The sequence below is a fragment of the Struthio camelus genome, chromosome 1, assembly GCF_040807025.1.
Source record: "Struthio camelus isolate bStrCam1 chromosome 1, bStrCam1.hap1, whole genome shotgun sequence".
In the NCBI taxonomy this organism is placed as follows: Eukaryota; Metazoa; Chordata; class Aves; order Struthioniformes; family Struthionidae; genus Struthio; species Struthio camelus.
In genome coordinates, this window is record NC_090942.1 from 40,498,558 (window position 1) to 40,642,736 (window position 144,179).

The following is a 144,179-nucleotide window of genomic DNA, read 5'->3' on the forward strand; positions in this document are numbered from 1 at the left end:
CGAGGATCAATGGGAGGAAGAGATTAAATAGGGCCATTAAGAACATCAGTGAATATCATCAAAGCTGTTACATCCTTAACAGCTGTTAATATGTTTATGTCATATTGATATTGACTTTGACAATCCTGACAGATTATTGCCAGTGGACAGCAAGATGACTATAAAGGTGAGGGTTATGTTCTCTGTGGAGATCCAAGTACAGAGAGCCATACACATGGAAGGAAATAAACCGACGGAAGGAAATAAACACATAATCAGCCATGAATAAAAATGGAGGATGCAAGATCTGAGAGACGCGAGAAGTCATTTCCAACTATTGATAAAGGAAGAAACCTGGGAAAGGATCATTCAAAATGAAAATATAATCTGTGGTTGACTACAGTTATACCATAACTATGCTGTGTGGATGTTAGTGTAAAACAGTATAATGTAAACAATGTAAAAATCCCCTTCCCTTCAGATCTTTTTTTTTTTAATCAGAATACTGTAATATATCACTGGAAACAAACCATCAAAAATCTTTACTGCATATTTATTATACAATGCAAACCACATAATCCAAGAAGACTGTCTGCCTCTCCAGTATACCTTGTCTATTTGTGCAACACTCAATATGCTTGAGGTGTAAAGCACTGTCTGGCAGGCTACTTTGCCAGCTAGGAGAAAGGACAATTTAGTACAAATTTGGCTATAGCTATCTGGGATTCATCAGTGACTTTATTTTCTACTCTCCCAGCGTGTCATTCTTGTATGTTTATCTACTGGCTCTTGATCTAGAAAACCTGCCTTTTTCTTCTGTGTTTTTCCCATAAGAGACTCTTTTGGTCAGTCCAAGTTTAGCCATCATTTTGGAGTGGAAAGGGTGGGAAGATTGAATAACTGCTGTCTGGACATAGAGTTATGCAGTGTTTGCTTGTTTACAAAGTAATGTAGTACATACAGACTCACTGTTAGAGTCTCTGGATTTGGTCTTTTTCTTAGTTTGGTTTTCAGTTGGGGTTGAGGTTGACTGTGATTCAAGATGCTCCAGGATCTCTGTGAATTCAGAGTTTACTGGTTTCACTGGATTGACAAAACCTGTTTTGTCTATCAGTCAGAAGGTCCATACCACTGTAGTCACTGGAAGGTAACAGAACGAGCACAGAGATAGCTCTCCTCCTTGTAAAACTGTGACAGCAGTTCTCACACATAGCGCTGATGTTACTATTCCCTCAGTCCAGAGGGAACCTTTGTCCTTCTGGGGCATTAATGTGTCCTTACATGTTGTTTTTTTCATGTCTGTGTTTAAGCACGTGCTAATTTACTGACAGAGGAATGGACACTATAAAAACTTCTCTCCTTGCTTGGCAGTATCTACGTGCCAGTAGTTAAATGGTGAGGTGATATTCAAGGTTCACCTGAATCAAGAGAGGGCATACAGATAAATTAAAATGCAGGTTAGATAGCCAGAAAAGCAGCATTGCTCTTTGGAAGGATGACTTAACAAGGTACAATAGTTTATTTCAGGGGGCAGCGGCATCCATTCCTAATTTGCAGGAGATAAACTCATCTTCTCAGCAAACCTACTTCCAAACTGGGCTTTGGAATACACATTCAAGCTTCATAACATAATCTGGTTTGTGATTGCAAGAGACTCTTCAAGGTTTCTCTAAATGAAACTTTGAAACTACTCAAACTAACCTTTAAGTTTTCAAGTCCAGGCTAGCCCAGAAACTGGATAATGACTTGAGTAATCACTCCAAACTATTTGTCTAGCTACTAGCATTGTTGATTAACTGTGTACACTGCAAACTATATGTTAAAAGCTATATTGGCAAAGCTATGCAAAAAAATGACTGTAATTCAGAAGCAAAATCAATCATATTAGTGAAAAGACTGTAAGAAAATACAGCCTATGCTAAAGCTTTTTCAGGAATGGATAGCTCACTCTGGGTGAAGGAAAATCATGCGCCAGTCAACAAAGCTGCATCAACAAAACATTAAATTGTGAAGCAGCCCACAATAAGGTCTGTAAGGGAAGACATTATAGTGGCTTAATGGTCCAAAACAAGGAACAGTATTCCTTGTATAAAAGGCAGCAAGAAAGCAAGCATGGGAGCATGCAGGAGAGATGTGGACAAATGAGTTAGCAAGGCTGGAACAATTATAGGTCAGACGCCTATGATCAGATCAGTATGATCAGATCAGTATGATCAGATCAGTATGGTCAGATGCATAGAATGGGTCTCAGTTAAGAAGCAGCTTGTGTAAAGTAACACCCTGCTGGCTTTTGTTGTTAGTAACAAACAGTTCAAATAATAGCCAGACAGTTAAAATCAATTTTTTATCTTCCCCTCCTCTAATCCAAACTGCAGCCTGACTTTAATAGTACTCTGAGGCCTGACCTCCTCAGCAACTGTAGTTCTGTCCATATACGGCATCCCAAACGGACAGGCTTCGTATTGCATGCTCTCATTGACCGTGAATGCATTTCAGAGTGTTTCCTTAGGAGCCTTTGAAAGACACCTCGGCTTTTCACATGAATCCTATTAGCCTGTGTATACCACGCCTGCCTGGGCCACTCCCTTGAATAGAAATGTGCTTTGCGCCAGATTGAATGCTGCATTTGAATGACAATTGAACACTGAATTAAAAAAACAGTTCGCAACTGGAATAGTGTCATCCTAGTTTGCTTAAACAAGGCAGATGACCTTCCTTAAACTGAGGCTTTCTCTGATCTAATTAAATGCAATCAAATACTCCTACAGAAGGAGAGATCACTGGATTATTTAATTTTCACAGCTACAGATTAGTGAAGTGGGCAGCTGTCACAATCTAGCCACATACTTCACCCCTGTTTAACAAGAGCAGGGAAAAACTTGTTTTCTCGCTGAGTAATGTTCCTAACCAAAACTACTGGGAGTCAGAAGAGCCTTTTCCTGCGATTTTTCTCTTTCGGTTCCTTAGTATCACTCCATGAGCTGCTTTCAAAAGTGAGCGAGTGTTCTGTTCCAAAACAGAAAACTAGAGGAAAGAAAAAATATCTTAACTCCATTGTAGATATTGAACACTTCCAAGCAGAAGTTCAAGATAGCAGTTTTATATTTTGGCCAGCTGGCCTCCCTTTAGAAGGCATACACTATTGTTTTGATCAATTTTGCTTGTGGCTGATTGAGCTGCTACTGAATATGAACCAGATTTGGGCTGACAAGACTCCCAGTGTCTCCTAGATGCCATGAAGAGAAGTCTAATAAATGTAAGCAAAAGGACTTTTGTCTTCTGATGTGGGATTATTCCAGCTCCACGTGCTTAATGCCAGAGCAGAGCTTACTGGAACTGAGTGTTCCAGAAATGAGGAAGGTAAGAGCTCATGAACAGCTATTAGAAAAACATTTTGGTTTAGACTCTCTTTGCCAGTCCACCTGACGTAATTTTGCATGGAAGTGTAAGAAACTGCTAATCTCATATGCAAACCACGCATAAAATACTTAAGGTAGTTGAGACCAGAGCGTGCACCCAGGTGAAACTGCAGAACGCCTGCCATGCAATGCTTCCTAGAAAGCCCCAGTCTAAAGCACGACGATGAGATGATTGTTAGGAAAGCCAGCACAGCCCTAATGAGGCGAAAGACACAACTCCCATGTGCCAGAAAAAATAGCGGCGCTGTAGAGCTTTGTGTTCACTGTTAAATAATTGCAATAGCATTGAAGATTGAACCTGCCTTTCCATCCAGCTCTCTGGGTTCCTACTCTTGCTATGGGCCTTGCTCTTGAATTCCACTTGTCGCTATTGTCTGTTCGAAATTGCCACCAGGAAGGCTGCGTCCCTTTCTTATTTAGTACTTTGGCCCTTAGTTCTCAGAGCCATGTATGGAATTACTGACATGAGGATAACTTATCAAATGCATTTTTTTCCTTACACACTTAAATGAAACAGGAATGTCAACAAAACAACAAAACTCTTTATCACATATTTAGCCAAAGTGCACTGACCCACCGACTGGCATGTAGGGTCACGGCAGGCTGAAGCTCTTTGCTGAAGCAGATATAGGCCTGGCAGAAAGCCCTGTTAGGCTGTAGAGGCCCCAGCTGTATTTCAGCATCCTTTTTCCTCTGTCCTTAGATCTTGCTGTGCCCAACAATCTGCAGCACATGACTGATCACAACTTTGTGTCACACTTACAGAGATGTAGTCTAAGGCTTCGGAAACAATACGTCAGCACAATGTATGGCCCCAGAGCACTTTTTTTTTTTTTTTTTTGGCCTAGGAACAGCTGATAGGCAGCACATGAGGTTAAGCCATCTGACAGCCCAGAGGCAGCAAACGGCTTGTAGATCACAACTGACAAACCCTGGCCATCTATGCTACTCATCAGCATGTGGGAACTCTGGACCGCTCTCTTCATGTATGTGTTCTGTGTTGATTAGTCATTAAGCCAGAAAAGGATCGGTAGGACATGTTGGAATGGGTGGAAAAAAAAAAAAAGAATTATGGTGAGGAACAGAAATCTGGTATTGAAGTCCTTAATGGCACATCCATTCACTTGGGCTGGGCATCCCTGCAGCACAGCAACACACCTTTCCTCTGGGATATGTGCCTAGACCAGACCAATTTCAGAAAAGAATTTAGCTTACAAAGCCTGAACCATGAAATGTCCATAGTTAGAATGTGAATTTATATTAAAAAGACTCTCGTATTATGTTAGTTAACCATGATATACAGTGGGTATCTCCAGTGAAGGCAGTTGGGCTACATCTGATCCAGATATTTTGTGTATTGTTAGGAACAAATTACAGAGAGACCGAAAACCCCCTGCAGGTGAGGCCTTAGTTTTGATGTTGTCTTAGTTATGATGTTATTAGTTTTGATGATGTCTCCTTTCTTTTTAGGACCTTGTAGTAATGGGGAATTCCTCTCTCAAAACTATACAAGCTTATTCTTCATTCTTCAAGGATCTCTTACTTTATCTACAGTACAGAATTTTTATGTATAGAATCAGCATTTCAGAAAGGTACTCTCTCTATTCTATTTGTAGCAATAGCATGTAATGCTTGCTTGCTTCTCAGAAATTTTGCCAAAGTGTATGTTCTTCAGGGAAGTTCAGAGAGTTGCATCTGCCCTTAATTACAACAAATCACTGTTTCAGACAGAGAGAGACTTTCACTGGACGATTATGTACGAACACTGAATTTTATCCCTGGAAAGGAATGATGACCTCTCTGCATATGTATTATTTTATGAAAAGTCAACATAGAAGTAAAAATAAATATGCAGAGCTAAAATGTGATAATTTTGGAACATGTACGAGGACATATGCGTAATCTAAATAGTTTAAATACTGACTTTAGTCAATTTGCACTTGTTTTTAAAATCGGATCTCTCTTCATTTCAGTGTGGTCAGGTGGTCAGCATGAGTACGATTCTTTCCCAATAAAACATTTTAACTATACTTGTCCAGCATTATCGAGCATAAGAAAACAACTGTACATGTTGATGAACCAGCATATGCTGCATTAGTGACAAATAGGACAAAAGTTGTGTAGTGTCACATGTCAGAAAATGTCCACCTATCTCTTTAACCAAGCACAGACAGCATATCTTTCTTTCTCTCAGCTCCCCCGACTTAGGATTAGTCTGTCTGAGAAAAGAGATAAGATTGTCCTCAAAGACTAATAAAAATTCTAGACAGAAACTGTTTTTTTCCTAGCAGTTAATGCATTGGTAAAGGAAGTTATTTTTTTAAAGAATCATAATTTAACTACAATTTGATTGATCACAAGATGCTGTTGTCTGAGAAGAGGAAAAAGGAAGTCATAGCTACCAGCTTGTTAGGTCTTGGACTGTATTAATGTAGAAAACTCATTGCTAATTTAAAAATTAGCTTAATTAATTGATATAGAGGCTGAACAAAATGATATGCTTAAGACAAGGCTCAATAATGTGACATATTTTTGGAAGAGCTACACAAATAAATACTCTGAATTTTTATTTTGCCTCAGTTCAGTAAAATGTATTTTGTGTAGGAATTGAATAGTTTGTATGCCACATTAGGACAGGATTTAACATTGATAATATTGCTATTGAGTATTAAATCTTAGTGTAGTCATTCAGTTCTACGTTATTGCATTTTTCTATAAAAGTTATTTTCTCCTAACGATCAAGCTAGCTAGCTAAGGATCTCAGTAAATTTTGAGTGCCAGGTGGAAACTGCAAGCTGTATCTTACTTCATCAATGGCAGGACATTCTGCTCAAGAAAACGGATTTCTGTGCCTTGAAACTCTGGTCATAACAGAAATTAAAACACGTTTTCGGAGTTCTGACAGCTTCCCAGATGTCGCTCACTGGACCTTGAGCTTTAGAGGGATAACAAGCTTGTCCTGAAAATCTGTCATCACACAAATGTCTAGATTTAAATTCTTTCTGGAATTTTTACAAGGTCCTATTGTTGTTGAAAAATCTTTATTTGGCCAATGGACAAGTCCCGGCAGTTACCCATTGCTTGTTTGGACAAGTTAGTTGTCATGGAAAATCAGCATTATTCAGTTGTAGCACATTCTGCTCGCTCTGCTACAGCGTATCTTTAAACACTGTCTGCAGCGCTCCTGTTCTTTAACACTTGTTTTCATTGCTCAAATATAATTTTAAAACGTCACCATAGCCAAAGAATAAAGCCGAGTATCAGAAAGTGGAGTCAGACTGAAAACTAACCAGTTCTACTTGAAGTGCAGATGCTAGAAATTAATTATTTAACAGTCAAAATAACATACTTCTAAATACGCTACACTTCAAAGATACTCAAAATTACAGAATGGGAGATAGAGCAACACAGTTCACAGATTGTCCGGTTCTCTTTGGATGGGGTAAAGTTTCTACTGCTTCCTCTCCTAAGTATCAGGGGAAAAATAGGTTAAAAAGGAGTATAAATGAGGCTTGCAAATCCAACTCGTATCCAACGATATCATTGTCTATTCAGGCAGGCAACACATATATTATTCTGTCAGTTAATTTACGTGGATTATAAGCAAGAGCTTCTGCCTTTATTAACCTTGCAAAGCTGACATAGTCCAGCTTTCTGTCGGTAACGCATGCTGAAGCTGGATTTACAGAAGGACAGGGTTGCTGTGAGAGCTGTTAAGGTTATTTATTCCCGAAGAAATGCTCTCAGGCTGATGTTTCCACGCTGGAGTTCCTGAAGTCAGAGGCAAGAGGCCCGCCATCCACGGGGACTGCACGGCCTTGCACCACGCGCTGCAGGACACAGCAGGGCTGTGTCCCCCGAGTGCTGATGCGTCCGAGGGGAATTCAGAGAGATGTTGCACTTCTGCCTGCAATCACAGCTTTTTTATTTATTTACTTTTAGTAGAAGTGAGGAGCTGTAAGGGAAGATCAGAGTCAATCAGGCTTGTTTCATGTCTGTGAGCAGCAACGTGTTTTATTTGTTTACTAAAACGCTAAGGTTTGGGGGAGAGGCCTCTACCCAAAACATTATCGGGAGGGAACAGAAGCGATGACGGAAAACAGGAGGGAAACAAGATAGTAAAAGCACCCGGCAACACCCCGGCTATTGCCGGCCATCCTGCTTCCCGATAGCCCCCGGCGCGGGTCAGAGGGGCCTGCTGCCGCCAGCGCTTCTCCGCGCTCGTCCCCCGGCCGGGCCGGAGCCCGTCCAGCCCTGCCCGCCGCCGCTGGCCCAGCCTCTGCCCCCGGGGACAGGCAGGCAGACCGCGCTCCGGGCCCCGGCTGCCGGCCACCGCCCGCCGCCGCTTCCCTGGGGCAGCGGGCTGCTTTCGCCTCAGGCCCGCGCGGCGGCGGCCGTTGGCGGCGGCGGCGGCCGTTGGCGGCGGCGGCGGCCGTTGGCGGCGGCGGCCGTTGGCGGCCGGGCAGAGCCCCGCGCCCGCGAGGGGGCGCTATCGAGGCGCCTGCGGGCCGCCGGCGCGGCGAGGCGCGGAAAATGGCGGCGCTGGGTGCGGGCCGCGCTGCGGCGCGGTAGGGTTCCCCGGCCCTTCAGCCGCCGCCGGCCGGCCGGGTAGCGGAGCGGGCGCGACTGGTGGTGCGTGCGGGGCCCGGCTGGCTCGGGGGCAGGGGTGGAGGGGCCGCCCGGCCCTCGCTTTTGGCGCGCGGCGGCGGTGCTGGGGGAGGGGAGGCTGAAGCGGGGCGGCGGCGGCGGCTCGGGGCGCGGCGCTGAGGCCAGCCCTGCGGCTGCCGCCCGCCGCCTGGAAGCGGAGCCGGGTGTGTGTGTGTGTGTGTGTGCTTGGGGGGGGGGATGGGAAGGAAGGGAGCGCGGAGACCGGGCTGCTTCTCCGCACCGCCCCCCCCCCCCTTCCAGCGGCCGCGGTGAGTCAGCGGCGGCGCCCTGCCCGCCCCCCCGCCGTGACTCGGCAGCGCCGCCGCGCCGGGTCATGCTCAGGCATGTCGCGCCGCGGCCGGCGGAGGGGGAGGTAAGCCCCGACTTGCCTTCCCTTGGCAGCTCTATATAAGGGGCGGCCCGGCTCGGCCCCAGCTACCCGCCGCCGGAGCCCGGCGTGTGGGTAGGGCGAGGCCACGCAGGTGAGTGGGTCCCGCCGGCGTGGCGGCTGCGCCCCGAGCGCGGCGCCTTCCCCTGCCCGCTGCGGGGCGCTGCGGCCCCCCCCCCCTCGCGAGGGGAAACCCGGGTTGGTGTCGCTACGTGACAAGTTTGGGGTTGCTTTCCCCTTAATTGCAGGCAAATGTGCAACACCAAGATGTCCTCCCTTACGGACGCCTCTTCGGTCACCGCTTCGGAGCAGGAGGCACTGGTCAGTAGCTCTGTTAGGCGCGCGAGGTTTTCCTGCTTTTTGCAGGATTGGTATCTGCTAGTTAAGAGGGGATGATTTGCTCGGGGAGCGATGGTCAGGGAAAAGTCAGGAACCTCGGTGAAGAAGCGCTCTCTTCGGTCTTGTGGTTGTGAAGTAAACTTTTCTAATTAGTGGGTGAGGTTTGAGGGTGGCAGTTTAGGTCCGAGCTCTGTTTCCTGGAGAACAGGTTCAGGTTGCGTTCTTCTAATTAAAAGGGTCTTATAGTCAGTTTTGATGCTGCTAAATGCTTCGTGGTGGGAAATGTAGCAGGTGTCATAACTGAACAGTTGTGGAAAATCTCCTTTGTGCAAAAAATACATTGCTCGCAAAGTAGCGTGAAATAATCTTGCCGTTATAACTGTAGATTTTTGAATTCCTTATTTTCACTTTCTGCTGTCTTGGAATTTGTAAGCAAATTGTACTAAGAGTCTTCATTTGTATTTAAGGCTTTACACATCCACGCTTTCCATGATAAAGTGACAGTTAGGCTGTGCTGGCTTTGTGCATAACTTTTCCTTAGAATGGAACTGGCCTGTTATATCTGAGATGGAACAGTTTATTAAAAATGGCATGGTGTACAACGAGGATTTAACTTGATTGCTTTTGTAGAAGGGTAAAGCTTAAAAGTTTAAACTGGTAGCAGAACTGTCAAAAAGTCGAATTGCAGAATAGTAGACTGTGGCTTTTCTTTTCTTTTTTTTTTCTTTTGTTTGTTTTGAATATTTTTTTAAAGACATCCTAATGGGATGCTGTGATCCGCAGTCAGGTCTATGAGGAAGAACTTCCTGCTTGCAGGAGTTGGGGAGAGGGCTTGGGGGTAAAAGGATCTCAGCTCGTGCATCTAGTGTGGATCTCTCTAGAGAGATCTGAAACTATGACTCGCCATACTATGTTAAGCTGTCTCTACTGCTTTGTTAAGCTAGTGTTTCTTTCCTTTATGAAACTGCAATATATACTCCATTTTCTAAATAGTTCTCGCGTCTAGAAAGGGCGAGGAGACATGTAGCATTGTTCACGTTCTTGTTTATTTTTTTTTCCTTATGTGCGATTCTTGCAACTTATTGCTTGTTAATGCACCAAAAGTTTATGTTGATCTTAGCAGATATTTGTAAACGGAATATAGAGAAGTCCCCTCTTTCCCGTTAGGCATTTATTCTTTGTCTCATGATTTTATTCAGGCTTTCTTGCAAAACGTTTTTCTAATAGGCTCTTTTTCTTATTTTAGATAATGTGTTTACATAACTAAATATTAGCCTGTTCTTAGAATGTTCATGCTGCTGTTAAAGTGGCAGTACCAGAATATACTGTGCTGGGAACTCTTGACAGTGGCTCCTCAGGCATTTTCTTGGCAGTTATGCCAGCCCCTGCAGCTTTGTCCTTATGTCCTGCACTATACTAGCACAACTGTTTGTAGAACAGTGCAGTGAATGGGATCTGGAGGAAAAAAAAGAGAAGGGAATAATTTAAGAATTACTTTGTCCATCTTGGAAATTGTTCATAGAATGGCCACAGAAATAACTCTGCTGGCTCTGTGCCTGGGGAGAGGCGGCAGGGTATTGTTAAGGTAGGAGTGATTGAACACTGATGGAAGGAGCAAGGGCTGCTTATCCCCACTAAGAAAAGTCTAAAGAAGTAAAGCAGTCCGGCTGCCAAATGTAAACCACAGCCTCAAATTGTTATGGGAAGAGAATAGGGAAGAGATGGACCAGAGCTCTGCTTTGTCCGTCGCACTCTGAACCTCACAGATAGTCCCAAAGGTCCATCTGCCTTCCTGCCTCTTATCTGGAGTCACTGTAGTGACGAAAGGAGTGAAGCTGAATTCCCCAGGGCGCGGCGCTGTTCGGTGGAACCAGCAAAAGAATCTTGTAGCTCAAGTCAAGGAATCTGTACGTACTGCTGAAGGGTTCAGGCTAGGATGTATAGTGTATGGCAAGCTTAGTAAGATTGGATTTGTGATATATTTTTTTTAATTTCTAACTTTGCAAAGTCAAACACTTGGATGTGGATAGGTTTTCATGGAGTTGTGTGTTTGTATATCAGATAAATACAGAAGGAAGAAACTCCTCTGTATAAATAATACCATGTTTGTTGAATAACTGCTGCAGACTCTTTCTTCTTCCCACCACAGGTTAAACCAAAGCCATTATTGCTGAAGTTGTTGAAGTTAGCTGGCGCAGAAAAAGACACTTTTACTATGAAGGAGGTGAGAACTTCTAATTAGCAAAGATAGATTACAGTAAATACAAATGGATTCTTCTTTTGTTCTGGGTGAATGGGAGGGAGTAGTAGTTCACGGCTTGGGTAGAAAGTACTGAGACAGGACATTGTTTTTAGTTCTCCTGCTGACTTGTTTGATTGCCTTGAGCAAGTTTCTCAAACTCTAGGCTGCAGTTTCTGGCTGGTCTGTAGAATAGCAGAGTACTTGGTGAGCCATAAATGAAAATTGCAACTCAAAGGAAGTTTTAGGTAATCAGTGTGAGAAGAGCAAACGTGTCAATGAATTTAATGTCTTTTCTCTTGCACTTAAACTTGTAACAGCAAAGCAGTGTATTTAATGGCTGTGTATTTGATTCATTTTACAGGTAATATTCTATCTTGGCCAATATATTATGTCTAAACAATTATATGATGAAAAACAGCAGCATATTGTGCACTGTGCAAATGATCTCCTTGGGGACTTATTTGGAGTACCAAGTTTTTCAGTAAAAGAACACAGGTAAAATGGAATACTTTTCTGAGAGTCTGGTTGTGAACTAATGTAGAACATAATACATATGGCATTTTTTTAGTTCTCTGTGCCTTGAAAGATGTTTAGTTCTCTTTTATAGTTAATCACCTGGTCTAGTCTTTCTCCTTTTTTTTTTTTTAATTGGAGACTTACTGAGCCAATGTTTGTGTCCATAACCAACAAATTTCAGATGATCTGCAAACCTGAAAGGGGTACAGTAGCCTCAGACACTGAGTTTTGAGAAGAGAATTTTCCCATTTCGTTTGTAATGTAGCAGCTACAAAGGGGTTGCAGAAACACATAAGATTGGGCTCTTGACTTGACAACCTGTGTATGAAGGAGGCAATCTAGATTTTAAAAGTTAACAGCAGAGAATAGTGGTGTGTAATTCCAGTATGTTCTCCTACCCAGTAATCGTGCCTCTCTCCAGCACAAAGCTAGAGTATTTTAGCCTTCCTTCTGAATAGGTTGCCTTGCTGCAGTGCTTATATGCTTGGTCTTCTGAGCCTTAACAAAAATCACTGTTTAATGCAAGTTTGCTTGTCTTACAAGACCAAAATGTTCATACAAGTTCTAGCAAGAATAATTTTGAATCAGAGTTAGAGCTGAAAATCACTGCTGATTTGTTAGGAACTTCTTGTCAAATTATTTTAACAAGAGTTATGATCTTCTCTTTCTTGGCTTTTGAAGTGAATTTAAAAAATGAAGCATTTGGAAATTTACTGAAGTGAATAAACTCTCTTCCCTTTCTTCAGAAAGGGAGAAAGAGAGGGCTTTTTTGTTTGTGTTTACAAGTGAAATAACAAAGCTGAAAAACCTTCAGCAAGACCAAACAGCTGTTTTCCGTATTCCTCACAGAAATTAGCATGCTCTTTGGGGCCATATCTAATTACCACAGTAAAAATAATTAATTCTAACATGAACATCATTATAGGTAAATGTGCAGAGTATGTATGAACTCTACAGTAGCTAACTTGCAACATCTCTTTTTTATCCTCATCCAAGGAGAGTATATTCAATGATTTCCAGAAATCTGATAGCAATAAATCAACAAGGTAAGCTAGTTCTAGAGGGTCTTTTTTGCAGGGGAGGGGGGGAATAGAAATAGAGAAGATGCAGATACCTACGATAACGTATTTTGCATGTAGTGGTCAGATAACATCTGTCTCTCCATGATGAGCTATTTTAGTTTTCACAGCACTGCCCAGAGTGACTGCAGGTAAACAAATTAAACCGAGCACTGTTTTTTCTGAAAATAAAATTGCATCTGAACTGCATTTGGGTAATTTTGTGGGACATGAACTAGAGCAAACATAGTCATAGCTGAACACAAACGGGACTGAATTCAAAAATTGAATGGTTTGACTGCTTGCATTTCTTACAAATCAATTTTCAATTTTCTTATGATCTTGAAGAGTTTAAGACCAAAAATGAGCTTCTTGAGCTTGTGCCCACAGTGAAGTCAGGGTAAACCTCCGATTTTTTTTTTCCCTAGTGTTTTTGATTTTTTTTTTTTTAAGTGTTCCATTTTCATTTTCAAAACTGAATGTGGGATACATTTAGAACAGGTCATAAGCTCAGCTACATTAGCTAAATTGAATCCTCTTTAAAAAAAATCTATATTCTTAAAAAAAAATTGGTAGCTCCATGGAGAGACGCTCCATAAATGGAGAATGGTTATACACATTCTTTTCTGGAGTATAAAAATGCTCAATATAGCTGTCATTTTGGGGTAATATAAGAAGTGAGTGAACCAAAAGTAAAAGAGCAGAGGCCCTTTTGTGAATTTCCTTCTAAATTCATATTGAGACACCCTTTGTTTTTGATTCTTAAAGGTAAGTGCTCAAATGCTCGGTGGGAAAGACGCTGTCTTTATTGGCCCTTACTTTTATGTTTGAAATACGTAAACTAGCTCTGAATATTTTGAGAGGAGGAAGATAATTGATTACTTCTGGGTCTAGGCTGGCAGCAGTTTTTCTTTCACTATTTAATGTCTTTTTAAATCAGTGTTGCCATGATAGCTAGTAAAATACACATTGGAGAGGAGGAGGTGTAAAAATACTTCCTGGCTACATTCTTTCATGTCTGCAGAACCCCAGCTAACGCGTACCCTTCATCTGTAGGCATTTATAATATAATTCTGACCTACTTTGCAGTTGAGATTTCTTCTTCCTCCTTCCTTTTCCATTTTCATGTTGCAGGTGAAGTACTGGACATACCTGAAAAGCAAAGGAGTAGGGTTGTTTTTTCAGTTGTTTAAAAAAATGTATGGATTCCAAGTTACGATTAGAACTTACTTTGTAAACAGTGTGCAGTTAACTTCTTTCCCTTGCTTTTAATATAGTGGGGTATTTGGGATTTGTTGTTGTTTTTGAACCTGAGATTATATTAAAATACAGCAGAAAAAGGTAGTTTTGAATTATTTTTTTTTCAGACTCCTCACTTGTTGACACGTCTGAGGATGACACCAGATTTCAGCTTGAAACAGAAAATGTTTTAAAGGTGATCTTTCAGTTTGATACATTCTTAGATGTAAAATCAGTTAAGTTTCATACTCTAATGTCAATGGTTTGGATGCACTTAGAGTAATTCTAATTTTTTATATTCCTGCTTATGCTTATTCGGTCTTTCTCTTAATCAGGAATCCATGCAAGAGTTAGAAGAGAAGCAGACTTCACCAAACTTGGCTTCCCGACCCACTACATCTTCTAGGAGGAGAACACACAGTGAATCTGGTATGTGCAGATTTATGATTTAGAGCTTTCAATAGCCTGTCAACTTAGGAAAGAAAAAAAAAATGTTACCTTGCTGATTTTGAAAGATGATGACAAAGACTGTTGCTGTTTCTCTGATTATCTTAAAGAAAATGTTCAGTTTGATAGAAATATGGGATTCCTTGCATTGCTCCAGTACTGCCTTACAGTTTAGATCTCTAGAACTATTAGTAAGACAATAGAAGGACCTGTTCCACAGATCTGTTCAATCAAATCCTGCTGATGTGATCAAGTTTATCAGTTGTGCTACTTCATGATGAGAACACTTCAGTCCTGTTTATGAACAGACTGATAATAATCAAATTCCTTTCAGTTCCGTCTAGACCACAAGATTTAAAATTTTTGTTCCTCTCTAAAAGAGGTTTGCATTGGATTTCAGTTGGTTACATAGAAGTGAAAGATGTTGTGTTTAATTTCACTGGATGACTTTGGATATGTTTGCGTTCCTTACATTCCTTAAGCACTTATTTAAAAATATCAGTTTGTCCACTTCTTACTTCTTTCCACGTTCTCTTCACTGTGGTTATTTAATAATTATTGACAAATGTATTTTCAAAATGTGGAGTGTTAGTTGCTAATTATCAGAATAAAACTGGTTTGTATGAACCTGTATAACTTTAAGTTTCTTTAAAGTGTTCTCTACATTTCAACTTACATATTACTTTGAAATTTCTCACATCAGTGTGTTTCATTGCTTGCTTTATTAGCTCATGACTTGATAGTTGTAATCCCCTGGGCAATGATAAGCCTCTGTCATTGCATGAATCTTTTTCTTAAGATGCTTGGGAACACTTTTCACTTCCTCAATTTTTGTGTAGTATTTCTTGTGTTCGTCATAGACCGTTGTTAAATTAGCCAGCCCAAAAAACTGTACTGCATTGCTAAGCGGTTTGCACTAGATTAAAAGAATGTTTTAATGTTGTAACTGAAACTGATGAAAGGATGGAAATTCACAGTTAAAGATCATAACCTGTAATATTTAGGCATGACCCAGAGCACATAAGGTCCTGTGTTGTGCTTACTTATTGTAGGTTTGATTAACAACTCTGTCTTTGCATCCATTTATTAGTTTGTTACAACCTTAAAAGTTCTTTTAATGTAGTGTTTTTATATACACTTTTTTTCTAATTTATAGGAAATCTTCCTTTTAAACCACTATTCTTGTTAAATTGAGATGGTAGCGGCTCCTTTGGAGCCGCTCGTATAGTGTATAGAAACCTTGTGGTGATACATTATCAGTACAGCATGGAGCCATGACATCTTAATGAGGACAACGATGGACAGGAGCAACCGTTGGGCCTGGGGGCACCAAATTTGGTGGGGCTCTCAGGGCGGAAAAAGAGAGGGGCTGAGCCAAGAAGCACCAAGGGAAAGTAAGAGAAGTCTCAAAGTATGTACAAGTGTTTTGTTCTCTTTTCTTTTACAATGAAAGATTCAAGACTTGGAGACTCAATGGATCTGTCAGGGTGTGTTTTTACAAGGCAAGGAAAAAGCTGGGCAATAGAGGGTGTGTGCAAGAGGCACCTGTAGGGGGCAGCAGGCTCTTACCAAAGTCTGTTGAACCAATATGTCAGTCCTCTTTGGGAATTTTCACTCCACTGCATTTACTGTGTACTGATTTTACAGTGCTTTTTAAATAAGCTTATTTCTTATCAAACTCTCTAAATACCAGTGGAGCTGAATTTTGACTTATTTACCCCTGAAATGCTGTCCCCCTACTCCTCCTTATGCTGCTGTACAGTGTTTTAAAATGTGACATACTTAGAAAGCGTTGCTTTTCTGCCTTCAAATTAAAGTTATTTAATATGTTCAGCTTAAGGCAATGCTTTTGTAGTTCAATTTTTACATATTATGTTAGTCCTGAAGATTTTCTTGCCAGAGTGTGGTCAGATTCATTCACATAAGGGTTTGTTACAAAAGTCCTTTTGAGCAAATACTGTTCCATGTAGTGCAGCTATTAACTGATAGATCTGTTGAAGGATCTGGAACTTGCACCTGAATTTATCTTGCCTAACATGAGATCCTTTGTAAGTGTTTGACCTGAGAGCTAGTTGCTCTTTTCTCCCTCCCAAATTCTGGAAGGGGCTAACAAGCCCCCTGAAAGTACCTTTCTGTGTACTGACTGCAGGGGGAGCTAGGACAATTCGGATCCTAACTGAATTCCTTAAAGTTAGGAGGGGTTTAACTGAAGTGCTATGTGTGAAATGGGGTAAAAAAAACACTTCCAACTTAGCAATTACTATATTTGCTAAATATGGAAATTGCCATTTACAATCTGTACTGTGATGCACAAGCAGGGAGAACCAGCCCCTGAAATACTGGTTTCTTGAACGTGTTCCACGTTTCTCATGTTTCTTAGTGTTACTATGCCTTCTTAAAATTAGCCTTTGGTGCCTTTACTTTTTTCCATAAAGTAATACTGAAGAACTATTTTTCTTGAACTCCTAAATAAGTAAATTACATTTTAAGCCGCTGTAAAGAACAAGTGAAACTGCACAGATGTTTTTGGATTAATACAAGTTCTTTAATATGCCCAGAAGAAAATTCTTCAGATGATCTGCATAGTGACAGAAGAAAACGACACAAGTCAGACAGCATTTCGTTGACGTTTGATGAAAGTCTCTCGTGGTGTGTAGTCAGTGGGCTATGCCGTGAAAGAAGCAATAGCAGTGATTCAACAGATTCTCCTTCCATTCCTGTAAGTGAAAATTTTTTTTTTGGTACAGATTTTGCAGATACCACAGCTGTGGATGTGTATCTTAGAACCTCATATTAATAACTGAAACCAGCAGTGCCTTTAGTGGCATCTGAGAATTGGGGCTGAGGAAGGAGAAGGGACTGAAAGAGAAGTTGGGGAGGGGGTGTAATAAGGTCTCTCATGGATTTTTTGACAAAGCTGGAAGTGAAAGTTTTTAAAATATGAACTCTGAATATTCATGAAGCGAGACAAGTAAATAGATTCTTATTCCTTAAGGCAGTATTTTTAAAAGTGCAAAATCTATATAGTATTTTAAAATAAGTACTTTCTTAGATTGGCAAAAGAAGAAAACTAGGCATAGACATTCTGTAACTTAAAACAGTATCTAGTTCTGGGCAACTGGTAGTTATAGTACAACTCTGATAACTGTATGTAGTAGTGCCCTGATGGTATGCTGTATTTATTTGCCTAGCCCTTACTGACTATTTTTATTGTTTTCAGCAAATGCTGAGACAGATTATCTGTGGTTAGGTTAAGTAATGAAAAGCTAAATCAATTGTATTCCTAGTCAAATAACAGTATTTTAGATTGACAGGACTAATACTGTAACTTTTTGCTATTGGATAATTGTTTAACCACTATCTCAAATTAAAGAAGAACATGAAAGTTAAAAAGACAAGTAAATGAGAACAGAGAATTTAATGACACAGAGCTAAAAAAACAGCATCATCTTGCATATGTTCTAAGGCTTTTTAGGAGAACTTTTGTGAAATAGAAGAAGCAGTCTTCAAGCTGAATTTAGGTTGACTGCTGCTTCTATCACAAAACTGACAAAAAGCTTTCAGATCTAAAAGCTTTTATTTTTACCCAGGTATAATCAGTTTGTCTCTTAAAAGATGTTCCACCTAACAGCAGCTCTTTTTGTTTCTTCCATAGCTAATTAAACTGTATAGTTCAGTTTTATCTTATTAAGAGACATCTTAACAGAAATGGTTATAGATATGGAGTAGTGAGGCTGAATGTTTATTTATTCTTTCTCTTTATTCAGGATCTTGATGCCAGTTCACTAAGTGAAAACTCAGATTGGTTTGACCACAGTTCTGTTTCAGACCAGTTCAGTGTAGAGTTTGAAGTTGAGTCTATTTATTCAGAAGATTATAGTCATAATGAAGAAGGACAGGAGCTCACAGATGAAGATGATGAGGTATATATTTGCTTTTTTTGATTGGTGGGTGAGAGGGGGAAGGAAAACTATATCAATACTTCATGTTGTGATTCTGACAAATAGAAGCAGTAATTCTTCAAACTTATTTCAGGACTGCATATGCAATATGACAAACTACATTCAATCATTTATTATATCAAATTACATGCCTGCGCAGTTGTGCCACCATTATACACCCCTCGCTCTGGTATCCAGAGCTGTGCTGAGGCATTCTGCAGTTTTAGAGATAGAGCCTGGCAGCCCAGAGAAGTCTCTCTGTCCATCTTAAATGTCACTCTCTAGCAGATGGAGTCAGTAGCGTTCTGTGTGCTCGAGTCTACTCTTACGTTTTTAGTTACAGAAGTATTCATTTGGAACGTATGTTGAGCTTAATTCTTGACACTGAATGAGAACTTTCCTAGTAACTCTTTGCAGAGGGATACTTGCAAATAACTTGTCTCCATGAATCTAAATGTTTTATAGAGATATGCTGTAATACAACTTTAGAAGTTTCCATTAGGAGACAACATATTAAAATTGTAGTTCCCATCCTTTTCAAGATATTTAGGTGTCTGTAATGTCAGGAATTAAGTGGGAAATTATTTTTTTCTGGATTAGTTTTCTGCTACTTAAGTGAGCCTGCATCAGCTTATGGGAAGATGAGGTAAGCACCAAAAGCAGAATCAGTCAGGGATATACATTGATAATGATACTTGGGAGTGAAAGAGTGGCTAACAGTGCCACAGAGCTGCACCCTGGGATAAGACAGTGATTTGGAGGGGGAAAGAACTGAGGGTTTTTTTTTTTTGTTTCCTTAACAGTAGTGTTAAAAAAGAAGGTTTCTTGCTGCTACATTTCTCACTCACAGTTGACATGAGCTGTATGAGAAAGTTGTCCCTTTCATCTTTTTAGTCTGTGTTTGTCAAACTATGTGTCCCAATTGTGAACAGAATTTTTTTTCCCAAACCTAGCCATCAGATTTTATCAGGATTTACTTTCTAGCCTTGTTAACGTCAAAACTTAGTATATGTGTTTTTTTTTTTTTTAAATCAGGTATATCAGTTGACTATTTATCAAGATGAAGAAAGTGATGCTGATTCATTTGATGAAGATCCAGAGATTTCTCTAGCTGTGAGTAAATCCTTGATTTGCAAAGCATCTTAAATTGGGTGAATGGACAGAGCAGGTCAAGCCTTATAGGTGAAATCTATGGTTACTGGTGATTTAAATGTTAAATTGGCTTTTAAGTCAGCTTAAGTCTGACTTTTTTGTGCAAAATGCAAAGGAAATATTCTTTAAAATATTGTGTATATTTAAAAAGCTTTTATTATAAGTCAGAGTATCTTGTTTTATTGTCCAACCTGAATGAAGGAATCGGTAGTACAGAGATGTGAAGGCAAACCTGTTTTCAGAACAGTACTTTAAAATTAGTAGGTTTTTAAGCTTTTTTTGATTCTGGGAGACAGTTCTTGAACGTGGGAAGAAATGGAGGGGGTATGGTATTTGGAACAAAATATGTAGACAGCTGTAAATAAAATATACCCTCACCCCAGTTTAAAGTCATTTTGTGTCTTGGAGAGTAGCTGGAGTTCTTTTTTGAAGGTAATGTTGAATATTTTTGAAGATCTATCTAGGATTAAAAAGCAGAGTTTGTTTTAATTTGTGGTTGCTTTTCACTGTTGAAAGCTTGAATAAAGCTGTTGTGAATAACTATTTGAAATGTTCCAGTCCCTTGATGCTCTGTGGGACTCATCTGACCCTGTATTTTACAGACATAGAGACCATTTTAAAACACAGCGCTCCTTATGTGTGGAAAAATATATCTGTCCATTATTTTAAGATTTAAAATTAGCATCTTAAGCTTTTGATGCTGCTATGTTATTCATGACTTAAACCAAAAAATGCTTCAAGCCTTCCAAATAAGGTGTTTTGTTCTCTCCCCCCCCCCAACGAAATGCATTAATTCTAAGGAGGGACTTTTTCCTTTTTTGTAAAAAAAAAAAAAAAAAAAAAAAAAGTATTTTTAATAGGATAAAGGTTCTCTCTTCAGTGCAGCCTATGGAGTAAGCTCTGAGACAGTGACGCAACTTCTTTAAAATGGCTGGTGTTTTCTACTCTCTGTAATACTGCTGTCTCAGAGTGCCCTCACCTGGCCATCTTGCAGACCAACATCCTTCTGGCTATTTCCATTGGAAATAAACATGCACCAACCAGCAAGAGCGTCCCCCAGGTTAGAGGCTGTTCCTCCAATCCGAGTGTTGCTAGTCATTTGAAAGACAGTTTCCAAATCATAAGCTCATAACTGAAAATAATGGAAATGGTAGCTGTTTTGCCAGAAAACTTATTCATGAGGTTCTCTGAAGACTTCTACCTTCTGGTTTCTTCAGTTTTGGCTAAGAAATAATAAAAATAGAGGTAGGGAATAATTTTTTTATTTCACCTGTTTACTGTAAGAGGGAAGAAAATCAGACTGTTTTAAAAATTAGACTATTCTATTCCAGACTCACAAACTGGGAGCAAACACTGAATGGAATTTTTAAGCTATAAACAAGCTGATAGCTCAATATGACTTATTATTTTGGCAGTAATAAATTCTTTATAATCTCTAAATATTTCAGTCGTAACAGTTCCAAGTAGCTTAACAGTTTCAACCTTTAATTCACTAAAGGATTATTGGAAGTGTGCTGAGTGTAGTGAAATGAATCCTCCGCTTCCACGACATTGCCACAGATGCTGGGCCCTTCGTGAGGACTGGCTTCCGGATGAAAAGAGTGGTAAATCGGAAAAAAGCAAATCAGAAAGTTCTTTACATCTGGAGTCTGAAGAAGGTTTTGATGTTCCTGACTGTAAGAAAGTGAAAATGACTGAAGATAAAGAACGGGCTTTGGAGGAAAATGATGATAAAACAGTACAAATGTCCGAGTCCCAGGAAAGTGAAGAGTATTCTCAGCCATCTACATCTAGCAGCATGTTTTGTAGCAGTCAGGAGGACTTTAAGGAACCCGAAAAGAGAGACGTGCAGGACAAAGAGGAAAGTATGGAAACCAGTCTGCCTATCACCAGCATAGAGCCCTGTGTCATATGTCAAAGCAGACCTAAAAATGGCTGCATAGTACATGGCAAAACAGGACATCTTATGTCATGTTTTACATGCGCAAGAAAACTTAAGAAGAGGAACAAACCCTGTCCAGTGTGCAGACAGCCCATACAGATGATTGTACTAACTTACTTCAGTTAGAAGGATGTTGAGTGGAAAGCAGCAAAAGGAACTTCATAGCCTGGTGCAGCAATTAAGAGAGTAAGAAACTATTTTTGTATGCTTAATGGAATGTTCATATTTTGAGAGTTTATACATTTGGTGTGGAAGGTGGTTGCTGAAACACATATTGCACTGGAATTGATAAGAGTCTAGCCTAGTCCTCATTAGTCAATGTAAAGATCTTAAATGCCTCTCAACAGAAATACCCATTTCCTGTAAACTGTCTGCCTTTCCAAGTGTTTTATGTTGCAAACAGGTTAATAACATTTGAATTACTGGATTAAATCCACACGTTAAAAACATGAGGGGAGATACGTTTTTGAAGAGTTTGTTGGTGGTGATTCCACCTCTTAAGAAGATAGAAGACTCTCTAGATTCTGGTATCTGTTGCCTGGTGAAGACAGTAGGCAAAAATAAGAACTCTGAGTAAGTCAGGAAAAATAAATGGAATCTTGTCTCCCTTGTTCCCATGACTTAAATTCGTCTCAGTAGTCAAGTTATGGGGAAGGTCTCTTAGATACTTAAGATTAGCAGGGAATTAGGGAAGATGTGATAGAAAATCACTTAAGGATTTGGAAATAGAATAGGAAATGGTGTCTTTTATAACTTGCATTGTAAATTTCAGTGCTGTATGAGTGTGTCCTGAGAAGTCATTGTCTTAAATTCAGTCTTACAGTTACCTCTTAAACATCCTGAGAAATAGGCTCTGCAAATATTTTGTGGGATTTGGCGGTCTGTGCTATGCTATTGATTATTTTAGCAGTGTCGGAGACTTGAAACAGACAAGGAAAATGAAGGATAATCTATATAATAAGTTGTGCAAATTAGGCAATATTGGGGGAGATTTGTATTTTTTGTGCAGTGTTTTTTGACTTCAGTACAGCTTGAGCACTACATTTACTCAAGTAAGAATTAAAACCCACCTCCCGTTGCAGAAACAAATAAGGTGTGTGGTTCTATTTCATGTAGATGCTTTTTAAGTTGTCTTTCTTACTTGCCCTATTTTTATCTGTATCACAAGAATTTTGAAAATCTTTTGCCAGGTGTTTGACTAATTTAAATATTTAAGACTTCAATATGAAAATTTGTCACAATTTGTTCTGGCACTTACAGCTTTTAAGTCTTCTCGCTGTACTTGGTCAAAAACTTTGTGAAACATCTGTTCCTTTATTAAGAAGTTTACTAAGTTAGTTTTGTGGTGCATACATAGAAAGTTATGTATTTGTATGCTAAAATATCTTCAGGATGTGGTTAGATTAGATTTGAATTGGTTTTTAGATGAATAGTTTCTGTACCCGTGAGTTGTATTTTTTTTTTCTTTTGGAAAACTAAACTTAAGAAAAGAATTGCACATTTTAGCAGCTTTTCAATTTTAGAGGTAGTCACTTGTAGTCTGTCCAATAGGGAGAATGGTGCATTAGTAGCTTTTGAGACAAGGGAGTTCCAGATATGGAGATATAACCTAAATGCAGAAGTTGCATGGTTTTTACTGTCCTGCAAGCCTACGTTAAATAGCTTTCTTAACTTAAAATACTAGTAGAGAACAGTTAATACCCATGTATGTACAAAGACTTATAACTGCTTTAGTGTCAGAATTGAAATAGTTATTCTAGTATAAAGTGTCTGTAAACCATGAACAAAAACACCCTGATGAATACAAGGAAGTACCTAGGCAAATGATAAATGAAAGAAACTAAAAGCTGTAAAATACAAACTTGTTAAACACTTGGTTATTATTTGCCTGCAAAGAAATTCTGTGATATGTAGACTGAGTTACCTGGATTATCTTACCTGGATTTTTTTTTTTTCTTTTTTTTTTCCATACAGTTAAGCTTATTCTCGCAAAATACTACTAAAAGAAGATACTGGTATCTCTGAAGTTTAACCGTAATTCATTTTAACTAAACTTAACAAAATATAAAACCCAATTGTAATTGTCTCTTCAAATTCTTAAATGCAAATTTCTTGCTGTTTGCAGTTTGTAATGTGACAGCAGATGGTTGGAAGTTCTTGAAGTTATAACTTAAAGGCTTTGGTCAACAATAACCTTTCGTGCTGGATTTTGATAATCCTTTAGCCTGAGACGGGAAAAATCCTTTGGGCTGTCACTGATATGCATGCTTTGCATATATTGGCCAAAAAAACATTGCAGATAGCCTCACTGAATTGAAATTGAGAAGAAATATTTACTAAAGCTTAAATATTTTCAGGCCGTGATGCTTCTAATAGATGGTTACCTGCCTTAGTTCATGACTGCTTCCTATTTATTTTTCTTATGTTATTTGATAAAGTACAGTGAAGCTGGCAAAGGCTTTTCCACTGCACCTACAGATCAGAGCCAAACAGTGGTCATATCTTGTCTGGAATCTGTAGCTGAGAGAGAATTGAAAAGCTGTACGATTAGGAAAAGTGTTGATAAAAGGGGGAGTGTGCTAAGGAAGCTTTCTCTCTCTATACTCTCTCTTAGGCCTTAAGCTTTTTCTGTTTGATACCTTCTCTGTAGTCACTGTAATTGCTATGTAACTGCAGTCATGGGAGAGCAGCTGTTCCTACTTGGTTCCTATTGGAACAAATTGTAACATCCCATTCTTGGTGTCCTTTTCTAACCCCTTAAGTTATCCCCATCATTAGGGAGAGGGAGGGAAAAAAAAAAAAAAAAAAGCTCTCAAAAAAGCATGCACGGTCAGTGCAGTGATCCTTGTTATTTACAATTACTTAGCTTTGGAATTTCCTTTCAATAACATTTTTTCTTCCTCTAAAGCCTTCTACCTTGGCAAAATGTAAAAGGAAAGCATACAGCATAATGGATTTTCCCTTTTATGAGCTAAAAATTTACTTCCCTAGCATTTTTTCTTCTGTGGGGAATAGCCATGGAAATACCCTGCACTCCATACCGTATTGAGGAAACGGGGAATTTAGGCTTCTGCATCCTTGGATAAACTAGTGTGGCGGACTGACTCTTTGTTCTGAACTGTGTTTTTTGGCTTAATAGTTGTTAACGCCTCCTGGCAAGTGGCAGGTGACTTTTTCAAAACTTGCTTTACAAATGAGGAAGTGATGAGCAGTGACATCTAGCCCAGTTCCTGTGAAGAAGCTGGCAGGCAAATGAGAGCTCCTCGAGGTGTGCGTGTGTGTGTGCACGCGCATCTGTCTGATGCAAGTGCTGAGGACCAGGACCCTGATTCAGAGCAGGTCTTCAGACTCTAGGTCTGCACACTGTGTGTGTGTGTGCGCGCGCGCATTGCACCTGTCTGACGCAAGTGCTGAGGACCGGGACCCCAGTTCAGAGCAGCTGTTCAGGCACTTAATTGCAACATTTAAATTTATAGATCTGTCTCTGTTAAGTCACTTTGACCTGCACTCGAACCTCTGTAAAGAGAAGAAGAAATGCCAAAAGGGTTAATGGCAACAAACCTTGTTTTTTTGGCGGATACACAATTACGTGTCCTTCAGTAGTAGTCAAAATCAGCACAGAAGTTCACGCTTGTACTTAGAGAGATCTCTTAGGTTGTTATTTAAGACCATAGACATTTTGATCTTTAATTTATTGCAGTTTGTACATACTCCTGTGCATACGGTTAGTGTTTTGAGCTTTAATTTATTGAATTAGTCTATTGGTACATGTGTATATACATAAATGTGTGTACGTTGTAAATCACAGTTACAAGAAGAGTATTTAAGTAATTGTAGCATTAAAAATAAAAAGGCAGATAGAAATATAGCAAACTAAGAGGGGCATAAGAAGATTTATGGCTTTGTTTTCTTTTTTTGCTTCCCTTAATACAACTACTGAGTTATAACCAAACAAGATTTATTAAATGACAATAGAGATGGATGCTGATACAACATTAATATAATGGAAATCCTTTGGTGCTGTTTTCCTTTGGAATGCTTTAGCATCTCAGAGTACAAACAAGAAGCTGACTGACTACTTCATTGCACTAGTAGCGTTGGAAGTCCTTACCTGGAAGATGTGGTGACAAGAGGAGAGGCTTTAAAGTTGATTTGTATTGGGTGATGATTTCTTTTGCCCTTGACTAAGTGACCAAGAAGGTTAAAGGAATGGCTAGGCATTAAAAAGAAGTTGAAAGTATACAGTTTTCAGTAATTGTCTTAGCCTACTCTTTCGTGCACTTCAGGTAGACAATAGTCATTTACAAATACGACCAAAAAATTGCATTTATTCTGTTTTATAAGGTACAATAAAACTACTTGTTGATTAAATATTACTTTTTCACAACGTATGTTTCTTTTAGTATTGAAGTTCAACTGCTGAGCCAAGAAAGCTAAGTGCAAAGTACTCAAGACAGAAGCCATTTGTTCCAGTATGTCAGAAAGGCTAGAAATGTTGAATACTGAAATAGTTGAGAATCTTTAATACTGAATCTTCACTTCAAATTTTCTAGTTTATAAAGTCTGCTGCTTTTATCCTTTAAAAATGTTGCACAGCTGAAATGTAAGTAGCTGGGTCACTGATTCTATTTAATATTCACACCACAAGGATTACATTTTTGTTGAGCAGCACCTGTGAAATACTGCTCATTAGTGTCGTTAACTAGCGCACTGGAAAAAGTATGTGCCATGCTGTATTCCACAAGAGGCTATGGCTGCCGCTTCAGTTAGCAGGTTGATTTAGAAAGGATAAGTTTACATAGTTCTGTTGATGAAAGGTGTTGTGTTTATTTCTGACCATTTCTTGTTCCATTTTATCACTGAGTTTCAATTTTCTTGTAAACTGTTTAAATGCCACTGTCTCTTAAATTTGTCTGTACGGTTATGAAGCCAAATGCAAAAGACTTATATTTTTCCCCTTTAAGTCTAATATGAAGGAAAACCAATTCTCGTTCTTACAGAAAGCATCAACAACAGTAATTGTTTCAGAAAACCTTGTTTTTACAACAAAGCGATCAGAAAATTACTAGAAGCAGAGTACAGCTGAATAAACTGAAATGAATAAACAGCAATTGTACAGGAGTGAAAAGCTGTTTTCTTTCTTTTCTTAATCTAAAGTTGTAAAGGGCATAACTGCAGAAGTCGAATTTTCAACTTTACTTAGCATTTTAAACCAGATAATTTACTGTTAATTTGCCTACATACATGGCTAGACAGCAGTTATCCCAGGAAGATGGATGTTTTGTTGCATAATACTTTACTGAGCCTAAAAAGGGATGTTTGCTGTTGGTGGTACTTTCCAATGCAGTGTGCATGACTCGCAGAAAGGCACCATACCTGGTTTAAGTTTATTTGCTGCTCTTGCTTGATTATTCACAATACAGGCAGGGGGCTACAGACTTCACGTGGGGTCATGTGTTGTGTAGCATGGTTGTACTCTAAAATGCACTCTTGTACTTCAAAGCTCCAATAGGCCGGGCTTCATTAGAACGGCTTTCACTGCTGGTAGGTGTCTTTGTGGTCCTGGGGGAATAACTACTGTCATGCAGTGAAGGTTCCCAGCTCACGCGTAACGCCGGAGTCTCACTGTTTTTCTTTTTGAGTTCCTTTGTAGTTTAAAGGTTGTGGAAAGAGTGTAAATAAATGAAACAAATTCATTACCTTAACAATGGTCAAACTTACTACAAATGAAAAATTGTTGCTTTGAGCTGATGTATGCTTTTGTTTGTATTTTTTTTAAGCACAGGCACAATAAAAACTTTAAATCTATCTTTGACATATATATGGTACATGTAAAAGTCATTGGTTAAAATGTATTGTTGCCCCTTTTTTGTAAACGTTGCTTTAAATTAAACAGCTTGGCTTTAAAGGACAGTTCTGAATTTTCACACTGAATTAATGGAAGTCAGCATGATGATTACATAAATCTGAACATATCAAATAATTTTTCCAAAAGCAGAGTCTTGCATTGTTTTCTGACTACACATAGTTTGAATGATTATTAAACAGACTGTTTAATAATAAATTTAAATAATTAGGCAGTTTTGCCACTACTCAAAGATGCACACATACTTTTTTTTTTAATGGCTTATCGTTTTGCACGCCTTCTAGACAGCCCTTACAGGTCATTAAAATAAAAACATCCACTCAAATTGCACAGCATATAGTTCCATTAAAATGTAATGAACATAAGAAGAATTTTTGTCTTTTGGTTTTAAGTTTTTCCTTTTCTGAAGCAACTAAACATTGTTATGTTTAAAAACTTTAAATAAAGATTCTTTTATATATATTCCTTGTTTTTATTTCCTTAAGTTAGTGATTTCATTTTTGGAATTTCTGCTAATTTACTTCATGCAGATTTTTAATTCTGTGAAACAACCTGCCTGCTCTTCCTAACCTCACTCATTTGCTGGGCCACTGTTGTCTCACAGATTTCATGCTTTTGGGGGGGATTTTAAACTGAAGGAGAGAGCTGTAGTTCCTTTTTGCTTTAAGGGACAGAATCAGGGCCACATGTCAGTGGAGGTTCTAGTGGATAACTGGTTATTCCTCTGACTGGTGAACTAGCCATAGCACTTCATAAAAGTAAACAAAAAAAAATCAAACAGATGATAAGGTGCTGAGGGCATCAGTCAAAAACAGCATCTTGTTGGCTATGCAGGTCTTTCTTATTCTGAACCTACATTGCTGTTGCAATTGCTGAACTGTATTTTATTTAGTTTCATGTGCTGCACAGGATCTAGCAAACTGGCAGACTTGTGGCTAATGACCAATATACCTAGCCCAGTTAGTTAGTATGTTTTCATGTGAGACAGGGGTACCTTTTCAGTAAAGGTGGTACTTTCAATAGAGAGTGCTTTGTTTGCATCTAATGACTGCTAACTGCTTTTTTTGGGTTGTTGTTTTTTAATTTGCTGTCTATAGGAGAAGACAGAGGTCTTCAAAGATCACTTTAAGTTACCAACAGATAAAGTTTTAAAATAAACACACAGGACCATACTAACCAGCTTTCAGTGATTTTTTTTTTTTTTGTTTTGAGGTTATCAGCCTGTTTGCAAGTCAGTTTTAAGCCACTTTGAAAAATGACACAAAGGACATCTTCTGCTAATTGTACATGCAATACATTGCAACTGCTGGAACACTGTTTGTATAGTTGTTACTGAATCCAGCCTTTCTAAAAGGAACCAGGATGGTCCTTGCTGAAGTGTGCCTGTCTTCTTTCGTCACTTGTTACATACAGTCCAAACAGTGTAATAACAGGGCTGTGAAACATGCTTAAAAGCAAAGAATCCAAAGAAGTTGCTAAAATCATTATTCAGATTGCCATTCCAACTGCAGTTCTCCATGCTAGGTTAAGTACATAATGGCTCAGAGCAGCTTTGTGAAGCTGTTGACTGTTTCCGTAGTATTTTCAATAGTTCCATCTTAGAGGAACAAAGTTTTCAGAGAGATGTCTGCTGTTGGCTTGCCTGACAGCATGGATTGTCATTAACCTTCCAGCAGCAGTGCCCTTTGGAACATGCTTACAGCTTTAATGTCCATCTTGTTTTACAGCTGTTACTGATCTTTGTACCTTATTTCAGCCCTGTCAGTCTCATCTGCATAGATAAAGAGCATACTTACTTACAAATGTCATTCCCCATTTACATCAGTGGCTTTATTATGAGAAATCGGGATTAAACCAATTGTTTACAGTGGTATGGGCACATTAACCATTGGTTCAATGACAAGATTGAGTTTGTTTGAAATAGCTGCAGTACAGTCGTGTACTTTTTGGAACTCAAACAACTCTTCAAAATTAATCTATACTTTTCACATGGAAATTCTTTCCACAGGCTGTACAATAATTCTTTATAGATTAAAATATTTATGTAGAAAAATATGTCTATTTATTATAAAGTAAAACATTTGATTGTCTAGCCCGTACTTTATAAAATACAATAAATGATTTTAAATCTGAGATTTTCATTTATAAAACATACATTCCTTTGCATATACAATTACTTGTTTTAAAAGCCACATTTGTGCAGGCAGACATGGATTTTGCCTTGCCTTCTCATTCTTGTCTTTATTTAAAAACTGCAAGCATAACAGTTACGAAAATGAAGATATGTAAAGTTGGTTTTCCTGCTGCTGAAGTACGTTCAAGCTCTTGGTAGAGGGCAGTTTTAGGACACGAAGCTTCTCTTGTTCTGATAGAGATTTCTGAGAAAGAGAAGTCACATTTCAAAGCACTGAAGTTACCAGTATTATTGGGTACTTCCACTGTCTTCAGCATTGATTTAAAGCCTGGTACAGTAGCCTAGGAACAAACAGGAAAGATTGATTTCTTACTTGGTTTTAAATGTTCATTTCAGCTGTGTAACAATCATTGCCTAATGTGCTGCTTTACACACGTCTGACCTATAGAAAAAGTGTTCTAAACATAAATTAAGCTACAGAATCAGAAAAGAATAGTTTTTCACATATGGCAACTAGACTAAAGCAAAGTAAAATGAGATGGACATGATAACAGAATGTATCTTTTGGTGTTTTTTTCCACAGTAGTCAAGGGTTTTAGCTAACTAACTTTGCTTTATTTGGGTCATTGATTTAAAATGAACAAACTGATTAAATTGCTTAGCAAGAAGATCCAGAAAACCTGAAGGATGCAACCTGTTCAGTAACAAACCTTGCTAGGCAGTGGCAAAGCAATACATGAAGTCTGCTTCATGCGACCAGAAACAACAATGTGCAGTCATAACAAACAAGAAGCTAGCAGCAAAAACAAGTACTGGATATCATGCAGGTTTCTCTACCTAGCAAATTGGTAGTGCGCACAAAGAAGCCATTTCCACCCAGGGGAGCAGTCCTCACTGATGGCCTTGTTAGTCCCTCAGTGCCTGGGGTTGCATGGCTCCCAGCCTCCAGCTCATCACCTCTGAGGGGCCCTGTGGCTCTGAGGGGCCCGGTGGTTTGCTTCAAACACCTCAAGCTAGTGCCACCATGGTCCAGACACTTAGCTGGCCCCCACCATCTAGCTCAGATGAGTGCTTATTTCTGGACATTTTAGGGGACCAGAGAGCTCACTGTATCAAAAATACATCCTTATTACTGGCTAAAGTTTTAAGTTTAGGGTTTGGGATGTTGTTTGGTTGGTTTTTGTTTGGTTGGTTTTGTGATCTGCTAAAAAGCCTTTCAGGTCTTGTATTTGACTTGAGCAAGTTCAGCTCATTCATCTGCAGGGATTCAGTCTCACTGTGTTCAAGACCTCAACACAGTTAGTTAGAAACAATAATTTAGCCAATCAGCACACTTACATTGATCACGTATTTCCCAGGCAAAAGGAGAAGAAAGTACTCTCCATGTTCATTTGTTCTGTAAGGGCAGATGTGAGGCCTTCCTTCAGCTTCCACGATTGCATTTGGAATAGGATTCCCATGCTTATCAGTAACTTGACCTTTGACGCCTGTGCAAAAGGGAGAGAAGAGAAAGATCACAATGTGTAACTATGGTCAGCCTCCTACTCTGGAAAAGCCAGGCTAAACGTGGCTGGATGCACACAAAGCCTGTTTCCTTCATTTCTAATACATCTAAGTAGTCACGTAAGTTGCTTATATCTTACTGAAAGGAATTAAAATAGAAAATCCTTTTTTTTTTTTATTCTTAATAGCTTACCATCATATTCATTTAGAAAATAGCATTCTCATCTCTGTTACATCTCGTTTGCTGAAAGCATCACATGTACTTTTCATTATCGCACGCACCTTTATCAAACAGCTTAATGCCTCATTCATGTTTTTTCTTTTTTTAATAAATCAGCCTCTTATCTAGTATTTCCAAATGGCAAAATAACAACAGTTATTTTGCTTATGGCGTGGTTTCCCCAAATTTCTCACAAACAGCCTTAAAGGCAGCATTAAGCAAAGATAAAACAGCAGTCAGGCATTCAGGGCAACAAAAAGGAAGAGAAGCAACAAATCTATGCAAACCCTTCAACTCCGTTCATTATAAAATACCACAGCTTCACTAAGGAGACGTTCTTCCCTCCAACTGTGGAATCAAGAGCACACCTAGAGAGGCCTTAAAATAAACAAACAAACAAACAAGCCAGCAAAGACCCAGAAAACATTTTGCACATGTGCATGTGCACACCCCCCCCCCCCGCCCCGCCTGAGGCTTTGAGACCTGTGAAATAAAGGACAGCTGCAAGGCTGGAAAATTGACTCACCGAGAGGGGTGTACGGTAAGAAGGCCCCAGGGCCTGTCCCTTGCTCCTGCCCCAGCACATGGCTCCTTGTGCCATCCTAGCCTTGCCAGTTGCCCCGCTCCTGACACCTCACACCTACAAGCTCTCCTTTCTAGCCTGTCCCTGGTCTTGTAGCACTGGCACTTCAGGTCTTTCCTTGTAAGCCACAGCTCCCAGGTTCGTGCTATAAATGTCAACAAATCTGACTGCACTTAAAAGACAGATAGATAGACAGCTTCCTACCCTAAGATATGTAGAAAAAGGATTGAAAACGTGACCTCATTATCAGAAAAGAAGTCAGGTGTCACTTGTGAGCAGTTTGTGTTTGTTGCTTTAAAAAAAACCAAACAAAACCAAAATGAATCCCCCCAATCAGTTCTGAATCTGATTTTTTGATTGGGAGGGGAGGGGAAAAGCAAATGACTGACTCACAAATCTGGAGTTTGGCAATAGGACTGCTGCCATCTGGCACCTAGCTCAGATACATCTGGAAAGCAACTGAGAAATGGAAAAAAACTTTGGTATCCGAAGGGGCTGAGCCAGAGCTTCTCGCCTGTGAGGTGTGGCACTGAACCTGGCTACTTGAAGAGTCCTCACTCAGCCCGCTAGCCTGGCCGCAGCTCTAGCTCCCTTCCCTGTTAGCATACCCACCTAGATGCACTTGTTTTATATATTCAATCAAAGCAACTTTGTTGTCTCTCCAGAACTTCTCCAGCTGGTCTGCTGGGGGATATTTGCAGCATGACAGCTCCAATGTAATTTCAAAACATTGTCCCCAAACATAGTTGTAATCTTGCATTCCACCTTAAATATGAAATAAAACGAATAGTGTTTAGCTGGACAGACGCACCAATTTCAAGCTAGAGGAACAGCGGGAGAGTTTAAAACTGGTACTTGCATCACACCTCCAAGAAGGAGCACCATAAAGATACACCAGACAAATCATTCAACAGTGCTGGAGTCACTTATATTTACTGTCAACTGTGGAAAACCAGCTTAATTACTCTACAGATGCAGGCAGAGTAACACTACCTGCATACAACACTACAACACTCTCAGCTAAATGGGGGCAGATAAATTATGGTTTGGCATAGAGTTTGCCACTCTCAGAGCTGCCCTAAGAGCCTTTTAAGGCTTTGAATTTGGACTGTGAAAGCAACATGCACTACCACAGTATACAGGCCAAGATGCTATTTGGCTACACATAAACAGAGATTAAAACACTTCTGTAATCAAAGTTAAAAAAATTTAAAAAATAAGAAAAATACAGGTTTTGACCTCGGTTACAGCAGATGAACTGTTTGCACTGTTAACAGCGGAGTCATCCCTGACTTGCTCCAAGAGAAGATTTTGGACTCCAGACTCAGTGTAGTAATGCAAACATATCAATATAGTATTAACAAACGGCCTGTGGTGCCAGGGCTGCATGTGTGTGTGGTCTATATAGTTATGAAAGAACTGCTCAGCACTGGCCTTGAGAAAGGGCAGACTGGAAGCCTGACAGCAGAAGCTGCCTCATTCGCTTGTGTATCTGCTGATCAGGAGAGTCTACAAACGCTTGTGTCCTGCTCAGAGACTCTACAAGAATATGGCGGCTTCATCAGCTCACTAGCTACTTGAACCAACCCGCTACTGTGGGCAAAACCACAGCAGTTTCAGCATCAGGATGACAAAAAACAAGCGAGAACGTTATGTCTGAAGCACCTGAAAGACACCACTGACATTCTTACCTTCCAGCTGGTACCACGAATACCCATTGGTAATGCCTTCTGGAAAGCTTTGTCTGTTGTCACACCCAGTCCCTTTGTACATGCTGGCATGGTTGAAAGAATAGGTTTTTGCCAGGTGAATAAAGACATCGTCATCTGGAGATCTGCTATAGCCTTTTAAAGAGCCAGTAACTGCAGAATAAAGATAGCCATCATATAACTCCCACCGCTGGTAAAACATACAGTGCTGTCTTACATACAGGATGAGAATGTCTCAAATAGCCACATCAGGTTTTTTCATGGGGTTTATCAAAGTCTGCCCATCCCAGCTCAAAGGCTGGAATAACCTTGCAGGAAGCTTGTCAGTTTTGCTTTGATACAGCTAAAGCCCTTACAGCAAATCACATCTGGAGAAAAGGGTTTGGTACTAGCTTACCTGAGTTACCATTATCAAAGGTGTAACTGGCAACCAGGGCACCCCCATGCAAGTTTGCTGAAAGGACAAATGTTTCATTTTTTATCCAGTTCATCACTGCCTGAGTCTCTGGCTGAATGGTGACGTTGTTATTTTCAAAGGCATCAGGAAAATTCCTGTTCAGATCTTCTCCATTCTTATTGTACCTTGGAGAGAGGAAAGACATTCCTGTAACAGTTCTGCCTGTAGACACTTCCACATTGTCAACCTCCTGTAAGCTCTTATGAACTGTGGCATGCCAGTGTCTTTAGGGAACAGGCATGAAGACCATCACAAATTTAGCTTTGCAAGCCTTAAGAAAATTGACTTTATTTTGTTTTCCAGCAGCACTGGAATTTTCAGAGGATACAATGAGACAATTATTCTGTTGTATTTCAGGTGGAAACAGTGAATAATATTTAACATGCATATGCACACACACGCAAACCTACACACACATGAATTAGAAAAACCCAAGCCAGGTCAGGAGGATGTTGTCCTTCTGAGCGTGTTTTTCTGCTTGTATAGGAATGTGACTAGTGCATAGTTGTATCCTTTCTTATTGCTGTCACTCTGGGCATAGAGCAAAAAATTTTACTTAAACGCAGGACATATTTCCTTCTACCAATACTTGACAGTACATAAATGCTCTATTCTTTTCTGCCTTTTTCACTCAGAGGTCAGTACAGACAGTACTTAGTTTCACAGAGCAAAAAGAGTGCTTTTAGCTTCAGCTGCGTTAATTTTTAAACTCAGTTAGTTAAATTCAATCTACCTGCCGGTGAGCGGGATTAAAAAAAAATTCACCCTCCATAAAAGCCCTCGCCATTTGCTGAGAAATAAATCTCTTTCTCAGTCAAAAGGAGGGCCTAGAGAAGTGAATACTGTCTGTACCTAACCTACCTTTTCATTTGCTCCTGGAGTTGCCATGGCCAGAGATCCAGGAGAACTTGCAGCTCACGAGTTTAAGGCAGCTTCTGCTTTTCCTGCACATTCCAGCTCTGTCCCTTGGGCATTTCTTCCTATTCTTTCACTCTTTTCTAAAAGTCTTTTCTCCCCTTTTTGGTCTCTCCAATATTTATGTTCAAGAATGCAAAAGCAGCATTTTCTTCTTGCATCAGTTTTTTTCTAGTGCTGCTATTAGCACAGTACCTATTATAGCTAGCTGTTTCTGTAATTTTTATACATTTTCTTACTAGCTCTTAAATCATTAAATCCTCTTACTAGGTCTGCATACAACATGATGAACTTGGAAACGTTTTTAGAAGTCCATTCAACAAACTTAGACATGCATTTTTCTCATTAAGGGTTACATAGTTCTCCTACTGAAATAGATACCTGTAGCTGGACTTTCTCTTCTTTCTTCCAGCACCCTAAAGGTCTAAACAGGTTGTTGCACTTCTATTCACAGTGTATCTCCTGCCTAAAAGGTTAGGTCACTGTATCATCCTGACCAATTTTCCTCTAGCTCCAGTGCATATAAACACCAGTCTGACTCAAGTCTTCCAAAAACTCCATGCTGTAACAGCACACCTTCAGAGCGGCACAGGACAAAATTAGCCCTAACACATCCTCCAAGCTACTTTCTCCACCAAGTATGACTCAGACGTTTGTCTGTCCCCACTTACTACCCTCCACCCGTTTCCTTTACCCATTCCCAGCCTCCTAAGCCACCCTTACCTTCCGTGTGAGTAATAACAATCAGGCACTTTTGTAGCTTCAAATCCATCAGGATTCATTGTTGGCATGATATGAATCCGGGTATTATTGAGTAACCGGGTAACAACTGGGTCACGTCTATAGTTTGTCAACAGGAAGTCTATCAAATGGAGCAGAATTTCTCTCCCAACAGTCTGTATAAAGAAGGATAGATTTTATATTAAGTCTGCTATGGAAAAAAAAGGACCCACCACCCTGCACTTAGTTTTGTTGCTGTTGTTGTTGTTTTTGAACTGGATTAAATGAGACATACAAGGCACATGAGCGTTCTAGCCAACACTGTTTTGTTTCATGCCTTCCCTCTAAAAATATTTAACGTAACTTAATAGATGAAAGTCGTCACTGGAGGGTTTTCATGAGAGTTTTAAACCCAGATCAACCTGAGCTTTTTCTGTAATGGGAAACTGTGTCAGCTACACTGCTTAAATACTGTATGGATAAAGACTGAATGCAAGCCTCAGCAGACACTAAAACTGTGTAGGCTGCCATACAAAACGCATGTTAAAGATGGCGGCGGTCTTGGATATGCAACACTGCTTTTAGCTTCATTACCGTCAGCTCTGCTGCTGCCTGAGGGACTCCGGGCCTTAAGCGCCTGCGCTGTGCACCACTGCTTGGCAGTGACGGTTCAGAAGAAAGGAAGACGAGCCCGTCCATGTTTTCTAGGGTGCTATGAAAGCAGGATTTTTTCTTGTTGATTCTCTTTTCTGTGATCTCTCCTTTAACGCAGGGTGAAGAGAGGTTGACTCCCAATATGGGGAGAAGCGCCCTGTAGACACTTCTGTTATATTCTCTCTCACGTTGCTTTATTTTAATGCCACGACATGGGCATCGGAGAAATCAAACAGGTATGTACAAATCCTCACAGAGAGAGAGAGAGAGAGAGAGAGAGAGAGAGAAGGACCATTTATCTGGATGCAGCCTTTGGATTCAGGAAAAGCAGTGGTGGAGAAAAAAGGTATTCTTTCCACATGTAAGTCTGTTAAGTTGTGAAAGCTGGCAGGTCATTACTAACATCTCCCTTTGTTACTCTATCAAATTTTAGCCAGTTTACTGGCAACTTCCATTTACAGTGAGTAACATTGTGCCCCAGAATCCACCGGACTACCTTTCCAGGAGCGCTTTCCACAGCGCTGTGACCCATTTCTCAAGGGTGCCGTGGGACTCCTATGCCTTGGCTGGGATGGGAACAAATCAAGACTTGCAACTAGATGCGCTCTGCAGATAGTTTATCTCTACTTTTTCCCCAAGAACAAAGCCTGGTAAATCACTGCAGGCTCTAACTCAGAGTTACAGAATCTCAGTATTTTTTAGAATGAGTCTTGCACCACTAAGACAGAAATACCGCAAAGACTTTTTTTCCTCCTTCCTCCCTTCTAAATTGAGGAACACGGAGCAGCTTTACTGGATAAAACTGGTGTTACAAATAAACATCTTTCTGTTTGCAAACTGGTACACACTAGGGTAAAAGGTGAGTGAAAATGGGCAGGGGAAAAGGAACATTTCTTCACAGCTGCTTGCTGCACTAATATCTTTCATTAAATTTTCACATCAGTGCACTGTTAAGTGGCAAATCCTGCTCTGGCTGTTGAGGCAAACAGGGAACCTACACGCACTGTCCAGCAGGAACTCTGCCCGCAGGAGCTGGGTTGGTACAAGACAGGGGCAGGAGGGCTGGGTGCACCCACTGTCCAGGTTGGCAACAATTGCTGTTTATAGCTGAGGGGCAGGAGGAAGCGATGCCAAACATGACTCCGTTGAGTTGCAGATCACGCCATTTGAAGTGGCGGAGCTAAAGAAGGTTCACAGTTTCTGAATTACAACTTGAGCAACTCCGCCACACTGCTTGTGTGGAGGAAAAAGAAGGATGCCTTCCCTCGCTGCCCCCCCAGCACGTTTGCACCCCAGTTCCCTAACCATTACCTGTCAGTTCCTAATGGTCTCCTGCAAGCTACCAGCAAGTAATATCCTATGGGAAGCTGCATTATATAAATGCATTTACTGTCCCGATAACTAAGTGGTTCTTTTTCTAGACTCTACAGCAAAAGGGTTTTGAGAGAGGGCACCTAATTATCTTCCATCGCCAGTAACTTTCAAAATGGCACCTGAGCACGTGCAAGCAGACTGCTCCGCAGTTGGGATAAATTTACTTTGCGAAATTTAAGGAGGAGGGATGAAACAGAACCTGGCTGGTGCCGGCAGCTCAATTCCAGCTCTGGGTGATAGACATCTTGGTAAACACACAGAGCAGATGGGAAGCAAGGAGGGGAGAGAAGTCAGCCAAATCATGGCCCTGGGCATGAGAGAGAACACTAGCAGACTCAGAAGCAACAAGAGCAGCCCTAGCACAGAGACAGCTAACTACAGGCAAGACTGGGCTGCTCTCTGGAGGTGTGGGAAACGGTCTTTGTTCCTACTATACTTCCCTTCAGAGATTCCCGCCCCCAGGAAAAGGAAAAAACAAAAAAAAAAAGTACAGAAGCAGAAACAGGAAAGAAAAATCCAGAAAGAAAAACAGCAAGAAAAGATGGTGGAAGAGGACAATGTCTATAGACAACGAAAGCGGACCAGCGTTCCATAAGTGATATTCTTTGCATTTAACAGTTAACCCAGACCTACTTACATATACAACATATATATAAAAAAATCCTATTTCATAGAATTCCCTGTATAGCTATTGGCTGTTGTACTTTAGTATATTAAACAATTCAGCATACATCTGTCACAGAGGGCTGGTACTCTGATCCAGTCCTAAGCCAGGGGGAAAAAAAAATGTGTTTATTACCAGTCTGTTTTGGTAAGGCTACAGAGGGGCATTGTTTTGGTCCAGACTACCCTGCGTTTCTTGGAAAAGTATAGTTGGAGGCGTTTGAGGAGAGGAAAAGGGAGAGCTTTAGGTCTAGCTACAAGAAAATATAACTCAAGTTTTAATCAAGCCCACAGAAGGCATCTCCTGCCCAGACAAGCTTTACCCTAATACTAAATAGGTCAATTGTGTCTGCAAAGCAAAGTGATCAGCCATTTGTTTTTACTTCGGAGCTTCAGATAAATCCTCTAGATACACCAGACTCAGGTTGCTGACAGTCTTTACGTCAAGGACAAGGCACTTTGCTTCCAGTCTAATAGCAGGCAGATGCAGAGAGCAGAGGACAGCACTCATGCTCTGGGGCTTTGAGTAGACATGATGAAACACTTAGTTTTAATTGTAGTCTCCCAAGGGTGATGGCCTCATGCCCAGGTGTATTATTTTACAGTAGCACAGATGAGGAATGACACAAAAGCAAAGGAAAACCCTTTCTGCCACCTCTGGGGACACAGTTAAGTTTTCAGCTTCTCTGTGCCCCTTCAGACGTCAAAGTCTCACTGTGTGTCCCAGAAAGGCAGCGTCAGAAGGAAGGGCTTTCAGTGATCCTCAGGCAGTCTTGAATGAAGAACCGTACGTCAGGGCATGGATCTACACTGTAGAAAAGGGTGTGACTGCAGTTTCTGTAGACCTACCCCTCAGACTTGCTGACTGTATTGCTACTGGTGCAGCTGGGTCAGCGTGCTGCTCAGCTACTGATGGGTTTACTCAGGAAGCCCTAGCTTCAACTAGTTAAAAGATTAAGGCTAGCAGCAATTGCACCTGCACTGTAATACTTCACTGTAGTACCCCCATTTTTAAAACATTTTTATTACCCTGTGATGGGGCCTAGTGGGTGGATAGGCTCTGCCCATTTTTACAATTAAAATTCTTTCCTTAAACATGGCCTGGTTTTCAGTTGAACTATGTTGAAAGAAAGATCAGAACCATCAGGTAGGACCTGTTTCAGAACAGCACGGTCTCGCCAGTCTCCTTTTTCCAGCTCTGGCTGCTCTACAGACACTGCGTGACATATCAAGGCAGTTATAGCAGAGGAGCTTTTATATATATATGAGTTATAGCAGAGGAGAAACTGATAAATCATCCTAGTTTACCATTTAAATGCCACTCTTATGAGACTTTTTAAATACTTGTACAGCACTAATTATTATGCATGGCTGCAATATATTCCATCATGTTTATCCTTCTTTACTAAAATGTACCAGCCTTAAAGCCACTGTTTGTGCAAATACAGCTTGGCACATAGCCATTCCTTTCTATAGCAGCAATCCCTATGGAAACATGGGAACTGCCACCTGCACGACAGGGCTACGCAGTTCCTTGTTTTGTCACCAAAGGAAATGGTGACACAGCCTGCTTTTGAACTAGTAACTGGTATAAGATACCACCACCTGGACCATTTCCATTCCACACAGTCTTCACCTGGCCAAGGGGAAGACTAGATTAGATTTAGACTCAGAAGAGTGGGAGCAAGCGTAAGGAAGGTGAATGGGCCAGGCAGCAGCCCTGTTAATGCCTCTGACCACCTTTACATCACTGATGTTGGAACCAGGTGGAAAACAGTTCACTATACAAGAAACATTTCTTTCTATTCTCTTTTCTAGAGTGCATTTTTGTTTCCCTGCCACACCTCTCCCATGCTCTACTGAATAGTACGGACAAAGGACATCAGAATATCTCCTGAAACACTTTATAATACATTTAATTACTATTTAATTACTATGTGTGTGGAAGCAACTCTGATGGTAAAAAATTCATCCTATGGGCTAGGAATGGTATAAGTGCAACTGCCATTCACCTGTGGAAATACAAGTGAGAAATTTTACACAAGATTCATTAACTTTTTTTTTTTTTTTTTTTTTAAAAGTCCCAGTTATACTGATGATCAACCTACTCCTATCCTCAGTCACCCAAACTCTAATAAATCACCATATCTCTGGAAACTCTTTTTTAGATATAACTACTTCTATGATGACATGGAAGAGAGAGTCTAGTTACTTTAACTTAAATTGTCAAACAAAGCAGCAAGATAAATATATCCTTTCAGGTAAGGCCAGTGCAGGCCTATCAGTACAGGCTGAATGTAATGAGAGGCGAAAATACTGCTGCACTCAAAGGAAGTGATTGGGAAGGGGATGATTTATAGGCAAAAAGGGATGGTATTACTATCCTGGGAAGGGTTTTTTTCCTGTGATGATCCAGTTATACTACAGCTGCACAAAGTTAAGGAACCCATATATTTAATAAAGGGAGTGAACAAGGGTAGTTTACATGTTATTTAACACATGCTCACCCTTATAGAGTTTTCCTGCTATGATATACATGGGTCAAAAACAGTTTTATAACAAAATCCTCCATGTTAGTTGTGTAGATAGGACTCAAGTCACTGGTACAGCTGGTCAGAAGCTGACAGTTCTGCTCCATTTATGACTTTTGAGCGTTTGGGGATTTGTTTTTGGTCAGTGTGAAATGTAATGAATTTTTCTAAGAACAAATGTGTTGGCATATACATTGGGAAAGAGAAGCTCTTTCAGGGATAACACGAGCCTAGGACATGAGAGAGCTGCTGCCTAATTCAGAATGAACTGAGGCTAGAAAAAAAACTGGGAAACCACATCACTACTCCCCACACCAACCAGCTGACACCTGATTGGCTTTGAGCTGCCCAGATCAAAGCACTGATTCCGTTTCTCAAACATCCCTGGCTACCACTCCCATCAGCAGGCCCCAGCCTCTCCACCGACTTGCTTGGTGCAAACTTTATCAGCGTTTCAAAGGGCCATGCACACTGTGCAGCCTATCAATGCCATTCTGATTGGGGTCCCATGTAGCTGAAAGTGAACTAGCTCTAATCATCAGTTTTAATCTGGCTTGGGTTAAACTAGAAGTACTGCTAAAAATAGTGTCCAACTTCACTCAGGCACAGAAAGAACAGAGGAAGTCTTTTATTGCCTCTCTGGAGACCTGGGGCAAAAGTTTACTCTATTTGGCAATGGCTATCACAAAAATCATTAAACTTTGGCAGGTCATGTCTTTACTAAAATTTTTAACCTACTCTAAAAATAATCTTTCCAGTCCTTAAAACAAATACTCTCCAAATATCCTAGGTTTTCTTCCAGCTGCATGTGTGAACAGCCTGCATACATGCAAGTCAGGCCCCCCCCCCCCAGCTCATCTCTGGTTTTAGGAGCAGGCTACTGGCTATGTCAAAATAAATAAATAAATAGTTATCTGCATGCCAAGGACGGGTTAGAAGGGCCATGTCACCAAATAGCACTAGAAAACAGAACTTTTCTCACTGTGCTCCATCAGGGAAGTACAGAAGACATAATTATATCAATGAAGCTATAATCCTACAATTTTAAGTTATGAAAGACCGGATCAGCAAGTTGAAGCTTGCCATACATTCAGTGCAACACTTATCTGTTTAATAGATTATAGGGGAAGTTGAATCCTTCCCCAGTGACTAATCCAGCAAAATCTTAAGATTATGGGAATAAACATTAAAGTTCTCCAACATTCACTCTATGAGGAATTAATTTCCTGCCATCTGAAATACACTTATAGTCAGATAGGAAAAAACCAATGCCAACTGTGTGTTACATCCATAAACAAAAAAATAAGGCTAAGGTCATCATGAGGTCCTGAAAAGGAAGAATAGCTCTATTTCCAGGATTTCTTTTAGGTGCATGCTTGGTCTGATGCACAAGCTAGAACGTCATTCGTTAGAGAAACATATTGCAGGGCAATTCACGGTAGCTAGGCAGCTCAAGGATCAACCCCTCAGGCAAACTTGTGACACAGGGCCAAATACTGAAAAATTTTGCCTCATTTCTCAGACAGACAATGTTCAGATCCTAGGCAGTGATCCAGCCTGCTTGCTCTCCAGCAATACCTGACCCTATGGATATGTAAATAGCATCCGTCTCCACAGTCCAAGTTCTTTGGGCACATGAAGTTGGGTAGTGATGGTGCTTCATTTTGGAAGTTATAACAGGAAGTGTGGCAGCAGGAATCTGGCTTTCTGCAGTCCAATAGTACTTGGATTTGTAGCCCAAAAGCTAGGCTATTCTGGATGAGAGCACGTTCTGTTCCCCACCTCTTTCCACTGAAGCTGGGTCACCCTGTAGCCAGAGCATACAGGCTTTGTAATTCTCTTCAGGAGTCTGCAGGGATTGTAATATAGAACCTCAGCGCCTCAGGCACTCTGGACTACCCTGCTGACACACACAAGTGTTTTTTATGGTTTCAGACCCTATCTTGGGCACCCAGTAACACGTGTGCCCACTTAACACCATGAATCATCTCCCTCCCACAGAGTTAAATTCCAAAGCAGTCACACTCCCAGCTGCACTTTGAGCATAGCCACTGTCAAACAAGGTGAAACTAGTTTAACTTAGGGAAAATTATTGGCACATAACGTCACAAGTGCCTGTAGGTGTGAAAGTGCTCACAGTATTGGTAATAGCAATAGCTTGTGTTGAGTAACGCAGGATACACTTCCTAATCCATAGACTTTTCTTGGTTTCGCGAATTCGCAGTGTAGCATATATATAATTCTGCCATTTCTGTAAGGAACTAGCGTCAAGATTTACCTTTCACACTGGACACTGTGCATTTCAAAGTTATCCTGAGCATGTCTAACAAAGCAGGCAAAGTTGAAGAAGAAGGGAAACAGAAAGAAAGCAAGAAAAGAGTAGAGTGGAGAGAGAAGCCCTGAGTCTTTCTACACCAGCTTCAGGCACTATCCCAGGCATGCAACAATCACCATTATCTTGCCAGGCACTGTCTCCTTTTTCATTAATAATGGGCATTCTTTCATAACAAATGAAGTCTGAAATGGCTTTTCATTTTGTACTCATTGTGTTATCTCAGGTGAATCTAGGTATTCCTAGATTCCTAGGTTAAGGTTCCTAAGTGAATTTGTCTTCCCAGAATAAAACATTTTGAGCATAATTCACAGGAACCATTATTCACTTTTAGGATGAATTTGAAGAGTTCTATCAGTCACACTTCATGCTCAGTCAATAATAACGTACAAGCAAACTATTGCATCTAACTCATTCCCAGTCAAGTTAAAGCTTCCGGTTTTATTCACATGGAAAAGATAAAGTTCTCCCTACTTAAGAGATGTCTTAGGTGCAGAATTCTCCTCTGTGATGAAGGTCTCCTAAGGTCTTTCCACAAAAAGTAGTGAACCTTATTCTTGAAATTCCTCAAGAAATACAAACATATCAGGTCTTCTTTGAGGTACGATTTACCTCAATAGTAAGCAGCATACACTTGAGAAAATTTCTCTCTATATCTGTGGTAAGTATATTTGGTATAAATGACATTGCAAAAGTTGAAACGTACCTCATCCCCATGCATATTAGCAACATACTTGAACTCTGGAATGCCAATCTTATGACGGGTTGGAAACCTTCCCAGAACAAGAACCCAGAGGTCTCTACCTTTAGGAGGGGAAGGGGAAAAGACATTTTTTTAAACAAAGTGTAAAATGAAACAAACTTTAAAGAAAAAAAAAATATATAAAAAGATTTGGTCATCAAGACGACCACATAAATTATCACATTTCATTGCTGTCAGTCAGTCCTACATACAGCATATCAGAACAGAATATGTTTTCTTTTCTAGGAGTACTTACTAAATTAGTTATAAGAATAAATATTTGCCTTCTGACCAAAAGTCACAGTGAACCTTGCAATTTCAAATGCATTTAACCAGTCCTAGAAAACAGTTTGGGGTGGTTTTTTTGTAATAACATTTTTTCAAATGCAAGTTTATCAAGCAAGATCTTTTTGAAAAAGTCAATGAGCAACTAAAAAGTATTTAAAATAAAAGACACTCTTCCCCCTAAAACATCAGATCAGGATAAGGGTTTTCTAAAGAACATGCAGAATACTTCATTATCATAGAGAGCATCATCTTATATAATAAAGGCAAAGAAGAAAAGCTAAACACATTCAGGAACTGCTGATCAAGAAACAAAGAACCAGGCATAGCTGTACCACAGACATTTTCCAAAGATCAACAGGGAAAGAATAACTAACTATGAAGAGCATTAGTTAGGACTGCTACAGCTGCACAGGTAGCTGAACTTCAAGCAAAAAAGGAGGGAGAGAGAATTCTATGGAAGTCCTAATTTTAAAAGGGGAAGAGGGGGGGTAATTGTTTTTAGTGATGTAGCATTTCAGGTCTCATGTGTGAAACTGATTTCTACTAGCCTGCACAATGAGGTGGACAGCTCTGGTTTCAGTAGATGACAGCAATGAAACTGGACTGATTCCCTGATAATAGCAGCCACAGCCTACAGATTGCTAATGGCCAGACCTTGCAGGCACATTGCCTGTTCCCAGGCCTCTCACACAGGTCTTGGTTAGGATTCGAGCTCTTTCAGAGGAGTCCAACTGTCATCATCATTTACAAGCAAAAAAAAAAAAAAAAAGGAGGTGCTGCTATATGCAGTAATATAAAAATATTATTTCTTACACCTGTGTGGATCATCAGATCTGCAGCAAATAAACTCTGGCTCATAGTCATCTCCCAGAGCTGGAAGCCATGACCTTCATGGCACAGCTGCAGTGAGCCAGTCACACAGCTAGAAAGGAAAACAAGAATGAGGAGAAAAAAGTGAAGAACAGAAGAAACACTAGAAGATACACTGAAACAACTGCCAGACAGGTAAAACTGAAGTCAGTAGTTGTCAGACTAAGCTGCCCCACAACAGGTTGAATCATAGTGGTTCAGGCTCAAGAAGCAACAAGATGGCACTGAAAGCAGACAAATTCAACAAGGAATAGTCTCAGGCTCCCCTAATTGCAAACAGTCACTCTGAAAGACATTCGCATTCAATCCTTTTGGCCACAGTTTATGTACAAAGCTAGGAGATAGAGCCACTGCCTCTTTCACTATAAAGGACAACGTGAGCAAGCAAGGTATAAATTTTAAGATAAGCTGAGAGTAAGTGCTTTGGTGAGGATGCTAGTACTTAGCCTTGTTTTATGAAAGACACTGTTCAATTTAAAAAGTTTGACTTATGTAAGCCTAGACAAGTTACAGAGTGGAGAAACCACAGATATTAGCTTTTAAAGCATATCCTTCTTCAAAATGAAAGGAAAAACAGCACCAACTCCTTCCCCCACCCTAGCCCTTCTTCCCTTCAAAGTAGAGGGCAGGTCTGGCTGCAGTAATGTATGTTTGGAAGTGGGGGTGGTGGGCAGTGGGGGAACTACTCAAGAAAGAAACATACTACTTTTATTCAGACCACAGCCTCAGCTTAATTTCCATCTCTGTAAAGTGTTATCCTCTCTCTGGTTGTATCCAGAGACAACCTACAACAGCTATCAAGCAAATCCTTCAGCAGCATCCCTGTGAGTCTTTGTCTCTGTTTTCTCTATCCCTTCTGTACAGCTCTCCTTCCCTCTACTGCATGAGGATTTCAGACAGCTCTCCTTGGTCCTTTACTCCTCATCTCCCATACAGACTGCTGTAGTGCTAGCAACATAGCTGCTTATGAGTACAGCCTGCCCCTTCCTTGCATTTCCACCATAGCCCAAACCAAAGCTCACTACTGCCTGCCTACCATGTGCTGCTCCCCTAGCTAGGGATACATCAGACTGAGCTGCAGAGCCACAAAGATACCCAGCATCCAAAATACAGTGATCAGGTTGGTAAGATTAAGGTAGCAAAGGACATATATCGGAGATCTGATGGTGTCTCAGCTCTCTCCACTGCATGAAACTGGATACAGCTGTAAAACACATGGTTTGCTACAGGGAAGATACATGCTTTCTATGAGAATAGGCTATAAATTCATTCAGACAGGGACTGCCTGTTGTCAGAGTGAGTATCAAGTGCTTGTCTTCAGAATACCTTAAAGCCAACAGGTTAAGTGAATTACATGTCAAAAGTCCTCTTGGAACAAGTGAGAGGAGAGCTGATTAACAGCATCAGTTTCCTCAAATCCTTCGTTGTTTCCCATAAAAACACAAATCAGTGATCTACCAGGTGAGATTGCTTAGTGCAGGATCGGTACTAATGTATTTATATATGACATTACATTCCTGTATGTAATTACGTAGTATATAAAATCTCAGCAGCCCAACAATATTGTAGTCCCTAAAACATAAAACATCTTACCTCATCAGTAAGCCGATTAGCCTCTGGCTTTATTTGAATGAATTTATTTGAATGAAAAGCAGATCACAAGGGCTATTTCAAATCCAGTTACTAGCAATGACGACATCCATTACATACAAACTATTTGGAGCATCCTACAATCTCAGTGTTATTTTAACTACTTCCCCACAGCAGCACTAGCACTGATTCAGTGCCATATATCCTAGAGCAACAAGAGTCCATGTACCACTAAAAATGCCATAAGCTATGCCGCTGTCATTTAAGACTTTCTGCAAATAATTTTGTATTCTGATTTGAAATACAGACTGCTTGTGCCTTGCCATTAGCAGCACTCATTCCTTCTGCTATCGCTATAAAATTGCACTCATGGGAAACACAAGAAAGAGCTAAGTATAAACTAGCATTAACTCAGATCTAAATTGGTCTTTCCAGCATTAGTCTTTAGATTGTTTATAATTTGTATGAGGGCCATATAAATGATAAACACTCCCATGAACCAAGACATCAATTATTTCCTGGCATTTCCAGCTTCTGAGAAGTATTAAACCTACCATTAACAATTAAAATAAATTCCTGGGTTTGCTCAGCCTGCACTACTGGATTGTGTACCTATAAGGGATGATGTAAGATTTCTTTCCGTACAGTAATTTACTACATGTAAAAAGATTCAGTAAAGTTTCCTTTAATCAGTAACGCCTAGATAACTCTTGTTTTTGTACCTGACGTGAACAGCTAAGCCTCCTCCCAAGCCTTGAATCAACTGAATGTATCCTGAGAAGCTACTTCTCACTGCCAAACCAGAATTGACTCCAGCTAATCAGTGAATTATATTTTAAGTAATCAAGACAGACCTGTGTTTGCAACTGTGTCTCAGGACACGTAATGGGACTTCAGAGTTAGTCATGGAACAGAGCCAGATCACACAGCTTCTAGCAGAGTGCCCAGATTTTTAAGTTTACTAGCGCTGCCATAGTTCATAGCAGAGTACCAGTACTCTACACAGACCTACCAAACCAGAAATTAAGCTGAAGAAGTGAAACTGATCTCCAGATCTAACGGGAAATAAATCTAGTCATCTATAGATCCTGCAGCCTGGACTACCCTCCCTGGTTTGTTTTGTTATGAAATTTACTCTTTCTAACTTTGTGCTTTACAGTTTCATTTAGAATAAACATTTTCTTATTTTGATGGGTTTTATGCCTAGGAAAGGAAGTAAGACTATTGTGCAATCACCAGACCTGCTGTGAGTACTCCTCAGACTAGCACTGCTCATTTAAGTTTGCGTGGAGGTCCACTTATGCTCAGGAGAAGCGCTACACTCACTACACTTCTCCTGTGCTGGCCATATGCTGCATGCTGACTTCATGGCTAGGAATTGCAGTAATGTCCCCCATGTTGGGGGATATCCTTACCCAGAAAGACAGAGCAGAGACAAGAGAAAGAAGGACTGGCTCTTCCATTAGAAAGCAAGATTCAAGCACTGTTTACTCTTGCTCCAGCTCTGACTGAATAGCCATTTCGATAGTCCACCAGTGGACACAGCTCACACATAACCTGTTCTGATTGTGCTTAGAAAGCTGAATTTTTAGATCCCTAAATCCAGGCCTCAGATATGAATCTACTTAGATCCACCTGTGCTGCCTATAAAAAGTGCAAAGCTAGATTATGAAAAAAACATACCAGTCATTATGCCAATAAAATAAGGACCCCAAATAATATTCTTGAGTTTTGATGTAAGCCACAACAATTTACTCCTCTTTGTATTATATAACCTCTTGTTAAATTAGAGTAAAAATAAGTTTTATCTCATGTTTGGTAACAAACTCTACAGCAGCAAATTATCAGAGTGGTTTGAGTATTACACAGAAAGATGTGGCCCCAAGCTTTAGGGAAGGCCATCTTAGTAATAATGAAAGATGACAGAAAAGTTAAATATGAAGCATAAACAACTTTAAAGCTTTATCACCATCCATCAGATTGTTATTGACTACTGATGTTTCAGCAGCCCTGACAACCTACCCTATTAGGGCTTAATTCCATTATGCACTGCACAAACTTTTCAAATATATGTCTCTGTCCCCCAAAGCTGATAGTCAAAGCAGTGCAAAATAAGCAGGTGGATAAGACAAACAAGATTTTGATTAATGAGAACATAATAGGGTGGTATGTCCTTAGGCACAGTTTGTATCAGTCATGCTCAATTCCACCTTAAGCAGAAGAGCCTCAGCCTAGATTCTATGGTGAGAACACTGACAGTAATGAAAAACATGCCAGCTAATTTTTATAACAGCTTCCACAGAAAAATCTATCACTACATAATTATGGCTCGACAGAAGAAAGAGAAACAATGTAAATAACTAGCATCTGCATTACTTATACAAAATATTGTGGGAAGACAGGATGACATGAGTCACTCTGATAAATTCCTCTGTAGAGATACAGTTCCCACACAATCTCTCACACAGTCTTTCATCTACTTAAACTAGGCATATTAACATTGGAAACCTTTCCATAACTATATTTGCCAACCTACTCTGCTATGTCTTGGGATGCTCTATCCTTATCAGTTCCTGTAGCACTAGTTTAAATCTAGGTTAGTTGTTACCATGCAAGATACTAAGGGATCTTTACAGTTTTATTTTTATTGTAGAACTATGTCAGGATAGTCTCCCAAATGCACCTCCGACATCGCTTTCTGAGGCTGTAAGTCAAAGTATGCTACTATTACACAAAGTTCTATATCTTGCAGGAAGAAAGATCAATAATTCAATCTCATTTTATCACTTTTAACTTTTATATCACATTTATGGCAAATAGGCTTCTGTGCTAACAAACTGTTCTTTGGCTTTTAACCTTTGTAATCTGTACCTGATTCTCAGGTGTACACACCTGAGAAGCGTGTACAATTCTTAGCCGAAATAGAGAATTACAATTGCCTCCTGCGTGCACACACTCTTGAGATATTTCTGAAAAGGGTGGTGGAAATACCAAGATACTAAATACCTAACTAGCTTAGCACTGTACATGCAAATGTCAATAAGACAACAAGGGGTTAGTTTCTCCATAACAGTGGGGCAACACACTGTCTTCCAACAAAACGCTGCTCTAGCTAATGAAGGACTTACGGAGCACTTCCCTTTTGCTAAAGTGAGCATCAGCAGTACGCTTGACCTGCGGTACTCCAATTTACTATCACCAATTCAAGCTGGCAAATCTAAAACTATTTTGGAACTTGTCTTCTGCAAGAGGACTGCCCAACAGAATTGGAATCAAGCTGGGTGATGCTAACAGAATTTAAGAGTTACCAACATGTTATTTATGCACCCCAAACAGTTTAATCAGAACGACTGAACAAAGTAGAACACTGCAGAAGTAGCCTTGCAGACATGAGCAAATATGTGAGTTTAATCTAACCAGACTGTTAAGTAAAGCACTTTCCACATTACAATAACTAATGTAAATGCATCCTTTAGGGATATAAACCTTATAAGCTGTAAGTAAAAAAGGCAGCTGTCTCTGCTCAGAAAATAGACACTCTAAAGGTATAGTTTACTAGAATAACATAAGTACCTGAAAGTGGGATCAGATAAATATCTGTATGAACAACTGTAGTACATCAGATTATTTTGCGCAGGTTTCTGCCTTGCTGTCAGTATAGCATATTCTCATTGTCTACTGAGACAGAAAGGATTATCTAAAGACTCAGACTGGATTAGCATCACTAATGAATAACACAGTTGGTATCCCAAGAGGAGCTAGGGCACTTTGTTAATATCAGAAAGTCTTCAAGGTATTCTGAAGGATTCAAAAAGACAGATTAATCACATTCATTAGCCGGACATATCTGACAATATTCAGCATGTACATAGGTAAGCAGAACAAAACGAGAAGAGCCCAACGTAACACCAGATTACATGTCTAATCAAAAGATTATTTGACAATAATCAAAACAAAAAAATAGGTAACGTTTCTTATTTGGGGAGGGGGTAAAGGTCTTACTATTTATTTTCCCAAATATCCTGCTTAATGGAGAGACTGTAAAAGAGATCATACTTCACAAAACCCTTAGCAAAAGCTATTCTAACCATGCTGTTCTTGATAAGTTTTTGGAATAAGTTAAAATCACTGATAAGAAAACAAAAGTTTGTTTAAGGATAATAGCAAAAGAGATTAAATGGTATAGTACCCGGGCAGCATTTTTAAATTTCGTTTTCAAGTGTTAAGACTATCCTATGCTCTGTACTTGCATTTGTCAACCTTCTCAGTGCTAATACGGTCCTGTCTCAGTCAATTGGTGCTATTTCTTGAGATAGAAAAGACTCAGCTGTTTCAGCAACAGATGCACTGTTACCAAGACAGTTAAGCGGTGGGCCCACTGCTTATCTTAACATTTCTCATCTCTTTCCATGTATCTCTCCTTACAGGCAATGGTTTAAGGCCATCTCTCTCTCTAAACAGAGAAGGAAAAAAAAAAGTAACAATTTCCCACTATTTAATAAGCACTTATCTACTTTCAGAGATTATATTAGTCCATCTAATTTAGAGTCAGTATCCGATGAGCAGAACTGTGGGAATGACCAATGACTCTTAAAAAATAGGTACTGTTTATTTGTAACCAAAGCATTTGAGGAGGGAAGGGAGTCAAAACAGTTCATAGTTCATATGTTTGCTTATCTTTCTAAAGGTTTACAAATTTTCGGTTGCTTGGGAAGTCCATAGCTGCTTCAGACACTTCCATGGGATTTGTATTTTATGGGAAAGACAACCTGTTCCTATGCGTATGTGACTCATCACTAATACCATCTTTAGTTCTCATCATTGAGCTAAGCACACTCATACACAAAAGCATGAAAAACTGCCAGTGCAGAGCCTAATCTCTGCAATAGGATTTTATAGTTTATTTGAACACAGAGCAAAGAAAATCCAACAACAAATAAAAAAAAAATCTCAACAAAAAAATGCAGAAAGCAATACTATTTTTAAAGTAATATACACTAGCCTTACTCAATATTGGTCACTGACAGGAAGAGAACACCACAGACATATAGAATTAGCCTGAGCAGGCTTTCCCTGCTGTTTATACTAACTGGTTTCATATTCACTCCCTGAAACCAAACAGACTATTTTTTTTTTCCACCAACTCTTGTTTCTATTAGTTAGCATAGGATTTTTAATTCAAAAAAGCTACTTTACACATACAAGAAAGAAATACTGCCCATTCACAGTAGTACAACTGAATCATCACAAGCAAAGTGATTGACATTTGTGGCAAGCTGGAGTAAGAAGGGGCAATGGCTTGTTTCAAAATGCAACTTATCCAAATCCAATTGCTTTATTTGGCTACCTTTGGCCACCACAGGCAGAGGAGGTCAAAACTATTCCTTCCACTCAAAGGGAAGGGAGGTAGTAGAAAACCAGGAGAAGACCACAGGTTGTTGCTCCTATACATCTCAAAGGACGCTGGTATACTCTGAAGTTTTCAGCACGTTGAAGTGCCTTGTCAAGAGACTTGCTATGCATGGACTATAAACATCCTTGGCAGATCCCAAACATTATGTCTACAGTAAGAATGGGAAGCCCATAACAATACACATCTCAAAACTGGCAAGCAGAGTCCTACAAATTCAGACAGTGAACGGCCTTGCTTAGCTGGCTGGAGGGGAAAAAAGGCAAGATCAATTAACTTTAAAAAAAAAAAATCCAATACATATCATCATCATCATCATCTGTTTTTGGTTTAGTTAATAAGCTGTCTTAGTTTGACCAACTAATGCTTCTAGATTCTCTCTCAAAACGTCTCCTTAAAAATACTAGCAACAGTCTTTTAGGAAAGGCAACCTGTCTAACAAGTACTGCAGGAACTAAAACCCAGACAGTGTGACCAACTACAACAAACGGAATAACTTAGACCTTTGTCTCATCAAGAAATACCTTCTCGTGTCCTTTGTCCCCTCTTGCGTTTTGAGATCAGCGTAATGCAAGTGTGCATCAAAGCAAGCTTTGTACTTTAACCTACTTTAGGTCTACCACTCTTAGGAAATACCCTTTGTCAGAAACATCCATATTGCTGATCACTAGAAGTACATACCGCAGAAGTATCACTCTGCACTTAACCCTATTCCTACACTTTTCTCTGGCTATTCTTGGAAAAAGAATACTGACCTAGACTGGACTTTTGAACTGACACATTAGGACTAGTTTTTGGGAGCAGAGTTTGCTTTTGTTTTAGGTTTAGGATAAATGTTACTTTTTCAGAGCTCAAGCTCTCCATGTTTAACATTCGCCAGGTAACTGTGCAGACCATGTGGCATTTTGCGAGTTCCCTGGAATTCAGCAGGCTTCAGGTTCCTGCAAGACACTGGCTAGAAGCAAAGAGAAAATGCAGCTCAATTGTCCTAAACCCACTGTGAGCTCAACATGATATACAGCAGCTACAGTCATTTCACTAAATAGCTCCTACTGCCACTGACCTTTTCCATAACAATAAAATTAAGTAGACCCTAGATGCTAAACTGTAGCATCATCTGCTTAGAAACATCCTCTAACCTTTCCGTCACATCTGAGCCACTGTATAGATTTTAAGAATTACAGCACCAGAAGTGGAGCAGTTTATGGGGAAGGTTGCCTCTCAGCTGGAAAGGGAAAGAGAGCTACATTCTGTTCCATACATTATTTGTTTGCATCTCCAATAACAGTCTATTTATAAAAAGCTCAGAAAACCAAACTAGCAATCATATGCAAAGCCAACTTTCATTCACACAAGAAAAGCCCGCCTTAAAAGAAATCAGATCTCTCTTCTCTAGCAAAACTTGGCATAGAATGACTGCCTAAGGAACCAATGCTCTAGGGTAGGAAGTCACATCTTGCCTACCAACTAATACATAACACACGCATTATGAGTAGGCATCCATTTGTACGGGTGTATTATGAGTAGGTGTCCAGTTGTGCTCACTGAACTAGCTGAACACAATATGCCATACCCTAGCTACGCACAATAAAGCTTTAATTAGGGAACGCTGAGAATCAGTAACATCAGTAGCTCTAGGGATCTACGGCCGGAGGACCTAGGCAGATAGGCCCTCTAGCAGGGATGCAAGGTGCAGCACTCTTCTCCTATAATGGTTTGAGTAGGGAATAGAAAGCGACTAGAAGGTACTTTTCTACTTAAAAGCCTCATTCCCTGGAGCGGGGAGATGTCTTACTGTCTTGTCACTGCTCTCCTCTTGAGGAAGAGGAAAATGCAGGCAAATTGACCTTCTAGTTTAAAACATAGGCACAGAATAACAATTTTATTTCTTTTTAAGTAAATCCGAGACTAAAATTTGTTTAAAAAATAACATTGTAATGCAAGTACAACTCGTTACACCATGGACCAGTAATACCAACATTCACCATATTTTCCTCTATTTCTACGGAAATATAGGTCATGCAACATGTACCAAAGACCAGCAAATGTAGATTGTGATAGGCTAATAAAGAGAACTAATTTGATGATTGAAGACCTTGACTGCCTCCTGACTGATGGATGTTTTCTCTTTTTTCTTTACATTCTCTCCATGCGCTACTCTAAAGCATCTGAAAAACCAGCAATTCAAGGAAGGGAAAGCTTATTTAGGACCAGCTTATGTCAACACCGAGTTACATACGTATTTTGCAATGGAAGTACAAATTTAATTTGCTCCTTGAGAGCAGCAGCCCATAAATTTGAGTTAAATCATCAGTAACTATACAAAGGATCACAAGTCATGTTTCAAGACCATGCTTATTTATATGGCTAGAAATTTATGTATAATGTTCGGAGAAGTGGAAGTCTATAAGAAATGAGAGGGAAAACAAGTAACTTCTCAGTCTATTGTACATCATACTTAGTGTCCCAAGTTCTGCGTTCCTCTTTTTTACATCTCCTACATATTTACTCTCCCAACATCAATTAAAGGATATGGAGATAGACACAAATCAACTGAACCCACCAGTTGCACTTGCTAATATTAAGTTACACAGGCTTCCAGCATTGTTAAATGAACAAATTTCATTTAAGTTCACTGGTATGAATTATGACATCCAACTATAACTTATGTCTATTTCTAAACAAACATGGAGAGCTGCTGAGGGAAAATAGGATGGCTGTAAGTTTAAAATCTCTCTGCTCTAAAGAAAGCAAGGCAAGCTTGATAAACACATGCATACTTGTAGAGAACTACAAAGCAAGGACTAGAGAGGAGGCAGGAGAGCTGAGATTTCTCCCAGAATGTCGCTTTTAAATAAATGGTGTCATAGGAGTAGTGGACTACCTCTAAAAAGATCAGCTCTTTCCAGTTCAAAGTTACAACATACAGATTCCAGTAGCAGATAACAGTTTTCATGTAAGTCGAGGCATTTGGACCATAAGATAGATTCCACCTTCTTTCTCAGAGACCATAATAGGTCACAAGAAAGGACCATTTGACCAAATATCCTGTCTCAGACATTGGTCAACATCCAAGATTTAGGGAAGAGTAAAAGAACATAACAAGCATGTCCGACACTTCCCCTCCAGTCCTTGCTCAGTCTCTAAACATTGTCAGCTTCCAAGTCATATATGCTTTCAAGGAGACCTTGAAGTAAGCTATATTCCACCCTCTATACCCAAAATATAGTCTGTAGGCATCATCTGCCTTCTTGATTACTGTATAGCCTACAGTTATCATCATTTTTTTATATGGAGACCATGTAGCATGATTTATCTGGATATACTACAGCCTGCTCCTGCCCTCCCATACATCTCCACCGTGACAACATGGTAGTTGTAATTTAGTTGTGAGCTCAGGGGCTGCCAGGCTACTCAGGGCATGTGGGATTCCTCCACCCTACAGAGCAGATCATTAAAGAAAGCATTCTAACAACAGATATTTACTCTCCCAAACAACAGAAGATGAAAGAGACATCCGGTTGGTCCCCCATTACTCAGAAAGGAGAGTACTTTTACTTTACTTCTTAAAGTGCCAGTTTAACTTGCTTTCCTATAATGGTTTTATCCAGAATGCCACTATCTAGTCTATAGAAACAATCTTTGTTCTTCCATTGCCAATGGGCATGTTGCAATACGGAACTTCTTCTGAGTTTCTTTGCTCACCACTCTCCAATCTTAATCTCGTAAAAGAGAGGCAACAATGACATTATATTTAGTGGACGTTTTGCATTCATTTCAAAAACACTTTTGCAAAAATAGAGACCCAGAGATTTCACCTGTGGGTAACATCCAAATACTTTCTGCTAAAACATCCCCAACCAATATTACATGAGGGGAATAATAGACTCTTGAAGCAACTTTTAAAACTTCTTGTTTTCACATATGTATAAAAACCTGTAACTACAAAATCCTATCTGCAAAAGTACTGCTTCTTTTCCAATAGTCATCTTATTAAAAATGTATAGGCTTATTCAAATGTAAAGGGCTTGCATGACACAAGTTACAACCAATTTAAGGAAAAAAGCTGCATTTTATTTTTCAGCTGACAGCACAAAATTTGCAATTTTTAAGTTAACATGCTAGTGTAACCATGATGTTTTATTAATTTTTTTTTTGGGGGGGGGGAAGTAAATCTCCAATGTGGCAAATTTGAGAGAAAAACCTTTCTGCAAGATTTTCTGCAAGAACTGTCCTTAAGTTTTGTGTGTGTGCATGCATAGAGGAAAAATCACAAAAACGTGCACACAGCCACACACTTTTTCAGGTGTAGGAGGTAACACAGAAGGAAAGATGAAGATGACTGACCAATTCACAACAAGCAGGAGGAAGGGAAGATTTAAGCAAATTATTTTACTTTCACTGTAAGAGATTGCATCTTTAAAAGTAACTTCATAAACAGCTTATTCTTCTGTCAGGCAAACATCTGACACTGACCAAGCTACATACTCTTTATAAATTATTTGCATAATGAGAAAGAGTAAGCATTCTGATAGATCATTACTAAGAGGAAAGCAGTGTGAAATCATGTTATCATGAAAGTCTTAATGCCTGACTATCAAAGATTGATTGCATACAAACTACCTTTGTCACATTATAATAGTCAAACTACTACTACAGAAGGTAGAAATACTGTGCTATTTTCCTATAGACATACACACTATTCATTGGTAAACTAATTCCAGTAACTAAATTGTTAACATGATACAGTCAAAAGAAAATGGAAAGTATGTTTCAACAATTAAGGACTTGCCTAGCTTCAGTTAAGAGAAAGGTATTTAAAAGTTAAAACTGACACAGTAAAGGTAAGTTCTGTTTAAGCACATGGTTTAGAGCAAAGCTCAGTTGGGAGCTGAAGAATTTTCAAACTATGGGCTAATAATTTCTTGTTTTTAAACAAGAAATTGGCATTGGTTAGCCTAGAATCGTTAAGCCATGAAGGAGCCTGCCCTCCTTCTCTGTTCCTTTTCCCTTCCCACCATAGTGGCTCACAGAATACACTGCAAATAAAGTTTACAAGGCTGTTAATGTTAAGCCCAGCTATGAACCTGAACACCCTTTCAATAATAAAATGAACATATAAGTCTATCTAGAACCTTGTTAACCCACATTTATATGCTACAAGTACTGACAAAGACCAGAACAAAGACGGTTATGAAGGAAGATACAGAAAAGTGGCAGGGAAAGAGTGAAAAAAACTGGCAGAGAAGCAGGCAAGAACGGGTAAGAGTTTAACTAGCATGATAAATTTTAGAACTCCCTAGTTTTCAAACGAAAAGCTGGGCCTGAGCCAATTGGCTTAGTGTGCTTTAAACGGGGCCCTTAGAGCGGGAAACGTCTCATTCATGCTAATTTCTAAAAATGAACACTGCAAATCTCAGTGCTTTTATTATCTACATGCGCTGGGCTTGCCTCATGAGCTTGTGTTTCACAGTACTAAGGAAACATGCGGGTTGGGGAGAAAAGAAGAGATACACAAAGCAGAGACGTTATCAAAGACTGGAGACAGAGAAGGAAAGCCATCTGCAGCACTCAGATGAAACAAAATGAAGGTAATTCTCTCTTGGGCACAAGCATACCTTACACTACAACTCTAAGGAAAAAAAAGGAATTACAATATTCTCTTTACAGACATCGTACTCCCCATAGATTTCCCTCTATAGGGTTTCTCTTTTTGTCTTGAAGACAGAGTCGCCTTTATCACCTTTATCTTTTTCTTCCCTTTAGATACACTTGTACTCTTGTTTAGTTTGCAGAAACATTTAGTAACGGGTGACAAGGAGAAACTTACCTCAGAGTATATTGGACTAGATATAACCCTCTCATTCTATTTTTGTACGGCGCTAGGACCCCAGAAACTAACTTGACAAGAATTATTTCATTACTGTACAAACATTTTATTGATATAAATTTTAGCTTGATTTTCTTCAGCTGCAAAATTTCAAAATTTTCTTCAGCAGTATAGACACAGTAAAAGCATCCAGAATCTAAAGTGTTTCTAGTGCAAATTCAATGAAATTTTCACTGCATTTTACTGTCCATGGTAGTAACCCAGCCTCCTCCTTTACTGTATCACAAGCAATGGCTGAAAACAAGTTTCTATTTTTCCTAGGTAGACGTGGTCTGGCAGCCACATACACAGACTATTTATATATAGACTAGAGAAATACTGTACCCTGGTCTTTTAGCATTAGATAAAGGCTTTCACTGGAGTGAAATGAACCTGAAATCAGCACTCCTCCATTCAATAGCCTGCCCTAAATGCCTAGAAGTAGCCCATTTAGTGATCATGCTGTATCAGAACAGTCAGATTTATAATTCCTAGCGTATTTTGCGCACAACTTGTGCTGACATTTGTGCCAAATGATGTCAGGGCCAGGTTAAACACCTGGATTCTCTATTACCTATATGGTGAGGCAGATGCACTTCCCAGCACACTACAGAGTCCGGATCCCTGGTGCACCCTTTGGCCGAGTCATGGCTGCTTATCAGATACGAAGACCTGGGCATGCGCCATTCCCTTCATATTTCTGAGGAGGAAATCCATGAATGTGGGCAGGGAAGGAGATACAATGTGCTCTAACAGGCACCTCCAGTCCGGGCCACTGAGAAAACCAGTCTTCTGGGAGAACTGCAGATTACACCTTCCCTGTAGTACGTAGTATCATCTATACACCCAGACATGTGGAGACCCTGCATGAACTTAAAAGTATTATTATAATAACTGCATGTTTCAATCCCCCTCTTTATAGAGCAGGGGTAGCAGAATACTCAGTAAGATACTTGGAGGACTAGTCAAAGTTAAAGCGCTTAAGATTAATGGATGGAATGTGCCAGTTAATGGGCAAATTACAAAGAACAACTAACAGGAAACAGCAGAACAGAACGATTAAACCACATAGTTCTCGTCTGCAAAAGCTTTTAGAACAGCTCCATTGCAGGAAACTATTTCTGAAGACTTTTGACGAAGCTACAACAAAATTTGATCAGTTTTGTTCCATTTTGTCTTTTGCTTCCCCAATGATGAACTCTACCAAAGAAACATTAACCTATTAAGTCATCTCTGAAGCTCTCCACCAGGTAAATACGGAGGGACTTTAACCATACATAACTTTCTTTGCTCAGTGAGTGGGAACGGGCTTAAGGAAGATGCTTACAATTGTTCCAGTTGGACTGGAATTCTAGAAACGCAGGCTGGCCCCCAGAAAAGACAGATCTAAAACAAGCTATAATTAGCATGTTATCACTTTATACTTGATCCACAGTGTATCTTTATGCAGTAAGAGTTTTTAAACAGTGTGGATCTACTATAAAAGCTACCCAGCTGTTTCAGGGTTGCTTTCCTTTGCCCTCCTAATAAGGTCATGAGGTCTGTAGCTACTGTTATTTATTTTGAAGTTTAACAGCATGGCATCTTTGACAATGAAAACCTCAGCTCACACACTTACTGAAATATTTTATTTCTGATAACGTACACGGCAACATTCACTTCCTGAGGAGCCAGTTTATGTTTTTACCTCTTTCAGGGCAACTATTCTGAAGTGAAGAGGGTATTCTGTTGTAAAAGTCACTTAGCCTGCCTTTCCTCAGCATAGTTATACACTTATATTGCACAGAAGGATACAGGGCACTTGGAGCTGACATTTAATCTCTCCACAAGCCCTCTGTTTAGTGCAGCAATCAGTGTTACTGGTATGCAGACAGAGGACCTTCCTCTGGGACGAGAGCAAAGTCAGATTCAGCTACAGATTTGGTTTGAATGCAGAAAATGTGTTTTTTGATGTATTTATGAAAGTGAACGTGGCTGTTACTACAGATACTGTTAGTAGAGATACTAATTTAAAACACTCTGGTATTGATACTATAATAACACTCAAAAGCTCTAGTCAAAGATTAGGTCCTTACTTTGCCAGGCCATGCTTTTGCACAACAACAAGATACAATTGAATTCTCACCCTAAGAGTTTAGGCCATAGAAAAAAGAAAGAGTGACAGGCTAAGCACAGCAAAACACCATTTGTGTTTTCTTCCTTCCTTTGTACGTTGCAATACATCTACAGCACTGGGTACTGCACAGATTTGAGAACGCAGCAGCTCCAGTCAAAGTTCTTTTACTAGCTTATGCAACAACATATATGAAACAATATAAAAGCAACAAGGTATTTTCTGGGCTACCACATAGGTCTCAGCATTCTGACCTTAAATAACCTTTAGAGTTAAGGAAGGTTTCTTTTGCCTATGCCTGTCATAACTGTACGGATGGGTCTCTCTGGGAAGGGAGGAACCTTTTGTGTGTGTGTGTGTGTGTGTGTGTTTTTGTTTTGTGTGTTTTTGTTTTTTTGTTTTCTTAAAAGAATTTAATCACGTAATATATATTCTTCACACAAAAAAGTATTTATGAGAACCACCTGCTGCTAGCCTTGTTTCTTTCCCAAGGTTATCAACTAACCTGTGGACAGAGTCAGTGCTGCCAACACCAAGTTTCAGGAGATTTTTTTTTTCCAACTTGTGGAGAGAAGTCCAGCATTAGTAATGCACAGAGACAGCCCAGAACACAGTGTCTGATGATCAGCCTGTGTGAGCCAAATATCCCTGCCAGTTACTGAGGATTTATTTACTACCTTTGATGCCACTACTCAAGTTGTTCCGTCGTCCTGTTTGCATACCCAGTCAGAAGCAACTGAAGCACTGCTATTCTCTTAACATTAGAAAAATTGCTGGACTGCCCACCTGTTTATAGACCACATCAGGTAGCATGGTCTGTCACAAACATATATGCATCACCCACTCTTGAGAGGTTTGCACTTACTTGCTAAATTAGACCAAACAGATAACACTTAGCTTTGTCATCCAGCAGGCTACATCTTTCATAGAATCCTTTCTGCCCTGTTTCATGATGAGAACTTGGCAGGTGAAGCGCACAAATAACAGCTTACAAATATACAGATCTGGAGCCTGAATAGGCAGTTGCCAGTCACTCACTCTTCGCAGTAATCTGACAGAGGAATTCTGAACTTCCATATAGGGATGTAAATCATGATATAACAGATCGGGCATCTTTTCATTTGTTTTCCAGTGAGACTCTTGGTACTGGTTCCATTGTGTACGCTGCTGCTATAGCATGCATATGTCAAACAAACAGACTCTGTAAATCTCACCTCAGACTTATGAATGGCCAATCACACTTGACAGATTACCTTTTATGCAAAAATGACTGCCTTAGCGGCTGAAAGGAGTAGCGAACGTCTTCAACCTTGACTTCAGCAAGGCTTTCAGCCTGTTTCCCACAGCACCTTTGTTAACAAATTGGTAACATATGAATTGGATTGGCAGCAAGGTGAGAAACTGGCTGGACTGTTGGACCGAGCAGTTGGCGGTCAATGACTCAAAAGCCAACTCACAGCAGATTATTCGCAACATTCCTCAAGGGTCAAATACTGGGGCTGATACTGCTTAACGCTTTCATGAGGGACAAGGCTGCCATTCAGAGGATCCTTGGCAAGCTGAAGGAATTGCCCAGCAGAAACCTCGTGAAGTCTGACACCGGCAAATGGGAAGTTCCGTACCTGGGACAGAATGACCCCACATTGGGATTATCAGCCCAAGAAAATTACCTCACGCTTCTGCAGGCTGAGGACTGAGTTTGCAGCTCTGCTGAGGGTTCAAACAGACAAACTGCATGCAAGTCAGCAATGCACTCTTGCAGCAGAGAAGGCAACCTATATGCTGAGCGGTATCAGCAAGAACATAAGCAAGCAGCTTGAGAGAAGTGATTATTCCCCTCTGCCCATCACTAGCGAAGCTACATCTGGAGAACTGTGTCCAGTTTTGGGCTCTTCAGAGCAAGAGAAACATTGATACACTGGAAAAAGTCCCGCAGAGGGCCACTGAGATGAAAAGAAGGTTGAAACATAGGACATTTGAGGAGAGGCTGAGGGATGTGGGCTTATTCAGACCAGAGGATGATTCAACTGCAACCTTCCATTATCAAAAGGGAGATTATAGAGAGGATGGATCTGGACTCTTCTTAGAGGTGCACAGTGAAGAGACAGGTCACAGCTTGCACCAAGGGAAATTCTGATTGGATATAAGGAAGACATTTCCCCAGTGAAAGTACAGTTGAGCACTGGATCAGGTAAACAGAGATGCTGTGTAATCTCCATCTTGCAGATATTCAAAACTTGAGTGGAAAAGGCCCTGAGCAACAAAATCTAACTCTGCAGTTAGCCCTGCTTTGAACAGGAGCTTGAACCAGATAGCCTCCAGACCTAAATTACTGTATGACCTGCCTGGAGCATGTGAAGCTTCTGACCTGTACAGTGGCAGCATTTAGAGGTCCATGCTTAAAAACAAATACATATATTTCACACACACACAATCATTTCCTGAAGTGGTGACAGATAGATCCCTATTGCCCTCCACATTTAGGCTGATAAGAGTGGACCCTATACCCTTGCAGAGCTCCAGGTATACAGAAGCCAATATTTCACGTTATTCATAATCCAAATCTAGATGGCAGCATATCATTCTAAATTCTTAGATAAAACTCAGATTAGATTTAGGAATAACATAAGAGCAATGTTGATAGCAACAGTACAATTGTGTTTAGTGGTTTTATAGAAATAAGTCCTCCATAACTAATCTGTGGAAAGCACCACTCAAATTCATACAGTTTTATTATCAATGATTACCATATCAGGAATGTCAATGGCTCAAAAGCTTACTACACTGTATGATCTCAGTTTTTAAGCTCATTTAAACTCATTTCTGTTGCTCATCATAAATAAGTACACTTTCTCACACAGTTAAGCACAGAAGGCAGTAAACCAAAGTCTGAATCAAGGCACTGCTCACTCACAATCAAGAGATGGTGCATTTTCAGTTTTTGTTTTCAAGTTAATGAAACTCTAACATGCTCAACACTGTTATCCACTTTCAAATGCCTAGATAGGTACAAATCAAAATTTCAGCCTCTCAGATTGGATGAAATTTTTTGCCTTAAGATTCACAAAAATAAGCTAGCAAAGTTTATGCCAGAGAAGAAAAAAAATTCAGCCCTAACCAAAAAAGAAGTCAGCTAAGTCCCTTCAAGGCAGGAATATTAAAACATGGATAATTGGTAGTTTGTATTGAAGGGAATCATTCTTAAAAGGAATAGCCTTCTCTTATGTGCATGAATAACATAACCCAATATGATTCTGCCTTTGATGAAACCAGAAATAATGCAACTTAAAAAAATTGAAGATCCCTTGTCTAGCTCGAGTCTTCACATAGCGAGACTTTCTTTAAAGTGAGTGCAGACACGTACAAGAGCACACATGCATAGCAAGATGACAGCTGTCCGATACCTAAGTGAAACAGAACAGACTCTTTTCAACTAAAAGTATGTCCCAAACAATTATAGCTCTATTAAATCAAAAAAGAACACACACACAATAATACAAGGAGAAAGCAACGACAAGAAACTACTAGCATTCTTCATGATACTCTCCACCTAGATTTTTTTACAATACAAGCATAGATTTCATTATAGATGATACAACTGTCCTCACTCTTGTGAAATTAGATGAAATGGGATTAGAGGAACAGGTGACGTTTCTAACAAATGAAGTAAACTTTTCAATCCAGTTTTATACCTCATATCAAAGCAATCCAATGCTCTTCTGAACTGAAATCTACTTACTAGTTTTGAAGAAAAAAAATAGACATATGTCTTCTAAAGTATCCAAGTGCTAATAAATATTAAACTTTCTAATCTCTTTAAACAAAAGGAAAAAGCTCTTTAAAAAAAAATATTTCAAGGATGTACCAAACAGAGAGGCTAACTGAAATAACTGCGTAGTGCCAGAAAGATGATTACTGATGGAGGTATATTTTCCTGTAGGGTTTGAGACTGAAGTCCCATTCTTCACTTAAGATACAAGACCTGATTCGGCTACGGAATTTGGAAACCTTTTTCTACTCGGTCTAGATTCGCTGGAATAACAGAGCCAGGAAAAAAAAAAAAGTAAAAAGGAGTGTATTTTTAGCATACCCACAAGTTAGAAAACACACATTACTATTACAGCCCCACCTAGCACGGGCACTCAGCAAGTTGAGTATCATCCAACTTCTTAAAACTCCGTTTTTTAAAGGCAGTCCTCTTTCTGAAACGCCTCTCAGGAGTTTTCCCAAATCCCACAATAGCTGCTGGGAGAAGTCACGTCCCAGTCGGAGGAACAGGACCGCAGGGTGACCCCAGGGCTTCTCACTGAGGTGTAAGCAAGGCGAAGAGGAAGCTCGGAGGCGACGGCAGCAGCGAGGCTCGCGGCTGACGCCCGCGCCGCCCGCCAAGCGCGCACCGGCTCCGCGACTGACCACAGGCTATTCTCGCCGTTTTCTGCCCGGAGCGGGCAGCGTGGCTGCTCCCCGAGCCTGGGCACAAGAGCCAGGCTCGCCACGTTTTTCTCCCCGTTTCGGACGGAAAGCCGGCGCTCGCTGCCGGCCGCCTACCTTCCACCGAGCGCCCGACGCTGTGCAAGTGGGTGAGGGACGGGTAGGCGGCGTGCACCTCCCTCAGGAACGCCGCCAGCTCCTCCGCGTCGTGGTACCTGAAATCCAGCGCGGCCGCCGCGCACACCAGGCACAGGATGCCCACGGCGCCCTGGAAACAAGCAGCAGCGGGTGAACGACCCCCCCTCCCCTACACCGGTGCCTCCCAGCCGCCGCCGCCGCGCAGCCCCTCCCGCCTCAGCTCGCCGCCAGCGGCAGCAGGTGCCGCTGCCCCCTGCCCGCCCGCAACGGCCGCTCCTACCCCGAGAGCCGCCCGCATGCTGCCGCCGCCGCCGCTCTCCACCACTGGAGCCGCAGCGCCGGCTGGGGGCCGCCGCCGCCGCCCTCCCGCCGGCCGGCCTCGCCCCGCCGCTGACTGACGCCGGCCTCCTCCACTCAGGTCCCCCCGGCCCGCCCCGGGCGGGCAGAGACACACGGAGCGGGGCCGCCCCGCCCTCGTCCCCCAGCCCTGGCGGCGCCGGCCGCCGCCAACGGCTGTCACCTGCGCGAGCCGCCGTGGCGCGACGCGGCGCCTGTCAGCGCGGCGGTGCCCTCCCCGGCGTGGTGGTGGTGGTGGGGGGGGGGAATCGGCCGCCTTCCCCCTGCCCTGCCCTCCCCGGCATGTCCCTCCGTGCAGTGGGGGGAGAAAGGGGGCTTCAGTGTGCGGCCGGCGGCGGGACAGCGCGGCCGCCTTGGCCGCCTTCGTGCTGGTTTTGCCGCGTTTTTCTCCGCGGGAGGGTGATGGGGTGGGTGGAGGGGGAAGGGGTGTCTGAAACAAAGCCGAGCAAAACGAAAAGACAAGCAGAAGTTCCCCACTTTGACTTGTGGTGATTGCTTCGGGTTCACAGGAAAGGTTGTTCAAAAAGCAACCCAGTCGTCTTGTCAAGCCTCTTTTTCTTTTCTTTTTTATTTGTTAATAGGAAGCGCGACAGCTGCCTGGCTCCTGCTGCCTTTCTCCGTTCACAGCACCACTCGTGCCCAGCCCCTGTGTGACCCCGGGGTGCCACCAGGGTGTCAGCGCCCCGCGCTCGGCCACCCAACGGGCACCGCCTGGAGAGACTCCTGCGAGGCTTTCGCTGCCCAAGTCTAACAAAATCTCTGCCCAGCGTTTCTAGACGAGATTTTAACGGGCTTAGTTCATTTATTGAAAGGGCTGGATTATATCTACCGAATTAAAAGCCTTTCTTGTCTTTGCGCTAACCATGTTGCCTTGGGGATGTCCTATTCTTGCGATACACCACTAAGACTTTTTCATCACCTTTTATTGACTTTTGTAAGTTTAGATTGAAAAGGACTTAAGAAGAAAGTCAGTGAAGCTGGACCTCAACAACAAAAAATAGAATAGCGCACACATTTCTTCTAAAATATGGTGAAGATATAGTTAAGTATTGGAAAAGAACTATAGATTCTGGAGAGTCTTCTGAGAAAGTAAAATGCCATTTTTCATGATTAACTGCTGCAGGATTTCCTGTATCTTCTGAAGTTTCGCAACGTTAGAGAAAGGATATTGAAGCAAATGAACGTATGAGCCAACCTAAAATAACAAGTTATACGTTCCTAAGAGAAGACTCTGTATTAAATACAAATTTATCATAAAGCAAAAAGTTAACACTATTTTTCCCCAAAAGCGTTAAGAAAATCTTCCAATTATGTTTTAACGCAAATATCTATGGTATCCCGTCTACCAAAAACATATACATCTGAAAATGGAGATAAGATACCTGCATTCAGACCTCTCAGGTATTCTTAGTTCATAGGAGGGACTTCCATATCATATATGATGTATTATATATGATAAGAATATATATAAGGATATATATCCCATGCATAAGGCCACTCAGTTGAACAGGCATCCATAATATTAGGATGCTGCTGAATAATGTTCCTTCTATCATGGCACGCTTGTGGAGGGAATAGCCCCACAGTCTCTCCTACTCCAGCTCTGCCATATTCTCTCTCTCAAATTGATGTGACTCATTCTCACCTATCACCAAAGAAAATTCTTGTAATATCTAAATATGGATGTTTAATACCTTCTTTATAAAAAATGTTATTGGTTGGCTTCTGCTACTCACATTTCCACATGGAGAGAAGTCATGCAGAGAAGCAGGACATGGCGGTTAAGTATGTGATCTACACGTCTGAATTTGTGAGACTTGAATATATGTATTTTTTTCTATAGGTTCCTTGAAAGATGATCTGGAGAAACCATCTGAGTAAGCACAGAAGAAAATATATTCAGCTGGTAATGCAACATAGACATATTTGGAAACTGGCCCATGATAATCATAAGAAATCAAAGAACTATGACTCTAAGCCAGAGGAGGGTGATGTTGACAGCATGGTAAAATGACAGGAGGCTCTAAAAACTTACTCTCAGTGAAATACCTCAAATCACCTCTGAAAGTAGGCAATCACAGCCTTACATCCTTCCAAAATTACACCACCCTTTAGTGCATCTTTAGTGCAGAGATGAAATGAGACCATGACTGTATTTAGGAATGACAAAAACACTTCAGAATGGTAGATTGCTTCCATGCCAGGTACTTGCAAGTTAAGACAAGTCAACCTGTTTGGCATTATTTGAGTTACATGAAACAGAATCTAACAAACTTCTTTTGGTTTGCATTGTAGCATGACAATACAAAACTCAAAGATATCTGTTATTCCTTTCAGAAGGAATAACACTTTTCAGAAGGTCAGTTTTATCCAGTCTGGGTAAATAACGTTCTGATGTATGCAGCTTAGGGTTAAAGTCAGTACTAAAGACCAAATCTTACATAAAATTAAGTCAGTGGTAAATCTCCGATTGACATCACTTGTTCAGAATCAGGGACTACATTTAAGATATTAATATATTAAGATTGAAACTGTTTTCCATATCATTCTCAGAGCTGCATGGACAATGATCCATATAATGAAGCAGGATAAACAGACGTCTTAGTGCTGTAAACAGCATTAATTGTTCTCCTTCCAGTATCATTCAGGATGTTCCATTTAAAGCTATCTAAAACATCCATAGCTATAAAAGCTTACACTTGAGTATGGTTTGTTTGATTTTTTTTTGGTGAAGAAAATGCAAAAGGTGATGTGAAATCTTCCCTTGTGGACCTCAGCAGAGAGGTGCGTGGGAGTATACCAAAGTAGTGTAATGAAGTGAGTAGCTGTGTTGCCCTCTAGTGACAGGTTAAGAAAATCCTACCATGAGCAACAGGTACCAGAAATTCTTCACCCAGTAGGTAGCGTTATAAGACTTTACGGATATACACTTAAGCTAAGTCTCAACAATAAAAAGATTTTCTGGAAGATTTTGTGATTTGGGAGAGCCATTCACAAAGTTGATCTTGAGATTTGTAATCTTACTCTGTTTTTTGTCATCTTTCATGTAGGACTTCTGCATTCTCCAAAGGTTAGTAAGAAACATGAGTGACCTGCATAATAGTTGAAGATTCATAATATTTCTGGTGAGAAATACAAAGATATCACTAGTCGGCGTTCAATTTTTGAAGGATCATCTTTACTGTTAAAGCTTTCTCATTTGAAATAATGTTCTAGGTTTACAGACTGCAACTTCAAGTTCTCTGCATCTACAGACAACACTAAGAACCTGGCAATCAGATTTCTGGTGTGGGAAAAGCTTGAGATAAAGGCTTTCTCAGCTAAAGGAGGACCTGAGATAAAGGCTTTCTCAGCTAAAGGAGGACCAGAGAAGTGAGTTGGGCACAAGTGATGGCACAGACAGATGAATCTGATAAGATTTCACATCTTCATAAACCCAGATACCAATCACCTGAATAAACTGCAATTAAGACATTCTGGTGTATACTATCCACAGTGACAAGCTAACAGGCTGTTTTGAAGTATGGTGAAAGTTAGATTTTCAGCCTGAAAGGACACAAAAGTGCCAGAAATGGTTCCGCATTCACCAACTTATTAGTTGTCTGTACCATGGAGGCAATTCTCAGCTGAGGCTTACATATGTGGTTTTTAAGACTCCTCCCTTCCATCCCAATACAAGGATTACCCCAGGAGAAAAAAGGGATGCCCTGCTGAGTCTAGTAATCTACAGTTAGCAGATGATCCCAAGGGGAACTATTAGCAGCTGGTATAGTTTAGAGTTGTCCAGACAAGCACTGAATTGGCTGGAGAATCTGGAACTGCAGCTAGCTGCCTGACAAACTTCTCACTCATCCAATCTTGCAGACAGCAAGATCTGCATACAGTAGAGATTTTGAGCTACTGCATGACAACACATTGCCATGTATTATGGTAGAACAGGTCAGTTCTGCTCCGCAGTGGGTTGAAGCATTTGTTTGTATTTAGATACTGAAAGCACAGGAATATGAACTTGTTCAAGAGTCTTAAGTGTTGTGTGTTGGATATTGTAATACAATGGAAAAATGTTTCGGTTTTACCTTTATTTTTCTCTCTTAAGTTGGCTTATACATGTCCCTTCAGTAATGTGCACAAAATTAAATGTAAGATAACTTATTTTTATCTTTACCCCTGGAATGGCAGGACTTAATTTTGCATTAGTGGCACAATGCATTCCTGGCTTGTAGGGCAGACAGCTAAGAGTGGGGCAATCCAGCCAGGTTTGGTGGGAATTTCAGTGGGTTGGGGACTGATGGATTTCAGGGAAGTACAGGGGAAAAAAGGGAGGACAGGAGAAGAAGGACCATGAGGGTGTTGAAGACTGCAGTGGGAGGACTGGGGGCTGGAGAGAAGGGGCTAGAAGGTAGAAGGGTTGTGGAGACTTGTTGGAGAGAAGCAACTGAGAGAATCAATGGGGGGTTTCATGGTGAAAGGGACTGAGAGTGATCTTTCTTCTTGCTAACACCCTGCCAATCTGATCCCAGGATAACTGAATTTGAGGAATTTGCGAGGTCGACATAGCATCTTGTCAGTTCTCCTGGTTTGAATGTGAAATGCATTTCAGTTCATACCATGGAAATTACAAAGATTCTTCATAGCTGATTTCTTGTTGATATTAAGCAATACTTCTGAGTAATCTGAAATTTGTCCCAAAAACTGAACAAATGTGAGCTTCTAACGTTTGGAAAAGTTGTCAGTTTTTGGACTAGCTCTTTATTCTTTTGGCTAATTCTCTTCTGATTAAAATATCTTCTTAAAAATAATTGCCATTGTCAAGAACAATGCAACACTCTTACTGACAATGATGGCTAGTCGCTCTCTTTAAATGAAAATTCCTCCAGGCCACTTAATCAACATATCTGTTTCAAGTAAACAATGGTGCCATTTCCTGAACAAGAAATTAAGGCATTTTTGGAAAACTTAGTTGGGTAATAAATAAAAATACTCTATTTCTCTTGGCTGATTTATGCATAATGGGCCTTTACACAGACAACCAAGTAAACAATATACACTGAATCTATTAGTGAAAAGTGCATATTGCTCTAAAGTGATGTTATGAACTAAACTTTTTCTTTTGGGAGAGAAACAGAGAAAGAGCTTTTCAGATATAAAATATCTATTAATTTTCTGATCAGCTGTTTAAAAATGAATGTTTAATGATGCAGTAAACAAATATGCAACTTGCTTGACCTCACTGAAAGCAGTTGGCAAGTATTTTCTTGGATTAAGCTGTACTTGCTGTATAATGGCTAGACTGTCATTTATGAAACCGTAAGGCTCTGTGAGGCTCTGTTTTTCTAGAGAGAAGGGTGTGACTTCGCAGCCAGCTTAAACCAATGTAAGCAGAGCTGTGCCCGAGAGAGGCAGCCCTGCAGCCAGCCCTGCTGCCTCCCTTCTGCCAGTGTGAGCACCCAACACATCTGATCAGTTGGATCAGGGAACTGGTACATCTGGAAGCTAACGAAGCTCCTGGGAAATATGCTCTAGAGGACCCTGCTTGAGCAGGGAGGTTGGACTAGATGATCTCCAGAGATCTCTTCCAGCCTAAACCATTCTGTGATTCTGTGATTCTGCGAAACACACACACACACACAAATCCCCCAAAGTCCAAGGCTCTTCATTTCCACCTGGCTCAGCTCCCTGATCAAGCTGACCACGTAGCCCATACAAGCACTGGCTCTGGCTGAGGGAGCGGAAGGCCTAGATGGACTGAGGAGGGTGAGAATGTGCTTTTTGGCAAGAGTGTGCCTTAGATCAGCTGGCACTTATCATGCAACTGCAACTTAGATGGGACAGTTTAAGTGAACTGCTGGCAAGAGGTAGGTAACTATGTGATACTACAGGTCATCAGAGAGTTTCTTCAGAAGAATCAGCTGTGCTCAGAAGGGAGAGATTCCTGTGCTGTGCCTCAGTTCTGGTGATGATTCATTCCTTAGAGACAGGCCAGATGCTACATCCTGTAACTTTTCTTTCCCACTAGTCATATGGGGGATAATAATGCTGAATTTAACTGAAGATTAAGTAGTGTTTGTCAAGCAGTTTTGTAAATGTCAATCAAATACAAACTAGAGAAAGATAATGCTATTTCAGAAATAGAAACTTCTGCCAGACTTAGTCCTACACCAGTACTTATTGCTTATTATAATGGAAAGTGATAACATTTCAATAGTTCCTTCAGCCTTCCAAGGCAACCTGTCATGCCAGCAAACTTATTAAGGTTATCTTGAGGCAATTAGCAAACTCAGTAGGCTGCACAAATGAGCGCTGGAAATAATAACTTATATTCACAAATGTATGCAAGTCCAGAGAGAAAAGCTGCTTCCATGGTGGATATGGAGGCTGGCTAAGGAACAGCCTTTAACAAGACATAACCTGCAAAAAAGAATCCTCCAGTCCTCAACTTTAGAAGGCAGTCTGCTGGAGGTCATGAAATCCATCCTTTGCTGGAGGATGGAAATCAAAAATCAGGATGAAAAAACTTGTTATCATCTGAGAATTTTTGTTTCCAGTTCATTCATGTTTCATGGAATGGTTAGAAAACTACAGAAGTAGTCAACCTTTGATATGGAGCAAAAAAGACCGAGCTAGCTTTAATTTTGTCTCGTTCATTGAACCTTTCTTTGATTAAGCTTCTTCTAACGTTACTTATTTTAGAAGACCTTTAAGTAGTTCCTTGTCTTAGAGTGCTTTGTACTTAACCTACATTGTGTAAGAAGAATCATTTTGCTACCACAGTGCTTCCCTAAGAGTGACCACTCAGTGATTTTTCCTGCACAGTCCAACTCCTGTTAGAGAAAATGGTTTGAGCAGAGGGTCTGGCTGGGTCTCCTGCATTCCTGGTGCATCCCTGGAACGGACATTTCCAACCAACCTGCATTACAGCAGCCTTAAGCATGCTCATCAGAAATCAAACTGATATCTGAGCAAGCCCCAGACTGGAACAATTTTCAGTCCCAACTTCAGAACAAGGCAAATCTTGGGGGTTAAATTTCTTCATTTTTACCTTGTTACTATATAACTGTGTAAATATAATATAAAATCTCCACTGGGATTGAGGTTTTCAAGTGTTTAAGGTCCAGCATTCTTATCTCATTTGCATTATACTTTTTGGCAGTCTCCCACAAAGGAAGTCTGAAAATACACAGGAAAAAAGTTTTAATTCCCAAGAAAACCTATGGTAAGGAGGTCACAAAATGAAGATAACTTAAGGAATGCCTTCATTTCAACAGAACTTTTCAAATCTCCACAACAGATAGTAAGACTGAATGTTGCATGCATTGCAAAGCTTGATGTACTGCATACCGAAAGCATGTCTGTAGTCCATTGTTTTTCACTTAGTTTTAATTATTTTTCGTAGTTCATAAAAAGATATTTTAGAGCAAAGAAATATCAGCATTCTTACTTATGGTAGTGAGTATTAAAAAGCTCCATTTCTGTTGGGTGTCAGTCCATGATATCCTTTGCTAACACCTAAATTTCCCTTACCCCCTCTGATTATGAGCATATATGGAAGCCCAGCGTATTTTACTATCTAGCTGTTTCTTGTAAATGAACCTCTGCATTAAACTGGCCCAACCTTCTCTTCTTGTCAGGACACAGTCTCAGTCATCTGGCTGTGTGCAGCATGGGTCAGCAGGATTTCGGGAGAACAGGGAGGAAAAGGCTCCCACTGCCATAGTGAGGAACATGACTCATAGGCAAGTCTGACTTGGGAAAGTTAGCTTGGGAGGACATGTAAGGGCTGAAGAGTCAAAGATCTGTTCTTAAAGATTTACTAACAATTCAAGTTAGTCAGTGATGGCTGAACCTTCCTTGCAGTCACACGGCCCTCAAATCCCTCCCCGTGAAGGAACCGTTCTGCCCAGTGTCTGGCTTTCCACTGGTGTAAGGCTGTTGAATTTTTCAATTTGTATGTGTTTTTACAGGGCTTTTAATGCGTGATTATGGATCTTCAACCTGCCCTTACCGTTACATACTGGGAAACTTTTGTGGCTTTCCCAGACTGCCCCTGTTCAAGCCCAGCTGCCTGAAGGACACTGTTGAATTGGACTATTCAGGGAATTATTTGGCCCTTAAAGCTATCTTGCTGTGGGCTAATACTCAAAATTGCCCTGCGTATTACAAAAATTGCCAGTAGATTGCCGTGGATATGCATATTTGATCATTCAGAAGTTGCCACCTCCTGTAACTGCCTTCTTTCAACATAGATTATTCCATCTTGTCCTGATAGTCACAAATCTGTTGTGCTCCAGTATTTGGTTATTTCAAAGTGGCACTCACGGTTGTAAGTGTATTACAATACAAGTCTAATGTGGTTGGTGGCTTACAGACTCAGAGTACAGTTCTTAGCCTCATGGTGGCAGATAGACATTTTATAAGACTGGAATGTTAGCACGTTTTAGCGTGAACTGAAAAAAATACTTGTCTTTTTTTTGCCTCTAATCATTTTACATAATGGAGCAAACTTGAAAGAGAATCTGAGTTGGCATTATTCACTCCTTATTTTGATCATCATGAATTCCTTGTATCTTATTTTAAAGCAAAATTTTAGTGAGCTACTAGACCAACAGTGATTTCATGAATTTTCTTCTGCCCCATATGTGTATTAAATCTGTTGTAAATATGATATTGCTGCTTAGTCTTGCTTGAAGATCTTCTTCTTCCTGTGTTTATGCTCTGTTCAGAACCAATTTACATGGAAAAAAAATCCTTACTCCACTCTCCTCACGGAACTGAAGAAGTGTAATTCATTCTCCTCCTGCTCTGTTAAAGATTCTAGATTCTCTGGACTCAGTTCTGCATTGCTCTGTGTTGTCATTTACCTATATAAGGTAACTGAAGAGCGTGCAAAAGTGATGAAGTAGCATTTTCAATACATTTGGGACTGATAGAAATGATGACAGAAAGCACAGGGTCGTGGAGAATTAGGGCCTACTATCATTTGACACTCTGCAAAGACTATGGGAAAGTAAAATGAAAACTGAGCTGCTTGCTGAATAATGTCGATAGGGTTAAGTACCTGGTACTTGTATTTCAGCTGGCTTTAATTGAACATGTAAGTAGCCATAGCTAGCTCAAAAAGTTTCTCGAAAGTCAAAACAGCTCTAAAAACAAGGCAGTGATGCATGTATCAGAAACACGGTAAGAATACCGGTGCATATGTATGAACTAACTGACGTTGAACTAGGAGACGCTTCTTACACTGAATTCGACCTTCCACAGAATGGGGGGTTATGGTCAATGGTCTTTGCCTCTGGCTGCTGGCAGCTAACCACCACCATGTTGTATGGTCTGTGTATACTGAGATCAATGGTATACCAGGGTTTTACTACTTGCCACAGGGGTAGTTCCAGCATCTGAATGAGCCTGAGACCAGAGGGACTGGAGTCCCAGGCCAGTGGGAAGGGCAGACCTCGGACATGAACGCAGAAATGTTCTCTCAGCGTAGATCTGTCATTTCCGAGACTGTCAAATGGCTTTGTAGAAACTTTCAAAGCAAGGCAAGGGTTTTTATTCGAGCTGACCAGGAGACAAGTCCCTTTTGGAACAATTCTTGAGGTTTTAAAATGTTGTTTTATTTTGAACAGCACTGAAAACAAAACCTTCCAAACATATTCACAAAGGAGCGGTTTGGGGATTAAAGGAACCTTCAGGTTTTCAGTTAGGGTTGGACTGCCAGTGTTTCTTGTCTTTCTCTCTCTGCCCAGGAATGTGCTCAAAAAATGTCCATAGAAAAGTGTCATGAAAACAGATATATTTCCATTAAACATTTTTTTCCTTTAACTAAATTCATAGAATTCATGGAAAAAATGTTTTGATCAATTCTGAATTTAGCTAATTTTAATATAAGATATTTGATTACCTTCTCCATCCTATTCTGCAGATCTCAGCCAGGATTCTAATTTTAATATGGTTATAAGTACAAAGGAATAGCTTTGAATATGATACTTTAATTTTTCCCTTTGAAGTATCATCAATTTGTGTTCACAGAGGTTTCTGTAAAATCTCTTGTAGCATACGGGATTGAGATGTCTCGGGAGAATTGACAGGGTGTTGATTGGTTTATGCCATCATCCTCTTCCTGATTTTGGCATATACATTGAATATAGGATTGAAAAAATAGTAGAGTTGCAAAATCCAGAATTCAGAAGTTAAGGAATGACAGAATAAAGACTGCTGGTGCAACATTTACTTTGATACTTTGTGTGTCTGTATTATGATATTTACTATATGAACTCTTTTTTTTTTTTCCTTTCTGTACCCAGGACGCCTATTTCAGTCAAAGTACACAATGAATAGTGAGACCTGATGAGCACTTAATATTTAGGGTTACGTTCACTGTTCAGAGGGTGGCCTTTTTTTCATTTGAGAGATCAGTCAGCATTTGAGGTCTTGTGGGTGTTCCTTTTAAAAGGGAAGACTGGTGTTGGAATCAAGCATTTTGTTAATGTAATCCCTTTTATATACAAAGAATGGACAGTCATGAAGTTATATTTTGCTGAGCTCAGTAGGAGTCAAACAAGAAGCAGTTTCTTTGCTTACATTTCTAAGAGACACTAGCATTAATTCTTCGGCTGTTAGCTCCTGTCCTCCTTCTGCTGGCATCTCCATTAAACAATATGTAGTCTCTGCATTTGTATTTATGTCTGGTTCAACTAGGCAGAGAGCTCAGCTCTGACCAGCTTTGCATATAACCCGTATTTGCAACCAACTCATTCTAAAAAAGAACTGTAATTCTTCCATTTTGTATTCAGGAGGAAGTTTAAAACAAATTTCATTTTCATGGTACTGGTACTTTTCCATAAACCACTAATTTAACCACAGAAAGGCATTCCAAACCCTATTTAGAGGCCTATATTGTTAATTTCCTCAGGTTTTTCTGCGGTGTTTTTAAAAACTGAATATGAATACTTCACAAGCATTAATATACATTCATAAGCCTCTCTCATTTTACAGATGAGACCCTGGAGCACAGAAAAAATAAGGCCAAAAGTTTTCATCAGTCTTAGGAGCCAATTAGAAACAACAGCAACCTAATTTTTGAGGGTATTTAGCCCTATATTACTGTTTTTATGCTTCAAAGCATAAAAGTATCCTTTGGTGACAAAGGATACAGAGAAGGCAGAGTTATTGAATGCCTTCTTTGCTTCCGTCTTCACTGCTAAGGCCAGTCCTGAGGAATTCCAGACCTTGGAGAAAAGAGAGGAAGGCTGGAGAAAGGAAGACTCTCCCTTGGTGGAGGAGGATCAGGTTAGAGATCTTTTGTCCAAACTTGACATCCACAAATCCATGGGCCCCGATGGGATGCACCCACAAGTGCTGAGGGAGCTGGCGGATGTTATCGCTAGGCCACTCTCCATCATCTTTGAAAGGTCCTGGAGATCAGGAGAGGTGCCTGAGGACTGGAAGAAAGCCAATGTCACGCCAGTCTTCAAAAAGGGCAAGAAGGAGGAGGCAGGAAACTCCAGGCCTGTCAGCCTCACCTCCATCCCGGGAAAGGTGATGGAACAGCTCCTCTTGAAGGTCATCACTAAGCATCTGGAGGACAAGAAGGTGATCAGGAGTAGTCAGCATGGATTCACCAAAGGGAAATCATGCTTGACCAATCTGATAGCCTTCTATGACGGAATGACTGGCTGGGTAGATGAGGGCAGAGCAGTGGATGTTGTCTTTCTGGACTTCAGCAAGGCTTTTGACACTGTCTCCCATCACATCCTCCCAGGTAAGCTCAGGAAGTGTGGGCTAGATGAGTGGACGGTGAGGTGGGTTGAGAACTGGCTGAATGGCCGAGCTCAGAGGGTTGTGGTGAATGGCGCAGAGTCAAGTTGGAGGCCTGTGGCTAGTGGTGTCCCCCAGGGGTCAGTCCTGGGCCCAGTCTTGTTCAATATATTCATCAATGACCTGGAGGAAGGGACAGAGTGCACCCTCAGCAAGTTTGCTGATGATACTAAACTGGGGGGAGAGGCTAACACACCAGAAGACTGTGCTGCCATTCAGAGGGACCTGGACAGGCTGGAGAGGTGGGCGGAGAGGAACCTCATGAAGTTCAACAAAGGCAAGTGCAAGGTCCTGCACCTAGGCAGGAATAATCCCATGCACCAGTACAGGCTGGGGACTGACCTGTTGGAAAGTAGCTCTGCAGAGAAGGACCTGGGAGTGCTGGTGGACAACAAGTTAACCATGAGCCAGCAGTGTGCCCTTGTGGCCAAGAAGGCCAATGGGATCCTAGGGTGCATTAGGCAGAGTGTTGCCAGCAGGTCGAGGGAGGTGATTCTGCCCCTCTATTCAGCCCTGGTGAGGCCTCACCTGGAGGACTGTGTCCAGTTCTGGGCTCCCCAGTACAAGAGAGACATGGCGTTACTGGAGAGAGTCCAGCGGAGGGCTACCAAGATGATTAGAGGGCTGGAGCATCTCTCCTAGGAAGAAAGACTGCAAGAGCTGGGCCTGTTCAGCCTGGAGAAGAGAAGATTGAGAGGGGATCTCATCAACGTGTACAAGTATCTGAAGGGGGAGTGTCAAGAGGATGAGGCCAGCCTCTTCTCCGTGGTGCCCAGCAACAGGACAAGAGGCAATGGGCAGAAACTGAACCACAGGAAGTTCCATCTGAACCTGAGAAAAAACTTCTTCACTGTGAGGGTGACAGAGCATTGGAACAGGTTGCCCAGAGAGGTGGTGGAGTCTCCTTCGCTGGAGATATTCAAAAGCCGTCTGGATGTGATCCTGGGCAATATGCTCTAGGTGACCCTGCTTGAGCAGGGAGGTTGGACTAGATGATCTCCAGAGGTCCCTTCCAACCTAAACGATTCTGTGATTCTGTGAAATACAGCTATCACTGATTTCAGCACAGTTACAAATACTAGGCACTTCTGCAAATTTGACCCCTCGATGTTGAACCAGGTCCCCTAAAAATAAGGAACCCACCACTTCTGAGAAGCCTGGCATTACAACAGCCAGTAGAGGCAGAGATATAATCCAGTTAACTGGACAGCCGTTGCAAGCTTAAACACATAACTCTTCATCTTCTTCCTGCACGCCACGGTCTCAGTCCCTTCCGGCTTCAGCAACAAATGGAGACTAGGATACTAGGCTCAGCCGTGACCTTTATTTACAACAGCAATTCAAGTGTCAGCAAGTAAGCCGGTCACAGGGCAATACACGCCAAGGGGCCAGGAGAACGATGCAGGGATGCTTAGTTTTGTAACTTTAATTACACTCTTTTAATGAAGAGGCTTCTTATCTAATCTCTCGCATGGAAAATCAAAAATAGACAGAAACAGCAGGTGTTCGGTCCTGTGACATGTCATCATCTATGTGGTTCATGAACAAGGCTATGTTTGCTTTCTGCCGATTGAGTTAATGCGATCCGTAATGGGTTGTTTTCCTCTGTGTCAATGGGTAAATCTCGGGTAGGACACACATTTTGCCAACGGCTTTCAAAGGTATTTGGTGCCAGCAGAGATTTAGGATCCTCAGGGCCCTGTTGTGGGCCTCAAGGAGGGCGCTCGCGGACAGTCACACCGTCTGTTCCTACCAAACTTGACTTCTCATGCTCTCAGCACACCAAGCTGCTGCTTTTCCAGTCTGATTCATCCCGGTGCCCAGCTTCTTCTTCCAGTTTAATTTTCTTTACTTAACAAGACTCACAAAACTTACCAAGAACATGTATAGGCCCAATTTGCTTCCACGTATCTAAAATAAGCTTTATATTATTAATAAGCTAATACACTGTTATATATTTCTGTATTACTGACTGATTTTTAGCCATTTTCTGGACATAGAAGAGAAACTGCCTACCTCTGAGCGAAGCTGACAAAGAAAAACTTCAGGAAGGTCTGAAGTCAGTGCTAAAAGTGCTCTTCTGCCTCAGAGGTGTCCCTATGACTTCTTATCTGTGAGGACACTAGCATCAGAAACACCCTCTCACTTTCAAGGTCATCAGACTTCTCAAAGTTCTGTGCTTACATTTCTAGTCACAGGATTTTATTCAATTGGATGCGCGAAGAATTCAAATAAGCTGAACTTCTGTACCCCTGAAATGAATATAAGTCTTGCCTGTCACATTCGCTAAATCTGGACAACAGTAACCTGCTTAAGTGCTGTTTTTTTCCAGGGTCAGGATGCACGACATTAGTCAGTTCATTTGCTTGTTTCCTCCTACTTCCTCCTGTCTTATTTACATTAACTCAAGTGACTTATTGCACAAGTCTCTAGTAATTGCTAATCTCTTCAGTAACATTGACTAGCATCTATCATATTTGCTACAAGCCTAATAAACAACCTGTAAAGACAGCACTGTGAAGACAAAAATAAGGTATACTAAGCAATCTGCTGTATTCAACAGACCTTTGGTCACCCGTCAGTCTGATTACCAAGTGTCACAAGGCTCCTAGCAGGTTGTAAAGGCACTTCTAAGATTGAAAAGGCTGCAAACATTTTTTTTTTTCTTTTTCACTCAACATTGGGGGGAAAAATGATGGCCTTCTCAGAAATCTTTAGCAAGCCGTCTAGGTTACAGCAAGCCAGGCTGGTCTAACAGTTCACTGATGAGCCCATTCTCTTCTCTTTAATATCATTGTGCCTTCATGTCATCGCTGGCCAGAATCTCTCAAGCCATTAGTGAATTTAGGCTCCGTCACATTTACTTTACCTGCTATTACCCCATTAGTAGAACTCTGACAGTGCAGTAAGGCATAATAGATGCTTTGTGTTTTTTGTTGCTTTGGAAAAAGCTTAGGAAATTAGGAAAATACAAGAATACAATTTCCACTCTATATAAGGTTTTCAGGGAGAAATAAAAATGATAATGGAATTTTTCAGAACCACGGCTTGTTGAGCTAATAGATCACACTGATTTTTCATGTCATACCAGCTGCTAAGTTCAACTTTAACATCTAGTTTGAAAAGACTTGCATACTACTGTATACGGCAGCACTTGAGTTCTTACAAATCTAGTATCTTCTTTCTCATTGTTTACATAATTTTCCCTTTTGTTGTACATTTTTCTTGTTAACATATATAAACATGTATGTTGTTGACATATTTGTTCATATATATATTAACAGAGATGTTAACATACTTGTTCATAAAATATAAAGACAATTACACAACTGTACAGATAAATAAATTCAGAGTGGATAAATGAGCATTACATATAAGCTTAAATATTCTTAACAGTTGCAAAAATGCTTATAAAGCCTGTGTAAACTGCTTATTTAATAATAATCACAGCATTTCCTTGTGTGTGTCAATGTGCAGTCACAACATAAAGCAGAACGGTTAAAAAGAAAAATGATCTTTGTTACATGAGGTTGATCCTTAAAGAGAATATGCGCTTTTCCAGTGCTTATTAGCTGTGATGTTCTGGAGATTTAAAATTAGTGGGCTTTTTCCCAGCCACAAATACTCAAGAATCTTTTCTGTAGAATTCATTAGGAAAAATCCCTGCGTCTAAAAATTGGGTAGAGATCATTCTTTCAGTATTTTCTGAAGTTCTTTCATGTTACTTTAACTAATATAAAAAGTATCACTCAGATGCTGAAGTAGTATAGGCTGGATTTTTAGGGCAGGATAACATTAGAAGACACATATATGAATATATTTTAATCCATCTGTTCCTTAACTTGGTGGGACTGGCCAGGAGGTACTTGGAGCTTCAGGCAGTTCTGATTACCTCTATGACAAAAAGAAAAGTGGAGGAAAAGAGTCAGAGCTATTAAAAGGAGGGTAATAACAGATTTTGGGAAATTACAAAAAATAGTTAAATGAATCGAGGGAGAGCAGATAGATAGGTTCAATTAAGAGCATAATTATTTGCAAAAATGAGGGAAGAAGAAAATTTGACCTGGAGGGGTTCACTGATAATACACAGAGTATTTACTGAGCATGGTGGGTGCGTATGTTTCCCAGCCCTTCAAAATCCAACTATTTCCACCTTTTTTATGCCTTCATCCATACCTGGAGTTTGAATACTCAGTTCTGATTAGTGAGAGATACATCAAACTGGAGATAGTAATCAGTTTGATAATCTAAGAATCTCAGGTTCTGATTCAACAGTACTTTTCCATTAGAGAATCTGAGCACCCAGGATTGTTACCAAAAACCAAAAAAACTGGAGTTGCTAAGCAATTCTCGAACATGCAATGTAAGTAAAGAAAGGGTTCCACCGACTTCTGCATGACTAATGACACGGTTTAGTTACCTAAGCTCTTTGCTTGTCTTTATTCCTTATTCACAAATAAAACAGTAGGCCAAATTCAGTTTGTGTAAATAGACATAAGTGTCTTCAACTTCCTGGGAGATATATCTGCTTACATAATGGTTGAATTAAGTCTAAAAATATATGGTTAAAAATTAAACATGAGTTTCATAAAGAACAAGATGCTGGGATTAGAAAGAATGACTTTATATTAAATACTAGAATATAAAGAATGACAAAAGGGAGACATATACAGAAAAATGCTATTACCAGGACATTAAAATAAAAATATTCAAATATATTTGAAACTGAAACATTAAAGAATCAAAATCCAAGGTGAGAACACTGAATTTTTTGGAAAGTCATAGAATCCAGACTTCAGGGCTAAATCCAGTCTCAGACCTGACTGTGCTGACTCATCCTGTTCTCTGTAAAAAGGACAAACCCAACACTTCCTACGTTGATAAGACTCAGAAATCAGAACCTTAGTTTCATCTCTAGCTAGAGCTCTCAGGCTGCGGACGAAGGAAATTGAGAAGGGCTCGCAGACGCATTCAGTGCACAGTGATCTTAAAAATAGTAAAGGCAGAGTAAAGGCAGAACAAAAGAGCCTTTCACTACAATTTCCTATAACAAACCTCTCCATCCATCACAGAGAGATGCTCTCACTTCACTCCAATCAGGAAAGGCTTTACATTGAAACGTGAAGTAAATGGCTTGTTCTTCTAGGGCAAGATTGCTGCAGGGTGCAGATGGGAGTTTGCAGCAACCTGTTGCACCTTAGGCTCTTTCAACTTGTACACGTAAACAAAGACTAAAACACAATTTGGGGCCCTTTTTGTTCAACAGCTTATGCTTTATGGGCATTTCAAAATAATCTGCCCAACATTACGGGAAAATTAGACACGAAATTAAAAAAAGCAAAAAGTATAACGTGAATCTGTAGTAACAGGTTGTAAGCAAACACAGAAGAAGAAGGTAAGCATATTACAAAGGGCTGAAAATGCTGCTATTTTGCCTAAATCACCATATATTCAGTTTGGTCTTGTCTTGCAGGCGCTCTGCAGCTTATCCCGTGGTAAATACTGTAGCTCCACTGATACTACTGTAAGGCAAGAAAGAAAAAGCGATAAGAAAGAAAAAAGCAGGCAGGAGATTTAAAATGCATCAACGATAGCTTTATTCAGGAGCATTTTACCCTTCTAAATTGCTACAATTTCCTGGGAAGACTATTTGCACTGGGTATAGGATCAGGCCCCGACATAGGAGGCTGAGGTGACCCACCTTTCAGCTTTATTGGGAAATAGACTGCCAATTCCACTGTTACGTGATGCTAAAGCTGCTGAGGCAAATTTGGGGAGAGCAGGCTCTTGCAAGCTATGCTGTGAAGAGTTCTCTGTAATAAATCTGGTGAGTGAAGAGTCACACAACAGTGCCCCTGTGTCAGCAGATGGTCATCTCCATCTGTGACAGTTCATGGGGCTGCCATGAAGGGTGACATTAGGTATTGCATAGCTTCGTGGTGATTACAACTCTCTAGTTTTCCGTACAAGTTTCCTGAGAAAACTCACAAGTCAGGCTCCCTTACTCTTCTCTAGCAGTCTTTTCTAAGTTAGCCTGCTTTGCATTGGCATTTTTGTATTCACTGAAGGATTCAATATTGTCCTTAAGCCGCTAACACAGCACTATTGCCTTCTAGTACTGACTGTTACTGTGTTAGTTCTCTCTGTTCATAGAAGGGAGCTACAGTAGGGCTGTTGTGCTGCCTTTCTGGGATGCACATCACTCCGAGCCAATCTTGTCCTTTCGCTGATGGTAAGGGGGCTGTTCTGAGGTCTAGGACACTGCAGTTTTGTTTCCCTTTCTCTGACTATATGCTTTGTAATGCCATCTCCTACCAGCGTGCCCTTTCCATTCTGTTACATAGGAATTTGGCCCCAGAATCTCTTTCTTTTCTTCAGTTGAAGGCAAATTTTTACAAAATTTGTCCTGCTGCATCACAAACTTTTTACCCAGAAAAGCATGGATACTCTGAGAAGTGCTCTGTGATTCCACGAGAAACTACCGCAGGGCCAGCCTGTGAAATATGGTTCACTGTCAGCAGCCCTACAGTAGACGTTATTTCTAATGTTATGTACACACTTTTATTATGGGCAACCAAATATTCCGCTTTCGTTAGTCTGCAAATTGTGGGCTATCACTCACAAGTCCAGCAAGGATATTGCAAACACCCATGTGGCTAAAGGCTCCTGATCAGGACCGAGCAAAGGCTCTTCTAGGAGTCATCTGCTCTTCCCTACCTGGTCCTGCCTCATGACGACCTTTTCAGGTTTGCGGATGGCCTCTAATTCATTGCTTTGGTGTATTGCCGTTATTCGTTTTTGCTAACCGTTCAATTTTATAGCCAAAACAATTTGCGCAGTGAACAAAATCACTATAACAAAATGTCAACTATAAAAGACAAGGCCCCAGCTGAAAAGCCTGTAGCTATGCGAGGCCACCATAGGAGTGACTCCAGCCGCGAGTGCAGCATGAGTAATCCCCCTTGCTATTCCAATATTCTGTAATTTCTGTAATCTCTGGAAAGCTACCCAGCCAACCAATCCGGTAGAAGTAGGAGGTTTAAGCGTGTATCTCAGTAGTTTAGCATGTACCTAAAGACACCAGTTTAAAGTTATCACACAATTTCCTTTACATCATGGAGTATGACAGTCATTGCTTTGAGTGTCACGTACTCACAACCACGTCCTTTCATGGCAATGACATTACAGATACACGTTATACTAAATAGTTTTCCAGTGAAGTGTACATGTGTGAAAATTACACAAGCACAGTTGGATCCCACATACACAGCTGAGCCCTGTTTCTAATCAAATCACATGCGATTAAGTTCATTGATAGATAGCCCTAATTTAGGCGAGGTTAAAACGGAAAATATTCTGGGTTACCATATCCTGAGCGAGCCAGTAGACTTCAGATTATTGATCCTACTGGCAACATCTTTTTCTTTTAAGACTATTGTACATTTCTATCATTACCTGGTCAGATCTTTTACAACAAAATAACTCTTTTTCATTAAATTGGCATACTTGCATATTGTATACATCTAGAGTGTTTTACCTATCAGTATATAAGCACAATTGAAAAACCTCTGTTTTCAAACGTATGATATTTTCCTCCCACTGATTTATACATAAGCATTTAGAAGTATCCCTGACACACCCCTGCACAAAGTGAGTTTTTTTCCAGTCTCAGTACTGCAAAACTACACTTGATGCTATGCAGTCTTTTAAAGTACATTTAACCACAATAATCATTTCTATACTTAACTGATGCATCTTTTCTTCTTACAGTGCTCAGTATTTTACAGACACGGTCACATCTATCTATATATACTTTGTTATATGCACAGACATTGCATTCAGATAGTAGTGATCCGTTAGTCACGATTCCTATTACTAAAGGAAGTACATCTATCCTCATGGAGAGAAACAGTTTAACATGTTTGGAGATAGAGACATGGTTAAGTTGGATCCATTTCTCCTTATTAAGCTCATATTTTTCTTTTGTTTTTAATTTCAGCTATGGCAATCAATAATAATAATATATCTTCCCTTTTCATTTGTACATAAATGAAAGTAAAAACAGAACAAAAATAGTTAAAATAAAGCTAAGCAACCTTCTGTTTATCAGTCTTCAGTTTGTGTATTTTATCCATTGGTTTTATCTCTTCTCTATAACAAAACATAAACTTTATAGCTTAACTTAAATCAACAGCCTTTACATGATCAAAAAACTGGCTTTAACACATCAGTTAAAAATGTGCGTTATAGATTTGACCTCTGGCTTTCAAAGCCAACTATATCCCAGTTCAACTAGAATATTTTATAATTCATTCTCCCCCCTCTCAAATATACATGCTTTGCCCAACTACTACTCTTAACTACTTCAGTACTGACAGCACTTAATTTCTCATTTTAAACTTCTCCTTTTTCTTCTCTTCCTGCCACTGACTGTGTAGCCAATGTATACACTCCTCCCAGATCTCATTCATGCACACATTCACATATTTACTTGAAAATAGGTTACTGATTTTAATTATACAGCTGTCATTAAGCCTCCACTATTAATTTTTGTGTTGATACCTCTTACATTTTCTCAGCTTGGACCCCTCATTTTAGTTGCTTTAAATTTGCTAACAATCAGGTATTCTTTGTGCATACTCTCTTTTTTCTACCAAAGCTTTCTGGAAGGCATGTTATAAGTTCCACACATGACAGAAAACCAGAAAATGAAAAGCTTTAAAAAAAAAGAAAGGCAGCAAACACTTCTCTTCTCTCTTCTTCTTCCATTTTTTCCATCAGAGTAGGTATCTTTTATCCAGGCTTCTTTATTATTCTGATGGATATATTGATATCCAGCAGCCTCCAGGGACCATTTGCTTCCTCCTCACCCCTTAATTCCACCAGAAAGGTCAGCGATGGGCCTCCCTAGGCTGTGTTGGAGAGGGTGGAGGCCCTGGGCTTCATTCCCCCCTCTTTGCACCTCCTTTGGGGTTTCCCATAGCTGAAGCAGTGAAGCGCTACTGGAGCAGTATCCCAGTGCTGCATCTCCCTCCCAGGAGTCCAAAGCAGCAGCCACGCATTGCTTCCCGTAGGGTCCCACTGGGGTTTTACTGCAGTATTTCCTAGAGCTACCTGAAGAGTTATGCGTTCTGATAGTCCCTTTTACCTTGCCACTTCCCTACTTCCCTTTAGCGCCACTTTTCCTGAAGAAGGGTACTGGGGAGTCACATTATCAAAGACTTTTGGTATAGACTTTAAATCATTCCTTTTTCTGGAGGTTTTCTTTTACTCAGTCATTTTCCAGGCTGATACTGCTTTTCTCATTTTTGATGCTAGTCTCTCCCATGGTTTCTCTCTTACGCCTTTTACTCTGAGAAGAAGGAGGAACAGATTTGCTGCTTCTTCTCAGAAAGTTTGTTATGTTTGGTGGGAGACATCAGCCTGGTCAGCACAGGAACAGACCCGATCTCCTTTCATTTGAACTACTCTTAGCAATCAGACCATCAAGATTTCTTTGCTGGTTGTAACTTAACTGTTACCTTGAAAGTCAAGAGTTTGACTTGAAGTTTATTTCTTCATCATCATCCACAGAGGAAAAACAGGGTAAATGGCCTTTTGAAACTCACTATCTCCACAAGTTATAAAAGACCTTTTAAATAGATAATTTAAATGCCCAAGCTTTTTTTTTTTTTTAATATAATGAGATGTGCTTTAATTTGGACATCTGCAAAGAAACTGTGTTGTGGCTTTCAAAACTAACTCTGTCTCAACTCAGCTAGGGTATTTCATTATTCATTGTCTCCTTCTCAAACCTTCAAACACATATGCAGTGTTTGCACTGCACTTTATTAGCTTGGTAAGGAACAAGTACTCAGCCTAGTACGGAGCTAGAGACCGTGTCTGTTCTCTGGACAGCGTCTGGCAACCTTCTACTGATAATTCTTCCTTTTCTATCTTGTTGTCCTAAAGCACACAATTCACAACTATGAAGAACATATGATATCACTTACGCTGACGTAATTTGAGTCTGAAAAGTTCTGACAGCAGGCATGGACTGCACCATTCCTTGCATTGCTTTGGAAATAAAAGAGAATTGATAAATTAACAAGATTTCTAGTCTTACTGCGACACTGAGCAGCATTTCAGCAAAAAAAGGATGAGAGATTTGTAATCATGTTTAAAAACCAAAAACAAAACCAGAGCTTATTGTTGTTTAGAGAACAGTTCCAGGGTACATGACATGATCTGGATTACAGCAGTTCCACGTGTTGATGTTGGAGTTACGGGAAGTTCTACCCATGCAACATTATCCAGTAACGACCATAGGTTATTTACTCTTTTTAATGAGATACAGATAAAATGCAACCTCAGACAAACCACCTTGATGAAAAAAACCATAAGTGATCTTAGCCTTTCTAACACGAAAGCTTCTGCCATTATTTGGAAATATGCCCTGAATCACTAACCATGAATTGTGCTTTTATGATTACACATCTTTTAAGTTTCCAAAGCAGTTCATTCTGAAATCACTGAGGTAAATCCAACGCCTAAAGACTATCAAGGCTGTTTCTGATGCATCTTACCAGCGGTGCCTGGGTGGGCTTTTCTTGTTTTTGTTTGTACAGGAGCTTTGCCATGCACGTTCTGGGTGCGTTCAAAAAGCAGTGAACTAGTGTTCCTTCTTTTTATTTAGAGATCTTGTATTTCTCTTCCAGACCCTGGCTGCTGGGTGATCTCCCTATAAAGCATATGCCTGGCTTTTTATAATATATGATAGTGTTTTGGATATAGTCAGGATGATGTAGTTGACGGGGTGCTCTTTGCCAGCAAGTACATTTGCTTCTGTAATGCCTGACATGACACTGGTGATTCATTAGCAAAACTGTGGCACAGAGAACCCCCCCAACTGATAATTTACAGGAAAGTATAAGCTCAGATAGCAAAAGTTAGCCTACCGCTACACTTGGCAGAAAAAGCCAAGTCTGACTTGCCGGTCCCCCTGGGGAGCACACCTGGTGGGACTCTGTGGTGGATGGGTAGCACAAACTCTGTCAGGGCCAGAAGTCTCTGGATGTCCGCTTCCCTCCAGGACTTCTGTTCAAACGTTCCAAAATAAAACAGCAGGTACCTCAAAACTTTTAAAAATACCCTCAAGAAAGCATCTGACGACAGGAGACTGTGCTGAAAGACAAGAAGAGCGGAGAGTCATCCCCTCAAGCAAGATGGCTGCCAACGAGGCCAGGGAGGCCCAGCTGAAAAAAATCACTATATTCACTTTGGAAATTAAAATCACAGTGCGCAACAATTCTGTTAGTTGCTACTTTAATTGCTTCTTCTTGGCAACAGTACAGGGGCAGATGAATGAACCTCAAGGGGGATATTTGTGGTGGAAGATGAAGTACGAGAGATCCCTGCCCAGATCCGGAAAACTCTTGAACACATATATATCCTCTGTGCAGCTGGACTAGCCAAATCCTGAAGCCCACAAGGCAAGACAAACCCTTCAAATTTATCCTCCTGTTTCTTACAGAAATGCTTAGATGTCTGGTAGGTAGTGTGTTTAGTCTAGAAAAAGCTCCACAACTCTGGTTGCAAATATCATATACTTATATTTACACATCTCAAATCAATTATGAGAGGGGAAAATGCAACGCAGTGAAAAGAATTCTTCTGGGGATGCCACATAGAAAAGGAATCATTTCCCACAGTTTAGCAAAGCATATTATTGGACTACAATCACTCCTTAAAAAAGTAGGAAACCTGCCAGGTGGCAAGGACTTAAAGGTTTTAATGAAGTTTCCAGTTCAGCTCTATTTCCAGATCAGTCAGAAACTGCACCCCTTCCAAAAGCTACTGGTTTCTAGTTTTAACTTTTAATAGCTCAACTTCTGCACACTAGAAACATGAGACTTACTTCTATTCTCAGCAAGACATTATGGAAAAACGCCAAGTGATAGCTCCATTAGTCAACAGAGTGGAAGAAAAGATCAGCACAAGATGATTGATGCCGTCTGTATAATCTCCTATTAACCCATTCCCACCCTTCAACTGCCTGTAAACTTCCTATCTCCCCTCCACTCTTCCCTTCTCTTTGCCCACTTGTTCTTCCACTCCTGGGGTTTCTTTCATCCCACCCTCCCTTTGATTTAATCCCTCTTTTTCTAAGCCCCTTTGCTCAGCTTCACTCACCACCTGAATCCAGACCTCCCATGCATGAACCTGGGGAGAAAAGCCTATAATAAATAATCACTCGCTGGACTTAACTGTTTGTGCCTTTTGCTGCAGAAGTTTACAATTTGTCCCAGGCCTTGGATTTTTCCCCTGACAGTTGAATGTTTACTTTGCACGGCCAAAGGAAACGGGTTGCCTGCTCATGAAGAATGGGGAAGGAGGATTTCGCTGAACCCTCCCACCCCCCCAGCACGTAACATCTCACTGGCAACACAAGGCTGCTGATGAGGGTATGATGAGGGCGTTCAGTTTGGCAAATGTTAAATCACACAGCCAGCGTGAACAGGCAGACACGTCCCTAGTTAAGGCACATGCCTGCAGAGCTTGAACGTGCTTGCAGAGCGTGCTCACCGTTCGAGCACTTGGTTCGTAGTAGCGCAGGCAATACATGGCGGGTAGCAAAAATGTCAGGGAAGGGGCGAGCGCTGTCCAAGTGGCAGGGCAGGCACTTCAGTGCCAGCATCTCTTCCCAGAATACACTTTCCTCTTTTATTCAGTGCCATAATAAGTGTCTCTCACTGATGCTGCCTCCCTTGAACAGCAAGCCCTCTGATGTCCTTCCCCCCCGGGCCAGACGCACTGCGACCTGCCCCAGGGGAGGCTGCAAGGAGGGGGGTATGGGCACAGAGGTGGTCTCACTCGCCCCTCAGCTATGCCTTTCCACAAGGGGTTGCTTCCAGCTGCTGCTGTACCTGGTTGCCTCCACCCTGTTGTCCTCCTTGCCCTGCTTCTCCCAGCTTCCTCCAGCTGTCCTGCTTCTGCCAGTGGCAAGTCTCAGCCACTGGCTGGAGAAACAGCAGCTGGTGGGAACTGGTCCCTCTCCACTATCACAAGGGTAACCTCCAGGGCAGGTTCACCTCCCATACTGGCCTTATGATGGCTCCTGTACTGCTCATTTACTGTCAAGGGACCAGAAGTATCCTGCCCACCAAAGTGAGGGCTGCAGCCACAAAGCCAGGCTCTGTCTAGATATTCCCTCTGGCCTCAGAAATTGTTAATTTGTTTCTTCACAGCTTCAACCGGAAGGTGGAGTAACTGCAGATTAGTGGTTAAGCAAGTCTCTGAAGAGGTGAGAGATGTGGAGTGGGAGTTGTGAATGCTCCCAGGCAAAGGAGAGGCAGAACAACTGCAGCTCTGTGAGGAAGCAGAGATGGCACCACAGCAGCCACACCATGATTTAAGTGAAATCAGTAGCCCCTGGACTGTTCCTGTTGGTGCGTGAGAGAGAAGCTTTGAGGACCACTGGAGCCGTCCTCCAGACATACCTAGGCAGAGAAACGCTTGGCTTCCAGATTCTGATTAGGTACACATACAAAGTAGAAACCAGTTTGCTCAGACCTGTCAAAACTGAAGTGCCTCTGCTGAAGAGGCTGAAGTCTGAGGACCTATGAGAAGCTAAGGGTTTTAGATGCCTCCCAGGTTATTTAACACTGAGCTCTGGTTTGAAAGGCAGCAATTTTGGATGCAGATGTTTACAACTCACTCTGGGTACCAAAGTCCTTTACAGGATCCGGTCTTTCAGCCTTAGGAGCAGATGTAATCACCAATATGTGCGGTTACGGATTTGAAAAATTCAGCCCAAAGTGCAATAGTGCATTTGAACCCATCTTGGTTAGCATTCATAGACTGTGTTCTTGCCATATAAACCGGTCACAATTTTGAACATATTTTAACTTTGCCGCTGAGTGTGCTTGTTTAAAAATCCTTGAGGTTACCTGAGAGACACAAGGATTCCTTGCGTGTATCCCATGATCGGCCTTATCAAGGGGGATGAAGGACCATAGACCCTTCCCCCCATCCCATAAGGACTTCCTGATGGTATGCAGACGTTATCCAAAGGTCAGAGGACGCGGCCCTGGCTACCCAACACCCTCCACTATGGTTGTGCTCCACCTTCTAATCTTTTCTCTCCCATCTGAAATCCTATTCACAGTCTCCTCTTCTCCTTTTCTCCCTATTTATGTGTCATCTACTTTCTTCTGCTGTTATGTCCATGCTAATATACTATGTCTATTTAACATTGTCCTATCTTCCAACTCTGCTTCTGGGAAGAGCTGTGAAACTACGTAAGTCTTTGAAGTGTTTGGTGTTTAGGAACACGTATGAGCTGCAAGCATCTTTTGTTTTGCTTTGTAAACTGTTATTTAAAAATAAAGAACATTAATAATAGCAATTACATACCTAGGGTATATATAGCATATGCTTATTGACACCTATGGCCAGAGAGAAATTTTGCACTAGGATTTAAATACCTACTTGCTTAATATATTCAAGTGTTGTTTGTGTCCCACAAACCATAGCGCCAAGCCTAGATTAAGTGTCACCTTTGTAGCTCTCCTGCACAAGGATGAGATTATCCCTAGCATAAAGTCCATTTACTCTCCCCTATCATGACATTTCCTAGGCTTCACCCAATTGCAATCATAGCTGCATGGTCACTGTTGTCCTCAGCAGAAGTTCTGAAATTCATTATAGCTTTTGCTTTTTTTTCAATTGCTTTTTGTAGAGAAAAAGTTGCTAATATATTATTTCAATATCCTCATCTTTATACTGAATGTTCACAAAATTTGTTGAAGACATGTTCAGCATCCCCAGGGTCCTTCATCTGGCTTTATAAGGACTGCCAGCAACAGTCACCTTATTTGCATGTTAGCTGTAGTTCCTATCTCCTCTTTGTTTATTGGAAACACTAAGCTACAAACAGTGAACTCAAATTACTGTGGATTCCTCAAGTGTAGTGGTAAGAACTGGGTAAGCTGACAAAGGATACGAAGACTTGTGTTTTACCCTATCATCTGTGTGTATATTGGTGTTATAATTTCACTTCTCTTTTATAAAATATGAACTCTAGAGGGAATGTGAGGAGAAGACAAGGACTGACTGGAAAAATTTCAAGAAGCTTATAAACCATTTGACCACTGGATCAGTATTTGCCGTTTGTCTGACCCAATCTTAATTGCACAGAAGAGTCTTAAAATTTAATCACTGAAAATTGTGCTATCCAAAGATTACAGCATCAGCCTACACAGACAAAAAAGGCCTTGTGCTGCCACTGAAGGCTTGTCTACCTGGTCAAACTCAGTATAAGACAGAGTATGCATCTGAATAAAGGTATTCTACTGATACAATCATTTTTATTCCAACATGACTGTGTATGTGTTCTAGTCATACTGAAGTTAGCTTAAATATATGTTTGTCTATTCAGATGCTATTATACCGATGTGACCAGTAACATTTTTACACATTAACAGGGTCCAAAGGTTTAATAAATTAAGAAAGAGACTTGAACTAGAGTTTCCTGAGTTCTTTATATAGGATTAATATATTTACCTGTAAGTGGGATATCTGATTTCTCCCACAGAATCATTACAAGCACAATGAATATAGATCTGTAAGTGAAAAAAAAAGTGTATTTATCATAAAATCAATTGTTAAAAACGAAGAGTCTGGGTGTAATGAGACTCTGTAATGATCATTATTTTCCATATATATATGTTATAGTCACATATACACACATGGAGTCTACAGAAAAAAAGAGCTATGTCAAATTTTTGCACAAATTTTTCCATTTTCAGCACAGGGTGCCAAAGCTGCCACCATTTCCAAGGTTTAAATGTGTCTGTCTATGGAAACTTTAGCCACCAAAATACTAAAACCCCCTTCTATGTCATGTACATAACCTTAAAACCTATTTAAGACTCGAAATTCATCAGTCATCAAATCAGCTCATTCAATTCTGAAAACACAATCAAGAAGTAGAAGTAGGAGCTGGTTATTGCATGGAGCTTTAGTGAGAGAATGCAAGTTAAGGAGCAGGTAACTGAAGGGTGAATGATGCCCTTTAGGAAGTAATGCAGTGCGCCTGTAAATCAAAGGGATTTTTCCAGTGACTTTTGCAAGCTTTTGCTTGCTCTTGGGGCGGTGTGGTACAGCTGCGCAGTCTCAGCCATACAGATCGGTACCAGCAGAATTGCACTTCCACATACTGGGGTCTTGGCACTGTTTTACTTCCCTTTCACAGACCGATAAGAGCAAAATACAATCTAAATTTGTTGCCAGTTGCTTATTCTAAACAAAAGCATCTAAGAAATACCGGAAGAGTGGAAGAATATGGCTTAAAATGTTGTGCTGAACTTCTGCTCTGCTCAGAAAAAATAACAGGGGCGGATGGATGGGTGGATGGACGGATAAATAGATGTGCTAAACATTTCACCCCGTACTCAAAAGCTAATGCAAAACACATTCTGTGGCTCTGACAAATTAACAGAGCAGAGCAACCTAGTTTTACATATCACAGTCTTATTATTTCCTGTTTTTCTGGTGAATTTTGTCTTGGAAAGCAAACAGACCCATGCACAGATGAGTAATGTGTTTAGCTTTAAGATTTGGCCAGAAAAGAAAGTCCCAGAAGATCTTTTTACTTGGATGGAAATAATATATGCTACTCTGTTGTTGATCTTTGGGATTTAATTCTGTTGCTGCTTTTATGCTTTTATTCTGATTGCAATGTGCTAATGTGATAGGGCCAAATCTCAAAAGACTTACTGAAGTCAGTGGGAGTTTTGACTGAGTAAAATTTTAAGCCATATCTCAGTAAGGACATTAGGTTTACCACCCTCCCAACAGGACTTTCATTGTACCCTAAAACCTTTAAGCCCTGAAAAAAGTGAGAAGCATTTTAGAAGAGTCCTAAACGCTCTATAGCTGGGATGGCTTCTGGAGTGCAGGCAGGTACCAAGGAAAACAGCTGTTCGACTGTCTTCCAGTAACCCCAGCAAGGCACAGTGCAAAGGACATTTCAAGGACAGAGTAGAGGTTGGCTTGTTAAAATGCGGTTGTTGCACGCAGCACTGAAGTCGGGGAACCATCAAGGCAAGCAAGGTAGCGCAGGGAAGACGGTCTGCATCAGACCCATCTGTCTTCTCATGCGAGGCTCTCTACACCATTTAAGAAAGAGGGATGATCTATAGAGCAGGATCAGGAGTTCAGAGCGGTGGCTTAAAGCTACATCAGCTTCCTTTTTTCTTCAGCTGCAATTTCTGTTAGTACAAAACAGAAACTCATGCCTTAGCTTTTTTTTAATTAACATCCTACCATAGAAAATGTTGATCCAGTTGGACTAAAATTGAATAGGATCTACTCTTACTTACACCCAGGCTCTTTTGCAGTGTAAAGGGCCCAGACCAGTGTTATGGATAACAGATCATTAAAGCCAGGGACTTCAGACTGCATAGTAAAAGGTGTGTGGTATTTCAAAGTGTTCATCAATATAAAGCCAAGCTCATAGAGTTATGGGATTATATAATGGACTCAGTTGTTGTTTGTTTGCTTTTTAAATAGTTGTATTTTTCAGTGGATTTCAGGCCTTTGTAGTCAGAAAATGAGAACTATTTAGATTTCAAACCAGTACACCAACAGAAAAGAACATTCACTATTTTTAAAATCTCTATTTTTAAACTAATCTCATGATTCATTTGGTTCTGTCTCTGGTGTTTTGAAGGGCTGAGATTCACACCACTAGAGGGTAAAAACTCTCCTTGAGGGTTCTCCTCTCCTTGAAACGTCCGTTACGTGTATAGATTAGTATATATTGCTGCCACGGCTTTGTAGGCAGGACTTCCTTCCATTAGAAGTTAGTTGGAGCCACATAGTTGTTTCTTGTATTGCAAATCACAAAGCAGCCACCTGAACCTATAAGTTGCAGACTATGGTATTAATCCAGTTTGGGGGTTAGCTTCATCAGCAGTCCTCTGCATTCTCTCCAGCCTTCCACGAATATATACACTTACACACATATATCTTAGTTAAAAAGGTAACTCAGGAGTACTGGTGGGAATATTTTGAAGCATCATACGCTCAAATCCTCATATGCATGTGTTTCTTCCTGTATATCTTCCTGAGGAACGATATGGCTCGGTGGCATAAGCTCGTATATATACACACATTTTTCACAATGGAGCTGTTGCCCAAAGAGGTTGTGCAGTCTCCATTCTTAGAGGCTTTCAAAACCCAACTGGATAAAGCTCTGAGCAACCTGGTCTGACCTTGCAGCTGACCCTGTTTTGAGCAGGAAGTTGGCCTGAAGACTTCCTGTGGCCCCTTCCAGCCTGAATCATCATATCATCCTGTGATTTAATGATTCTACTTGCAGTGGCTGACATGAACTGATACATGTTTACAGAGGTACGGCAGCACTTACCATGACCATGAAGCATGACTGAATAGTGGAGTCCTGGGACATTTGCCATCAGATACTGGTTAATCTCCATACTGACGTATTTTAAGTCCTGCTTGTGTAAGCTAATGAAATCAATAGGCTCTTTCTCTTTGAAATTACAGTGTTTGTGATAATTTTAATTATGCAGATACCAGTTACCATAACTGAAAGTTCACACTACATATGCATAAGGATGCTTTTAGTGTGGAGGTGTACCCATTCAACACGGAAGGTAAAAGTGGACAATATAAACCAAAGAGAGAGATAAATGAGAACAGACAAAAGAACTATGAACGCGAGAGAGAAGAAACAACACCTGGGGATGCCGTTCCTTAGCTGCATAGAGTTCATTGCTGTCCTGAGAGTCCATGTCGCCAGCTTTGCATGCTGCTAGCATACAACTCCCACTGACTCCCTTGCAGAAGTTTCATGCTGCTTGTGACATTTTTGCTGTCCTCCTTCCCTCTGTTCTCCGGTTCATCTTTCTTCCTTCTTTTGTTCCTTCCCACAACCCTGCCAGGCTGGGATTTTTGCCCCCCTCTCAGTTTACAGCTTCTGAGTTCACACCCTTTTTCGTGCTCTCTCCAGAATTCTAGCAGCGACCTTTGCAGAAAAAATAAACTTAGAGATTGCGCAGTGATCAGAGAGATTATCCATATTAAGCATTCCCCTTGTGAGCATGAACAAGGGCTCATTTAAGAAACTGAGGCACTCTGCTGTAACCGGGAGAGGCATCAGCTCCCTCCTGCAATAGCAGACCTTTCATCCCTCTGCTAGATTTAATCAACCATTTGCGCCTGTCATCTCAGCAAGAAGCGCTTTTGCTTTCTTGGGTTTGTATGATTTAGAAATGCTGCTGCTAAATTGCCAAAACGATTGTATTTGCCTCTGTAGATAACTCACAGGGAGTTTGTATTTTCTTCCCTAGCTAACTCACAGGGAGAAGACTTTTGCTTATCCTGGGCTTAGCATATTTTGAGCTACTACTACTAAGTAAAAGCTCACACCTATTCTTACAAGATAGAAGAACGTTAACTAAAATGTCAGAAAGGGGCATCTGCTGCTCCTTCAGAACGTTTCTCCTAGATTTTCTTCCCATCTCCATCGCCATGGGTATTAATATGATAAGGCATGAAATCAAACTAAAAGAAGAGTCCATTAACTAGAAGATTTTACCTCAGTACAGAGGACTGTGTAAGTCAGAGATTTATTTTACATAATCACCTCTTTTTCCATCCAAGTACCACGTTGTCCCAACAAATTATACACAGGACACCATTTGTCCTATAATTTGTCTCTAAGGTAAATATTTTGACATTTTTCTTCCTTTTATAAAACAGACATGAGGTGTTTTCAGTTAGGGCTAAAGAGGTTGCTGAGGATTCGGGAGATTCTTTTGAAGTTGGAAAAAAAGCAGTTGACAGCTCTGATCATTTTGGCGTGGCACCAAGAATTACAAACGCGAGAAAGTCGCGTGATTGACTGTTCTTGCTGTCTTCAAATGCAAGTGTCATACTGAAGCCTTCACTCTGCTCCCATTGAGTTCTTAAGCTTTCCAGGTGCAGTGTTAAATGGGGGTGTTTCATTTCGCTTGTGGTTGTGTGCTTGTTAAATTCTTTATAATAGGAGCAGTGTCGATACGCCTGCAAGAGAACAGTCATCTTCTGAGAACCTCAGCGTTGAATTTCCCTTAAAAATTAAAGAAAAACAAACAAAACCCACCTGTAACTCGCATGTCAGTCACGGTCAGTACGGGCACATATCAGGCAATATGTGAAATCAGAGAATTATTGTAGACTTACTGCTCCTGCTAAGCACAATATAAAACATTTATAATTACTTTTACTTAAGAAGAATAACTATGGATAAAGAAACAGCTTTGATTGGATGAGAAAATTTGTTTGCTTTCCATAATGCAAAACATAACCATTTTCATTTTGTTCTATGGGCTACATTTCCCTGTTCATAGAGGCGAAAACATTCACCTACTGTTAGATTAAAACTGAGCCAGAGCACCTCCAGGCTCAAAATACAATTTCAGTTTTTCAGTCAACATTTCAAGTCAGGAGGCCTCAATTTAATACCAATTTTGTGTAGGTGTTACTTTGCTGCAAAAGAAGTATAAAGAACTCAATTTCTAGCCGCAGATGTTGGGAAAGCTGAAAAACTTGAAAAGAAGCTAGTGAAGATCATGGACAGGCACTGTCTCTCTGACAAAACAGTTTCTTTTTTAGGAAGCAAATTGCAGTGCAAATTTTGAGGCAGTAGAAAAGATATGTACAAATAATGTATTCGAAAAACTGTATAAGCACATTAAAATGAACCTTCCCAGAAAGTAAGGGTTGTTAGTGGGAGTCACCCCAGGTTGTTCAGTGGGTCAAAACCAGACTGGTTACATTGCCTACTGATACAGAATTGTTACTGAATAATTTTTTCAAGTATTTTTATGACGCCACGGTACCTGTGGAAGAAATGGATGATCTAACGGATAAATCTGGCAAAGCAGAATTCAAACAGTAGATTTAACACATCTGTGGCAAACCTGCAGGCAGACGAAAGGAAACTTTCTTCTCCTAAAACCATTAATATAATTATGATTATGAAAACATATTTTCAAGACTGTTGTTTCACTTAGACTTATCATTGGCTTACATCAAATCAGATATTTTTCAGAGGCACGTTCCTCAAAGCGGCACCCTGGAGCGGAGGAATCCGACCCTTGCGCTTCACGTTGGTAGTTTAGTGACGCAACCGTAACCTTCCACAAACAAGCGATTAGACCAGCATGTAACGCCTAAGTAAGACGCATCACAAAACCCTTAGCAGCCCGAGAGGGACGGTCAGGTTTGAATTGAGGCAGGAAGCTCAGGAGCCCCTCGCCAAGGAGAGCGAGGCTCCTCTGCAGCCCAGCTCGGGGAACTTAACGCAGAAGCTTCTCTCCCGTGACCATGCAAAGGCCCGAAAGAGGACGTATACGAATACCCTCACTACGTCTGGTTTCACGACAAGTTCCACAGGGAGAAGACATCTGTGAAAATACCGATGAACTATTTGTACTGCGTTTTGCAGTGGGTATAATTTCCTTCAAACTTTACACCCTGCGTGTATGTTTTAAAATAGTCCTTGTTAACTGCTCTTTTTGGAATGGAAAAACCTGCCTTAGTTAGTTAGTTAGATGCATTGTTTTGATTGTTTATCGCACCCAGGTCCAGCTGTTTACTGTTTCGAGTTTTGTCTTGAAGAGTTGCTCATTTGAGGTCTCCTATATGATTGTTTATCTGTCAAGGTAAGAAAAAACTCAGTCTTGTGAAAAAATGTACATTATGAATAACACTTCTGATGCTTTTTGTTGTTTGCATGCAACTGCTTTCTCTAGTTTCATTTTCCATCTGGTTGCCCTAGTGCTCTGGCATAGGCTTTGTGAGCTCTGTACCAAACCAATTATATTCATACTAAGACAGCAACGTCCTTTTTCTCCCTGACTTTCAGATTCAGCCCTTGTTCTCTTTAAATCCTATTTTTATACTAGAAAAATGTGTCCTTGCATTGTAGCAAGTGCTACCAGCAGCATAATTGGGCTGAGGAACACAGTTATATACATGCCAGTGAGATATAATAAAAACACCAGAGTTCTTTTTGCACTGCTTCCCTATTAGAGCCAATGTTGTAATAAAGGAGCAAGTATTTCTGGTTTAGGCAGCTCCAGATAGAAAAGCAATTTTTTTGGCTTGCAAGATGAAACGACTTAGGCTGTTTTCCTTCATTTTCTTTTGTGTGACGTTTACATGTAAGAAGTTGTGAATGACACCAGTATTCTTCTCGAACACAATCCAACACTTGACACCTCAAGTTCTGGTTTTAATTTGGCTATGAATTACCGCAGAAACAAAAGTCCATACATGTCCAAAATTATCTCAAAGAAAGTTATGACCCTCATGGAATGCAGTAGCTGCCACAGCTGTATTTCAATATACACTGGACAATAAAATAGCACACATGGGAAGGTTTGCATCTTTTATGCTTACTTGTGGAATTACTTCCTTGGAGAGATTCAAGAGTGAAATCTTCCCAGAGAGATTCAACTTGTCTTTGAAATGCAATATCAAATCAGAGGATTAATTTATTTACAGCTCTGTGATTTTTTTTTCAATATACAGGAAAGAGGTTTTGTAACAGGTCTTAGGCTTGTCTAAAACAAATCTCTTTATTTCAGATCTCCAGTATTTAGGGCCCTTTCCAAAGTTTATTGGACTTAATAGCATGACTCATTTCAGAACAAGCCCTTATCTTCAGAACACCAGAACAACGTAAATATCTGTGCAGAGGAGTGTGGCATATTTTGTTTATATAGGATACATATAAGAAGAATATATTCTATTTCTATATATATCTGAAATACACATGTATTCTATATATAATGCAAGTCTCCATTCTAACACAGTTCCTGTGTAAATGAAGGGAAGTCATTTGGTCTATCTGTTCCTCAGCTTTCTATTTGGAAATGGGAACCATATTACTATCTTAACCCCTGGAATATTAGGAGATTAGAAACAGCAGATTATTTTGGGGTGCTCTAGTATTATGGGGAAAAGAGTCAGGTAAAAAATTTGATGAAGAAAATGAGTTCGGAAGAAATATTAAGAGGGACAAAAAGTCTCTGAAGTGGAGAAGTGCAAGCAGATGGAAAAAGCATTATGCAAATGCGTGATTCATAGTTTTCCTAAACAAACAATTTGACCTGAAAAATCTAAATTTGGAATTTGGCCACAACACAGATGCATGCCAAAGGCCGGATCCTTACTTACTTGTTGGAATGCTCTTTAAAATCTCACAAAGAAGCCTATTGATCTGGAGATTTGTAAGATCCCACTTCAGTTCATTTGGCCGTTCAACTTTAGTTATAGTGCCATCTACTGTAGTAATAGCCACAAATACATTATTATTAGCCCAGATATATTACCAAATTTCTCTATTCTGATCTTGTTTTCCAATTATTTTCCACTGTAGTTGTAATCAAATCAAGCTGAGTTTGGGAGGATTCAAAATAATGCCAGGCATGAATATAAACAGAAGGAACATCCAGACTTATAATAACGTACTTAGATTGCACTATTAGGAAACCAGGTAAACCTGTGAACTGCCATGAAGACTTTCTCAAAGCATGTAACTCTTGCTCTAGAGATCAGGGTGGCCAAAAAAGCCAGTCTTTAAATACCGAAATAAGAAGGAGATTTTCCTGCTGTCTGGTTTTCCCATATATGGCAGATTTGGAGTTCTCACAGCTTGTTTTGAAACTTCTGAGTGGCTGCTGGTGAAGACGATGCCCCACTAGATGAACTGCGCCTCTGCCCCACTGCAAGAGGGATTTTTCGGATCTGCGCTCTATGAAAAATGCTTTCTGCTCTAACCCTACCCACCAGAAAGATGCTACGAGTAGAACTTTTTGCATATCTGTTGGAGCAGGGACACAGACTAGCACCTTTCAATATATATTCTCCCAAAACGCAATGAGCACGAGTGAAATATTACCGAAGCACTGGGGACATTAACAGTGTATACTGACTGAGATCTCAAAGACGCACTTGAGGGTAAAAACCTTGCCCTACTGCAGACATTTGCGACAGGATGGAGGGACTGATGCTAGCTGGAGAGCGTTCCCCTGGTTCAAGCCATGTAGAGACAGCTGCGGCGCTGCCTCCAGAGAGCCTTTCACCTATCTGGTTGGAGACATCAACAGCTCTTAGGACGGGGACGATCAACACCCTACAGAGTTTGTAGCCTGTGTGTTCGTTGTGCCGCTGTAGTCCAAACAGCCCTGCAGAGTAGTTAATGAGATATAATTATCTCATTTTTCTACCTGCTCATTAGCCCAAAAGTAGGTATGATCCAGTGACCCTCTACACTGATGCAGATGTGTTATTACATCACATACCACGGTGAAGAAAACAGTGCTGACATCACATCTGTGTCAGGCTTTAGTTGCCTAAATATAACGAAAGAAGCTTCATCCTGAAGAGTGAGTGAACGTTTGTACTCTCTAATTTCTACTCACACGCCAGGCAACATCTACTAATTCACTTAACCTATAGTCAGGTAACATTTCATATCTTTCTAAAAACCTTTGCGTACGCTAACAAGTAAAGTCAGGAGGATTCACAACTGAAATACACCTTGTTGCCCCACTGAACGTTGAGTTCAGTACGTGAGATGATCCTGCTTTGTGTCGCAGGCTGACGGAGCTCGATTGCTTTCTTCATTTCACCACCTACTTCTTTAAAACGGTCTGTTCTTTCTGCTGATTTCTGAGATCATTTTGCAGCTGACACTTGCAGTGCAAAGACAGAGGAGATTTACGGCTGGTTAATTCTCTCTTTTCAGTCAACTGCATTGTATGCCCTTCTCCTTTTTACTTGTATTGTGACTGGTTCCCCTGTTGGGATTTTTATTGAGCAACGGAAAACAAATCTTAAAGAAACCCATGATATTATAGTTCACGGAAAGGTCATCTAATATAAAGTCTAGCGCAAGTTAATTGTGTCCCAGATTGGGACTTCATAAGAATTTCATTCCGTATCAGTCAGTTCAGTTTGATACCAGGCATTTAAATAAGACTACGTGAAAACACTTCACTGTTTGAAGCTGCTCTTCTCTGAAAGTCCTTTGTTCAATAAATTTATAGCTGAATAAAGCTGGTTATTTTTCACTAGGTATAACAGCAGAACGTCTCGAAAAAAACTTCAGTGAACGAAAAGGCAGACTAAGGTGCTACACAAGGTCAGAGTTTCGCAGTTGTTTTAAACTGGTGTAAACTAGAGTTGCTGCTGAAAACGGACGCCCTCCCCGTCCCTGACCCAGCAGCCCCTGCCCGTCTCTGCACGGTCCCCTGCTCCCATCTGTTCACACAAAGGCTCACGCGGCCTCATGTTAACTTTAGTCTTTTTACCAAGGTCGTTTCAAGCCAGATCACTACTCTGATCTTAACAAAAGTGAATGTAATTCCAAGGAGTTAAAAACTGTCCAACTTGAGGACAGTTCTTGAGGACAGGTCTTGAGGTATTTAGAAGATGGATCAACACATGGGGGCTTTAGTCAGAAAAGAAATGGGTTGGGCTTCTGGTTTACTGCTCAGGTCAGAGTGACTCCGTCAGCGACCAGTAAAACCCATAAAAACCCGTAAAAGCCATAAAAGCTGTTGCAGTTCAAGTCTACGACATTATAAAATGGTAATACTTAAGCCTTCCACGTTCCAGTTTGGGGCAGAGAATGTCACGGGGAGTGTATGCCAATGGACTGCAATGCTGATGTCCCTGATGAAAAAAACCTGAAAGAAAAGAGTTTCTCATCATAGTTGTTCATTTTTAGTTGCCATAGAAACATCTGTTAGAGCCATTTTGTATCTGGCTGACAAACCTCACATTTTCTGACCCTGCTTTTCTGATTTCTCTTGCTTGCCTTTCTTTTTCCTTTCATGTCTGATTTTTTCTTCACTGCAAAATGACTGGCAGACTTCAAATCTCTTCCACCTAAACCACAAATACAAATATATTATTTTCATCCCTAAAACTATCCGTTGTTCCTAATATGTATGTGCTTGGTACATAATTAGTACACACAATATTGAGTGCATACATAGTAAGTACATAGAATACAAACAATAAGTACATAAATGTTATCTATCTCTAGTGAAAAAAACAAACAAAAAGAATAAAAATGCAGACACAAAATAAAACTTCAGTTATACATACTTTTCCTTTCCTTTCCATTGCTAAAAGTTGAGTATCCAATTACTATTGGAATTATATCACCCTTTCAGTGAATCTAATATAGATTCCCAGCTATCTTAACCCTAGTTTGCTCATCTTAAGTCGTCCCAGCTGGGTTATAAATGCAAGAGTCTGTATTTACATATGTGCATTTAAAATTAGTTAAATTATAGGGTTTGATTGAATAGTGAGATTGTAAGATTGTTGTAATTGTTTTCACGCAATGAAGAGTTCTTCCAATATTTCTGAAATTTTCTAATTCTTTTTTTCTGCTTTAATCACGATACTTTTGGACCTCATACCACCAGGCATAGAAAATCAATGCTTTTAAAGGCGTCCACTCATTTTGAGTGGTGAAAATATGTAAAGGGGCTAAATTCCATCAGCTCTTATTGGCTTCAGCTAATACTGTAGTGGCTAGCACTCTAGGTATTAGGTTCTCACAAATTCAGTACATGCTTCTGGAAATTTGAACCCAAATATCTCTTGTTGATTAAAGTAAATATCATGGCATACTTAGCTAACTTACAGAGAGAGAAAGTTAGTGAATATATATTAACATTTGCAGAGTATATAATAAACTCAGGTTTAAAGTATTAGGAAATGCAAAATAATTATGAGTACTTTGTGTATTTTCTGAAACACATAATGAAACTGATTCAGAATGATGCCTTCCAGACCAGAAGTTAAACACTACCTATGAAATTTTTTGGTTCCTAAGATATTCCTAAAATCCCTAACGAAATATCCTTGGTGCGACTACAGAATAGTTTTCTCCCACTAAACAGTTAATGGCAAAAGCATGTTCTACTTAGAAAAGTGAAAAACAACGCTAAAGCACTCCTTGAGAACCGCCTTGAAAAATGCGAGTTTGCTCTACTGCAAGTATTCTGGTGCTAGTTGTGATGGTCAGGTCCATGGTGCATACAGCTTGCAGGAAATCCTCTCCTGGATTCTGCTTAAATGCTTCCTTTAGCTGCCTCTAAAGATAAGCCAGTGTAAGGGAACAAATGCAATCAGTGCACGCATAATGGTGATTGCTGGCATGAGCAGGGCTTGCCAGCTCCTCCTCTGGGGCAAGTCCCCTCCACCGCCAACCATAGGGTAGCGAGCAGCTGCTCTGAGTGTTGCTAGGTGGGATAACAGTGTAGTGATTTCTCTGGGCTGCGCCCTCGAGACCAGCTGCCCCAGCTCTCCAAGCAGGCCAAGCCCTAGGGCACCCTGTTGTGACCCTCCAAACGGCCACGCCGCTGCTGCCTCTGCAGCTGGGGGCTGCGGACACATGGCAGGGTCATGAGCCGCGTGCAAAACTTCCCTGCCGCCATCTCCTTCGCTCCCAAGTGCGTACTGCTTCAGCCCCTCCGTTTCACACCTTCTCTGTCCTTCCTTCCTTCTCTCCCACCACCCCACGATGGTGCTGGCGCGCGGCAGGGGGAAGCCGGGGTATTGCTCTGCACACCGTGCTCTGAGCCAGCTGGGTATCTAGGACAGCCTGATCCATGCGCTCACAGCAGAGAGAGTGCAGAGCAGTCCGTGCTTTTGGTAGGGCACGGTGTTTCTTTAGGACTGGGTAAAACTATATCCTGATAGCCCCCTTCCTCTCCCTTGCACTTCCAGCCAACCTCTACCCACTCCCCAAACCTCCTTCTTCCCAGCTGTGGACACACTCACCCAAATCTTGACTTGTTTTTTACCTCTCCTGCCTGCGCTCTGCTCTCCTCTTCCCCCAATCCCTTTTTTTCTACAGCTCAGTGTTGGATAATGGCCCAAATCACCCAGAGCCAGTATATAGGGCTGTGTGTTTGACCCCAGAGTGCGCATGCAAATCAAGGGTGTGAAAACGCTGGAAGAGTCTTTCCAGAGTTGTGGCAACAGCTTTTGTGACAGGCATTGTAGCAAAAAAGACGCAGAAGAAATGGCTTAAAGGCTTATAATTTGGATGCAGACAAAGTGCTCCAGCTCAGGAGCCTTTCTGGGATCTAGCAGAGCAATCTAGCAGAGCTGTGTAGATGTAGCTGAGGACCAGTGTCAGACGGGTTGGCATGTTGTTTGAGTAACGTGTTACCTTCTAGTTCCAGACTTAATTCTGCTTATTTATGGCATAGTAACTATTGAAATTGCCATTCCTGAAATCTGGAAGTGTATAATTTTCAAAAACAAACCCGACCATTGTGGGTTGTCTTGTCTGGACTTCTAAATAGTTGAGCTGTAAAGAGAAGAAGCCTGGGGAACAGCGTTGTGTCGGCCTGTGCTCCAAAACGCTGAGGCAGTTGCAATGCATGAGTGAATCGTGAAGACTTTTTTTCAAATTCAGAATAATTCTTGATAACAGAAGTAAACAGAAATCAAAAAAAGAAAAATGCACAAAACCCTATGCAGTTAAGTTACGCCAGAGCTCAAATACTTTGAAAAATCAACAACATCTGAAAGTAGTTTAGATAGTGCTTTTCCTTTGTTTGCATATGCATATAGCGCATTCAAAGAAGGATCTGTTTAATGCATTTAACGTATTTAACAGGTTTCAGCCAATTTAGAAGAGGAGATTAATTGCAGAAAGGTATTGCAAAGAACAGGTTAGTGCTGAACGTAAGGGTAAAAATAAAGTTAAGGAGAGAGGTTTTTAAACAAATAGAAAGTGAAGCTATCCAAATAAACAGTGAGTGATCTAAAGCTGAAAATTTGATTTCATAGTTTTCTCGAGCCAACTGAGCCTTCCGATTAATGGCTTATAAGGCAGTGGATTCAAATTGGACAATTGAAGTTATTACCATCCCTTGCTCTGTACTTACCTTCCTGCCTTGAGGGTTGGGAAATCCACACTATTAGTGAATCAGCTCCTGATTCCCTGCAATTTTCAACCCGCCTCCGAATCACTGAGTGAAGAGCTGAACCAACAGAACGAGTAGACTGACGGACAAAAGAAAAGAAGGAAAAAGTAGGAAAAAAAAAAGAGATGGAACTCTATACTTATGTGCATGAGCCCAAAACAATTGAATACCTACAAAAAGAGGAACCTGGGCAAGAAATGAGTTATACAAATACTTTCCTACACAGTTGAGTCAGTAGGAGGTCTTGCAGATGCTCTTAGGATTTAGTTTCATGCTACACTTAACCCAATCTAACCGTGGGCTGCAGCCAGAAGAGGAGGTATTTACTGCCCCTTTCCCTGCACAGGCTGTGCCACTACCTCTTTTGGAATGAGAACATGATGATCCCTTTCCTTGTCAACCTGCAATTACATTAGCGTTAACATAACATGAAATTTCAGCCTTCTAAAACAAGGACACAAGCAAGGAGTTGTGCCTATTTGCCACCTCATTTGGGACATGCTTCTTCCTCACTCTGCTGTCTGAGCAGTTTTATGTGCTAAGGCACTTCAGTGGAAGAGACAATTTCTTACAGTTTGGAATGCACAGACTTTTACCATTTGGATACTTTTATTGGGAGAAAAACAATAAAAGAGCATGCCCAGTGGCTCCAGGCAGCTTTGGCAAGATCGAAAGCTTCAGGGCTACGACTAAACAAACAAAACATATATTCAATGCAATGGGACTAACAAAGCTAGGACGTAAGTTTATACAACACCACATACAGGTAGATCTCAAGTAAGCTGCTTTTGAGCACTATCCTGATTACACAGCACTTTCTGGAATCATTTCTCATCTTTTCACTTTGTTGTCTGTAACATTACTGCGTGAGCAGCTTAGTCTGATACTAAGATGAAAAGTGTGTTGGAAAGTTCCTTTATCATTCTTCGTCTTCACTCCTCAGGGAAATTTCTAACATATATTTATTTTTTTAATTTAAAAATATATTTTTGCTGTGTTCATGGTAGAAAAAATAGAATATTTTCAAAATTGGGATTATATTGAAGCTGGTTCTGCCACTTTTACCTGAAGCCCGACGTTTAAAGGTATTTTGAAGTAATGACATACAAACAAAGATGAGGGGAAAGCATTCTCCTCCCCTCCGTCTTGCAGCTGTTAACATACTAGTAGAAGAGGCACTGAAAGGCCTCAGAGAGGCAAGCACAGAGAGGCTTGTGGGCTAGCAGTGCATGCTTCATGAGGTTCAGAGCACCCACAGTTGCTTCTGTATTCAAGATCAGGATTATACTTTCTGTCATTACAACAGAAGAGACCAGTGAAACAACATACAAATGAACAGGCTCTTGTGGATCAATGTGAAACATGAGCTTAAAGTATAGACCACTTTCCCAGGTATAGTCGCCAGCGTCCTGGCTTCCTCCTGCTTTTGATATCTAGCAAGAGCTGGAGATGGAAGAGTATCCGATGGTGTGAAAGAGGAACTTGAGCAAGACATTAGCTTATCTGCCACCATTTGCTCTCATGTTACCCTCCGGCTTTGGAAATTGTGCAATTACTTCCTATTCCATGGCTTTTACTGTCCCAAACAAAGCTTATGAGGGCTCTTGTCCCAGACCACGCTGCACCACAAATATTCTTTCATAATTACATTTCTTTTTCAGCCCATTCTCTGCCTCAGTCTTTTGAATTTTACTGGGAGGAGGCAGTGAATGGTATACATAATTTTGATGTATACAAAATAGAAAGCATTAACATTTTCATCAGAGTTGATCAATTGTTAAGTTGCTCCATGGAGAGATAATAATTCACAAAGATGCTATTGCTGACCACAAGAAAGTTGAAGACATATTTAGTGAGTCTGCTCATGAAGAAAATGAAAACACAGCAGAAAGTAAATAGAACAGCTTGCATAATGTTTACAGTCTCCTACACTGTTTACAGAATTTGCTTAATGATATGTATGCAAGAATAAAAATAATCACAGTATATTCTGTAGAGGTCTGCATGCAATAAATCCAGCCAGTGCAACTGTTTAGAAAAGCTCCAAGGTGGTAATGCCTCTTGAACCCAGAACACAGCATAGAGGGCCCTACGGGTCTCAGTGATGACCCTTCCTTATCTTACAGAGCAAAGAAGAGGCAAAGTCTTTTCCTGCCTCTTCAAAGACTCCTGACAGGGTCCTTCCAATGCTACTGATCCCTCAGGTGGTTTCTGAGGTGAGCGGAATGACTTCCCCATTCATATTTAATTTCTTTGCCCTTTTATTAAACATCATTACAATCTATGCATAACTTTCCTAAGATACCCAGATGCATATAAAACACCCAACTGCACACAGCCTAGTGTCTCCTATGAATTCTTATCCGATCATTAGGACAGCAAGGGGTAAGTTGTCTTGACCTCAGTAACTTTGTGCAGCACAGCCAGATGGGCAAAACTATTAAGTGCCATAGTCACTAAATCATTTCATCATGAAGCAAATCTGTGAACCCTTTTAGATTTCAATGCTGTAATAGTATCTGTATGCACAGTGACAAATCCAGAGGAAAAGCCAATCTTCCTTGCAAAACCAATGGATCATTTCATCCACACATGACCTATACAGTCGTAGACGTGAACTGGTATTTAGATTTTTTTTTTTAATTTAATTTTTTAAATTTGCGATTATCAGTTGGGAAACAGCACTAAAAGTTCAGGCAGGGGGGTTTGTTTGTTTAACTACCCTCTCTAACATGTTTCTTCAGCTGATACCTCCGCTCTTGCAAAGGCTAACGGACCTGCTAGTTCCTCTATAACCAGGAAACTCCCAGTGCGTTTGCGAGCAGACTCCCTGCCTGAAGGCGTCTGCCTTCCCGAGTCACTGACATCAGGAATGATACCAGAGGCCTGTCCCTCGTATAGTTTAACGTGCCACGAGCTGGATAAGAACCCCCGGGACTAGCCCTTCAGCAGCTCCTAGGTGCCCCAGCAGACCCGCTTGCCGCGGTCCTCTGCTGTTTCCGCTCTTTGCTGGTCCGTCCGCCTTTCCTTCCAGGGGGGCGGCACGCACCCGAGGCGGGAAGTCAGGCCGGGCTGCAACACGCAACCCCGGCCCAGCCGCCGCCAAGCAGCCCCAGGCACGGGGAAAGACCTTCCGGAGCAGCCCGAAATTACCACTGAAGCATCTTTACTGCTTGCAGCTATGGTTTCACCTTGTTTTAATTCCGCCCCAGCCACGTCAGCTTGGGTGCGGTAACATCACCGTTCTTCCGCCGCCGGCCGCAACAGGAAAACCCGGCGGGCGCCCAGTGGCGGGGGGCCGGCAGGACGGGCAGCGCCGCTCCCCCCCCCGCCGCCCCGGCCCCGGCCCCAACGGCCGCCGCCCCGGCCCCAACGGCCGCCGCCACTTCTGCGGCGGCCGGAAGTCCCTCCCGTCCCCTCCCCGCCCCTGGCGGAAGTGACGCGTGCTGCCGTGCCCTCCCCCCCTGGCGGCGGCGGCGGCGGCGGCGGCGGCTCGGGAGCCGGGCGCGGCTGGCGGCGGCCCGAGGCGCGGCGCGGCGGGCGGGATCATGGCGGACGGCGTGGACCACATCGACATCTACGCCGATGTGGGAGAGGAGTTCAACCAGGTACGCGCGGCCGCGCCGGGCCCCTCCCCTCCGCTCCGCGCCGCGCCGCCTGCAGGGCCCTCGGCGCCGCGGTGGGGCCGGGCCGGGCCGGGTCGGGCCTGGCGGCGCCATTGTTCGGCCGGCTCCGCGCTGAGGCTTTGCCGCGGCGGCCGGGCCCGATGGCGCCGTCGCTGTGCCCCTCGCCGCGCCGCGCGGATGGGGCTCGGCCGGCGCCGCGGCCAGGCCGCGTTTCGGGCCCGGCCCGCGGCGGGGACAGCAGGGGAAGGCAGGGCCGCGCCGCCGTCTCGGAGGGGAAGCGGGCGCCGAGCATGGAGGGAGGGAGGGAGCGGCTGCCTTCCCGCCCTCCCTCCGCCAGTGGCCGCGCAGCAGCGGAGCAAAATCCCGCTCCCGCCGCAAGAGGAGGAGGCCGTCAGAGACGGGACCCTCCCGGATGTGGTGGGGAGAGTGGCTCCCTCCCGGCGGCGGAGGGGAAATACTGCCATTGTTCGCCCATGAGTTTTTAAAAGAAAAAAAAAAAAAGAAGTCGCCGTGCGGGAGCCGTTTCTCGGCCGCTCTTTGCGGGGGAGGTTGAACTACTGCGGCTCTATTACGCAGGAGAGGAGAAACTGTCTTCTTTTCACTCTTTCTTCTCGCCTGCTCCTTAGAAAAGACATTACTTCCCTCCTCTACAGGAGGAGCTCCCTTTTGGTGAGGAAGTGGTGTTGGAATAAACAGGACTTCCCTGGCTTACAAGTAGCCGATTCCTCTGCTTCCTTTTTTCCTCGTATCTCTCCCAAAAAGTAACATTCCTACTTTCCCGCTGAAATCTGATGTTTGAATCAGATTTGCGTGCCATCTGTCGTGTTTGCAACCATGCCACTTCTCTAGGTTGTGTTGCCCCAGATTGCGTTGTTCCTGCCCTAGAACGTAAATAACCAAGCACGGCTTTGCTTCCACAGATTTACCAGGCTTACTGAGTGAGGCCCAGCGCTCTGCCTGCCTGCCTGCCCTACAGAGAACTGAGAGACAATAGGTTGTGGAAGTCGCAGTTAATTTGGATAGCAACTCATAAGTGTCTCAGGAAACTTGAATTCTTTAGGTATTTATTGATAAAGTAATTCAGAAGATTAGCAGTCTCACAAAGGTATACCATTTAGGAATGTTGGATCAGATGAGCAGACAAGGGAGAGAACTGAATTATTCTCTTAGTTTGCTCTTAGATTGTCTAGAGGTGAAGATTTCACTCTTACAATTGAAAGTTCATTATATGAAACTAAATTAGGGTAACCCAAGCACAAATACCATTTTATCGTAAGAGTACATCTGTTCAGTTTCTTTATTAACTTTTTTTTATCAGTTCCAAGTAGGATATTGATAGCTAATTAAGTAATTCAGAACAATTAATTGAATCCAGTAGTGCTGGTGTAAATTCACGAGTGCAGAAGCCCTCAAAGTTGAATAATTTATGGCTGCGAGTATAGTGCAGATAGATACTGCCAGAGCAAAACTGATGGGGATATTCTGTTTCGTGCAATATAACAACGTTCTCCTGGTCTGCTCAGATACTGGCTGATTTTGACATTCTCTGTAGCTGTGTTACTAGGGAGGATGATTTTACAGATGAAGAGAGTCTAGTGATAGTCTAGCTGATGCAGCAGTCAGGAACACCTTTTGGTCTTTTTGCTGCACCCACCCCTGTTGCCTTCCTGCTGGGGCTGTGTTTCTGCACTGTTACTTCCCCTGTTTGTGACTCTGGCAGAACACAGAGCAGAAGAATAAGAAGGAATTGGTGCCCCTTTTCCCTTAGCGTCTCTCTTTTATTTGCAAGATTTTGCTGCTTAGTCTTTTCAAAGTTTGATTTTCATGACTTGCATGTTGTCTCGGACCTGCTCGGTTGAACAGTATTACTTTAAAATAGAAAGCGATAGTGGGAGACATTGACACCTCTGCACTTTCCCCGTTTTGTTCTGTCAAGCATGAAGGAAGGCTGATTGTTGCTTTGTACAGTATTGCTTGCTGCCTCTAATTCTGACATTGTTGTGATGGGTCTTTTTAAAAACTGTTTCTGGTGATTTTTGATTTGAACCTTACAGCTTAAATTGATAAGACAGAGAGTTGACTAATGCTGTAGGGAGAAAGTGATTAGCATTATTAATCTGTTTACATAGCAAACGTTTTACAGGGTGCTGTATTTGTAAAGAAAGCTTGCTATATGTGTAAAGCAGTAAACGATTGTTCTTGGATTGGGTGGTGCTAGGTTAATTTGATTCATGAATACTCATTTGAGTTGGTCTACAGGAACCATTTCCACTAGTTTTGCCAGTAGCAGGGACTGAAAATACACTATTCTGGCTTTGTCATTCTTCTGAAGTGCAGAATAACTGTATTTTTACCCAGGCCAGGAAAAAACTTTTCCTTACATCCGTGGTGTTTCAAATAGGTCTGTAAGGACTTGTGATTGGATGAGTTTCCCTCCATTGCTTTGTCCTGTTCTGGGCATCAAGATGCTCCTCTTGGGTCTCTTCTGGGATTTTTATAGGCATCCTTCTAGGAGAAGGGATGTTCCGCTTGATTATTGCTATATGAGTCACAGGTAAGAAGGGTGAAATACAGACCAGAGAGCCCCAGGTTTACCAGCTGGCTAAACTGGATGAACGTGAGAACTGACGAGGGTGGTATTGGTGCTGGTTACCGTGATCTGGCTGGCGCAACTTGAAGTCAAATCTTTTTCCTTTAGTGAAAGCACATCCTTTCCATTCCATCTGGTGCTCATCAAAACTACATGCCTATGTTGCCTTTCACCTTTCATCAACTTGCCGTTCATCATATGTATATTCTTTATCCTTATGTTTACAGCTCTTAATCAATTTGGCTCCTACGGATTTTATTTATTTATTTATTATGCCTTCCTTTTTTCTTGTGCTCTTCTCTTTTGGAGAACTTAATTGAGTCATGCCATTTTTCATTGTCTTCCTCTAAGCTGGTTTCCCCATCCAGTGGTGTTTTATACTAATTTCAAGTTTTGTTTGGAAAAAGGAATTTCATATATGCAATCCTTTCTGCATACATTGCATGTGACCTGTAAGAAGAATGTATTGCATGGCATATTTTACTTTGGCCATTTCTGTTCCCTCTTCATGTAAATGACTAGGGCTGGCATCCTCTAGATGGCAGAAGACTGCAATAAGATTAGGGTTGCTTTAGCAAATATCACTGTGTATTTTAGTACATAGTGAATGGTAATGAGGAGGCTGTGCATGAAGGCAGCTTGGGTCTGGCTCAAGGTTGGCTGCACCTTTGGCCAGCAGACTGGATTACTTTCCTGCAGTCATGAAGATGGGACGATACATTGTCTCTTTCCATGGTTTTAAATATATATATATATATATATATATATATAAGATATATAAATATAAATAAATATGTGTATATATATATATAAAAATAAATGAACATAAATTAGAGAGAGAGAGAGCTACTGTTTCATATCCTCGCCTTGATCAGGAGGTTCTCTTGTTATTTTTATGATGTGGAAAAAACAGTTGTGTTATTAATACTCTAGTGAGTGTACTTGCATAATTGCATTGCGGATATGTCTAAACATGCCTATAGAGTGCTAGTTTGATATTTAAGTACTAACACATTAGAAATTAAAGAGTTTGACTTTGTATTTTGTAGCTGGATAATAAAAGTGATTTAGAGGAAGTAAGCAGCTAAAAGGCTAATTATCTGGCAACCTCTGTGGCTTCAGATTCTTAGGAACATCTGTCGCTCTCTTGGCTTCTTGTCTAGAACAAAGAGAAAATAAATATTTTTTTCTTTTGTGTAATAAATAATAAAAGTCAACATTTAAGGGTCATGTAAAACAGATTGCCTTTAAATCGAGAAGTCACTTGCCTCATTACTGGAGGAGACAGACATGTTTGATCGGATTAATTTATACTCAAGGGCAGTACTGTCTCAGTTGTAAAAAGCGTATGCGGGCAGGCTTGCATTTATTTTAAAAGTATACACAGTACCTGACTGCATGTGGATAGCTAGTTTGGGTCAGTTGTGTTGGTCCCCTGAAAGGGGCTTGGGGTGGAGATTACCTCTGTGTGTATGCAAATATCATAGTACAGAGAAAACTTGGGACTATCTCAGCTGAAGGCTCTTAGTTTTGCTATAATGCCGGTAGCAATGCTACCATTATTTAACTCAAGCTTCTGACTACTTGGAAATTTTAGCTGCTGTACTGGACAAGTGGTCATATTGCTTAGAGCTTAGTAGTATGCCGGTTGTAACGCTGAGAACGTTTGGGCCTGTGAAGTAAATGTGAATCTTACAGGCTGGCAGACTTGTCTGCCATTTTGGATATTTCTGCTACAGGGAATGTGTTATCTTAGAAACATCAAAGGCCTTCTGTTTTGTTAAAGTTTATGTTCCGAAAGCTAATCAAAACCAGAAGGTTGGTGTCTTCTCTTTCCTTTTATTTTTCTTTCTTTCTTTTTTTTTTTTTTTTGGGCATACCTCTCTCTTTAACTTGTGATTTGTCAGGACCTACAGACTTTATTTAAAGCGAAGCTGCTAGCATGTATTTAGAGTTTGTGACCACGTATGTTATGACTTGAAGGGAAGAAAATAATGGAGAAAACAGACAATTTGCTTTTTATCAATGTTTTTTCAAAAACAGTAGTAGTAAGTTTTGTCCCTCGTGACATTTAATTTATACCACTGTTATTTTGTAATGCTTCTGGGGGATATAGTTTAGTGGTCGACTCTCAGTCGAACAGAGTTGAGAGGAAAAAGAGCACATCTCAGATATGTATAGTTTATAGACATTTTACAAAATAGATTCCAAAACAGTCCTTGTAAAGAAGCAGACCAGTTCTTCATTGCAACTCCGATGAGCATGGGTGCTGAGTTTCAAACAGAAATAATGCACTTCTTATTTGTCCCTTCTGGATGTAGCCATGATATTGCACGTAGGCCTAAATTGTGGGTGCCCCAATGTTCACTTGAATGGTCCTGTCCCCTTTCCATGTTTCCCCCCCTTCACCCCCCCCCCCAAAGGAACTCTGCACAAAGGTGACATGAATGCTGTGATCACAGGTGAGAAGACATTTACTCACATACCAGATGCCTGTTAAAGGGGAGCGTGCAAGGGATTAAAGGACTTAGGAACCGGGGATGCTGTGGCCCTGCTGTACGCAGTCATGAAACTAGTATGTACCAGATCTTCTATGGGCAGGTTGACAGTTTCTCATGAGGTGTAATCTCCGTGGTGAAGGAGAAGGGCGGAACTTGATGCACGCACTGAGCAGACATTTTGTAAACACTGCCATGTGTTTATGGCGTTCAAACTGGAATGTTGTAGCAGGCTGCAGATAGTAATGAAAATGCAAAATATGGAGGAAGGGCTGACAGAAGTGTAGTGACTAGCCTGGCACGAGTCTTTGAGAACAGATCATTTCAGCGCCCGGGTTTTTCACCCAATCCCACTGAACAGCATTGAACGGCATTGAACATGGAATTTCAGTCCTGATTTTCCCGAGCAAATGATCTAAGTATTTTGAGCAGTAGTCTGTTGGAAGCATGGGCTATGGGCATGCATTGCTACTCTGATTTGTGAATAGAAGGAGTCAGAATAATGATGCTAACTCTGCTTCCTGGCATGTATATCTGTAAGCAAGTACATTTGAGCAGAAATAATTTCTCTTCATGCTTGATGGTCTCCTCTTAACTAAGGAAGTCAACAGGGGTCAAAAATAATTCCTGGTATGAATAAAACATTTGTTGAAATGATTAAGAAATAGAGAAGTTATGCTTCCTATATTCTTTTCCTTATTCATCTAAATCTAGGAAAGGAGGGTATGTTTAGGAAAGTTTCCATTATATGCCTATGAAGGAGGAAAGGTGGTTGCATCTTGTGCAACAGCCATTGAGACATCTCTCTTTCATCCATGCTTGCAGTTGCTGACTCGGATCACTCTTAATCATCTAACCACGCACCTTGTTGACAGAGTGGTGACTGACTGAGTTTCATGCTGGCTGCAAAACCAGCACGATGTAAGAAAAAATTATAGTGAGCAATGTTAGGGTTTCTGCATTGTTTTTATTGATTTAAATGAAGACGTTGATGCTGTCAGGCACTTTGGTCTCTGAAAAAATCATACGGAAACTGCACAGTCCTGTTAGTTCTCTCCCTCAATGGTGATCTGAAAGCCTCTGGTAGTAGAAATTTTGTCTATTTCAGAGGAGTTCCTTGAGAGTAAGGAAGTCCAGAAGAGCTGTGTACCAGAAGTATCTACTCTGGTTGGTATTTTGGTAGTGCTGACTTCAGCCTTGTCAAACAGAGAGAGAGAGAGAGGTAAGACTGATGGCTGCCCGTTTGGATCTGAGACTAAAGGCTAAATTCTAATCCCCTGAAGTCATCATCCATACACACAAATGACTGTGCAATTACTGCACGTTTAACAGAGGATTTCCTTAATTGCCTTGTGACATCATCCACAATCTTACTGTAAGATGTCATGTTTCAGCCTGTCCCGGGCAGTTCTTTGAACCTGCTTTCATTAACTATGGTGATGGAGGGAATCCAACTGAGAACAGAAAACTGAACAGACTACATGAAAACATGCAATCCTTATTTAATTCAGTGATATAAGCTTCCTTAAAAAGAGATAAATTTCCTGTTAAACCTCAGAGTTTATTGGGACTGTGCAATTTCCTGGGGATCAAATCTGCTTGATTGACAATGCCAAAACTTCTTATCTGGTTTTGCTTATTGTATTGATAGCCTTTCCCTATGAGTAGCAGTTGCTAATGAGGAATGTTTTCATATTTTAAGTGAGCTGATCCTCTGATGATGGTTGTGCATGAATTGGATGTTCAACCAGGACTGCTAGCTTTGCAACCTGTTTTCTGTGGAATCCAAGCTGATTCTCTCTAGTCACCGTATGTGATATCTTGAACTATTCCATCCAGGATGTCTGTGCGGGTTTCTAGATAAAAAATTCACAAGACAGCACGCACTGAGGTATCTCAAATCCCTGGTAAGGCTGTTTCTCCCCTGGGTCAGGGTAGAAGACTCCAGGAACCCTCTGCAGGCTTTTGAAGTCCAACTTTTGCATGTGGCAAACCAACACATGAAAGTCAGTATAGAAGCTTTGAGGGTACCCTGAAATCCTCTCTTAAGCTTTACCACTGTTACTCATTGAGAAGAAGTTACTAATGTCTTGTCCATAGAAATTCAGGTGGTGCTTCTCCGTCATGCAAATTAGATAGTGAAACATGGTAATGACATCCCATTGTGGAACTGATCGCTATTGACTAGGGTGAATGACGGTTTAAGATGAAAAATGGCAAGTATCAAGAGAAATCTTTGTTTTCAAAGTAGGTCCTCGATGTGAAGATGCAGCATGTTCGTACTTGGAATTAAGTGATCCCACTCATTAAGGTTGCTCTGTTTTTAAAAATGTTTTCTATATTTTTGTTAAAGACATTATAATTTACAGTCAACATGTTTTACTCTTCTCTTAATTTTCTTTCTGTTTTTTGTGATGGCAGTACAGCTGTCACTAATAAAAAGTAACAGGGCTTGGTAGTAGCAGATCGGCAGGTTGAGGCAGTTGGTGCTCAGGCCCCTACATCTATCTGAAAAAATGTTTGGATGTTCTACATCAGACTAAATTTAGTCTGATCTTTTAGACCAAATATTCTCACCACACCTGCGATTGAAAGCTATCTGAAGGACTGATGATTGATCTGGACCCTTCTCTTCCCATTTAGCAAATGCAGTTATTGAGCAAATGGAGCAGAGCTGCTGAAAAGAAACTCTCACTTACATTTCCTCTGAAAGAAATGTAGTTCACTTGGCCGGATCTGTGCTGTAAACTGAAACAACCCAAGGGAAAAGGGAATGATTCACTCCAAACCCCCACGATACTTTTCTGAACCAAAATGTTCAGAGGCAGCCTTGATGCAACCTGTGGTACTGTAGAATAGTCCTGCTGTAGCCCATCAGTAAATAAGTATGTTTAATACGCACAAACCTTTGGGTTTATTAAGTGTAATGGAACGCTGTGGAGTTCTGTCCCTTTCTGGCCCCTCTGTGAATGAGGAGGTGAAAAATCAGATTAGGAATGCAGTAGAAGTTTGAAGTGTAGAATGTTGTGTCTATTGTTAGGGCTCTTCTGGAAGCTCAGTCTGTTCTCTCTACCAAATTTTTTGATGGAAAAAATACTTACTTTTAGAGTTGATGTTAGCCTATTGTTTTGCACGTTGTTCATACTTGCTAACGTCTAGAATTTTGGGAGTAAGGCTTGTTTTCTTTTGGATTTCTGTTTGTATTACAAGGGCAAAAGTATCACATTGCAAAACAGGGGTGGGAGGTATTTTTTGCTGTCTGTCTTTTTTTTCCTGCCTATTTAGAATATAACAGAAGTCGTAAGAATTTTACACGCTGATGTAGAAGAAATTGAAGCTTAGCTTTTCAGCAGGGATGTTGTGTAGGTGTCACATCAAACTTACCATGCCTGTGGAATGTGACAGTTGGCAGAGTAATTTTTTTAGGATGAATTTTACAAGTGCCTAATGTTAAATATAATCTAGGTCTGTCTTTTGTATTTTAGGAAGCTGAATACGGTGGGCATGATCAGATTGATTTGTACGATGATGTAATTTCTCCATCTGCAAATAATGGAGATGCCCCAGAAGATCGTGACTACATGGATTCTCTCCCACCATCAGTTGGAGATGATGTAGGTAAAGGAGCTGCACCAAATGTTGTCTATACATATACTGGAAAGAGAATTGCCTTGTACATTGGAAATCTTACTTGGGTAAGTATCTTGCTACTATTTAGTTGTAGCCAGGGGTTCTAAAATTATGAGCATAATTCTTTGTAAATATTTTTGTTTAAAAAAAAAGTATTATATGAAATACTAAGAGTACAGCAAAGCAGATTTTTTTTCCTGCAAGTTTGTTAGCCTGTCCAGAGCTGTCTTGAGGTCTAAAAAATGGAGGGGATCTTCAGTAAATACAAACTTTAAAGTTTTCTCTCCTATTTTATTATGAAGAGATATTTTTACTACCACCTTCTTAAGGTTTGCGGAGACTTGACTAAAAGAGGACAACAAACTTAAAACTATAAAATACTTTATGCCTGTAGATACTTTAACGCTACCAAACTAATCCATTTTTGAGTAATCCTGTGCTGAAGCTGTTAGTTTAAAAGGGAACTGTAAATTTCGTTAGGATTTTATTGGAATTACTTTTCATCCTTTTTCCAAGGCCTTTTTCCAATTCCCTTTTTCTAGGGCAGTGACTCTTGCAACAAAACTGTTGTTTCAGGGTTTTGGATAACTCACTGAACTGCAGTTTTCCTTAAGACAATGACATTTGTTTGCATTAAATCATTTTAAAATCAGTTGTAGTTAAGAAAAGAAAATGCAAGTAGCTAATCAGTAGCTTGATTAACTAGCGTTTATATTAACCATTTACCTGAAATCTAATTCTTCTAAGGCCATGCATGCAAAATTCTCATTCAAGGTTTTTCCCCTCTGTTGAAAAGTTTACTAGTGCTAAACTAGCAAAAGAATGCTTCGTGGATTTTTAGGTGTTTTTCATTAATTACTACAGTATCCTAATTCCAGGACTTAATAGGTAAGTGAAGGGTAATTGACTTAACAGTTGTTCTGCTCTAAAATATGTTTATATGAATGGAATGAGTAAAATGCACATGGGTTAGCTGAACTCCTCCGTGCCAGCTATCGTGATTAGTTAGGCCAGTGTGCAGCAGTTTGTATCTAATACTGATTATATGGCTTCTCAAACGAAGCTGTCTGCAAAAAGTGTGCTTACCTACTTGAGTAGTGCCATTGAGATTTTTTTCTTAGCAGTTAGATCTCGGCAAAGTAATTTGTTGAATTTTTAAAGGAAGCATTGATATAAGGGAGATCAGAGAAGTAGTTCAGATTCTTGAAAGCCTGCTTTGCACTTTCCATCATGAAATTTAAGGGGATTATGGAGTTACAGAAGTATGAAAAAAACCATCTTTGGATATGAGTGAAATTATTAAGCATTATGCATTAACTAATAGGAAGTCACTCCAAATGGGTTTAGTTAAGTGGAGGCTATATATAGCCATGGCTGCTGAAGCAGTGTTATTAACCATATTTTCTGTACTAGTTTCCTTTCCTTTGTCTGTAAATATTGCTACTTTTGTGTAAGTAATATGTAGTTCACTAGAACCTCGCTAATCAGAGCTCTTATAAAGAGCACCTGGTTAATACGATGTTTAACATTGAAATTTTGAAAATAAGAGAATCAGCAGGAGAAAAAAACTGATTGAATCTGGAAGGACATAACAGCTATTGAAATAACCCCGTTTGTCTAGCGCTCTTGAAAATGTGTACTTTCAGAAAACAAAAGTTATTCAAATAGAAATGGTATTTGGTGAACTGTAGCTGGTATACTGTGTAGAAGGGCTGATGCAATATAGTGTATGGTAAGCATGTATATTTTAAAACTGAATTTTCTGATAATTGTAAAATATAAATGACTAATCTCCAAAAATCAGAAAATATTGATAACCTCAGAAAAGTATTCCTGTTCATCACTTTCACAACAAAATAAAAAGTAACAGTTTTAGCATGGAAGACTTGTTTGCTCTTTTCAAGGACTTTTAGTGTTTTAGATAAGTTTTCATAGTTGGTTATTAAAATATATTTTTCAGTGGACGACAGATGAAGACTTAACAGAAGCAGTTCATTCATTGGGAGTAAATGATATTTTGGAGATAAAATTTTTTGAAAATCGTGCTAATGGCCAGTCTAAAGGGTAAGAACTTGCAATTTGTTTTCTGTGTGAGTGGACTGAAGATTGGGAGGGTGGAAATGGCGAAAGAGTTGTCATTTTTCGCAACTGATGGTACATGAACTGATTGCCTTTGTTAATATCCGCAACAATGATTGGGTATTTCATTTCAGAGTAATGATTTAAATTCCAGGTGTAAATTTTTATGACAGTATTACGTGTTTTATTATTTTGTGAGTTAAATTTTATTGGCAATCCTTATTAAGGCTGTATCCCTAAATTTTAGTTAGTGTGTTGGCGATATTTGTAGTCCCTCGTAATGTAGATCCTGTTCTCTTCCCCTCCCCTCTCCATTATTAAATCTTTCCTAAATGCCTGATTTTTCTATTAACTTTTGAAAGTAAGTGCTTGAGCCCTTTTTTTCACTGGCAACCTAATCTTGCCATGACAGTGCCTGTGTCTCTTCTTAGTAGTAATGAGATTTAACACGGTGAATGCCTGAAAATAACTCAGTGTTATGTATTTATATTTAGTCTATTCATATGGTACCACAAAGCTGCCTTTGTGGGATACATTTTGATTATCTTGTAGTTACACTTGCATTTTTTTGTAATGTCTTGGAATGAGTTATATGTCTTTGAAACTGGGCTGAGATATGTGAGGCAGTTCCTGTATTTAGTTTTCAAATGTTCTTTTGCTTACAGTGTATGTTTTTCATGGGGCATGAGGATATCCAGGGAAAGGAAAAATGGAGGCAACTTTTTTTCTCTTTCTTTCAGGTTTGCCCTTGTGGGTGTGGGATCTGAAGCATCCTCCAAAAAACTGATGGATTTGTTGCCTAAAAGAGAATTGCATGGGCAGAATCCTGTTGTAACTCCGTGTAATAAACAGTTTCTGAGTCAGTTTGAAATGCAGTCAAGGAAAAGTAAGCCTTTTTCCTGTTCTGTTGTGTGAAAATGGAAGTTTATTCCAAAAGCAGTTTTGGTCTCAGTATCTGATAATTTGTACACGGTTTAAAATAGCTATAAAATACTTGATCAGGTGAATGAAGTTGTGGTTTTGTTTAAAGATGATCCTCTTAAAATAAAACAAGGAAACAAACAAAAGACCCCAATATACTGAAGGTCTTGTTTGAACAGGAGAGAATATGCTCTGGAAGAAGACTGCAGCTTCATAAACTTTTGTCTTAAAGATGGAGAAGCTTTTTCAATTTCTTTTTATGGATTTAATTTTAAAAATATAAAAGCATTTAGAAATTAAACATTTGTAGACAAATTGGATTAAATTCTGATATCTAAGCTGTCCTTAGGACAGGACAGGGAAGAGAGATTTTGTGTTGTGCTGTCCTACAGCACTTTGTCTTGCGTTTCCCAGTCCAAATAGCTCCTGGCCTTGGGTTGTGTTAAAGCAAGGACTGACAGTCTCACCTGATGCAATTTGGTAGTACGGGGATGCTGGAATGTTGCCATGTGTTAGCAAAACACTTTTTCCCCCCTCAGTGCAGAGGGCTCAGGTACTATGGAAAAAGGAGAGTAATGTTCGTTGGGGTTGTTGGCCTGGCTGTGTTAGGAATCCTCAAATAGTGAGCTTGTTGCCCCTGCTTTCTCATTAGAGGTAGTATAGCGTATACGCAGCGGGGGCTAGAATTTGGCCCAGTAAATTTGCCTAAAGTATTCTGAAATTTACTTATATTTCTTAAGCGACTACTAAATAATAAGTTAGGCTGGCTCTTCCATGTTACTACCTTTTCTGTGTAGTTTCAGACTTGTTTAGCTTGGTATGCTCTTGAGGTGAGAATCACATAAAGTTTGTCTCTGCTGGCTGTTGCTATAACGAGCTCTTGAAAGCACTGATTTTCCAATCAGATTTGACCAAAGGGAAGCGCTCTCATAACAGCTGAGCTTCGGTGAATATAGAATACAAGTGAAGAGGTCTTACAGGACTCTGCTGTTGAGAAGATGTCGCGCAGGCTCGCACCTTGTTAGACACCAGCGTTGCGCAGTGCCTTAGGCACCCTAAACTTCTGTATTGGCAGCGGCTGTCCGTTTGCAGTGCTGTGGCCTGCCTTGCCCTGGCAGCCCTGTGCCCTGGCAGTGTCTCCCCCAGCCTCGGTGGCAGTATATTCCCTTCTTCTCAGGCTGTTATTCTCACAGCCTGCCCCCTGCCAACTCCCCTGCTGTTGTTAAGGCAGGTTCTCATGGGAAGTGACTGCTGCCAGGGCAGCAGGTTTGGATGAAAAATATGTAGTTACTATATGGAAAGTATTTTGGGGGGTGGAGGGCACCACCTGCTGCACTGGAGAGGGCGCCCAGGGAGGCTGCTTGTCTGGGGATCCTGTTACTACTTCTCCCAGTTGGCCCCTGGGAAGAGATTTTTCTTCTTGCTCCTCTGTCTGTCTCTTTCTTTCTCCCCCTCCATTTTTATTTTTCCCCAGAAGTAACTTTCAGCTTTACAGTCGATGTGTGCCATCAGCTGTGGACCCTGCTAATCAGTCTTTGTGTTTGTTAACCTGTCTCAATATCCTTTGTGCCGCAAGGGATTCCCCATCAGAGGCAGGCCTTAAATATATCTTAAATGAGGAGACAGCTTGAGTTGCCGCTCAAGCAACCATCTTGGATACCAAAGTCAGAAAACTATTAGACGTACCTCTGTGCAAAGTTAGTTCTGCTCTGGTGCTTACAGAACAAGTTCCTTAGGTGTGGAAAAATTTAAATGCTTTCTACAGAGACAATTAGAGTTATGTGGAGCATCAGTTACTTGTTTATTAAGCCTTTTTTCAGAGCAGCTTCTAGGAATCCTTAGTGAACTGAGCTTGAATCGGAAGCTTAAGAGTGAAATTGCGTGATGTTTTCAGCCAGTCCAACTTGGCATTCTTGTGACTCTGCTTCTTCCCTTGCTGCAATGTTCATGCTGTTCTGACCCCACAGTGAGCAGGTTTAACACGTTAAGCTAAGAGGAAATTATTGACACCCCCCCCCCCCCCGACCCCGGGTTAGCTTTCTGTCACCTTTGGGGCTCAGACAAGCATTAGTTTTGGTGGAAGGGTGGGAGTGTTTACGTGAGGAAGAAAGAATCAATGGCAGCACCAGTTTTATGTCAGTTTACTGTTCTGGAATTGCAGAGTTCTGCTTATTAGACTTGAATTAGTCCTGTAACAATCTTTTTTTTTTTTCCTGCCTATCTATTAAATAGCCACAAAAATGTTTTTTTGTAAAGCACTTAAGAATCATCTTTATGAAGTTCTATGTAAGCCCAAAGGATCTTTATGTACTGTTATTGAAGTGGTGTTTAAGATCATGCTTTAGCACTGCATAAAACTGTAGAACAAAAATTGAAAAGCTTTATCCTATTTTGGATTATATAATTAAACTTTTGCTTTCCATTGCAGCCACACAGTCTGGCCAGATGTCTGGGGAAGGTAAAGCTGGTCCACCAGGAGGAAGCTCACGTGCAGCATTTCCACCTAGTAACAGAGGGCGAGGCCGTTTTCCAGGTGCCATTCCAGGTGGAGACAGGTTTCCAGGGCCGGCAGGGCCAGGAGGACCACCACCGCCTTTCCCAGGTGAAATAATTAATATATGAGGCTTTGGTTTTGTTTTCTGTTTTCTTGTGTTATTACAGCCTACTTATTTGGGGAATTAAAAAATCAAGGTGATTTGGTTAGTATGTTGTAATAAATGTTCACAACTGGGGTGTAGGAGTCTCCAATATCTCTTTGTTGCTGTTCAAAGTATAAAGTTCCACTTCTGACATCAAAGGTTATTTTGAATTGCTAAAGGAGTTGGAATAGAAGAATAAATAGATTTGATATAAACACATTTTAGAGAAATTCTGTATATCGTATCAATGCTTTTTTTTTTTTTTAAAGCATGAAAAAAATTAAGGCAGATCATGTTAGGAAAGAGATTTGTCTTTACGAAAGTACAGTTCAGATTTTCTGGCTTACTCTGCGGGGTGAGAATGCCTGTGCTGCAGATCAGTTGTCCAGCAGCATAAAGTTGGTATTCCTTGGTGCATTGCTAGTTTGCACATCATCAGAAATTCAGCTTTGATTCATGCCCACTGGCTGGTCAGTTAGCTGGCACTTAGGATATGGCTAACTTGAGCAAGTGTTTGTGTGTAGTCGGGGACCTGGTATGAGACATATCTCAATCATACAGTGGGCTTGCAGTGCAGTTAAGCTCTCATTTCAGCTCGAGTCTTTTTAATAAAGGCCAGTCTACAGTAGATTGTCTACTAACACTCACAGGGAAATGGTCAAATTGGAAAACCACTAATTGAGGTAATCTGAAGGTAGGTTTAGATACTACGTTTGGCTGACCTTCTACAATACAGTTTTTTCCATGTTTTTAATATACATTTTATTTTTTGCCCCATCTGAAAGACGAGCTGCAAGTATTAGTAGGGTGCAGTCTTTTCTAGTTTTGTAAGCTTTGGGTTTTTTTGGTAACAATAGCAGGTGACTGAGTGGGTTTTTTTTTTGTTTATTTGTTTTCAATTTAATGGTGTTCTCTCTGGAATATCGATAGTGAAGTAACTGTTTAAAATTTACCAAATTGCCTGTCCTTAAAATGGGACCATGTATGCCTTGTGCAAGTTGCACGTTATTCAGTGAGATTAAAAAACAAAAAGAATTAATCATTTCAATAAGACTTTTATTTCCCTCTTTTTTCTTTTCTTTTTTTTTTTTTTTCTTTTTTTTAGCTGGACAAACTCCCCCACGTCCACCCTTAGGTCCTCCAGGCCCACCAGGTCCACCAGGCCCTCCACCTCCTGGTCAGGTCCTTCCTCCTCCATTAGCTGGACCTCCTAATCGTGGTGACCGTCCACCACCACCAGTTCTGTTTCCAGGACAGCCTTTTGGTCAGCCTCCACTTGGGCCGCTTCCTCCAGGCCCTCCACCACCAGTTCCAGGCTACGGACCACCACCAGGTCCACCACCACCTCAGCAGGGTCCACCTCCACCTCCAGGTCCATTTCCCCCTCGTCCGCCTGGCCCTCTTGGGCCACCCCTGACTCTTGCTCCTCCTCCACATCTCCCTGGGCCGCCTCCAGGTGCCCCACCGCCTGCACCACATGTGAATCCAGCTTTCTTCCCCCCACCTGCCAATAGTGGCATACCTACTTCAGACAGCCGTGGCCCACCTCCAACAGATCCATATGGCCGACCTCCACCATATGACAGAGGTGACTATGGGCCACCTGGAAGGTGAGTGCTTTTGGTGTAATGTGTTTGATAGCAGCAGGACTTATTCCTTGTAGGAAGCATTTGATTTTCTTTTCTTTTTAATGCAGACTTTAGAAATAATGGAAAATAAGGCTGGAAGGGATCCCATAAGGCTTCTAATTTTCCCCTTTTCACTTCTTTTAGTGAAACATATCTCAGAAACATATTTGTAGAAGTAAGAAAGTCTTGAAAAGCGACACTAGCATTCTCATTTTTCCTTTTCGGCTCTGAATTGTTTGTCTTCACTGTTCATGTTTGGTGTTGTCATTATTCTCTGTGTTCTGTCTGCAAACTTACTCATCACTTCTTATGCAGTGGCTTGCGGTTATGCTTCAGCCTCAACTTGAAATTCTCATTCGTACCTTTGTCATCTTGCTTTGCAAGCTGTCATCTTAGAATGCTCTAGAGTTTTCCTTTTGAATATGTACATGCGTTGAGTACTGCGCACTACCGAGATCTGCTGATCCTCTTTCCCTTTATGGATTAAATTCAAAGTTAGTCCATGGATATGGATTTACTCTAAGACGTTTGCCTTTTCTATCAGACTGCTTCTGCTCATTTGGTACAGTCTTGCTGTGTTTATAGCAGTAGCCTTTTTTATGGTTAGTCCGATCTGGGACAGAATTTTCAGTTGTCTGACTTGACTTGTTAGACTTTTCAGATCTTGTTTGAACACATCTTCATCTGTACTTTCAAATATCTCTGTCTTGTTGCTGTTTCTTAATTTTCACTATATTTGTATTCTTTAAAACATTTGGGGATAAATTGTAAGAAATACACTTTATGTAGTTACATGGAGATTTTTCAGTTGTGATTTTACTCCTAGTATGAGAGACTTCTTGCATAAAACTTCTTCTGCGAAGACACTTTGCTTTGATGCTTCCTTTTACATGTAATCCCAATTAAAAAGAAAAAACAAAACCAAGCATTTGTACATATTATGTTAATACAGAAACTGTGTAGAAACTCAAGCAGTTGGCTTAATTGCCTGAAATAGAATAAATGGTAAGTTTCTTTTGATAGACAAAATCTAGGTTTTCCACAGTTTATAGAATGGCTGGGGAGGGAAGGAGTGGGAATAGGACAGTATCGCTTTACTTGCTGTCCAGTATTTTCATTAATAATGTTAAAACTATCATCCATAACTATTTAAATTGTCATTAATTATATATCATAGGCGTTTCACTGGAAATAACATGTCCATAAGAGAAAAAATACATATTCCATTCTATGGGAGGCACACGAAAAATAATACTCAAAACTCAGGGAGGTATGAATTTTTAGACATTTCCTCTTATGCTAAACTGGCTATAGGATCTTGTTCCACTTCTTGCACTTAAGAGGATAGCATTGCTTGTGATTCTGCATTTTCTTTCTACCAGAAGAACTAACCCTTATAGAAATATCATCAAGCAGTGGGCCAGTTTAACAGTCTCAACTTTTGTCTCTAACACATTCCTCCAGATTTTCTGTATGGCAGAGAGGCTGGTTAATAGGACACTGCAAAACTTTGGGGAATTTTTTTTGTGTAGGTTAACTTCTGTTACTTTGGAAACCATGTATAGGCAGCTAATAATGAAAGAAAAAAGTGCAATGAGAGTACAAGGATTCTCCTTTATTGCTTCCTCCTTACTATGAGCAGTTTGGAGATAAATTCAGAGTACCTCGAACTTGACCAGAAACATTAAAAAAAAAAAAATTAGTTGTAAAATGTTGAAGTGTCTTTCAGAAAATAGTATGTTTTAAAGATGATAGACTAAATTTGCTCTTTCTGACTTAAAGCATTCTGGTCTCAGTTAGGAATCTGGGAAACAGGAACGTATAGCTCTAATTCCAATATTGTTATAAAAATGATCTTTAATTTTGCTCAAAACGCATTACCCATCTATGTGCATTTCCACACCCAATTCAATTGGGATAATATTTACTGACGTACCTTCAAGGATTTTATGAAAATGATACATGTTTGTAAAGCACAGTATTAAGTGCTGCTGAATCTTCAGAGTAAATGGGATGAACAAGAAAAAGCCTATTTATATAGCAGATATCGTAATTGTTTTTTGTTTGTTTGTTTTTTTACCTTTTCCTTTTAGCCTTCAGGATTTTATACTGTAACATGGTCCTTAACAAAGCAAAAACCAAACACAGATCCTGCTTTCTTTTCTGTTTGTCACTTTGCTTAAAGTTGCAAACTTGGATTGTTAAAACTGGAATGCTATCTTCATCAGTTTTTCTTACCTTTTTAAATAGTATTTTTATTACTTGCAGAGAAATGGATGCTGCCAGAACACCTCTAAGTGAAGCAGAATTTGAAGAAATCATGAATAGAAATAGGGCGATCTCGAGCAGTGCCATTTCAAGAGCTGTATCAGATGCTAGTGCTGGTCAGTAAAACTCGTTTAATGTTTTCTATTCTACACCACTGCAAAGAGTTCATAGTTTTTCTGTTAAGAAACTTGCAGCCCTGAAGCCACATTTTTCTAATTATTAAGATGTGAGACTGAATTTAAGCACAACCTGTGATGATTTTTGTATTGCACTCAAATTAGTTTTTGAGAATGCCTTCTGATTGCAGAGCTGGACAGTACTTTCATGTTAGGTCCTACAGTAAATGATGTGGATGGCTGTTGAAGAGAAGACACTCTAAATGGTAAAATTATTACAGATGATACATTTTTGTTTTAATTTGCATAATTTTCTAATAATGACTTTGTATCATTTTCAGGGGATTATGGAAGTGCTATAGAGACCTTGGTAACTGCGATTTCCTTAATTAAACAGTCCAAAGTATCTGCTGATGATCGTTGTAAAGTACTCATTAGCTCTCTTCAGGATTGCCTTCATGGGATTGAGTCCAAGTCTTATGGTTCTGGATCCAGGTAGAACTTTCCTCTTCCATCTGCCATTATTTCTTAAAAGGGAAGGTGTAGGGCAGGACTGGTTCACAGAGTCATTTGAGCTTAGTGATGTGCTCGGTTGCACAAGAAATGTGTGAAAGAACCAAATGTTGGTTTCCTAAAGCTAAGTGATCTATATTTTAATTAGCCTACTCTTCAAAACTGATCTGACCAGCCTAAGTTTAACTTTTAGTTGTAATTAGTTTAATCATACTTTAATTATACTAAAGTTTAAGTATAAAGTTTAATCATAATATAAAGTTTAATATATATAAACAAATATATATGTAAAATAATAAATAATTTACAAACAATTATAAATTATATAATATAAATTATATATAATCACTGTAAATTAATATGAATTATATGAAATTTAATTAACTTTTAGTTTTAATTTTAGTTTAATTATATAATAGTTTTATATTATATACTAATTAATATATAAGTATCAACACTAATTAATTAGTATTAATTAAACAAATAATTATTTCTACATGGTACTATTGCAGTAGGTAAAAATCAGAATAGAATTTTGCTTTATCAATTAAGCAGTTCAATATATAATTTTGATTATAACTTGCTATTGAAAATTGAAGCGTATGGCACCAATTTTCATTTTGCCTAAAAATAATTTGCTCCACGTTTGCCACAGTAGTGACACACGTGAGATGGAGAAGAAGTTGGGCAAAATATTTTTGCCTGTTATCCTTTATCATGTAATATAAAACTTGAAAGTAGGTAAATCTGAAATTCATGGACATCTACCTAGTACAAATCAGAGATTGTTATTTCCTTTAAAAACTTAAGTAACAGCCCTTTCAGAATTAGGCCGAATACTGAGCTTCTAGTTCATTTGGATAATGTAGCAGTAGTATCTTGAAGTAGATCTTGAATATTAGAAGCACAAAGACAGCTGTTGCTGGCACAAATTTTCAGTACTCAAATTAGCAGCCACCTTGTAGTGATCGTTTGAGGTATGGTATATTCCTCCAGCTGATCTCAGCCATCTTGTCCTCCGTTCTGTCCGTGTACTTTCTGACTTTTCCCTGAAGATTAGGAAGTGGATGACACCTTACTCTCTGTAACTGAGTTCTTAGCCACCACCTTCTATACCAGCTATCTTTCATGTTATATACCAAAACATTTCTGCACCACAGTGAACAGGTATTTCTCTCATATCCTTTTTGATCACAAAATCGACATGTAGAGGGCTTGTAGTTTGAAGAAAAATTTAATGAAGTAATTTCTTTTAGAAGACGTGAACGATCCAGGGAGAGGGACCACAGTAGGTCAAGAGAAAAAAGTAGACGCCACAAATCACGTAGCAGAGATCGTCATGATGACTATTACCGGGAAAGAAGCCGTGAAAGAGAGAGGCATCGTGACCGTGACAGAGACCGTGACAGAGAACGTGATAGAGAGAGAGAATATCGTCATCGTTAGAGAAGGTGAGCATTTGTTTCATGTTCTTGAAGTTAACAATTATTGATTTACTAAAAGTAACTACTCTAGATTTGGGATTATTTACACAGTTAATGTCTGCGTTTAAATGGTCCAGCAGTATGTACTGAATCACTTTCTTCTTGTAGCATCTGAAATGAACTTAGGTAAGTAATAACAGGTAATTCCGGTTGTGGGAGGGAGGGAGCATTTGTGCGATTTTCTTTCTTATGCCGTTTGCATGCCTTCTTTCGAGTCTTCTGTGGTGTGGTATTAACTGTTGCAGTTTTTATGAAGGGGGATTAAATCAATTCTTGAAAAAGCAGTAAGCCAGACTCATAAATGCGCTCTCTCTGTAATCTTGGAAAATTATACCAAATTTGTGGTTGTATGTTTATTTGTATTTTAAAATAAAAAATCAACCTGTGCAAGGACTGCAGTATTTAGCACTTCATATATAATGTCTGGATTATTTCTATGTAAGGAATACACGTATGTATTGTTGCAGTCCTTGCACAAGTAGATTTTTTTTTTATTAGTTTCAGTGAGTTTTACTCAAATTCAAGAAATATAGCCAGATTTTGCTCTTTAATTTGTGAAACGTGACCTCTCAATATTTTCTGCCTTTTTTTCATCTTTTAACCAAATTCAGGTATTATATTCAGTTAGACTGAAGGTTGGTTGTTCTGCCCCCCCGCTGCCCTGCTTTTTCATTTCCTCCTTCCATTTGATAGTAAAGGTGTTGTCCAAAGGCTAATAAACAAATATATGACACCAGGATTGGTTCTTTTCTGGTTGTTCACATGCTAAAGCGTTCTTTTATTTCATATTTCTGCAGTCTCTTGCATGCGTTAAATATCTAGATAGCTACGGAGTAGCACTCTGAATAATGCTTTTTTCAGCATGCTACTGAGGGCTTTAAAATACATAGAAACGTTCATCACATTACGTAATTCCCATTTTGAGGATCAGTAACTTAAACTGTTCATGATTCCTTGTATTTGAGAGTTGGAATAAAAGCCTGCCTTGTGCTTTCACTGGGGTAGTCTTTTCTGTTTTTAGGAGCATTGCCCGCTAAATTTACATTAAAATTTAAATTTAGCAGACTTACCTGTCTGCCTGATTTCATTTCTTAAGCTTAACTTCACATTTAGTTTCCGGATTTGCATGTGGCACTTATTCATGGAAACTCATTTACAGAAGTTAAATAAAGTAAAACTTTCTAGAAATCATATAAGCTATATTCCTAAGTAAAAATAGATTTATAAATTTTTTATCAATTAAATGTCAGTTTTTCATAGTAGGCTTTTGTGGCGCCTGGGTCTTGGAGAGAACAAAATGTGATGCCAAACACTAGCCTATTCAGTGTTAAGTGGGATGTTGTCTTGAGTTCATATGCTATTGGGCACATAAAGCACTAATGGACCAAGAAAAGGTGAATCAAATGCTTGAACAGGAAGGTGAAATGTGGCAGCTGACATAAAGCTGGCAGTAGTGTATATCTCTTAATGCCACTTTTTGTTATCAAAAATGGCTTGGTAAAAATATTTCTGGAATTTCATACAAAAATAGCAACTGTGGTTCTTAATTGTAAAATATCAGAACATAAAAATACAGATTTAACAAAAGTAAATGTAGTTTCTTTTGTTGAATTGGATTTTGTGATATTTGCCAATAGTTATCGTTAATAGGAAGTAATCATTGAGCTGAATCATGGATGCATTTCCAGAGTTTCTTTACTTCTGTTGGAAAGGAGCAAGCTATACTAAAAACTGTTTATAGTTTGGAATTTAAGGTGTGTGGTTTTGTTTTGTTTTGTTTTTTTACCCTTGACATGCTTTGTTAATAAAGCTTTAATTTTTGTTTATGTAGAGTGTTATGTATGTAGATGTGGAGTTTCTGTGCCAAGTACAGATTCCCCTCGCCCCCAAGAAAACACATCCAATGTCATTAGGTTGCATTTTGTAATTACCAAAACACAATTTTAAAATGAATTTTAATCCTATCGTGAGACTGTGATTTCGGTCTCAGTTCAGGTGGGATTTACATATGCAACTTCCTTCAACTTTGTTGTGTGCTGGGACCTCACTTTTTTCAGAGGGGTTGTATAGGTAAGATTCCCGGGCATAAAGAAGAAAATAGGTCGTAAGAACTTGATTAAAGGGCAAATTTAGCATTCTGCATGTAAATGAAAGCTTATGCTGTTTTTGAAAAGATAAGTTGTAAACATTTTGTTGTGTTACTGTCTCAACAAAGGAGGACTTTTTTGTAGTTTTGTTTTTTTTTATATATATTTATATATATAAAAGTATAGTGATCTTCTGGTTTGTATGTTTCATTTCCACCAAGATGTATGTCACCATACATTTTTTTTGTTTTGTTCTTTACATTGCTTAATATTCATAAACTGATTTAACAATCTCAGTCATTTAATAAATAACAGCAGTGCTGAAAGGAGCTGCTCCCCATATCACTGTATTTTACCAGATAACTTGAATTTGCCTGTGTGCCTGCATCCCTTGAATGGCACCTATACTTCTTATTTCTGTGTGTACCTATAGTCATAACTGTGATCCTGTATTGGCATATTTTTAAAAAGGTGTGACACATCTAGTTTAGAAGGGTTTTAAAGGTTCATTGTGAACATTTCTGTGTACAGTGAAATTCGGTTTGTATTGTATTTACTTACATTTATAGAGATGGATTAAATTGGAATAAATTATTGGATGTGTTCTATAAAACTCTCTCTTTAAAAAAAAAATCAGCTGTACCATCGCAGGTATTTACACTTCTGTTTGTACACTTTAAGATTTAAAATTACATTGTCACAAGATTGTTGTGTGCCTTCACTTGAGTAAAGCTTCATATACAATGATATATTCTTCAGAGTTACTATAAACTGAATGTTTCCTTGAAACATCTTGCCTTTGCTAGTAGAAAGACTTATCAATGTTTTAAAAAAAAAAAAAAGGACAAATGTCTAGCTTGTAGGAGTCAAAAAAAAAAAAAGGAAGAATCTTATTTAGAAGGATTAATAGTAAAATGAATGTGTACAAACAGAATAGTAATGTAACTTTATAAGCATGAGCCGTGACTTTTTTTAGACAGCTTTTTTTTAAGTTTAATTGGTATTTCAATGATGTATTTTAGCTGATACATTGTCCCAATCTTAATTTGTCTGAATTTCTATAATGACTGAATGTTAAGCTTTTCATTTTATGTTTTTGTTATTGGGTCAATTGATTATTTTCTATTCAAAATGAATTTGGACTGAATTGCAAAGAAAAACTACACTAACATTGTAACAGCTGATATGTATGTAGACTTTGTATTCCGTATTTCATGGCTTTTCTCTGATTTTTTTCTGCTCTCAAACCACTGTAAGCAAAATCATGTAAAATCGAATGTACTTCTGAGGCTCGTATTTTTCTTCAAATTGTGTTCTCATCTATCCCTGAAATAGTTCTGAGCTTTGGAGGTGTTTAAGAATGAACACAATGGCATTTTTTTAGTGTCAGGAGGGGAAATGGTACTTAATAGTATTAATAACATTCATTATATTTTCGTCTGTATAAATAGGAACTGGCCTGTAACAGTGTCTTAGCAACCACGTAACTAGTAAGCAAAGTATGAAATAAATTATCCTTTTAAAAAACCTTGCAAATTAATAGGAAAATGTCTATTTTGTAACAGTTTTAATAATAAGCTTCTAGTTGATAGCTGAATTTTAGGTGAATCATAGTAGCATCGCTCAAGAATGAGGAGTATGTAGCTGCCTGGGACTATTTCGGATCTTGTTAGTGTTAAGCTATTATGAATATTATTAACCTAACTTTCGGTTTTTAAATGTATGTTTTTAAAGAAGCATTTCAGTGGGGCTGAATAAAATGACCACTTCTACAGAAATGCAGCATTATAATTATTTTTCCAGAAACTCTTATCAAACTGTTTGGCACTTTTTTGTTACACCTGGCACTCGTCGGAAGAGAAGTGCTCTGTGCGTCTGGTTCAGTATTTGCAACCCACTCTACAAGAGTGAAAAGACAAGTAATGCCACTGTTTTATGGGCTTCTTAAAGTCTATTTTATGGCTACTTTGGTGCTTTATAGAAGCATGCTGTTTGCTTCTTAAAAATGTTTAGTGACTTCTCTCATTTTTTTTGAGGGGCAATAGGATGATTTCAAAAACAAATGAACCAAAAGATCTTGCGCTATTTATTTTGAAATGTATAACTACGTAACTTATTACTTTTTTCCATGAACCTGTTGCTGTAACTTTGTTGTCTTCTGAGGTGCTTTAAGACACATTTGTATTTTTATATTCCCCACATCCTGTGCCTTTTTTCCTTTTATTTGTGAAGTCAGTAATTCTGACGAATTTGAGCTGTGTGAAAGTTCCCTGAGAAAGTTGTCTTCAAGGCTTTTTAACATTTGAAACGTAAAGAAGTTACTAGCATGCGTACATGTTGGATTGATAGTGTTCTCCAAGGAATGAACAAGTTCAGTTAGTGTTGGTTTTTTCCTTTTGCTCATTGTGGTTTGAGAACTAAGATTTCTTATTTAAAAAGAAAAAAAAAAAGAGAGAGAGAAATGAGAGCTCTTCATTTTATGTTTTCCTGTGGCAGCCTGATCTACCTTTTTGTGTCTTCCTCATATATTAATGTTAAAGATACTTACCTACCTCACAGCTTTTTAATTTGTAAACTAAAATCTAGGGCTTTTTTTTTTCTGAACGCACCTGTGTGTTCATCAGTTCCTTTCGGTGAATAGACAAGCTGGGATAATAGGAGAAGACATATTATGAATGAAACTGTAGTTTGGGAATATACTTTTTTTTCCCTCCGTGCACAAATTTTTTTGTGGTGTAGGAAATTGTTGTGTTCTAAATTATACGCTATAAGATTGAGCAAAGATATCAGGTAAGTACGGTAGTAATAGAAAAAAGGCAACAAATGGAAAGTGCTAGTGGTAAAAGAATAGTTGGTTTGTAAATGAACAGAAACCGATTGTGTATCCTAACTTACATGTAGAGAGACAAATACAGAGTCAAGCTTGAAACTGCTTGCTCCTCACTGTGCTGTAGCTAAGCCATCACGTTACTTGGAGGTCTGAGACTTTCTGGAAATTAGGTTAAGTTAAAAGAAATTTTGGGCATGAAGATGTGTAGGGTTTGGGGTGGGGTGCAGGGGGGTGGCATTTTTGCTTTGTGTAAACTTTTTTTTTTATTTATAGAATAAAGTGAATTACGGAAGTCATTTTTAGGAGCAATTAGGATGTAATGCCAAATGTATGTCATTCATCTTGCTCAAGCGTGAACATGGTAGGAGACTGGAATTCAATTCCGGAAAATATCAGATAAATTATTATACTATCTTACCTAAACTTAAAGGGCATATGCACATACAGCTTTAAATTATTGTAGGATTTTCAGACTTTAAAAGGTGTTCAAGGCTTTTGTATGCATATTTGGATGATCAGAATTAAAGGAAAGAGATTAAGAGTTGCTACTGCAAGATGCTTTAAAAAATATATCTAACTGTGGAGTTTTTGTTCTAAGAGTCTGTCTCCGAGTGTGAAAACCAGTGCTCAAGTTGCATCTTGCATAAATATAAAAATTTTTGCTCACTTAAGTTAAAGTTCTGGGATTTCCTTTATGACATGTGCTGGCATAAAATACTCCATTTTAAACCACAAAAGAAATATTTAACAGATAAGTCTGAAATTTGGATTTTATTAGAAATGCTGATAAACTGTTTGCTGTGCGTTATTAAACTGTACAAATCTAACACATGCTTGGGACAGATGGCTCAAATGAACTTGAGACAGGCAGAAAGCAGCATTGCCAAGAAGCATTGACTAGAGTTTTAATGTTATTTTTCTCCCCCCCCCCCTTTTTTTTAAGTTATTTCTTACTTCAATATTCTACTTCCTTGTAGAATACTGAAAAGTGCTGAATATGAAGGTATAATCCATACGGTTTTATTTCTTCCTTTTGGAACTACATTAGTTTTCTACTTTCTAATTAAACCATTAGTTTTCCAGTTTTGCCAAATTATAGTGGCAGAATGCTTGGAACCAAAATTTATACCACTTTGGGGGTTTTAGCGGGTAACACTTTTATAAAGTGAAAGTTCAGTGTGGTTCTGACCACCTTAAAATCCCTATACTGAAAAGCATTGATGCTAAGTGCAGTTTATCATGCGTTCTTTAACGTTCCTGTAGTTCCATAATTAACCTTCCAAATCTAGCGAATCAGTCCCAGGAACTGCAACTTTCTTACGCTGCTATTATAAATCATATATGCGGTGCTCTGGATCTGTTAACTGTCGCCATAGAAATCAGAAAGATCCGCAGTTCTTGCCACAGCAATTGTATCACGAGAGCAGCAAATTCGGATATACGGTCTCACAGCTGTCATATACTTATGCGCCCCACAGAAAAACTGAGGATGTCCCCTGTCTGTTTGCGCTAACTTTGTGCTAACTTTGCGCTAACTTTGCGCAACTCTGACTGTGCCCTTTTGCGAGGGCAGCACTTTGTCACTTTGCTACTGAGAAAAAGCACCTTTGGCGATTTTGGTCTCTGGGCAAGGGATTTCCCCAGGAGCAGTTACTGGTCAACGCATTCATCACTTGAGAGGGAAGTCTGTGAACGAGAAAAATTCCAGTCACTGCCTCAAATTGGGATTAATTTATGTGCACGCTGTAGTATATAGAGGCTAAGCTTCTTGGCTATACCTTTTTAATGTCATTAACAATGGTCATTTTGAGGAAAGGAAGAAGAAAGTGTCATTTGTTCGTACAAAAATTGACTACCTTGTTTCCAAACTCTTGTGACTCATCATAATAGTAAAAGGATCTTTGACAGCTGTGTACTGGTGTATGTTCATGAAATTGCTCCTCTAAATGTCTGTTTTTCAAATGAACAGTTTAATGTGTTGGCTTTTTAAACAATTTGATTTAAATTATTCTGAGATTATTGAATGTTGAAATTGTGAATTACTAATGAAATGAAGCTAGCGAATTATGTTTTGTAATGGAATTCAACTGAAATCCAGTGTATGGAATTATACCATCCCAAGTATTTTGTCAACTCTTGCGGTAACTATCTTTGAATGAATGGTGTGGTTCATAATTTGCTAAAATAGCTGAGAGTAGGAAGTAGGGTTTGGGGATTTTTCTAGGGAAAGTAGGTGAGAAGACCTGCAAATCTATATTGTATTATTTGAAAACTAGGTTCTTGTGATTAAAATCTGAGAGTGTGTTTTTAGATGTGAAGCCCATACTGCTTGCCACAAGTCTGAAAATCTTCAAGTATTGGTATCAGATTCTGTGCGCTTTCAAATGTTACTGAGCTGTAAGCCATCCACTTCATATTATAATCAGTGCATTATTTAAATGTCAATTTAATCAGTTTAAAACTGCTGTAAGTGGGCAGACAAACATGTAAAGGAGAAAGCTAGTTGTGGCAAAATTATCTTCCATGTTTTCTTGTTTACTCTGGCAGAATGCATACTTTAGGAAATGTCTCCTATATAAATGTTTCCATCAATCACAGAAACAGTCGCTATTTCTTCCTTTATAGTTCAATTCTTCAATTGTTAATTTTATATTCTTTCTTGTACTTTGTTGTACAACAACATTAATTTTATTTTTAACAATTGTATTAGAAAACGATTTCTTGCACAAACAAGTAGCTACTGCTTCCAGGTATTTTGTGTTAGATTACATTATGGTGAAGTAGATGCACGACTTGTGTATGTATAGATAAGCCAACGTTTTTCTGTGTATTATGGGGACTAGCAAAATCTACATCACAAATTTTGACACATTACAGCTGAAGGAAGAGGAACGGCGTGCAAGACAAGAAACGTTCTTCAAGGAAAGATGCTTGTCCAGCAGTTTGCTTCATGTGATTGAACTGAGCCTGTAAGGATTCATGGATAAAATGAACAGGAATAGATCTGAATAAAGCAAATCTGCATACATGGTAACCAGTAGCTCTTTTACTTTTTTATGTTGCTTAACTGTTTTATTTGAGGGAAACCTGTGTGATTTAAACCTTATAGCTTTTGCAACTTTATTACTGGTTATATACGTTTGGCAATTATAATGTGCAAGCAATTGGAAAAAGTCAAGTAAACGCTTGTTTTTATAGTAGTTTGTTCTTGTTAAAATGTTCATATGATAATGTCTGTACACAGCACCACTTTGATTACAGTAGATGTAGTGTTGTAATAAACTGTTTAATGGGGCTGATGTGTAAAGCTGTTCAAGTTATTTGATGTTTACACCTCAGGGAAAGTCTTGTGTTTAGCAATATTTAAAGATAATGTTACAATGAAAACATTGATGCTGTCTTTTAAAAACATTGCAATAGTTCTTGCATATGCCTCAATCTAATCTTGCATTCAGTGAGTTAAACATACTAATGTTGCTCTCACACATTCGATTTTGATACGAGAGTAGGTGGTTACGTAAAGTCTTTAATGCTATTTTGCTTTCTAGCCGTTTTTACCTAGGTGGCTTGTGAATTTGCTAAATGACATATAAAACTGTAAAAACTGCAGTGCTTCTGTGTAAATTGTCTGTTTCGAAGAGAGGTGGTCCCAGGTTCGTGATTTTAACAAACTGAAAGTTGTATCTCTTGTACAACTTGATCTTGCTCGCCACTACAGTTTATATTAACTGAAACTGTTTATATTGAGGGGTGGGAAAGTTAGCTTAAAAAAAAAAACAAACTGCAGTTATTTACAGTTTTATAGTAATAGTGCTTGTGTGGGGGAGGTTTTGTTTGTTTTCCCCCCCTTCTCCCCTCCCCCCAGGCCATAGACAGTCTGTACATAGTTGTATATTAGAAATGTGACAGAAGAAACCAGTTGTTTCCATTTTTTCCAGAGTAACGGGTTTGGTATTTTCGTAACACTTTGGGGTTTATTCACACATGCATATAAGAGAGAAGGTACACTTGTATGTCCTTGCTCAGTGATGGGCAATATTTAAATGTCTTAGCAAAAAGTGGCGCTAAGTAAATCTGTCAAATGAGGTTTTGTAAATTTACCTTAAAAACAAGTCGTTGGAGCTTAGAGTGAAAGTTAAGTTCCAATTATAAGAATTTATTTTACCTTCCATTAAGTGTGAAATACACGCGACTAGAACATTGGCGGAGCTGGCGAGTTTTGCCCGTTCCTGGCAGCCTTGCACGAAGGCTCGCTCCTAAAGCCTGTTGTAAACCATTATGTAACAGATGTACTCTCAGAGTTTCCACTTATCCAAATAGCCATGCTCAATGTTTTGAGTTAAGTTTCAAGACCTCAGATGGCTTTAAGAAGCAACTCTTAGCTCTTGATTTCTTTTCTTACTGACTTCGAAGATTTGACAATTGACCTAAAATATGTTGCCCCATTCAGAAAAGCACTTAAGTCCATTTGGTTTTCCAAAGCGTTTAGAGCATATGCTTAAATGCCGTAGAGTTTTAGGAAAGTAAACATATGCTTTAAATATTTTACTTGCATAAGCAAATGATTTTATGCTTTACTGAGTTGGGACCAGTAGCCTGTGTGAGTTCTGCTTAGGTCTGAAATGCTCTAATATTTTTGTCACCTACCGTTCAGCCAGATTTCCTACCGACAGGCTGATACTGTTGGACTTGGCTACAAGCTTCAGACCTCCCCCCCCCTCCTTTTTCTTTCTTAAATTGTGTACCTCGAGTTCTCATGCATGGGATCGCTGGTGTTTATTGAACTATTTGCTACTGAGAAAATATTTGAAATGTTTGTTTAATCCTGTTTAAAAAAATGAAAACTGCCTTTTAAAATTTTGTAAACTGAAAGTTGTATCAAAGAAGTCATGACTGATTTCCTGCTTTTTGTGAATAGGTATTGGTTACAAACAGTATTGCTGTAATTTTTTTTTTTTTTACTCAAAAACATTGTTCACTGCTGCGTGTAATAAGTTTAAGGGAAGAAAAAACCTGCCTATAGCTGTTACATGGGGAATAGCTAATACTGAAGGGGCAGCAGGTAAGTATTACTCCACTGCATAGACAAATCTTTAAATGAAAAAATAAATTTAGAAGCATTTTATGCAGGAACTGATATTTTACTCCACTTTGAAATAGATTTAAGGAGACTGTTGCTCTTCTACAGAGGGTGTAATTTCTCATTCATGTACAGATTTCCATTGCTGGCAATGGAAATAGCAGGGAGAACACAACATAAGTTAAACTGAGCGATCGTTGTGGCTTGAGAGGTGAGGTCCCAGGATGAAGCCCCTTATTTCTGCCTGTTCTCCGAAGATTTAGTTTGAACTGATAGTCTGTCTGATGATTTAAATACTTCTCTCCTTATTGTGATTTTCATTTGTTAGAATTTTTTTTAAAGAAACAAAAAAATATGTACAGAAATAATCCAAAGCTTCTGAAAGACACCAAAAAGGAATATGTCTAATACACATGTGTAACTGGATCTGTAATAGAATTTTTACCAGGTTTTGATTTATTAAACGTGACTGACAATTTCCTGTGCACTGGCAGGAAATAGCAGTTTGTTAATTTACTGACTGGTGAGGATGCCTTGATGGCTTCTGCTGTGTTCTTTTGTATCCACTTGTATTTCATCTCCTCCTGCTGATGAAAGGACGAAACAGTCTATGAGGAAACACTTGATTTTCCTTTTAAATATTGATTTTTTTTTTGTTTTTGCCTTTACAAGTAATGTTGAAAGTAGTATTATAAGGCTGTGTCCTTTATCTTTTTTTGAAAGACGAAACCAAGAGGTAGTGATTGGAGGGGGAGGGGTGTTAGAGCAAGAAAAAGTTGTTTCACCATAATGTTTTTTGTTTTTTTTAAAGAAAAAGGGTTGCTTTAAAAAAGAATAAAAGTATTGTTTTTAAAAAAAAGAAGTAAAGTTTCTTCTGGAATAAATATTTTGACAGATCAAAAACACTTCAACAGAAGAACAAAAAAAACTTGGAAGATGTGCATTCTTCCCCCACCCCCTTTCCCTTCTGCTTTCTGTGCCAATAATTTAAGTTCTAATTGCATTATAAAAATATGTGTGTTAGAACTTCTTTAAATTTATTTACAATGTGACCTAAGAGTTTGGATAGCTGTTACATTCTCTATGTTAGCAAGATACCTTATTAAATTTAGGTGTTAGGTTTTTTTGTTTTGTTTTGTTTTGTTTTAAGAATGGATGTTCTCTGTTTTTGTTTCTTTTAAACTGGAGAGGCTTAGTTTTTCTATTTTTTTATCTGATTGTTTAGTTGCATACCCAAATCCTTGTAAATGTTTTCCCTAGTTGTACGTGGATAATTGCAAATTTAAATATTGTATATACTTGTCATATGTATTCCTAGAAAAAATACATGACATTCTTTATAGAAATACTTAATTCCTGATTTCCTTTTCTAATGCATTTGCTTTTTGTACAGGTTGAACAGACTTTTTCCTAATTTTATTTATAGATTTTTTTTTAATGTAGCCTCTTAAAGTTACCATTGGCTCCTGTGTAGACTGAGATACAGCCTTAAATTTCTTAGCTTAATGCTTGTTAAGATACTGTTTGTCATGTAGATTCAAATATAAGACATGCATGTTTGACTGATACACTTCAGAGATCCAAGACACTAAATTCTTCTACATTGACATATGAACCTCGCCATATCGCATAGAAGGAAAGTGCAGATCAGTGTGCATATTCTTAAAGCAGATTGAATTCTTTTCGAAGCAAGCATTTTGACTTTGAGAAGTAACATGGATTTTTCTTTTTCTTTTTTTTTAAGATTTAAATTATTTTGGTAATTGATTGCATAGATCTTAAACAAAATGGTCGCAGCATGCTAGTTAGTCATGATGTTTTTGCAGAAATTCTGCAACTTCACACTATATTGCCTTGCAATTAATATTGCAGATAGGCTTGGATTTGGGGTGTATGGTTTTGTTTTGTTTGCCTTTTTTTTTTTTAATTAAGATGATCTGACATGCTGAGTATTTTCAGATTAATTTTAGCCTTAGAGAATGAATGATTAAAAAGTAATTTGGAGCATAAGAAGTTCTTTAATTTGATATTCTCGTGGGATTTTTTCCATGTTGGGCAAAATCTGATAAAGCATCTCCTTCTGTTTGAGTATTATGCACTTGTTAGTACTTCGATCCTTTCTAACGCCCCAGTTATCCTAGTGGATATTAGGGTCTGGTGTGACCTGTGTCTCTGCTTAAATGTTTTAAAGCTTCTTTTGAAATACACTAGTTGTATTGAAGTATCTTGAAAATAGTAAACTGTATATGTTTGATCCCAATGAAACGGAGCATTTCAGTTGTAAAAATTCCCATCCAATCATACCGTGTAATAAATGTGATTTTACATGATTCAGCACTAACATTTTTGAATATATTCAATTAATAGACCTTGGTGGCCTGACCCTCTTGTATACTGTATTTTGTAATAGAAAATATTTTAAACTGTGCATATGATCGTTACATTATGAAACAGACGTTCACTTGATCTTCAAAAATAAGAAACTGAGGAATGTGCTTTTATAAATACAAGTGATTGCAAATTCACTTTCCTTACTAGTGCAGGTGTCCTTTTTAAAAAAACAAGCAAACAAACAAACAAACAAATCAGGTGTTTTAAAAGCGAAATACATTCCTATTTCGTAAACCTAACATTTTTATGAAGATACTAGCGCTGCTGACTTTTTAAATGTAAAGGCTGTGTTGTCTTCCGACACCATTTCATTTCCTAGTTCCCATTTTGGGCAAAGATGTGTGAGTGAACTATTCAAGAAATGGTTTTTGAAATACGGCATTGGGGCTGGTCTAAGTTGGAATGCAGAATTGCGATGCAAAATATAAAGAAATGGATGTTTGTCAGAATTCCTGACTCCAAAAGATTTTATATATAGTAAGCAGTTTTCTGATACCAGCAGGCCAAAGAGTCTGTTGAATTCTTGAGTCTCTGGAGACCCATGTTTCTCAACAAGGTAAGATGGTATGCTAGCAAATGTGCATTTTAATGCATTTTCAGTGGGGGTACTTAGTCTATAAGTTTAGGGACAGGTGCATTTTTTTTCTTGATGTTATACTTGAAATATTGCATTAACTTTTAGTTTTCATGGTTTTCTTTTTTTCAGCCTTTAGGAGAGACTGTTAAGCAATTTGCTGTCCAACTTTTTTGTTGGTCTTAAACTGCAATAGTAGTTTACCTTGTACTGAAGAAATAAAACCCATTTTTATAAATAAATAATTTTGTCTGTCTTCATTTCAGCTTCCCTGCTACCCTTGCAGTGCTCACTGTGTCAGAGTCTTTTCAAATATTCAGACATTAAAACTTAGAGTGTGAATGCAATTATAGCTAGATACCGTGCTATAATTATTTCTAAATCTAGAAATGATTTTTGTTTATACAAACGACCTTCTGATCTGGTCTCTAAAGGGGTAAAACACTTTTTGCAGAGTTTTGAGTTAGCAAGAAGTGCATACATTGATTTTGTTTTTTTGTTTTTTTTTTTAAACCAACAGGGGTATTTTTGTCTGTAATATTTTTTCTGTGAAATGCAGTGACCCACACGTAATGTATCACTGTGAAGAAAAAACAATAAAAGCAACCTGTGTAAAATAATTGCAGTCTTTGATTCTCAAAATATGATTTAAAAACATTAGTGTAAATGCTACCGGAAGTCCTTGGTAGCTGTGGGCTTATTGTGTAGCATGGGTAAAAACAGTGATAGCAAAACTTGGTTTTTTTTAATCTGGCTTCCTTAGTTGACCAAATCTGGCAAATATTAGTCACTGCGAAGCACCTGTCTTTGTTAAACACGGCAGTGGTTAAAGCAAGCTTCTTTTTGGCAGAAGATCGGCCGTATGCCACGGTGAACTCTTGTCACTTCATCTCATGCAGACAGTTGATCCGGCACCAATGGCATAACCTGTCCTGCTTTAAAACTAATCTTGGCACTGTGGTTTAACAGGGCAAATGTTTTATTCCTCTTACTGCTAAATCACTGTGTATATATAAAAGACACGTATAATGTTAAATACAGAAAGCTATTATTAGCATTATACTGGGCCATTCTAATGGTGGAATTACTCTTCATAATATTTGTTGAAGAAACTGATTTACTCTGTAACGATATATATTATCTATTGTACTATGTTAGACTATTGGTACCATTTTGCAGTGTTAACATCTCCAACTTATGTCTGTGGCAAGCCTTCAGCATTCTGCAACGGTAGGATTATGTGAGAACTCTGATTTTCATTTGGGAAAAAATTTTTTCTAGTCCTTGTAGCTTCAGAAAGAAATCTGAAACGCAACCTGATTGGCTCTAAATCAGAATAGTCATGATTTTATTTAAATGTGATTTTTGAATGACAGAAGCTGGGCGATTCTGTAGGTCCGTGTAGAGGAAACAAACACTCATTAGAAAATGAATCTGAATTTCTTTGCCTACTGCACTAAATCTGTAATAATTAAAATAGTAATGACTGTAAAGGGCTCAAATGTTAATTGTTTCAAGTAGCAAGCAACAAGATATGAAAACTAGCTCGGCCACAGATTATTTACTGCACCAGATATGCCCGAACTTCACAGTTAACCTGGGTTCTTAGCTA

The 144,179-nt window shown here is 39.9% G+C and overlaps 3 protein-coding genes and 1 long non-coding RNA gene across 17 annotated transcripts; 2 read left to right on the forward strand and 2 right to left on the reverse strand.

Annotated features, from left to right (window-relative positions):
* Positions 1–7,886: 7,886 nt before the first annotated feature.
* Positions 7,887–27,635, forward strand: MDM2 (MDM2 proto-oncogene). 9 transcript variants are annotated; one of them, XR_011139665.1, is made up of 12 exons: positions 7,902–8,030; positions 8,682–8,754; positions 10,922–10,996; positions 11,376–11,509; positions 12,527–12,576; positions 13,956–14,023; positions 14,163–14,256; positions 16,833–16,993; positions 18,042–18,197; positions 19,251–19,328; positions 20,866–21,495; positions 25,713–27,635. XR_011139665.1 is itself a non-coding variant. In XM_068935229.1 (11 exons), exons 2-11 carry the CDS (start codon positions 8,686–8,688, stop codon positions 21,433–21,435), a joined length of 1,455 nt encoding a protein of 484 aa, XP_068791330.1. In that variant the 5' UTR covers positions 7,887–8,030; positions 8,682–8,685; the 3' UTR covers positions 21,436–25,696. The 9 variants fall into 9 exon arrangements, 4 of the variants coding, with proteins under 4 accessions (XP_068791330.1, XP_068791324.1, XP_068791341.1 ...); XR_011139668.1 differs by having other exon boundaries at positions 16,836–16,993; XR_011139666.1 differs by lacking the exon at positions 25,713–27,635 and adding an exon at positions 23,284–23,379.
* CPM (carboxypeptidase M) lies at positions 25,035–64,838 on the reverse strand. Of its 2 annotated transcripts, XM_068935277.1 has the most exons (10): positions 64,702–64,725; positions 64,401–64,551; positions 63,982–64,158; positions 43,677–43,774; positions 35,420–35,592; positions 33,722–33,906; positions 33,307–33,477; positions 32,228–32,380; positions 30,648–30,796; positions 27,628–29,650 (listed from the first exon to the last, which is right to left on the reverse strand). In XM_068935277.1, the coding sequence occupies exons 4-10, from the start codon at positions 43,689–43,691 to the stop codon at positions 29,417–29,419; spliced, it is 1,080 nt and encodes a 359-aa protein (XP_068791378.1). In that variant the 5' UTR covers positions 43,692–43,774; positions 63,982–64,158; positions 64,401–64,551; positions 64,702–64,725; the 3' UTR covers positions 27,628–29,416. The 2 variants fall into 2 exon arrangements, with proteins under 2 accessions (XP_068791368.1, XP_068791378.1); XM_068935267.1 differs by lacking the exon at positions 63,982–64,158 and having other exon boundaries at positions 25,035–29,650; positions 64,702–64,838.
* Positions 64,839–95,141: 30,303 nt separating this feature from the next.
* On the reverse strand, positions 95,142–97,591 carry LOC138065767 (uncharacterized). 2 transcript variants are annotated; one of them, XR_011138841.1, is made up of 3 exons: positions 97,484–97,591; positions 96,745–96,829; positions 95,142–96,665 (listed from the first exon to the last, which is right to left on the reverse strand). It is a non-coding gene; the product is annotated as an uncharacterized lncRNA (long non-coding RNA). The 2 variants fall into 2 exon arrangements; XR_011138840.1 differs by having other exon boundaries at positions 96,745–96,832; positions 97,484–97,585.
* An 11,442-nt stretch (positions 97,592–109,033) lies between these two features.
* On the forward strand, positions 109,034–140,046 carry CPSF6 (cleavage and polyadenylation specific factor 6). Of its 4 annotated transcripts, none has more exons than XM_068935291.1 (11): positions 109,099–109,221; positions 117,813–118,022; positions 119,918–120,021; positions 120,777–120,922; positions 123,386–123,559; positions 124,702–125,206; positions 126,402–126,494; positions 127,493–127,608; positions 127,950–128,103; positions 129,378–129,572; positions 137,400–140,046. In XM_068935291.1, the coding sequence occupies exons 1-10, from the start codon at positions 109,162–109,164 to the stop codon at positions 129,565–129,567; spliced, it is 1,752 nt and encodes a 583-aa protein (XP_068791392.1). In that variant the 5' UTR covers positions 109,099–109,161; the 3' UTR covers positions 129,568–129,572; positions 137,400–140,046. The 4 variants fall into 4 exon arrangements, with proteins under 4 accessions (XP_068791419.1, XP_068791392.1, XP_068791399.1 ...); XM_068935298.1 differs by having other exon boundaries at positions 129,381–129,572; XM_068935318.1 differs by lacking the exon at positions 126,402–126,494 and having other exon boundaries at positions 109,034–109,221; positions 129,381–129,572.
* The last annotated feature ends 4,133 nt before the right edge of the window (positions 140,047–144,179 follow it).

Bases quoted from the DNA above. Each gene is read 5' to 3' on its own strand.
- MDM2 (XM_068935229.1), top strand. From the start codon at position 8,686: ATGTGCAACACCAAGATGTCCTCCCTTACGGACGCCTCTTCGGTCACC. The intron at 11,510-12,526 runs GTAAAATGGAAT...TCCTCATCCAAG, and splicing joins TTTTCAGTAAAAGAACACAG to GAGAGTATATTCAATGATTT. The intron at 14,024-14,162 runs GTGATCTTTCAG...TCTCTTAATCAG, and splicing joins AAACAGAAAATGTTTTAAAG to GAATCCATGCAAGAGTTAGA.
- CPM (XM_068935267.1), bottom strand. The intron at 33,478-33,721 runs GTAAGCTAGTAC...TTTATTCTGCAG, and splicing joins CTTTGATAATGGTAACTCAG to TTACTGGCTCTTTAAAAGGC. The intron at 30,797-32,227 runs GTGGGTATGCTA...CCTTTTGCACAG, and splicing joins TATAAAACAAGTGCATCTAG to GCGTCAAAGGTCAAGTTACT.
- CPSF6 (XM_068935291.1), top strand. From the start codon at position 109,162: ATGGCGGACGGCGTGGACCACATCGACATCTACGCCGATGTGGGAGAG. The intron at 126,495-127,492 runs GTATGAATTTTT...TATTACTTGCAG, and splicing joins AATACTCAAAACTCAGGGAG to AGAAATGGATGCTGCCAGAA. The intron at 128,104-129,377 runs GTAGAACTTTCC...AATTTCTTTTAG, and splicing joins TCTTATGGTTCTGGATCCAG to AAGACGTGAACGATCCAGGG.